The sequence below is a fragment of the Crassostrea angulata genome, unplaced genomic scaffold (assembly GCF_025612915.1).
Source record: "Crassostrea angulata isolate pt1a10 unplaced genomic scaffold, ASM2561291v2 HiC_scaffold_165, whole genome shotgun sequence".
In the NCBI taxonomy this organism is placed as follows: domain Eukaryota; kingdom Metazoa; phylum Mollusca; class Bivalvia; order Ostreida; family Ostreidae; genus Magallana; species Magallana angulata.
The window spans coordinates 14,346-143,000 of record NW_026441718.1 but is presented as its reverse complement, the minus strand read 5'-3'; the positions used below and the strand labels follow the sequence as shown (position 1 = coordinate 143,000).

The 128,655-nt window shown below is 33.5% G+C and overlaps 1 protein-coding gene and 1 long non-coding RNA gene across 2 annotated transcripts; one reads left to right on the top strand and one right to left on the bottom strand.

Moving 5' to 3' along the window:
* Positions 1 to 14,174: 14,174 nt before the first annotated feature.
* Positions 14,175 to 63,275, bottom strand: LOC128169639 (synaptogenesis protein syg-2-like). The gene is made up of 2 exons (XM_052835751.1): positions 63,014 to 63,275; positions 14,175 to 14,479 (listed from the first exon to the last, which is right to left on the bottom strand). The coding sequence occupies exons 1-2, from the start codon at positions 63,186 to 63,188 to the stop codon at positions 14,175 to 14,177; spliced, it is 480 nt and encodes a 159-aa protein (XP_052691711.1). The 5' UTR covers positions 63,189 to 63,275.
* Positions 40,925 to 42,081, top strand: LOC128169640 (uncharacterized). Its single transcript, XR_008241562.1, has 3 exons — positions 40,925 to 41,264; positions 41,446 to 41,565; positions 41,983 to 42,081. It is a non-coding gene; the product is annotated as an uncharacterized LOC128169640 (long non-coding RNA).
* Positions 63,276 to 128,655: the final 65,380 nt, after the last annotated feature.

Sequence of the window (128,655 nt, the reverse complement as noted above, 5' to 3'; positions counted from 1 at the left end):
GAACAGACAGAATATCTTGGTTTCATCATTGATGAACATGGCGTTACACCTGATCCAAAGAAAGTCGAAGCTATAAGAAAGTTACCAGCGCCCACTACAGTCCGAGAAGTTCGTGGCTTTATAGGTATGTGTAGTTATTACAGGAGATTTATACCGAACTTCTCTAAGATTGCGGAACCATTGATTGACTTAACCAGAAAATATGCAAGGTTCAAATGGACGCCATGTTGCCAAAAAGCGTTTGACTTTATTAAAGAAAGTTTAACGGTAGTGCCTTTACTAGCATATCCAGATACTAATAAACCTTACATCCTGTACACCGATGCCAGCGACAATTGTATTGGAGCGTGCCTTACTCAAAAGACAGATGAGGGAGAAGATAAGCCAATATATTACTTATCCCACAAGCTGAGTAAAACTCAAGAAAAGTGGTCAACCATAGAAAAGGAGGCATTTGCAATCCATTACGCCCTTCAGAAGTTAGACCATTATTTACACGGTGCTCAGTTTACTATAAGAACAGACCATAAGCCGCTCAAGTATATCTTAGAATCTCCAATGCAAAATAAGAAAATTCAACTATGGGCATTAAGTATTGCAGGATATAACTGTAAGGTAGAGTACATAGAAGGAAGATTTAACTGCTGTGCAGATCTCTTATCCCGATTACCGACAGTCAACCTCGAGTGTGAAGAGGAAGAACAATCAGAGCATGATGAACCAGATGTTAAGGACAATTTCTTTGAAGTGAACGTACTTAACTCCAATGCCTTTTCGCCTAAGAGATTTGCCAGATGTGAAGTTAATCAACACGACGAATTGGTCAAACCCTTTATTGATCTACCAGAGGATATCAACATCAAAGAAAGTCAACAACACGATGAGCAGATCAAGAAACTGAAGAATCGGTTAAATAAAGGAACAGCAACGGCAACCGAAGAAAAGAAGTTTTTGGAAATTGATGGTTTAATGTACTATCTTTCAGATGGAGACTCAGAAGGCCCAAAACTTCGCCTGTATGTACCACGTGAGTTAGAACTTTTAGTAGTGCAGCAATATCATGACGGACTTGGACATATGGGAGTGGACAAAACATATGACGTAATCAGACAAAAGTACTACATACCAAATTTGTACAAAAGGTTATACTCTTATATAGAAGGATGTGTAGTATGCCAGACGAGGAGCAATAAGAAAAATCAACCTCCACTTCAAGAGACAGATATACCACCTTTTCCAATGGCTAAAGTAGGACTTGATCTATCAGGACCATATCCAACATCCTTGTCGGGAAACAAGTACATAGTTTTTTTTATTGACATTTACTCTGGTTGGCCAGAAGCTTTTCCCGTCCCTGATAAGTCAGCTGACAACATAGTACATCTTATCTTAGAAGAAATATATCCAAGATATGGCTGTCCTCTTCAAATCCTCACAGACAACGGAACAGAAAATGTGAATAAGAAAGTGGAAGAAACTTTAAAAGAATTGAATATCAACCATATCAAAACATCTTATTACAGCCCTCAAGGTAATGGTAAAGTAGAACGATTTCATAGAACTCTACATGACGTGATGGCTAAGAAAACAACAGACAACGCTCAAAGATGGGATATTCATCTTAATCAGACGTTGGCAGCCATTCGTTTCCATCCTAACGATTCGTCAAAGTTTTCTCCATATTACCTTATGTACAACAGAGATGTCGTATTACCTCTTGATACGTTAATGAAACCTCGAAGGAGATATGCGGGAGAAGATCAACACAAGATCGCCCTACAAGAACAACTTAAAGCTTTCCTGCTAGTACATCGTAATATGAAGGAAGCCAAGAAGAAACAGAAAGCTTAGGCCGATAAGAAAAGCAAAGATGAAAATTTTCAGGTAGGTGACCCTGTCTACCTTAAGAACAACAGAAGACAAAATAAGTTAGATAAAAAGTGGCTACCGTATTATCGAATCATAGAGCAGAAAGGACCAGTTAGTTTCGTGGTGAGAGATCAATTGACTGGATTAACCACCAAATGCCATGCGCGACAATTAAGACTGGCAGATATTTCGCACTGGCCCCTTTCACAAACTACTGAAGATGGTGGAAGAACTCTAAGAAAAACTAATTATGTGGTGCCACCGGAAGATGAATCGTCGTCAGAAAATGAAGACATGCAACCAGAACCATTGGAAAGAGCTATACAGTCCAAACAATGGGAAAGAGAAGGATCTTCAGACGAAGAGGATATTCCCCTAGCAGAACTTCAAAGACGTATAAGAGCTAAGACGATCATGGATGATCAGCAGTATAAACACGAGAATGATCAGACCGTAGATTCAGAATCGGATGAGACCCATGAGTCAAATCAATGTGGTGAAAATAGTGGTCAAGACTATGAAATACCCTTAGATAACCCAAATGTACCCTTAGAAGAAAATATGGAAATAGATGAAATAACCCCTAAAGTAGGTCTAGGCTTCAAACCAATCCCTAAACCCCGTAAATCTAATAAACAAAAATTTAAAGAGGATTGTTTAGTTGTCTTAAAACAGTTAGTAATAGGGTAGATAAAGTATCCTTTATTTTCAGATGTCAGAATCTGAGTTATTGGAACTGAGATTGACGCCCCCTAGTGAACTTTATATCAAAATAAAGTTTGGAGGAGTCACATTGACAGCAACCTTGAACATATACAGCCATTATTTGAGTGATACAGAGCCATACTCTGATATGGTTATGCTAATCATTAGAGGAGAAATCACATCCGCGAGCGTTAGGAGGGAGGGGGTCACTCGAAACCGAATGTAGATGTAAATAATCTTGAATAAGCTTAGCTTTGTATATATTGCACGCTTTTAAAAAGGTATGACAGGATGACCCCCTGTGACATAAAACATGTATTGAGATACGCCGATTAGTAAACGCGGACTCAGCACCTCGGTTAATTGTATGAATATGCGGAGTTAACAGAGATTTAACATATACTCGAAATTCGTGAAATAGCAACTAAGTAATAAACTATTTTTTGTAAGTGTAATTTTTGTAAGTGATTTAAGATAATTCGTAAAAACAATCAAATTTTGCGATCAACATCTTGAGTTTGGGACAAGGTTGCTCAGGTTTTCATGGTTTAATGTCTTATGACTAAAGATATTAAAATTGTCCCTATGAATGCACTAATGGCGGAATTGCCAGTAATTAAATTTAAAACCCATGAAATCCTCGTCTTGGATGGGAAGTCCCTGGTTTTATGTATGTTTAACTTTGGCAGTAACAATAACGATAGGACTTTGTATTAAGAAACGCAAAACTGTTAAAAAGTGGGGTGGTATATGCTGTAATGGTTGCTGGACAGGTTGTCGAAAAGGGGTAGTGACGGAGATAAGAAAGGTTCTTCCAAAGACACTGTATTTTGTTGTGAGAATCCAGAGAAAAGGACCTCTAGCGACATTATTGAACTTGAACCAATCCCGAAAGTCACTAGGATCCAAGAGAAACCCCGACGAAGCGGAAGAATCGCAACTCGCAAATTGGCCAGTAACACGGGGACCATTTCGACTAAACTAGCACAACAATTTCTTGGAGAGGAGGAAAATGAAGACTATCCATGGACCAAATACTATCAACCGGACCCAGAGCTGGCACGTAAATACCTAGAAGAGAAGGCCGCGATGTCTACGCAACAGAGGAACGCAGGAGACGCTCCGCGAGAAGTCGCCTCGCCATCCGCGCCGACCCTCTATCCACGGGTGCCGATGATGGATGAATAATTGAGCTACAGCCGTGAAGAAGTTGTGTATTCCTTATGAAAGGATTGTGAAAATTAGCGAAAATTAAAAAAAATGTGAAATGTGTTAAAGTAGAAATGTGCGTTATCTTGTGCTAATGTAAATCTTGTATTTGTTGATTCACTCTGGAGAAATTCAGGAAGAAACCGATGGACTCCGAACTTATGACGCGAACCTCGCCCCTAGGAAGGAAGAGATATTTTTGTGAACTTATAAGCATGCACTGACTTTGTATATATATGTGACATCAAGCTTAACCATACTTAGTATTACTTTGATGATGGATTACGATTATATTCAACTATGGTTATTTCATCTTGGTCATTATTATCATACTTTATTCATTATTGTTTTCATGATTGTAATGCGATATAATCAAGATATATGATTTTATGTACATGTATACATCCTGGTTATAGATTTGTTTTTGGTAAATGAATGATGTTCCAAGCCGGAGGTGGAAACATGTCACTTGTTACTATCTCTTAACATAGATGTTCTGACTGGTATGTCACTAGGAAGTTCGTCTGATCAAGGGTAGATCAAGGACGCTTTCCTATTCCGGGCGCCAGGCATGAGAAATCTCCCTTCGGGATATTTCTTTTGTTTGGGGGACGTATGTTAACAGATAGCCATGCTATGACCTTGAATTGCTAGTATTACATAATGGTCACTATGATATTTATGTGTACCTAGATGCGGCGCACTGAATGGTGTTAATGATAATTGACAGAATGAACTCTGTGACTCTTGTAGCAATGCGTAGTATTCCTAAATGAGGTTATGAAACCAGGTGCATAATACGGGCAGAATAATATCCAAATTGAGAGTTTAACAACATGTGACCTATTTGGCGATTTTGTGTCTGCAACGAATGCTCTAGTATTCTATAATGAGTCATGTATTGTGTATTCTATATATTAACCTTTGTAACCTTTTATGCCGTGTATGAATGAACGTATTGTGAGTAAGTGATGCCTCATACTAGGTGGGGGACTCCGAGACCCAGGACTCGGAGACTCAAATCCTGCATCCAGACTCTTTGATTGGCAGTTTTGACGGTTTTGTTACTTTATTTAGGAATAAACTATTAATCTTAATTTTGAACACTAAATGTTCACTCATGATCGTCGTAAATGGGCCGAACTAGTCAGAACTGTCCATCATAAGTAAAATGTTATATATACCCATGTAAAATGATGTTGAACACAGATTAAGAGAGATTTAGATTTAGAGATTCCGCTTATAGAGATAGATTCTGAGACTCTTGATTTGGGCTGCTTTGGATTGATGTAATTGTAACTATACGATCACGCTTAATAAAACCGCTTGAGAAAGAAATACTGGACTTGTCATCACTAAGTTTGAGCTGACCCTCAATTGGATCCGTAAGACGGAAGGCTTACAAGATTTTTTAAGATTTAAAACATTTTTACTATATGGCCATATTGGCCCAACCCTAGAGCCTGAACACCTAACAAAGGGGCATGAATTTCACAATTTTAGTAGAGGCCCTCATGGACATCATAACCATGTATTCAGTTTTTTGCTCACATGTGTGGGAGTAGAGAAGAAGATTTTTTAAGATTTAAAAAAGTTTTACTATATGGCCATATTGGCCCCACCCTAGAGCCTGAACACCTAATAAAGTGGTCATGAATTTCACAATTTTGGTAGAGGGCCTCATGGACATCATAACAATGCATTTAATTTTTAACAAATATATATGGGAGTAGAGAAGAAGATTTTCTAAGATTTAATACATTTTTACTATTTGGCCATATTGGCCCCACCCTAGAGCCTGAACCCCTGACCCAGGGGTCATGAATTTCACAATTGTGGTAGAGGGCTTCATGGACATCATAATCATGCATTTAGTTTTTAACAAATATATATGGGGGTAGAGAAGAAGATTTTCTAAGATTTAATACATTTTTACAATTTGGCCATATTGGCCCCACCCTAGAGCCTGAACCCCTGACCAAGGGGTCATGAATTTCACAATTTAGGTTGAGGGCTTCATGGGCATCATTATCATGCATTTAGTTTTTGACAAATATATATGATAGTAGAGAAGAAGATTTTCTAAGATTTAATACATTTTTACGATTTGGCCATATTGGCCCCACCCTAGAGCCTGAACCCCTGACCCAGGGGTCATAAATTTCACAATTTAGGTTAAGAGCTTCATGGACATCATAATCATGCATTTAGTTTTTGACCAATGTATATGGTAGTAGAGAAGAAGATTTTCTAAGATTTAATACATTTTTACTATATGGCCACATTGGCCCCACCCTAGAGCCAGAACCCCTGACCCAGGGGCCATAAATTTCACAATTTTGGTAGAGGGCTTCATGGACAACATAACCATGCATTTAGTTTTTTCCTCACATGCGTGGGAGTAGAGAAGAAGATTTTTGAAAATTTGGCTTTTTTTGCATATTTGGCCCCGCCCGTGGCACCCTAGGAGTGGTAGAGCCATAAATTTCACAATTTAGATTCTTCTTACCATAGAGATGCTTCACACCAAAAATGGTAACGATTGGCCTGGTAGTTTTCAAGAAGAAGTTAAAAATGTAAAATTGTTAACGCACGACGCACGACGCACAGACGCACGACGACGGACGAAGACCAATTGCAATAGGTCACCTGAGTGACTCAGGTGACCTAAAAACCTATAAACTATAAAAGTACTTTTTTTATATGATCAAATACCAGTATATTAAAATGTCTGTCCGTGTAAGCTAAAATCTTAGAAAATCACACGGTTTTGACTTATCAATTGATTGATTAGACCTTGCAGATATTAACTTTCATTTTCTTACATAATTTGTTATATTTGCAAACATTGCAGAAATGTTAGACTCCAGGTAAGATATATCTTCCCACCTCCAAGTTTATAAGTGTTAGCTACTTTTTTTCCATTTTCTTTGTTTAAACATTTATTGATATCTTAGTTTTTATTTGCAGCAATGTATGAAAAATTAAGAAACCAATCTTAAATGTAAAAACACTGCATTAGGAGATGAATGCATGTGTCAAAGAAATGATAAAATACACCAAACAATATTGAATTATGTCGGATATGAAAATATATAATAACAACATATACCCCATGTATTACAATTTTTATAAAACAATATTACTTGCATGGAAAGTTGTTTCCATTTGGGTTTTTTTTTTAAATCTGTGTTATGTAACTAATATTAGAAATTAGCTTTTATATCATAAGTAAAATACTGTTATTGATGAGAATTGTAAGGTGAATGATTTCTGTGATAGTTTGTATTTTATACATTCATGCTACAAAAAGCAAGTACATGTACATGTAGTAATACTTGACATATATAAAAAATGTATATTTTACTTGGATTTAAAAATATTAAGGTAGGTAAAGTAGTGAAAAGTAGGAAGGTAAAACGTGTGTAAGGAAGAATATTCATCAGGAATGATGCAATTAGCATAATTAACTAAATGTGTACATCATATTTTTGCACATGATTTGACAGACAGCTTCATTGTTAGATTTTTATCGGCCAACAAGCTTTTCATATCTCCCTCTGGGTCACCTCTTAAATACTGACAGGCTTATGATATTAAATTCTGATCAGTTAGTACATTATAACATGGAAATGAGAAGTTCACTTTGGACTTAATGGATTATCAAATTAATGCTGTCAAATCCTGTTCTATTGTAAAACATTAGATTTTATAACTAACAAAGAAAAGGTTTATCCCAACTCGAAAGTGGGTCACTTTGACCTCATTTTGGAATTTATAGACATACACATTGAAATCAAATCTGGGTCTTACCTCTATAGTCAATTACTTTTTTGTAGTATATGGTTTTTTGTTGTTTTTTTTATACTAAAGATGGACACTTTAGACTTTTTAAAAACATTTTATGGTGTACATATTCATTGTAGTTCAAACCAAATTGAGACAAGTGTATTATGTTCATGTGGCAGTGAAGTTTTTTTGTTTATTCATCTACATGCAGTTATTTTGTAAATTGCATTCATATTTTTAAAAAAAGTAAGATCTTTGTTGCATTTTAAAGGGAGATTTGATAGGCATTTAATCGAGAAAAAAACAAGTACAAGTGTAAAGATTTTTATGGGAGGTTTTTTTTCTAGTGCAATTATATCATTTTTTTTTAAAAAGTCCCTTATAAGGGAATTGACATATGGATGTTTCTTTATTATTGTATCTTGGCTGTATTTTATCTATTATTGGAAACAATTTCAGTTTTGTGAACAAAATAAATTTGGAACTGTTTGAAATTGTTTTGTTTTTTCATAAAGTAGAAACCTTGCTGAGCTAGCGTTTATGAAAGCAAAAAAAATAAGAAGTTCAGTAAGTTTCAGTCGCGGAAACCCTTTGTAAACAATATGTATCCCAAACGTATATGGAGATTGAAACTATGCAGAAACTTCAAGTTTCAGTAAGTTTCCGTTGCAGAAACCATTTGGATTCGTGGACAGCCTAAGTTTCAGCACTGCGGAAACTTAATGAAACTTAAAGTTTCCGTGCTGAAACCTGTCGGAAACTTAAAGTAACCTTAAGTTTCCAAAGGGTTTCCGCAGCGCTGAAACCAGATATTTCATCCAGTGATTGTCTTGAGCAGAATCTTTAGATATATTATCAAACAATGTCATCAAACTTTTAATGCTAACTGACTTTAAAAAAGGCTTTGGACGCTACCTCATTTAGTTTTATTTCGAAAACATTAGACTTCTTTAATTTTGGACCCTACTTTAAAAATTGGATAAAAACCTTCTATAATGGTATGTGTGATTCAAATGGTATAATTTTAAAATGCTTTAGACAAGGTGATCCAATATCCCATGCATGTTTCTTTGAGCCGAGATTTTGAAAATAATAATTAGACATTAAAAATAAATAACGGTATACTTTTTAGTTGGAGATGAATGCAAAATGTCTCATTATGAAGACAACACATCAATTATAATGTATGGTACACCACATTTAATAGGAGTGCAACGATAAACTTGCCTCACGATACGATAAAAAATATTGTTACTATCAACAACTTTGCTTCTATAATGTTTTTAGTGCATTACAAAATTTTGATCGTTTTTAAGAAATGTTATCCCTAATTAAAGTGGTCAGCCCCTTTTTCCCCGATTTCGTTGGTAAGTTTAGTTAGATATGTCCTAACAATATATCACTTGATGAAAAAAAAATACAAATAAAAACGTATAAAAATTTTGATTTAAGATTCGTACCTAATTTTCGAGCCTGGGCGAGCTCCAAGAGATGGCGTCAATAACGTAAAACAAATACAATATGCAGAACTTTAAACGATAGCAATTTCAAAATCATATTTCTGGTTGTTTCTGAGTTTGCGTATGCACAAAATCAGGGTCGTGAGAAAATACACAGTCAGCTAAAATTTGATACCGGAAGTAACGTCATCACAATTTCAAAAACACATACAATTTAGATCACGTCAAATCATCTGTAAAAAAAAAAAAAAACAAGAGGCCCATGGGCCACATCGCTCACCTGAATAACAGTTCCTTGTAACATTCTATTTCATACCATACATGTATGTTATTTCTATTTTAAACTTTGAACCCCTTTCTGGGGCCCCAGTATTGGTCCGGGGTTTATGGTTGGCTTTCACAACTACACTATTTGAGGATCCTTGCATTGTAATCTCACAAACTGTAGCATTGTAGTTCTCAAGAAGAAAATTTTTAAACATTTTCCATATATATTTCTATGTTAAACTTTGAATCCCTCTTGGGGCCTCAGTATTTGTCTGGAGGTCTTAGGGGCCCCAGTATTAGTCCGGGGGTCACGATTCTACCAATTTAGAATCTACAATAGCCAATGATGCTTGCATAGTAATCTCACAAACTGTTGCACTGTAGTTCTTGAGAAGAAGATTTTTAAACATGTTCCCTTTATATATATCTATGTTAATGTTGATCCCCTTCTTGGGCCCCAATATTAGTCTGGGGGTCACGGCTTCCACAATTTAGAAACTTTACAATTTGAGAATGCTTGCATAGTAATCTCACAAATTGAAGCATTGTAGTTCTCCTCCAAAAGATTTTAAAAATGTGTCCTCCTATCTTTCTATGTGAAACATTGAACCCCTTCTCCTGGGGCTCCAGTATTAGATCGCTTCTATAATTTAAAGTTTTCACTATTTGAGGATCCAAGTAAAGTAATATCACAAAGTATGACAGTGTAGTTCTCGAAAAGATTTTTTTAAAAACATGTTTCATATATATATATATCTATGTTAAACGTTGAACCCCTCTTGATGCCCCAGTATTACTCCGATGGTCATGATTTTAACACTTTAGAATCTATGCATTGTGATATCCCCAACTGTTGCATTGTAGTTCTTGAGAAGAAGATTTTTAAAAGGACTTGGACACGATTTGAGATCAAAAGTTTTATCTTTATTTTTTATGTATAAAATGGTTTACTGGTGCATTTTAAATGATTGACCAAAATACTGAATGTTAAAGTCAAGTTACAAGCGAGATACAGGGGTAAGAATTGATTGTTTTGTAAACAAAGCTCGAGTCTTAAAGTTGTTTACAAAAAATGTAATGTAGAGAATTATCATTTCTATGACAAAATGACATGTAAAAACAATTTAAACTAATTCAATATATTCATAAATACTATTATCAACAAAAGAAAGATATTTTTGATTGAAATTTACACCAATACAACACATATGTAAAAAATGACGATATTCGAGCTTTGTTAACAAAACAAAGAACTAGTTGATCTATATCTTGCTTATAACTTGATATCTGACTTTCAAATTTTGACATAGCATTATAAACTTCAATATTTATCAGTTTAAACATTGAAAATGGAAAAATAAAATTTGAAAATTTTAAGTAAAATCGTGTCCAAGTCGCTTTAAACATTTTTCTTATATATGTAAAATTTTGAACCCCGCCTGGGGCCCCATTTTTGGTCGGGGTGTCAAAATTTTTACATTTTAGAATGTTCACTATATATAAAAGCTTTTGTGTAAATGTTGGCATTTCTAGTGCAGTAGTTCTTGATAAGAAGATTTTTAAACATTTATCCTATGGATATCTATGTTAAAATTTGAACCCCTCTTGGGGCCCCAGTTTTGGTCCGGGAGTCACAATTTTTACAATTTAGAATTTTCACTATATATAAAAGCTTTTGTTTGAATATTTGCTTTTCTGGTGCAGTGGTTCTTTACATGAAGATTTGTAAACATTTATCCTATGGAGTTCTATGTTAAACTTTGAACCCCGCCTGGGGCCCCATTTTTGGTCCGGGAGTCATGATTTTTACAATTTAGAATCTTCACTATATATACAAGCTTTTGTTTAAATGTTAGCATTTCTGGTGCAGTGGGTCTTGAGAAGAAGATTTTTAAACATTTTTCCAATGTATTTCCATGTCAAATTTTGAACCCCGCCTGAGGCCCCAGTTTTGGTCCGGGGGTCACGATTTTTACAATTTAGAATCTTCACTATATATACAAGCTTTTGTGTAAATATTGACATTTCTGGTGCAGTGGTTCTTGAGAAGAAGATTTTTAAAGACATGCACCCTATTTTCACTGTTTCGTAATTATCTCCCCTTTAAAAAGGGTTGTACCCTTTATTTTAACAATTTAGAATCCCCTTTTCATAAGGATGCTTTGTACTAAGTTTAATTAAATTTTGCCCATAGGTTTTTGAGAAGAAGTCAAAAATGTGAAAAGTTTACAGACGGACGGACAGATGGACGGACGGACGGACGACGGACAACGGGTGATCAGAAAAGCTCACTTGAACCTTCGGTTCAGGTGAGCTAAAAAACTTGAGAAATCGTGTGACCTTTATATTAGGGAAATAAAAAATCGACCGAAAACAATAAAGCTTTTTGATGGAAAAGGAAAACCATAATAATAAAGGAGAAGAGAAACAATAGGTATTTTCGACGAAAAGTCGAAAAGAACTAATAACAATAAGGTCTTCCGTTAAAGTAGACCTAATCCCGTTGCCTTTGAATTCACCTAAAAGACTGAGAAAATAAGCACCGCCTTCAAATTTACATGGTCAGTGTACCCCTGTCAATCAATTAAATTAAATTGAGGCCCCAGTTTGGACGTTAGAAAATGATTGACGTTCGTTTACTCGTCCTGTGTATACTATGTCTAGCGCTCGCGACGAAGGCGCAATTAACTTTTGTCTTTTGATGCATACCGTGACGATAAATCGCCATCTATAAGAACTATAATTAAAGAAATATTAAAGGCTGATCGGAAAAGTTTTACAAGCGCATGTTGCAATGTTGCATTAGTATTTGAGTACGGTGGGATGTTCGTATAATGCACAAAACATCACCATATTTTCTCAGCAAATCTCGTCAGAAACTTGATCAATCAACAAACGAAAGATTTAGCCCATGTCGCACGCGGTTATTCATGCATTTATATTCATTTCAAGAAAAGACAATTTGTTTTGAAGTACATATAAATACGATATTCTTTTAGATCATCGGAAAAACTCTGTTGAGAGCACTTCAATACCCCATGTTATAGACATGTATACACAAAATGCAAGCCAGCATGTTTCTCTCGTGGCTTCACACCTCTTTCAATATAGGGTCCACCCCCACCTGAACTTACCTGAGGTAAACCGACCGGTTAAAAACCTCGGCCTTTAAAAAAGGCTTTCGGGAGAGTCGTTCTTTTCTATATTTTTTCAACACTACTTTACATCTCTCCAAGCCTTTTCTTAGTATTTTGAAAGACAAATATTTATACTGAAAAAGGCGCTAATATTGTGGTTTTTTATAAAATTAAAACAGAAACAAGTCAAATCCATTCTTGAAACTGGGTAGTACAGAATAAGGAAAAACTGAATTTATAACTAATGCATTTTGCTATTTTGGTTAATATAGTAGTAAACTTGATTTAAAATGACCGAAAGCAAGAGTTTAAAATTGCATAGTGTTATTATCGAATTTCAGGTGTAGAGTCAGACTCCTTTATGAAATGAACATCTATAACTTATATTCAAAATATACTTTATTTATACTTCCCTTAAATTTTAAGTAAAATGCATATACTTGATTCAGTCAAGTATAGATAGAGTATAAGTCAGGTACAATGTATACTCAAAGAATGAAATATTTGTACTTTCATCAAAGTTGTAGACACTCTAGAGTCATTTAATAAATCGGCCTTTAATCAGATTATTTGTAATGTCAGTATCACTATCACTATTTTACATTCCTTCTGTAAATGTGAGACGGTAAGAGAGAAAAAAATCCAAGTTTAAAATTAAGACATAAGTAGTAAAACAATCCGAGTAAATAGTGTAAATACACTTTTGAAGATACTAGAAATAATAAAACTTACATCTGACATTAAGTTCATAGTTTAAGGATTCCACCATTTCGTTGTGTAAATTGCTTGCTCTACAATGTACTTGTTTTGCATTGTCCTCTGCCACACCAGTGTACTGTAGAATTGAGGTGGTTTGATGAAGGCCATTATTATCATTGGTAAAAGAGTCAATTGTATTACTATTTATCTCAACTCCTCCTAGGTACCAAGTGACACTGGCTTTTGGATTACAAAAACTAGATACACAGGTAAGGTTCATACGCTCATTGACGTTTACAGAATTCTGGCTTTTGTTTAGGGTAACTCTGGTAACAGCAACTGCAAAATATCAAAAATGTTGTTATTAATTGTACAAAGTTACTTTTTACAAAAACATGTAATATAACTGTATTTTCCATTGATGAATCTAATTGCAATATAAAATCAACGAACAAGCAATTCTTGTTACTGTTAAGTAAATTATAATGATAATTTCCCTTTTTAATCTAATAATATTGTTCAGGAGAATTTTTTTTACAATCGAGAATAATTTAAAATAAGAAAGTTACAATTTTGATATATACAGTGTAAAAGAATAATTCAATTGAAACTAAACTTTGGAGTGAAAGTAAATAACAAAAAACAAAATACGAATAACCCTTGATCAAAGATATCAGCCAATTTATATATATATATATATATATATAAATATATATATATATATATATATATATATATATATATATATATATATATATATATATATATATATATATAAAATGAGTAAAGTTAATCTACACAAGTAATAAATAATAAAAAAAATAACAGAATGCCGATTCAAAACTCTATTGGTTTCATTATAATCTTCAGAAGTTTAGAACTATCACCATAGATACATAAGTACATACATTTCAAAAGATTATTGTGACGTCATATAACATCAAGTAAATGTTGCACTTTTCAGAGTTCATTATGACGTCATATATATTCACTATTACCAACTCAATTATTTTGTCTACACTTCATAGAAACAAACAAACTACTTACGAAACACAGTAAGTAACTTCTTGGCACTTAATGGCTTTGAAAAAAGTGTATGATTGGCTGTGCAGGTACACTCCTGTTCATTAAAAGACACGTCTATTGTTAATTCCAACACAGATATTGCTTCAGTAGAATTGCTCATATTTTTGCTAGACATTTCTGTATTTTTGCAGTTCCATGACAATGTTGAAACAGGATTTCCACCAGACTGTTGGCAGGTTAATGTAACATTAGTCCCATTATCGTACTGAAATCCTGAAGGAGAAGAAGTTATACGGGGAGGGATAGCAGGGGGTGGATCTAAAATTAAGAAAAATGGAAAAAAAATAATATTGTGTTTCATAGCAAATACACTGCAATCATTGAGACAAGAATCTCTCTATGAGGCCAGCATATAAACAAGAGGCCCATGGACCATATCGCTCACCTGAGGAACAATAGGTATGATAAAATCAGCTTAATGGAGTCGTAATACAAACTATCTGGACAATAATACATGTAGATCCTGTATAAATAAAATCCATTTTCCCCCTGAATATTCTTATGTTTATAATCATTTGTCTCTTTTCTAACAGGACGATTTTATAGTCATATCACACGTTGAGTATTGCAGTTCTCAAAATGATCCTTAACAATTATTTATATATGGGATATAAAGCTACATCAAACTCTATACCTTCTTGTGAGGCCAAAGAATTGTCCTGTGGCCAAAGTCTTAACAATCATAAAGAATCAACTGGCTGGTTAGTTTCTGAGAAGAAGATTTTTAAAGATCTACCCTATATATTCCTATGAAAACTTTAACCCCCCCCCCCCTCCCACAATATGGCCCCACCCTACCAAATTTTCACAACTTAGAATCTACACTACCTGGGGATATTTCCACACAAGTTTCAGCTTTCCTGGCTGATTAGTTTCTGAGAAGAAAAATTTTAAGTTTTATTCTATATATTCCTTAGTAAAACTTTGACCCCCCATTGTAGCCCCACCCTACCCCGGGGGTCATGATTTTCACAACTTTAAATATACACTACCTGGGGATGCTTCCACACAAGTTTCAGCTTTTCTGGCGGATTAGTTTCTGAGAAGAAGATTTTTAAAGATTTACTCTATATATTCCTATGTAAAACTTCGAGCCCCCATTGTGGCCCCACCCTACCACCAGGGGTCATAATTTTCACAAATTTGAATCTACACTACCTGAGGGTGCTTCCACGCAAGTTTCAGCTTTCCTGGCTGATTAGTTTCTGAGAAAAAGATTTTTGAGATTTACTCTACATATTACTATGTTAAACTTCGACCCCCCATTGTGGCCCCACCCTACCACCTGGGATCATAATTTTCACAACTTTGAATCTACACTACCTGAGGATGCTTCCACACAAGTTTCAGCTTTCCTGGCTGATTAGTTTTTGAGAAGAAGATTTTTAAAGATTTACTCTATATATTCCTATGTCAATCTTTGACCCCCCATTGTGGCCACACCCTATCCCCGGGGGGTCATGATTTTCACAACTTTAAATCTAAACTACCTGATGATGATTCCACACAAGTTTCAGCTTTCCTGGCTTTATGGTTTTTGAGAAGAAGATTTTTGAAAATTTCTGAAAATTTTCTTTAATTTCTAATTATCTCCCTTGGATAAGGGTATGGCCCTTAATTTTTAAAACTTTGAATCCCATTTTGCCTAAGGGTGATTTGTGCCAAGTTTGGTTGAAATTGGCCCAGTAGTTCGAAGTTTACAGACGGACGGACAACCGGACGGACAGACAGACAGACGACAGACAAAATGTGATCAGAAAAGCTCACTTGAGCTTTCAGCTCATGTGAGCTAAAAAGGAACACATCACTCACCTGCTCAACAATAGCCTCATTAAAAGCAGCTTTTATTATCAAATACAAAATATTTTGACAAACTAATAGCAATAAATCTTTCACAAAATCAATTTTTTCTCAGCATATTCTTATGTTATTCATTGAGCACTATTTTGAGTTTCAATTTTTGAGATAAAGGTTTGAAAGGTTGTCTAATCTATCCGTTGTCTCTGTTTCTTCTTTTCAGCTTTTCAAAAAATAAAATCAAAGGCCAAATCGGCCACAAAGGCGTCGACCTGGCATTTTGTCTTTATAATTTTTATTTATAAGATTTATAAAATGATATCAATAATTTGAATTTTTGCACTAATAGTCGTATATCAAATAATACATATAAGAAAATCAAAGGCCGGAACGGCCACAAAGTCGTCGAGCTGACATTTTGTTTTATATAGATTGATAAAATGATATCAATAATTTGAATTTTTGTACTAATAGTCGTATATCAAATAATACATATTAGAATAAAAAAAGTAAATGAATTATGTTTTGCGTTCTTTAAAAACAAAAATTACTATATTTCCATATATAATAGGTTGTGATGCGTTTATAATACAATAACTCATCATAGTTACAAAAATCAAAGAAATTTCAAAGTTAAAAAAAATTATATTTTCTTTCTGCTTTAAACATTTTTCAAGGTGAATACATCGATTACAGTGTGTCTCTAATTATAATAATAAAACATACTTTTATTTATTTCAATTCCCGTTTGAAACAAAATTACCTATGGTATGGTTGTTTACAAACAAATCCACAACACGTGCTGTATATTGCTCGACCAAACCGACTGCATTATCGTGTTTATTTATTGCAACAAAATCACTATATACGTTTATCGCTTACATTCATTTTGGAGGCCATGCCCGATAACAAATAAATTTACATATCAAATTTTATTTCTATCGGGCACGGTCTCCAGTTAAAATGTAATCGATAAACTAAAATAATATTTAGTGAATGTTTACACCTTTTGTATTCATCCGCCATTCTTGAATATTATGCAAATAGTTATCAATAACCAGGGAGGCAAAGTTGGATTTTTTGTACACAATGTAGTTGAATAAGTGGAATAAAAATCTTGTAATACGTTTGATACTTTAAGGAACTTATTTTTTGTGCGCATTTAAAAGGCGGTGCAGTGCATGAATTTTTGGACGATTGCCAATCCAGACGATCGCTAGAAGGCTGCCGAGCATTAGCTCGACGCCTTAAAAAAGTAAATGAATTATGTTTTGCGTGTTTTAAAAACAGAATCAGTATATGTCCTTATCAATTATGTTGTGATGCGTTTATAATACAATAACTCATCACGGTTACAAAAATCAAAGAAATTTCAAAGTTCAAAAATAAATTATATTTTCTTTCTGATTTAAACAGTTTTTGAACGATTTTCAAGGTTCATAATTTGAATACATTTACAGTGGGCCCCTAATTATAATAATAAAACATACGTTTATTTATTCCAATTCCCGATTGAAACAAGCTTACCTATGGAATGGTTGTTTACAAACAAATCCACAACACGTGCTATTTAAAATGCTCGACCAAACCGACTACATTATCGTGTTTATTTATTGCAAAAAATCACTAGATACGTTTATCGCTTACATTCATTTTGGAGGCTGTGCCCGATAACAAATGAATTTACATATCAAAATTTATTTCTATCGGGCGCGGTCTCCAATTAAATTGTAAGCGATACACTAAAATAATATTTAGTAAATGTTTACACCTTATTGTATTCGTCCGCCATTCCTGATTAGGCAAATTTATACTTGGGTAAGAGTTGTCAATAACCAGGGAAACAAAGATGGATTTTTTGTACACAATTTAGTTGAATAAATGGAATAAAAATCTTGTTAGAGGTTTAATACTTCAAGTAACTTATTTCTTGTGCGCATTTAAAAGGCGGTGCAGAGCATGTATTTTTGGACGATTGCTAATCCAGACGATCGCTAGAAGGCTGCCGAGCATTAGCTCGACGCCTTAAAAAATAAATAGTTGGTCTTTTAACCCCTTAAAGTCCATGATTATGTAACATATGGGGAAAAATATGTTACTGTATTAATTACTGTATGATGAAAATTTCGTTCTGTAATATACACTGAACATTTTAGGTTATTTTCAAACTAACTAGAGGTACCGTGAGCAGGATCACAAAAGATATCCCCATCCTATCAAAGAGGAAAATCATAACTCAAGTATTTTTCTGTAATAGAAAATAATGGATTCTATCTATTTAACCGTTCATTTTTTATCAATAACTACGGCGGCGTGGAAGGGCCAGATGAAAAAATAAAAAATTCTGATTTGTTCGGACAAATAAGTTATTTGTTCGGACGAATTACGATTTGTTCGGACGAATAAGCTATTTGTTCGGACGAATTACGATTTGTTCGGACGAATTACGATTTGTTCGGACGAAAAAGTTATTTGTTCGGACGAATTAGATATTTGTTCGGACGAATTACGATTTGTTCGGACAAATTAGATATTTGTTCGGACGAATTAGGATTTGTTCGGACGAATTAGGATTTGTTCGGACAAATAAGTTATTTGTTCGGACGATTTAGGATTTGTTCGGACGAATTATGATTTGTTCGGACGAATTAGATATTTGTTCGGACAAATAACTTATTTGTTCGGACAAATAACTTATTTGTTCGGACGAATTAGGATTTGTTCGGACGAATTAGGATTTGTTCGGACGAATAAGTTATTAATAGTGGTACATGTATGAAAGAGAACGAGAGAGAGAGAGAGAGAGAGAGAGATGTCATAATCATGGATACATAAATGTGAAGTCTAATCAGTTTACATGATCATGCGCGGATCCAGAAAAATTTACCGGGGTAGTGGTGGTGGTGGGGGGGGGGTCTGATAGATAGTTTTGTTTGCGGGGTGGGGGTGCAAGGCCCCCCGACCACCCCGGCTCTTGATCCGCGTATAGATGTATGCCAACTGTAGGCAGCGCAGGTTTTTTCTTAACTAACTATAAGTTTTATTTCGCGCAATGCCAGAAGAAATGATTCCACTAGTCATAATTATATGATTCCGCAGGTGGATTTCGATTGTCGATGTTTATATTGAAAATGTAGTCATTCTCCTGTTTACTTGGGACACTGGATATACGAAATTATCTTTTGCCTTAACTTTATACATATACATATACATGTATACGATCAAAGTTAACTGATATGCTTCGTTGAATTGTAATAATCGCACAATTACTTAAGTGACTTATAAAACAAACTAGTTTTTACTTATACTTTATAATATAAAGACAACATATATATTTAGAATACATGTATCTGCTCTGGTAATGATGTAGATGAAAGGGGGGGGGGGTCAAGCCACCCCTTTCCTTCAAATGATAAATTGCTAATAATATAGACATAGGTGTTACATGTATACTATCTGACATGTATACTATCTGACATATTGTGCTGTCAAGCTCAATTTTCAAACTCTATCTATCTAAAGGATTGGAATTATATTATCATGGTGCCATGGGTTTTCGATAGTCTAAAACTAATGTTAACCTTAATGGTTGTCTCATTAGTCAACTTTGAATCTATTTCATTTTTATAATCAGACATAGCATCAAAAATCGTCGATACAAAATCAAAGTTAGTCGTCATCATATGCAGTTTTTATCTATAAATAGCCTGGATGCCGCATTCGACCGATGAAAATAGGCGTCAGATGTTTACGATAGTATGATTCATAAACAATATTTTTCAATAATAGTTAAGAAAAATGAGATACAACCTTTTGAAAATATTGTATAAAATTGTCAATTGTTTTGTAAGCTTTTATTTCACCTTAAATCGTCTAATTATTTTAATTTTCCCCATAACTTGATTCAATCAGTTATGATTATTCAATCAGTTATGATTATTGATAATGTTTTTATTTGCGCTCCTCAGATTCCAAACATAGGAAAACTTTACAAAGACATATGATAATTTTAACATGCAAATACGTCATCAGAGGTCTTTTTGACGGACAATAAGTATTTTAATCATTAAATTCTATTTTTATTACTTTTTTGCATTATAGTTAGGATGTTGGGATATTTTGCTGACTTTATATTATAAAGTATAAGTAAAAATTAGTTTGTTTTATAAGTCACTTAAGTAACTGTGCGATTATTACAATTCCACGAAGTATATCAGTTAACTTTGATCGTATACATGTATATGTATAAAGTTATGGCGAAAGATAATTTCGTATGTCCAGTGTTTTCGTATGTACAGTGTCCCAAGTAAACAGGAGAATGACTACATTTTCAATATAAACATCGACAATCGAAATCCACCTGCGGAATCATATAATTATGACTAGTGGAATCATTTCTTCTGGCATTGCACGAAATAAAACTTATAGTTAGTTAAGAAAAAACCTGCGCTGCCTACAGTTGGCATACATCTATACGCGGATCTAGAGCCGGGGTAGTCGGGGGGCCATGCACCCCCACACCGCAAACAAAACTATCTATCAGACCCCCCCCCCCCCCCACCACCACCACCACTACCCCGGTAAACTTTTCTGGATCCGCGCATGATCATGTAAACTGATTAGACTTTTCACATTTATGTATCTATGATTATGACATCTCTCTCTCTCTCTCTCTCTCTCGTTCTTTCCATACATGTACCACTATTAATAACTTATTCGTCCGAACAAATCCTAATTCGTCCGAACAAATCCTAATTCGTCCGAACAAATCCTAATTCGTCCGAACAAATAACTTCTTTGTCCGAACAAATAAGTTATTTGTCCGAACAAATAACTTATTTGTCCGAACAAATATCTAATTCGTCCGAACAAATCATAATTCGTCCGAACAAATCCTAAATCGTCCGAACAAATAACTTATTTGTCCGAACAAATCATAATTCGTCCGAACAAATCCTAATTGGTCCAAACAAATATCTAATTCGTCCGAACAAATCGTAATTCGTCCGAACAAATAACTTATTTGTCCGAACAAATATCTAATTTGTCCGAACAAATCCTAATTTGTCCGAACAAATAACTTATTCGTCCGAACAATTCCTAATTCGTCCGAACAAATCCTAATTCGTCCGAACAAATAACTTATTCGTCCGAACAAATCCTAATTCGTCCGAACAAATAACTTTTTGTCCGAACAAATAAGAATTTTTTATTTTTTCATCTGGCCCTTCCACTCCGCCGTAAATAACAACTGCTCTATTTTTTATTTTTTTTTACAATTTTTTAACACTAATATGAGTACACAAACCAGTTCCTATTTTTTTTTTAAACTCTATATACACTTAACTGTTAAGAGACAATGTCAGTAATCATTGAGCTTTGTCCATATTATAAGTGGAAAGTGTGAAAAATTATTTTTCCTTGCTATTGTTATGTTGATTAATATAGGTAAGCGGTATTTTAGAAATGTGGTATTTTTGGCCACATGGTCATTGTTTCCATGGCAACAACCAAAAATAGACAAAAACACTAAAATATCAACAAAAAATAACAATGCATATCAACATAAAATTTTGTTACATTTGAAAAAAAAAAGATAACACTAAATTTTGCATTTATTTGGAAATCAGAATGTCAAAGTATTATTTCCCAAATTGCTTTTTTAACATTTTTCATTGTAAAATTTAAAGTATTTTTAAAAATTAATTTCTCTAAAAAGCAACCTGAATTTGTTTTGATTCTATATTAGATAAGAAATTCTTACATTGGTTTATAAGATTTATCATTGAAAAACGGTAGTCAATGTGTATAAAAGAAATAACATTAAAAGCAAAGTAACCAAACTTTGATTCTGAATATGTAATATTACCCCCCTTTATGGAACTCTTCTGCGGCGGAGGTTCAATTAAACTATCAGGAAGTGGAAACCAAACATGTTGTCTGCTCAGTTGGTTGTAGTCTGCATGAGTTTGCAGAGGACTTACAGCAACTTGTAATGGTAGGTGATATTTTATAAATATGTCTGATATATGCCAAAAATATTTAATGTAAAACATCCATATTGCTTCATAAACGGATAAAACTAGAACTGTCCTAATGGGACTAATACCCCCGCTAGGCTAATTTCAAATGGGACAAATAATTGAATTGAATAATAATTAAGGTTTGGAACACATACAAAAAAAAAATTCTAGAAATGTAAAAAAAAAAAAAATAGTTAACAAAGAAAAATTAAAATCAAAATTGTCAGAATTTCACTGTAAATACATATCTATAACAGTAATTCCTTTACAAATGTATGTATTTGATGATATATTTTTTTAATTTAATTGATTTAAAGAAAAACCAACAAAATGACAATAACCCCTCCCTTTGCAGTGAATAGAAATACCGGTAGCCAAGCAATGCTCTTCTGTTGATAAAACTTTCAATATCTTTCTAATAAGAGTCTTGACAGATGCAATTAGTTGTTTCAAATTTTCCTCACTTTCTCCTATGGCACAATTGAACTCCAAATCAGAAAATTGATCCCATAGGACTATGATTTTCTTTGATGAGCTTGTCAAATTTAATAAACTCCCAAAACATTACCATAATTACCATACTATGTAAAAAATATGTAAAAAAGAAAATTTAATATTACAAACAATTTTAAAATTGCCAAAACACTTCAATCATATCAGTAATTTTGAATTTCATTTAAATTAATGCCCAATAGGGTCACTTCATCAAATTACTTGACAAATAAATTTAAACAACCTCTAAAAATAGTTTAACTTCTTTATTAATAATTATATTATTTATTTCCTTATAATGATAGACCTTTTGGTTTACATGAAACAGTTTTAAAATAGCCCCAAAACCATCACCCATTTTACAGATTATCAATTTCCCCTAAACACATGCTCCATCTGAACCATTGCTCAGATAATGGCTCCCTTGGGACAAATGAATTCAGCCACACTTGTCTTTGATGTTCTCATTAGCTCCTAAGAATTTATCATTGACAAACAAAAACTTTGCATTGTCAGTTGATAGAATACTTATAAAAAATATTTTTTTTTTATTAATTAAGACATAAAGACAAAAAACTCCATCTGGATGTATTTATATAAATATATTTTAGAGTGTTTTCTATTAATTAATTAATAAAATCTGTAAGGATTACCTCCCTTACTTTTCAACATTAGTGTACAATATATAGAATAAGGAAAATGAAAACTGTCATAAAATCATTAAATCTTGTCTGATCTTAAAAAAAAATTGCAGGTGCACATCTTCAGATGGTGTTCAACATATGTACAAATTTTCAAACTGTTCCATGCAGTAATATAAAATTCTATAGGGGGGACAAAGTTGCGTCTACAGACAGACGGACAGACGGACAGACAGACAGACGGACAGACGGACGGACAGACAGACGGACAGGGTGAAACCAATATACCCCCCTAAACTTCGTTTGCGGGGGTATAAAAAATGTATTTTTGATTGATTTTACAGGGAGTTGTGGTTGCTTGATGTTTGTTTAAAATTGCAGAGGAATGACATATGATTCAACTTGTATATGTAAGTGTTGTTCCGTCAACATATGTGATTAGTTTAGAATAATTTCAATTAAATTGTTAATTTCTAAAATAAAAATACACTCTCTACCAATTTTACATACACTCTTTACCAATTTTACACATATTTTAGAAAGAATTGGAATGACTCATGAACTTTGTCTTAATTGTTTTAATTGTCAACCGCTTGAAGTTGCAGAGAAATGACAGCATCTTTTGAAAATATGTGTATTTTTGTCAGTATGTTGGATGGATTTCAAATAAGTTACCAGTAATAATGTAAAGCATTCATAAATTAATGCAAATTTATATGAAAAATACATAACCCCCAACCCCCCCCCCTCTCTCTCTCTCTCTCTCTCTCTCTCTCTCTCCATTAAACATATAAAAAGACAGAATGTTTATTATACATTCTCTTTTAATGGGCAATTTTAATTTTTAATTCCAAATCAAGCCTCCATAATGATAAGATTACACTATCATAGTTAGATTCTCAGATGTAAAATGCATCCTTATGATACCAAACATGACTGGAATCAAGCAAAATACACATTTTAAAGGCCGGGGTCGACCTAGATTTTCTGCCACCTGGTAGACAATTAAGCCTATAAGGGCAAAAAGGCGGGGCTACCTCCATCACTGTCGGTGATGCTGATAAGAGTAAACATTGCATGCGAAGTCCACTGTGTTTATACACTGGGGAAAACCCAATCTATTAAGAGGGGCTGTATAAATTTTTATATAGAGGGATTTTGATAAAGGTTTTAATTTTACCTATGTTGTAACATATATGTGTAAAGATGATAAAATTTCAATTTGGCATCCCTGAAACAATAATGATTTCAAGCATGAAACTTGATCCAAGTAACATTTAGCCCACCAAAATGATAAAGCTTACAAAGAATAATCAGAGGTTCTCTAAGGATATCTTTCATTCAACTGAATATAAAACCCCAGTAGATCGGTATTAGGATGTGAGAAGAAAATATGAACACTAATTAACAGCTGGTTGTTGAGAACTCAAATACAACGTTTATAAAACTTTCATTTGCTTTTACAAGCAAACATATATTCAAATACTCCTTATTTACCCCATATTAATCATCCTGTGGTGGGAACTATATGAACCAGAGTGAAAAAGGAGGGAAATGGCAGAACATCAAAATAAGCTGGGAGAAATGTATATTTTAGCTTTGGAAGTAACTAAAAGTCATGGAGAAACATTTCATTAGCTTTTGACACTGAGTTGGGATTTTAATGAAGTTCCTGTTGATAAAACCAAGAACGGGTTTATTACAAAGTTCTAGGACAGTGACCCACATTTTGATGACTTTGTGATAAGTCAGGTTCGGGAGAATGAAGATTGAAGAATGTCAGCATTGCTTGTGTTGTTCGTGCATAACATACAAAACTATGATGGCTAGCGGAATGTGCAAAGTAAAGTAGCTCACACCAATGGAAGGACAGACAATTAGCTAGCTTGATTTAAATTTTGACACAGAAATTTTTGGGAGAGATCAAACATCATCATCATCGGTATTAATAAAATAGGAAGTATTGCATATGAATTAACTCGCATTATTGACTACGGATGGGACATTATGCATCTTTATTGTGGACTCATAAAGATTTTTATGTGGATCTAAAAGCAATGTGATTATTTCAATTTTAGGTTTTTAACAAATTTCAATAATTATCTCTCTGAACTGAACGCTGCAGAGAAAATTGAATTTCCCATTCATTTTGTGATTGGCTGCTATTTATACCTGGGCCACGGCCTTTAAGCAGCCATTAAATATTTTGAATTTTGGGTATACCGAGACAAAAAAAAAATAGATCGGGGTGGGTCATTTTCAGAGAGGATGACGGGGATGAAAATCTTACAATTTATTTAATGTGGCATGACACAAGGAAGCAATATGTCAAATTTTGCTTTTAAATGATTCCCATTGATACGAGACATAGGTAACTAGAAAACTGACCAGTCAGGAAGGGCCCCGCTATGACAATTAATATAGAGAAGAATATAAAGAATATCCAATGAGTCATATCCATGGGATAAAGGAGGTTAACATGGGATGAAATAAAATTTGTTAAAAAAACAAAGAATTGATACCAATGCAATGATAACTAGGCTTTGCCTCAACTTCAAACAAACATCACTTGCAGACACATGTGTACAGTAATACATATAACAGATAAAGTTTAATCAGGGCTTACGAAAGGAACATTTTCAGGTACTATTCTTAAGTTTCCTTTAATATAAACATAGCAACCAAAAACAACAACACCAAAACATCCATTAAAAAAGAAAAAAAAGGAAAAAAACTAATATCTAATAAAAAAAAATTAAATTTATTGTAATTCATATATTTTTTTTTTATTTTACAGAATATAAGTATTTGGACTAGAATAAAATATATTCTTTATCAAATACCTACCTTTAAACTGAGGGGTAAAAATATTAGGGTGCAGCTCATGGAATGAGAGTTTAATTTGCTTCAAAACAAACATCAGTGCAGACAAAGGTGTTCATTAATCTCGATATGACAGATAGAAATAAGCCTCTAAATTTTCTGCAGCAGGCAAGATAAATAATTCCAGGGGATTAATTGTTCTGCTCTCTCATCCTTTTCATCTAAATTTACAATAAGCTTTTTTTCAGAAATGACAGAATGGGGTTATTTTCGCATTACCTGTTAAAATTAACAGCATTAAGGCAGAAAAAAATAAAATAAATAATTAAAAAATAAAATAGTGTGGAAGGTTAATTAATCCCAAAGGACAAATATTGCACAGCCTTCCATGTATACAATGGTAACATTCTCAGCAGTTATCTCTCTTTGCCCATTCATTCTCAGCAGTTATCTCTTTGCCAATTCATTCTTATGCATAGTTAGGAATCCACCCTACCACCCCAGCTCCAAACCAGAAGCCATAGAGAACCAAACTTAGCATCAAAATATGTATTTCTGCCTACTGAACTACCATACCAAATTTGAACTTGATTGGGCAACCATAAAAAAGTTATTAGAAAAAAACACGAAAGTGGACGGAAGAGTGACAGACGGACAGACAGAAGGACGGACAGAGTGATTACTATAGGGCACGCGCAAATCCTTGCGGGGCCCTAATAAAACATGGTGCATTAATCAGCCATTACGTAGAGATCGTACCGAATTACATGTACCAACATAATGAATAGTATTCTACAATATGTTGTTAGTGCAGCTGTGTGATTAACCGGTCTACACGTAAAAATTTAAAAAAAATATCGAAAATAAAGACGACGGTTCCTCTCTAACATGCTAAACGAAAATCAAAGCAAGCTAAAACCACCGTCACAAATGAAAATGTCAACGCATTGAAATATTTAACCTCAATTTACTTCACATAAACGGCACAAATATATTTTGGATGTTTCAAATATTCCCTTCGCACGTAAACTGTTGCACAACAACCAAATTCATCTCCGTTCAACTTCAAGATGGCTGCTTCTAACATAAACTGGTTTTCGATATATGAAATATCGAGCCCGAAATTAAACTGATTTACCCCCATTCTCTCTGTCTTATTATTTATTTCGTAAATTACTTTAATTTGAAACAGAATTAGCCCTTAATTTTTGTAATTTATATTTTCCTTCCCATAACGATGATTTATGCTACACTACGTTGAATTTGACTCAGTAGTTCTTAAGAAGAAGATTTTTAAAAATGAACCCCCCTTTTTCTACAATTTTGAGGTTTTCTCCGTTTTAAATAAAGATCGGCCTCTCATTTCTGCAATTTATATTTGCCTTCCCATAAGGATGATTTGTGCTAGCTAAATTTGGTTGAAATTGGCCAAGCGGTTTTAAAGAAGGAGTTCAAAATGTAAAAAGTTTACAGACGGACAGACATATGGACAGATAGACGGACGGACAGAAGGACGACAGACAAAATGTGATCAGAATAGCTCACTTGAGCTTCAGCTCAGGTGAGCTAAAAAGGAAAACAAGAGGCCCAATGGGCCACATCCCTCCCCTGAGCAACACTGGCTTTATATGGGAGTTCAAAGGATATTGTGCCATGTGGCCCCTCGGTAAATTTACCAAAAGTGAATATCCAAATTTTCACTTATTTTTGTATATACTTAATCTTTGACATATTTACCTTTATATAATACCATTTTTACCAAAAATAAGATCATATGCAATATAAATAACTAAATGTGCAGCTTGTTCACGGTTAACTTCCAGTTCCCTTTATTTTAGCCCCCCCCCCCTCATCACTTTATAAAAAGATTTAAATACATGAGAGCATAAAGGTACATTGTCTCCCTCCACTACTTACTAGTTATTGTATTTTTCAAAATCTTATATGTGAAGGAAGAAAAGTGTACCTCAATGCACCAGAATGAATGCGCTCAATTCCTTAAATTAAAAACATTGAAAAATTTAATTGGCCTTCTCCATTATAAACGATTGTCATTTACCAGGCTTAATTCATTTCGTTTGATGTTTCATATCCTTACTCACTTGATTGTAGAATAAACTTAACTGAAAAATGCTGTTACCTATGTTAAAGAGCTATAATTCAAATTAATGTATTGGAAGACATGTTGCTCTGTACCAAGGCCCATCCATTATTTTCATCTTTATTAAAACCAACAAATTTATACAAACAAAGATGATTTTCCGTTGCAATAATTTTTAAAGAAACCGATAATGTTTTTATCCTCATAAAAATAATGTGTCAGGACTATGGAAACTGTTTAAAGGCGTCGTTTTCAGTTACTTGTGTTCTAAAAACTATCAAAAATGTGTGTAGATTTTATGCAATTCCTCGTTGAAGAAGGGGTACTAGAAAGTAGTAACAGCATATCATTCTTTTAGCAAGACATTTCTATTGATCACCCAAAATTTTAGCGTCAATCGTAGAATTATAAGCCAAAAACATAGCTTGGTTTGAGTCGTGTTTTTTGTTCACATGAGTTTATAACATTTTAAGCTTGGTTTTTCCTATTCAGCATAGCTGCATTGAAAATATAAACAAACTAAAGTATGACCTCAGCTTTGTGTACAAACATATAGTAGCATTGTGCGCAAAGCTCTGTATCTTGCTTATAACTCGAATCTTGACTCTCAGGTTAGTAAAATTATACGAATTTGTAAACAATTGAAACAAGAGAAAACTGAACTAAAACAAAGAAAAAACTCAATTTGTTTTCATTATATATATATATTTTAGTTATATTTTTCTAGCAGCGAGAATAATCTCCGTTTCGATTAAACTTGCTGAGCATCTTAATAGAACATGTTGCATTAATCAACCATTACGTAGAGATCGTACCGAATTACAAGCACCAACCTAATTTGACCCCTCATGGTGGCCCCACCCTTCCCCCTGAAATCGTGGTTTGAACAAACTAGAAAGAATCAACACTACCTGAAGATGCTTCAGAACAATTTACAGCTTTTCTGGTCAATTGGTTTTTAACAATAAAACTTTTAAAAGATTTTTCGCTATGTATTCCTATGTAAAATTCGACTCACCAACTGGGGCCGCACCCTACCCCGGGATCATGGTTTGAACAAATTTGAATCTACACTACCTGAGGATGCTTCCAAACAAGTTACAGCTTTTCTGGCCCTCTGGTTTTTGTTGTGAAGATTTATCTATGTGTGTTCCTATCTAAAACTTTCGACCCCCAATTGTGGCCCCCCTCTTACCCCAAGGGATCATGATTTTATAAAAATTGAATCTACACTACCTGAAGATGCTTCCACACAAGTTACAGCTTTTCTAGCTAACTGGTTTTTATGAAGAAAATTGTTAATGATTTTTCTCCATACATTTGTATCTAAAAATTTGATCCCCCATTGGGGCCCCATTGTACCCCCGGTGATCATGGTTTGGAATCTACATTACTTGAGGATGCTTCCACACAAGTTACAGCTTTTCTGGCCAATTTATTTTTGAAAAATATATTTTTAAAGATATTTCTCTGTATATGTCACCTTAGGCGAGCTAACAATTATTTATGTCTCTGCTACATGTACACACACTTAGTATTTCCATCAGCAAAAATAATCTCCGTTTAGACTGAATAGACTAGAGAAAATACTGACAACTAGCTTAAAACACATTGCAGTAATCAACCTTTACGCAAAAACCATACCGTATTACCATTAAAATTTGTATTTTAGTTGTTAATGTACCGTACCTGTTAATGTATCTTATTTTCCGCAAGTAACAGTCAGCTGTCTTATTTACCGATGTCTATATTTGATTGATACGTAAAAATTACAAAATACCGGCGAAAGTTCCCGTAATTTACAAACCGTTATTCATGAAAACGAAACGAAAATCAAAACAAGCTAAAACCACAGTGAAAGGTGAAAATGTCAACGCATTGGAATATGTAATCTCAATTTACTTCACAAAATCGGCATTAATGTATCTTGCATGGTTCAAATATTCCTTTCGCACACAAACTGTTCCCCAACAACCAAATTCATCTTTGTCAGATTAACCCATTTTCATACGTTCAAAATGGCCGCTTCAAAGAGGTTTCTGAGATATGGAATACCGAACCCGAAGTTATAAACTGATCAAAGCCCAGCCCTTCAAATTATTGTTTTCGTAATAACTAAAATTCCGAAAAAGATTAGCCCTTAATTTTTGCAATTTATATTTTCCTTTCGATAAGGATTATTTATCCTAAATTGCGTTGAATTTGACTCAGCAGTTCTTTAGAAGAAGATTTTTAAAAATGCAACCCCCCCCCTTTTCTACATTTTCGAGGTTTTCTTCGCTTTGAATAAAGATCGGTCTTTCATATCCTTGTTATTGTTTATAAATGTGTTGTATTGCTTCAAGTTTCAATTAAATGGTGATTTCTTTTGTTGATAATATTATTTATGAACACACTGAATCAGTTTATCTTGTTTGCCTCTGATCAATCTAGATGTCAAATAAATGGTAATTCCATACTTTACATTATTTATAAACAATGATAAAACTCGAGATTTGTTTACATTACAATGAGTTCTTACAGCTTTGTCTCACTTGTAACTTGACTTCTATCATTCAAATTTTGGTAAATCATTCGAAATGCACATGTAAACCATTCTGTGCATAAAAATTATAAGATAAAATGTTCATCTTAAATCGTGTACAAGTCCCTTTAAAATCGCTGGGTCCAAATGACATGGAACGAACAGATTAGCGGTAGATATAAGAAAGCACCCATACACGTGGTTTACATTCACAAATTAAAAGTGAAAGTAGTTGGTTAAAAGTTACTTTTGGTTGTAGATATACTTATCGCTCTCTGCAGGAAGTTTTGTTTCTAAAACATCAAATATTTGTGCATCGTCAACATTCTATATGGATACAAAATAATCTGTTTTGCAGTCAGATATATTTCATACACAAAATGAGTATGTAGGCCTAACTATCGCATGTGTCTCGGTGCAAGTGTTTTCATCCGCCGAAACCCAGACATATTGTTTACAACAAAATATGAACATTATCAAACACAGCAACTATTTGTTATCTGCCAACTTGTTGTACATGTATTTGCATATAGTTCTACTCTAAATGGAAGTTGTTATCTTTTATTCTTTAAATACATAAGAAAACTTCGCACTCATTTGCGCGGATTTATTGAAAACCTCCGGTGTCGTACGATCCCCAGATGGCTATCGAGCTTCGCTCGACGCCACTATAAAATGAAGTGCAATTATATAAGTAGTTTCTTTCCTAATAATGTTGCATTACAGCTTAACGCATGGTTAGAGGGTTAACTACGAATCTGTAAGTCATGAGTTCGAATCCCGCTGGGGCTTTTAAATTTTTTACTTCTTCAAATGTTTTCAAAATTTATTTTTTGGTTTAATATTGTAAAATTTAAAAATTCAAAACCGGTGAAAGTGCTCTATTTATAATGTACTTTACTCCACATTATTTTAGACAGATGTCCCATACCACCTTAAAACAACATAACTTCGTAGGTTAAAGGGGCATGGTGACGATTTTGGTCAAATTCTAATTTTCTGTTTTGTAGTATTTACAGTATTTACAATTCTTAAGAAATGCATTTCTAGTTAATATGTTGACTTTGAGAGTCATTCGTGAAGTTATAAGCAAGATACAGGGCCCACAATTATTTGTTATGTAAACAAGGCTAGTGCCCTGTTTTTCTTTACCAATGTGCCAAAATAACAGTAAACAAGAGGCCCATGGGCCACATCGTTCACCTGAGGAGCAATAGGTATGATAAAGTCAGCTTAATGGAGTCATAATACAAACAATCTGGACAACGTTCAATAATACATGCAGATCCTGTATAAATAAAATCCATTTTCTCCCCTGGATATTCTTATGTTCTAACAGGATGATTTTGTAACGTGCAAGGGGGTCACTGCCTGTGATCCCCGCGGGCCGGAGTCTTCCGGAGATAGACTTGGATAGCCCTGATTGCTGCCAATATTTACAAGAGCAGAGTTAAATCACCGCTCCTGCACATATATAGGGACTCAACGTTACGCAGGCAGGGATGACCGCACACCTACACAACTCAACAGGTACCAACGTTAACGCAAGCAGGGATTGCCGCACACTGCGCTAGAAAGGCCAGAACACCAGTAGTGATGACCACACACTAGTGCTCCGCCGCAACCACCACCATTACAAGTAAGGATGACCGCACTATTGTATTAATGCGATACAGGGCAAGGATGACCGCATACTCTGTATCATAGGTTAGAAAACACGATATTAAATAGAGCAGTGATGTCCACATACTCAATCTATCCCACCCTGTTTAAGTTTATACCCAAACAGTCGCTCAATGTAACTCAGTAAACACTGTCCCTATATATGTGCCGGCCTAAAATAATTCATAGTATCTAAAAATTGGAAATCAAAAATAAACAAACTTATCCTTCCTAACCCAAAAATACTAATGCAGACCAACTTATATAACTTGAATATTAATTATTGTATAAAAATAATCATCACAATAATTGGATAACAGGGGATGCATTAATTAAAACAATCAAGAATCAATAAATCAAGGGCAATAACTCAATACAGTAATACAAAAAGATTCTAATGAAAAAATAGCTGCCTGCTTCAATTTTATAGTCATATCACATGTTAAGTATTAAAACAATTACAAAGAATCATCTTGCTGATTAGTTTCTGAGAAGAAGATTCTTAAAGATTTGCTCTATATATTCCTATGTAAAACTTAAACACCCCCCCCCCCAATGTGGCCTCACCCTACCCCCAGGGATCATGATTTTCACAACTTTGAATCTACACTACCTGAGGATACCTCCACACAAATTTCAGCTGTCCTGGCTGATTAGTTTCTGAGAAGAAGATTTTTAAAGATTTACACTATATATACCTATGTAAAACTTCGACTCCCATTGTGGCCCCACCCTATCCCCGGGGGTCATGGTTTTCACAACTTTGAATCTACACTACCTGAGGATGCTTCCACACAAGTTTCAGCTTTCCTGGCAAATTAGTTTCTGAGAAGATTTTTAAAATTTTACTCTATATATTCCTTTGTAAAACTTCGACCCCCCCCCAATTGTGGCCCCACCCCACCCCCGGGGATCATGATTTTCACAATTTTGAATCTACACTACCTGATGATGCTTTCACACAAGTGTCAGCTTTCCTGGCCGATTAGTTTCTGAGAAGAAGATTTTTAAAGTGTACTATATATATTCATATGTTAAAATTCGACCCCCCATTTTGGCCCAACCCTACCCCTGGGGGTCATGATTTTCATAATTTAGTATCTACACTATCTGAGAATGCTTTCACACAAGTTTCAGCTTTCCTGGTCTTATGGTTTATGAGAAAAAGATTTTTGAAAATTTCTCGAAAATGTTCATAAATTCCGAATTATCTCCCCTTGTAAAAGGGCGTGGTCCTTAATTTTCACAACTATGAATCCCCTTAGGCTAAGGATGCTTTGTGCCAAGTTTGGTTGAAATTGGCCCAGTGGTTCTTGAGAAGATGTTGAAAATGTGAAAAGTTTTCAGACAGACGGACAGCCGGACAGATAGACAGACGGACGACAGACAAAATGTGATCAGAATAGCTCACTTGAGCTTTCAGCTCAGGTGAGCTAAAATCCTTTTTCAGCTGATTTGTCTCCTTTTATATATTTTAGGCATGAATAAAAAGTTTTTAACGTTAAATACATTCATTGTGGACCCAAAACTGGAATTGTCCCTTCAATATTCAAAATATAAACAAACGCTTTGTTTACATAGCAAAGCATTTCTAGCTCTGTAACTTGCTTATAACTCAGCAAATGACACTCAAATTTCAGTTGCTTATTGAAAATGCCCTCCTAAAGCATTATTTATATTAAAATCGGGAAAAAGTAATTGCCCCAAATCGTGACCATGTCCCTTAAAGGCTTAATTTTTTTTTGTTTTATTCTCTTTAATACATTGTTACAATTTTTTGTGTGTTGCAGCTAAATAAATAAACCCATGTATGCATTACAGAAAGACGCAAATCTTGTGTATTATATATAACAGCAGACCGCTAGCTAGTCCAGCCACGATCTTTTTCCTCGGCAGCAGTCAAGTGATTGGATATGTATAATTGTTTACATAAACAACTCGGAATCCAGCTAGATTTTAAATGCAACTCAAATGCATTACACAGAAGCAGTTCTTATATCACTAATGTGTTTCACTGGGAAAACACTCTCAGTATTAAGCTGTTACACTTTATGCGCACAAATATCTCGTCTATTGCCAAATAGAAACAAATACGTGGTAACAAGTCTAGCTTTTTCATTCATATTACGCAATACTTAAACGAGACATTATTGTTACGACATTAATAAGATCTTAATAAATAACCTCTGCAGCGACAGCAATGAAAACATCTTTTGAGTTATAAAGTGACAACTTTCAAGGGTTTTAGGCCCCTAATTTGAAAGGTCAGCCCCTGTTCTTGATGTCAAACAAAACATCTTGTAAATATCTTTTTTTTATGTTATAACAAAATATTTGTGAGAAAAATAAAATAAAACTAGATTCGATCTCGTTGCGAGCAACGAGTGGGTCTTCCGTCCAATTTTTGAATAGATAAGATTAAACTTATCAATTCAAAGATAAAATCGTAGATCTAAGCGAAAAAAAGAGAAAAAAAATTTGCGGCACTCGAGGCTTGAACCCGGGTCGCCTGGGCCATGTCCACAACTATAACGACTGAGCTACTCGGACTCCGCTTCAGAACTTTGACGCTTAATTTCTCGAGAATGCCTTGATCGATTTTAAAACTAATTACATATTCTGAATCAGTGGAAAGGTCACTATAAAGTGTAAAAAACTCAAAGAATAATATTAAAAAATAAAAAAGTCGAAAAATTCAATTTTTCAAATTTCCTTCCTGTGACGACCGGAAGTAACGGCGGACATTCTCATGACCGAGGTTCACCAGAAAAACGCTACATCTATCATCTCTGAAAATTTCAGCCCTATATCTTTACTCGTTTTTGAGAAACCCGACCGACAAAATTGACTTTTTAAAATCGTAAACGGACGATAACTTCTGACCGGAAGTGTTTTTTCAAAAATGAAAAAAAATGTATCAGCTTTAGATAAAAACACGTTTATATTGAAAATTTGAGCGAAATCGACCCAGCCATCTCCGAGAAATCGTCTGCACAAAATCGGTAAGAAAAAATAGAATAATAGCGAGCGCAGCTCGCCGGCGCGCAGCGCCGGCGCGAAGCGAGCTCTACCGGCAAGGCGTATGTGAATAGAAAATTCGGACTAGTTGCACATTCATTCAACGGATTTTTTTGGCGTCAGTAAATCGGACCAGTAATGCCTTGTTTTAATTGTCCCAGTTATTCCCTATAAATATGGTTTCCCATTTCACACTCTCACGAGAACAAGATAAAAGACTATGGACATAATGCATTGTAAATAAAATAATTCCATTACGTAAGACTAACAGAGTTCCTTCGAGTGACGTCACAATGGATTTCTTGCACATTGATCCCACAGAATTTTTCGGAGTCAGTAAATTTCGACCCACAATGCAATTTATCAATGTCGGACGATCTCACTAGACTTGATTCCTTCTCGCGAGAACCAAAGTTAAACTTTTGAGAAACAGATAAATTGTGTAATTTCAAGAATATCATGCTTTTTAAGTAAACAAAACAGTATATTTCACTTACTTTTTTTTTCAAGGTTTTTTTCAAAGAGACAGACGACACTTGACCGACGTGAACTTTGACGTCACAATAAGGGGAAATTACTCTAAGTAGTTATTGTAAATCTAAATACCAAAATCTTCTCAAAATCTTGCAAAGCTAACGAATGGGGACATTTTTTTTTTAAATAGGAAATAAAACAGTTGTAACTTGCTCTCATTTGGATGAATGCTCACATTTATTTTATTCACTATATATTTACAGTAATTTCCAGGAACGTTTTTTTAAAAGGGGGCGCGGCAGCATCATTCAAAAAATATTTACAAGCAAAATGAAAAAGAAATTCTCAAAATCAGGGAAATTCTAATCCGGGTAAGGAATGGTGAGTGCGTAGTATGCATTTAGCTCTTTAACTGTATCTTTGTTTTCACATTTATTACATCCTCCCCGGGGGGGGGGGGGGGGTCCAAAACCGTTTTTCTTATATGATCAGCAATTTTTTTTATACGTAAATTACATTTTTTTTAAACGGGGGGGGGGGGGGGGGGCTCTATGATAAGTCAATTTTTTATATGTACTAAGTTTAAGAAAATGTCTGCTACAATAAAAGAGGAAATAAACTGCAATAAATATTATGTTAAAATCTGTATTATTCAACAACATTGTATCTGAGATAAATTATATTTAAATAAATAAACAATCTTATAAATTCTGAATAATGAAAATTTACTAGAAAAAAAGGCATGTTTATATTTTATTTTGCATTCAAATTCTGTTACGTTGATACTTTTATTTTTATTGATTTATCATAATTCATTATTTGATCACATGCTGCGCTCGCCCCAACGGTCGCACCGTAAAACATATTAATAATAACTAGATTCGATCTCGTTGCGAATAACGAGTGGGTCTTCCGTCCGATTTTTTAATAGATTAGATTAAACTTATCATTTCAAAGATAAAATCGTAGATCTAAGCGAAATAAAGAGAAAAAAAATGTGCGGCACTCGGGGCTCGAACCCGGGTCGCCCGGGCCATGTCCACGACTCTATCGACTGAGCTACTCGGACTCTCGCTTCAGGACTTTGACGCTTAATTTCTCGAGAATGCCTTGATCGATTTTAAAACAAATTACATATTCTGAATCAGTAAAAGGGTCACTATCATGTAATTGGAAAAAATATATAAAAACAAAAAATTGAAAATTTTCATTTTTTAAATTTGCTTCTGGTGACGACCGGAAGTGACGGCCAACATTCTCTTGACCGAGGTTCACGAGAATATTGCTAGATCTATCATCTCTGAAAATTTCAGTTCTCTATCTTTACTCGTTTTTGAGAAACATCGCCGACAAAATTGACTTTTAAAAATCGTAAAACGACGATAACTTCCGACCGGAAGTGAATTTCTAAAAATTTAAAGGAAATCGAACGTGTCATCTCAGAGAAATCGCCTGCACAAAATTTGTAAGACATTAAAAGAATAATAACTAGATTCGATCTCGTTGCGAGCAACGAGTGGGTCTTCCGTTCAATAATTTATTTTCACATGATTTAATTCTTTTTTTAATTTTCAAAAAATTTAAAATTCATCCAATCATTTCGAGAAACGCAGAATTCTAAGCGCAACTTAGATATCATGTTTAAAAATTATTCAGATGTCATTTAAACACGATTTAATTAAATTTAAATTTTTTAAAAAATTTAAAATTCATCCAATCATTTCGAGAAAGATGTCATTAGACGCAGAGTTTTAAGCGCAACTTAGATATTATGTTTAAAAATTAGTCTGATGTCATTTAAACACGATTTAATTAAATTTAAAATTTTCAAAAAATTAAAAATCATCCAATCAATTTGACAAAGATGTCATTAGACGCAGAATTGTAAGCGCAACTTAGATATCATGTTTTAAAATTAGTCTGATGTCATTTAACTATGATTTAATTAAATTTAATTTTTTTTTAAAATTTAAAATTCATCCAATCATTTCGAGAAAGATGTCATTAGACGCAGAATTTTAAGTGCAACTTAGATATTATGTTTTAAAATTAGCCTGAGGTCATTTTAACGCGATTTAAATGAGTTTAAATTTTTGAAAAATTTAAAAAGTAATCCAATCAATTCCAGAAAGATGTCATTAGACGCAGAATTGTAAGCGTAACCTGAATATTATAATTTGAAATAAGTCTGAGATCATTTTATTACGATTTAATTAAATTTAAAATTTTCAAAAAATTTAAAAATCATCCAATCAATTTAACAAAGATGTCATCAGACGCAGAATTGTAAGCGCAACTTAGATATCATGTTTTGAAATTAGTCTGAGGTCATTTTAACGCGATTTAAATGAGTTTAAAATTTTTGAAAAATTTTAAATTCATCCAATCAATTCGAAAAAGATGTCATCGGACGCAGAATTGTAAGCAAAACTTAGATATTATGTTTTGAAATTAGTCTCAGCTCATTTTAACACGATTTAATTAAATTTAAAATTTTCAAAAAATTTAAAAATCATCCAATCAATTCGAGAAAGATGTCATTAGACGCAGAATTGATAGCGCAACTTAGTAATCATGTTTGGAATTAAGTCTGAGTTCATTTTAACACGATTAGAATGAAATTAAAAATTTTGAAATTTTTTTAATTCATCCAATCAATTCGAGAAAGATGTCATTAGACGCAGATTTCTAAGCACAACTTAAATATCATGTTTTAAAATTAGTCTGAGGTCATTTTAATGCGACATTATAGAGGCAGTTTAGACATTAATGCGATGTCATAGAGGCAGATGTCATTAGAGGCAGAATTGTAAACGATTTAAATGAGTTTAAAAATTTTTTAAAAATTTAAATTCATTCGATCAATTCGATAAAAATGTCATCAGACGCAGGATTGTAAGCGCAACTTAGATATCATGTCTTAAAATTAGTCTGAGGTCATTTTAATGCAATTTAAATGAGTTTAAAAAAATTTAAAAATCTAAAATTCATCCAATCAATTTGGGAGAGATGTCATCACACGCAGAATTGTAAGCGTAACATAAATAATATGTTTTGAAATTAGTCTGAGGTCATTTAAACACGATTTAATTAAATTAAAAAAAATTCAAATAATTTAAAAATCATCCAATCAATTCGAGAAAGATGTCATTAGAGGCAGAATTGTAAGCACAACTTAATTATTACATTTAAAAATTAGTCTGAGGTCAATTTATAAAGATTTAATTAAATTTAATTTTTTTTTTAATTTAAAATTTATCCAATCATTTCGAAAAAGATGTCATCAGACGCAGAATTGTAAGCACACCTTGGATATCACGTTTTAAAATTAGTCTAAGATCATTTTAACACGATTTAATCAAATTTTAAATTTTTAAAAAAATTAAATTTCATCCAATTTATTCGAAAAAGATTTCATTGGACACAAAATTGTAAGCGCAACTTAGATATTATGTTTTAAAATTAGTCTGAGGTCATTTTATTACGATTTAATTAAATTTAAAATTTTCAAAAAAATTAAATTTCATCCCATCAATTTGAAAAAGATTTTATTAGACGAAGAATTAGTGCAACTTAGATATTATGTTTTAAAATTAGTCTGAGGTCATTATAACACATTTAATATGAGTTTTAAAATTTAGCTTCCCTACTCGGAATTTCCGGACAATGATTTTCCTCGTGCGGCTAGATGTTCATGTCATCTATCATTTCTGAAAATTTCAGCTTCTTATCTTTGCTCGTTTTTGAGGAAATGTGTGGACAAGAAGTATTCGCCAAAAACGTGCCCTATATTTTGACCCCAGCTAGTTTCCGTACTCGGAATTTCCGGACAATGATTTTCCTCGTGAGGCTAGATGTTTAGGTTATTTATCATTTTTGAAAATTTCAGCTACTTATCTTTGCTCGTTTTTGAGGAAATGTGTGGACAAGAAGTATTCGTCAAAAACGTGTCTTATATTTTGACCCAAGCTAGCTTCCGTACTCGATATTTCCGGACAATGATTTTCCTCGTGAGGCTAGATGTTCATGTCATCTATCATTTCTGAACTTTTTAAAAAGTGACAAAATGGCGGATAAGTCTAAACCGGAAGTGATTTTTACAAAATAAAAAAAGCGTATCAGCATTAGATAACAATAGATCAATGCTGAAAATTTGACAAAAATCGGACCACCCATCTCCGAGAAATCTTCTGCACAAAAATTGTAAAGAAAAAAAAAGAATTAAAAAAAAAGTGAAAAAGAAACATTACAATAATAGAAGGGTCTTCCGCTGAAGACGGAAGACCCTAATAAGAAAAGTGAAAAAGAAACATTACAATAATAGAAGGGTCTTCCGCTGAAGTCGGAAGACCCTAATAATAAGAAAAGTGAAAAAGAAACATTACAATAATAGAAGGGTCTTCCGCTGAAGACGGAAGACCCTAATAATAATAGAATTGAAAAAGAAACCGAAGAATAATAGAAGGGTTTTCCGCTGAAGACGGAAGACCCTAATAATAACAATAAGAAAAGTGAAAAAGAAACAATAGAATAATAGAAGGGTCTTCCGCTGAAGACGGAAGACCCTAATAAGAAAACCATGAAAAATCATAACGCTATTTTAATCTCATTTTCCGTGCCCTTCCGAGCTGCCTTAATACATAACTACAAACTTTTGTCTATCATTCCTAAAATTTTGAACTCAGTACTCAAAATGGTTGAGAACACTCTTGGAGAAGACAACACGCTGAAAATAAAGAAAACGTCGATATCTCAAAAACGAAAATGACGTCATCAACAAAACTAATTCCGATAAGGTTAAGACTTACACCAATAAGATTTATATTTTTTTTTTAATTTTATCGAACAGTTTCCGATTAATCGCTGACACAAAATCGGTAAGAAACAAGAGGCCAATTGGGCTTAACGGTCACCTGAGTAGCATATATCCCATACACAAACTTGTCAGGGAGTCTCATACATGCATCTAATTAATTACGGTAGGTTACATACTGGAGTAGAAAAATTATAAATTTGTAATGACGACCACATTTCAAAAAGAACTGTGAAACCTATAATTTTGGTGAAAACTAACAGATCTGGTCTACAAAATCATGAATTCATTTTTCTTTCCAGGTGTGTAGGAGTAAAGAAGATAATATTTTAAGGTGGAAGGCTACATCGTCACAACATGTCTGACTTCCGTTCGAAACGCCATTGTGTTCCGGATTGATAACATTATGTCGTGGTACAAAATAGCTATACACCGTTTAATTGAACTCTTCTAACTAAGGAGATAAGATAGGAAATCACCAAAACGCTTAGAAAATATGTCAATTTTCTTCCTGTTTAAAGCTTTTAACTAACATTGATTATCAGCTGTTTTGTACGGAAAACGTGGAATCTAAATAATATACAGTTTCCCTGCTCTGCTGCTATATTGGCAATACATTTTTGTCATGTCATCTGCAACAGACGATCATACATATGTGACGGATTATCGATATAGGTAAGCAGATGTCAAATTTTCATTTAAACTATATATGTATGATGAATATAAAACGAAAGTACCGTAGTACGATCTCTTGAATTGATTCTAACTTTCCAAATTAAAAAAAAACATTTGCAGTAAAAGACTTTCATTGAAACTTTGACATTAAACTAATGTATTTTGATTAACATAAATACAGCTAGGTAGCAATAGCAGTGGAAGCCCGGATTTGCAAGCCAAATGAGGGAAAGACAGAAGTCTGAAAAGGAGCATGTTTTTCATTTCCACACATCCATGTGTATCACTATGGACATCTAATGTATGTATTAATATGCGTATGGTTGTTGTTTATAATTGCTATTGTATATAAAAAAGTAAAAGGCAATTTATAATATAATTAACTACTTATATTTTGTTTTAAAGAGTTAAATATATATAATGCATTCATCAAAAGTATAATTTTTCAGCTTCAAACATTATCAGAAGCACTACTAATCTTATATCTACATATTTAGCATAGACTTGTTCCTTTTTTTAATTTTTCTTCGTGATTTTTCTTAATTAAAAATTTGATCCCAAGATATTTGAGACCATGTAAAATAAAGAAAGACAACTCTTAAACAGGATCTTTCATACCAAGATTTTTGCAATAATTAAGTATTTCCTTTAATTTTTCAATTTCATTCAATTTCTTTTCTTCATCCCATTGACCGACGAATATTGTTTATATTTTCAGGCTTTTGTGGGATTTTGTCCAGCAGTTTGCCTTAAAAGAATTTTTTTATATTTTAGTTTCATATTTATGTGGATTCCAATAAAAATCATACAAACTTTATTCATGATTTTTTTATTTTTCATTTCTAAACTTAATAACATTTCACTTTCATAAGAATTTTAAAACAGAAATGTTTAAAATTTTGATAAATAAGGGGTTATCTGGAACCAGATTGATATTTTAAAAATTCTCTAGAAAATAGTGTACTGTATTTTGAGGTCTATTATTGTTGAATACTGTGCCTAGTATTGGTAACAAATGCATGCAACAAAAATCTCCTACACTTATTTGGTGTAGAGATCCACCTTAACGTTATATGCATTAACACTATATTGCCATATCCCCCCCCCCTCATGTCCTGAACCCCTGACCCAGGGGCCATGAATTTCACAATTTAGGTAAAGGAGATTGTGGATATCATAACCATGTATTCAGTTTTTTGCCCACATGTGTGGGAGTAGAGTAGAAGATTTTTTAAGATTTAATACATTTTTATTATATGGCCATATTAGCCCCACCCTAGAGCCTGAACACCTAACAAAGGGGTCATGAATTTCACAATTTTAGTAGAGGCCCTCATGGACATCATAACCATGTATTCAGTTTTTTGCTCACATGTGTGGGAGTAGAGAAGAAGATTTTTTAAGATTTAAAACATTATTACTATATGGCCATATTGGCCCCACCCTAGAGCTTGAACACCAAACAAAGGGGCCATGAATTTCACAATTTTGATAGAGGGCCTCATGGACATCATAACCATGCATTTAGTTTTCAACAAATATATATGGGAGTAGAGAAGAAGATTTTCTAAGATTTAATTCATTTTTACTATTTGGCCATATTGGCCCCACCCTAGAGCCTAAACCCTTGACCGAGGAGTCATGAATTTCACAATTAAGGTAGAGGGCTTCATGGACATCATAACCATCTATTTAGTTTTCCACAATTATATATGGGAGTAAAGAAAAAGATTTTCTAAGATTTAATTCATTTTTACTATTTGGTCATATTGACCCCACCCTAGAGCCTGAACCCCTGACCAAGGGGTCATGAATTTCACAATTTTGAGAGAGGGCCTAATGGACATCATAATCATGCATTTAGTTTTTAACAAATATATATGGGAGTGGAGAAGAACATTCTCTAAGATTTTATACATTTTTACTATTTGGCCATATTGGCCCCACCCTAGTGCCTGAACCCCTGACCAAGGGGTCATGAATTTCACAATTTAGGTAGAGGGCTTCATGGATATCATAATCATGCATTTAGTTTTTAAAAAAATATATATGGTAGTTATGAAGAATGTTTTCTAAGATTTAAAACATTTTTACTATATGGCCATATTGGCCTAATGCCAGAACCCCTGACCCAGGGGGCATAAATTTCATAATTTTGGTAGAGGGCTTAATTGACATCATAACCATGCAACCAGTTTTTTCCTCACATGTAAGAGATTAGAGAAGAAAATTTTTGAAAATTTGGGTTTTTTTTTGCATATTTGGCCCCGACCGTGGCACCCCAGGGGTTGTAATGCCATGAATTTCACAATTTACATTCTTCTTACCATAGAGATGCTTCAAACAAAAAATGGTAACGATTTGCAAAGTAGTTTTCCAGAAGAAGTTAAAATGTAAAATTGTTAACGCACGGCGCACGACGACCAACGAAGACCAATTGCAATAGGTCACCTGGGTGACTCAGGTGACCTAAAAAGGAGAAGACTAGAGACAAGAGGCCAAAGGGGCCACATCGCTCACATGAGCAACAATGACTTTATTTGGGCGTTCAAAGGATATTGTACCATATGGCCTCTCGGTAGAATAACAATCAAAGGGCGGAACGGCCACAAAGGGGGGGGGGCTGACATTTTTCTTTTATAAAGAATGATATCAATAATTTAAATTTCTGAACTAACAGTCGTATATCAAATAATTTTAGAATATAACAGTAAATGAATTATGTTTTGTGTTGCTTTAAAAAACAAAAATCAGTATATTTTCTTATAAAATAGGTAATGATGCGTTTATAAGGAAACACTCATCATGGTTACAAAAATCGAAGAAATTTCAAAGTTCAAAAATAAACTAGATGCTGTCATTAGGACAGTAATACCAGCACCAAGTGTTTGCCCCTAAATAACACTGTTTTGTACCATTTTAATTAAAAATGAAGACCACATGCAAACTCCGGTAATACATTTAAAAATTATAATTTTCAGAACTGAAGGATGAGATCCCTTCCCATATGATAATACACATGACCAGCACTTTATGTGCAATTTGGGGTTGAACTGTTTGCAGTTAATTTTCAGGTAATCAATAATCTTAACATTTCATGTTATAGAAAGTATAACGGTCAATATAATTATTATAAACAAAATTAAAAACTAAATTATGCCCCCTCCCCGTGGCGGTTGCCGGTTTTAGATTTGCTTCTGTGTGCATACATATGTACATCATCGTGTGCACAGATTTAGAGAAGGGGTGGGAGTGAGGGTTCCAGACCCCCTCCCCCCCCCCCCACCATGAACATTCATTTATATCAATTGTAAAATTACCAAAAATACACCTTGGAACCCAATGCTCTTACAGACATGTAAACGCTCTAACCCACTGCGCTTTAATGTTAGGTAACATTATTTGGGGGTAAATATTTAATAAATATTTAATATACTTTATTGTTTATCCCAATAGGAAGTATACATCACCTTAAAGCTGTTATTTACCTAATATCAAAGTACTGAAAGTACTGAGAGACGGAGGCATCTTTGCGAAGGAGATTTATCTAATAATTCCAAGTATTGAATTACCGACGGGAGTTGATTTCATCGATTGATATTTATCTTAAAATCAACAATATGTAATTTCGCATGCCGAGTAGTTTCTTGTCCGTAATTGAATAACACATATTTTCAAAATATGAATTTTCGGGCTTTTCCGACAATTCTAATAAGAATTCTAGGAAAACATCATATGAATCATGTTGCGTAATATTTTAAGATAGAATAAATTCCATCAAACTATGTATCAGTAATGTAAATACTTATGGAAAATTATATGGATCCAAGTAATATTTAACTATAATAATATTTAATGCTTCAGAATGCATTGCATCGAATTTATCGATTATTTTCGAGAACAAGGTGTTGTCAGCGGCGATGATCTGTGGTTATGTCCACTTCCAGTTTGCCAGAGTAACTGCATAGGAGAGTTGATAAAAATCAACTAAAAAAAATAATAATGGTTCTTTCTTCTTCAAATTTTTAGGTATAGAAACTTTAGAGTATCAATTAAGAGTTTGCAATGATAAATACTACAGGACAGAAACTACTTTGCTAACATATTCACGCTCTTTTATGGAATATGCAAAAACAAATTACAAACAGAAAAATATTTTGTTAGTTAGTACTATACCTAATGATTCACAATATATACTAAAATTTATGATATATAATCAATAAAAACTTTTAAACAGCGAACTTTTTTCATATAAAAAAATCGTTCATGCTTAAAACCCCTAATGTTACATGTAGGTAATACATGCATGATCTCAATCTCGCATAGTTGTTGTTCTTTTTCTTTTGCAGAATGTACGATTCGATTGTAGAGAGTGATCTAATATATTTCTAAGTGTTTCAAAAAGTTATGAATATGAAATATTTATATATAAGAGACGCTACAGCTCATTTTGCTCAATTTTGCTCAAAATTACCGTTGATTTAATCATTGCAGGCGGCCCAGAAAGTAAATATTGCTAGCTCAGCCTTTTGATCAACAGCTTAGCGCATCAACTGTAAACATTTCATCGTGACTTTCTGCAAGGGATGAAAATATTACGAATTTATACAGATTTTACTTGTGGTGTAAACAAAATTTTAGAGATATAAATTTAGAATTTCGGAAAAATATTTAACACGCAATTGCGAGCTTCTTCGCTGTGAAAAGATTCAATCTTTCAGTATATGCACGACTTCTATTCTTTTCTTTAACTATGTTTAAAAAGGGAAATATCCAAGATGAAGAGAATTCGCTGTATTATCTCTTTAAAGCTAAATTTAAAATAATATACCGCGGTAGATCTTGTAATACCCCGTACTTCACTTTTAAAAGAAAATATATACATTCTATCAAATGTATTTACACTTTTTTCACGCGAAATTCTCTTATCAGCTTACAAAAACACTGACTTTCCAACTTACTTTGAAATCGACAGCGCTGGCCAGAAAATGCAGGATTAATCAAGCTTCACAGCACGTGGCCTGGGTACTCTGCCTATGCACACACTGAATGTGTGTGTTGGGGGGGGGGGGGGTGCGTTAAAGGGTGTAATCTGGATGTTTAATTTATTTGTTTCACTATCCTTATAGTAGGTTTAGTATGCATGCCAAGTAAAACTAAACTAAAATGTGCCATGCTACGATCACCGGTTGTCTGTACTTAATTGGGGGAATACTCAAGTTCACATAGCAGTGGTTCAACATGTTGAAAAATCATTTTATTGGATCGATGTCGGGGGCGGGAGCTTAGCTATACATCGAAAGATATATCTCCGCAGGAGATTAACTGATAATGCGCAAGTAATATACGATACAGACTAAGAACCACGCCGTGTTTATCCATTGAATCTCATAATTATTCAATATTTCGGTCAACACAAGATGGTTCTTGAGGAATCCTCATTATTTGACGTCACGGACAGGAAGCTGTATAAAAAGTATAAATAGCCACTAAACGATTACAAACTATTGCTATTCTTAAACTCATTCATATTCATACTTACATCGAATTTGACATATGGACTAAAATTTTCGAGAAAAATTATGTTAATCGATCGCAATATGTAAATTTCTATTTATTGTAATTGCAAATAAGATATTTATTTCAATAATAATATTGAATATGAATCCCAAACGAATATTGCAATTTTTGCCGCTAGGTTGTGTCCGTCAAATCCACTATCGACGTCACATGTGAGCTGACCGGTAGCAATAGAGGAGGCTCATAGAGCCTCCATCTAAAAATGGTGCAAGGGGATTTGAAGAATAGGTCATAATAATACATGCATGTTACAAATAACTGATCTTTGTCTGAAGTTACGTACACAACACAGGTCTGCAGGTATCATTAGCGGGTACATGTACTAGTTTTACCCAGCTCTTCGATTAGATGGGTTCGCGTGTATACATAAATGTCAGTGTTTTCCATATGCAGAAAAGGATTAGTTAAGATCAGCTAAAGGAATTCATTATTGTGTTTTAATTGGATTATCATTATGATGCTGACCAATATAGGTAAGCATAATATATGTAGTAGCAGTAGCACAATATAATGAGATGCCAGCATACATAAGTTCTACTTTTACTTTCTAAATGTGATCTCCCTTTGACAGCATACTGTATCATCATCTTTTAATATTTGAATAAGCTTATCATCGTTACCTATCCTATCGCATTTGTAAAGTTTCTGTCATTTTAGTTGCAAAAATTATTTTTTTCATTTGTCAGACTTGAACTATTGAGTTGACCCCATCTTGACCCCATCTTGACCCTGTATAAACAATTTCTTATTCAATTTGTGTATTACATGTAAGTAAGTGTACTAGACACTTAATTATCATTTTTATATGAGTAATAATAAGAATGAAGGAGTATTTCTTTCTTAATGTATTATAATGCATCAAATACAATGTAGGTCATGACCTTATGGGACTAGCTGTTCTGACCCCATGAAACAGGAAAATACAAAATATCTTCTAATATCATTAAGATGCATCAAATGGTGAAAAGTACATTAATGACCCCCAGGTGTTGTCTTTAACTCGCTTTGCCCGAGTAAGTGCATCGGAGAGTTGTTTAAAATCAACTCCCATTAACGTAATTTATCCTATTCTTATGTTACCGTAGTGTTTGATCCATGTGGGTAATCCCTAGCCTAATGATGTCACTGCTTTGTTTAGGAGACTTTACAATTGCCCCAAATATCCCAATACACATGCATATAACATTTTGTTTATAAATCTTAAAAATTGAATTAAGCAATTTCAAAATGTTAATGTGCATCAGAATCGAGAGAAAAAGCAATCAAGAAATGATTTGCTACTGCACACATGTAAGAATGTATTAAGAAGACTGAATATTAAGAACCGGGTTAGATTGGGGTGGGGGGGTGGTGAATGTGGAGTATAAACATTTATAATTTGAATCATTTATTTTTATTAATTTTAACTTGTCAATGAATACTAGTTATTGATCCCAAGGTAGAAATATGACCTCTGATCATATCTCAATAGATCATTTGTCAATTATGCAAGGTGTAATGTAATTTTTTTTAAGAATAACTTTTTTTACCAGTATATAAAAATTTTTAGACACCCAAATTAATCATTCGACAATTAACGGGGGGGGGGGGCGGTTTATATTTGAGTTTGTTTGGGGGCGGGGGTTCCAAGTCATATATTTGACTATTTTTTAATGTAATTTAAAATAAGACTAAGCCATACTAGTACTGCAGTCATGAACATGAATAGTATAGAACAAAACACAAACTTATACATGTATATATTCATAGGAAGTATTACAAAACATAGATGATTAATCTATATCTGGGTTCTTAAATTGAATCATATATCATGTACATATTATATTATTGTTTCTTTGTTCAAGGCATTTCAGATGGTATGTAGGTCATGATCCCAAGTGCTCTTCCTGAAATTATCAAATATCATAAAAACCATTGAGATCCCCACCTTAATCCAAAGATATTATTCCTCCTTAGGTCATGGCGCATCAGATCATTATGGCATGTAAGGCATGACCCTAACGGGTGTCCAAAGGGTGTGGGGTCTAACATTGAACCTTGTAGGAAGAATCGTAGACTCTATTTTAAATGGTAACTTGAAAACGGACAAAGATAATAATATAGGGTTTTCATAATCATACATTGACTGTTACTGGCAATATATAGGGTTTATTAGATCTGACCCCTGGGGTCATCCCCACCCCCCAGGAATTTGAAATAACCATATATCTCAGAAACTGTTATAATCATGACCCCTAAACCATATATATTCATGTTTCTGATGTAAATGGGCATCATATGTTATGTAGGTCATGGGCCCTGTGGGTGGTCCTGACCCCCTCAAACAGCAAGTCCCTTAATATCTTCAAAACAGTTGAGATCCCCACCCTTAAACCATATATATATTCTTGTTCCTTGTGTCAAGGGGCATCAAACGGTATGTAGGTCATGGACCCCGGGGGTGGTCATGGCCCCCCTCGAACAGGAAGTACACGAATATCTCGAAAACGGTTGAGATCCCCACCCCTTAACCATATATATTTTTGATCCTTAAAGGGCATAAACAGATATGTAGGTAATGGGCCTCAGGGTTAAATTTAATTTTTCAAAACGGTAATGCACATCTACATTGATCTATGGAACAGTCCCTATCATATCCCAAGATATGATGTGTATATCCATTAAATCATAAGAGGAGTTCTTGGATCTTTGGGGTTTTTTCGAGTGATAAACGTCAATTTTCTGCTACTATTTGACTCCCTTGATGAAATTTAGATTTTTAAAATCTTATTGCACATCTATAGGACAGCCCCAATTATATCCCAAGAGATGACGTAGCTACCCCAAAAGTTGTAAGAGGAGTTCTGGGAACCATACTTTATTTGCAAAAAAAACGTCATTTTTTGTTGCCCACTGATCCCCATAATAAAAAAAATTCTGGAACCTGATCACACTTCAATATGACACCCCCAATCATATTCTAGAAGATCATTTGGCTACTGCAAAAAGAAAATGACGTTTTTGAAACTGTTTTTCTTGTTAAAAAAAAAAAAAAAAAAAAAAAAAAAAAAAAAAAAACACGTCATTTTTTAGCAATTAATTTACCCCCAGGACAAAATTGAAAATTCCGAAACCTTATTGCGCATCTATAGGATACCCTAAAACATATTCCATGAGATGATTTGTCTACTATTGAAAATGTAGGAGGAGTTCGAGGAAGAAGGTTTTTTGTGAAAAAACGTCATTTTTTACCAATTATTTGACCCCCAGGACTACCAGAGAATTTTTGAAACCTTTTTACAAAACAACATGACACCCCAAATCAAACTCTAAGAGTTCAGATTGCTGGTTTATAAGATGTAAGAGCAGTTTGAGAAAGTAAAACGTGACGGACGGACGGACGGACGGACGGAACAGAGTAACAACAATATATCCGAACTTTCTTAAGAAAGTGTGGGTATAATAATTGTCTCTCTGCTTTTAACAGTCTTTGAACTATTCTCACAGTTTAGTTATTTGAATACATCAACAGTGTGTCCCTAATAATAATAATATAACATAATTTTATTTATTTCAATTCCCGTTTGAAACAAGATTACCAATGTTTACAAACAAATCCACAACACGTGCTATCTAAAATGCTCGACCAAACCGACTGCATTATCATATTTATTTATTGCAACTAAATCACTAGATACGTTTATCGCTTATATTTATTATGGAGACCGATTACAAATAAATTTACATATCAGAGGTTTTTTTCTATCGGACACAGTCTCTAATTAAGATGTAAGCGATAAACTTAAATAATGCATAGTGAATTTTTACACCTTATTGTATTCATTCGCCATTTCTTGATTAAGCAAATTTATACTTATGCAGTGAGTTGTCAATAACCACGAAGGCAAAGTTTGGTTTTCTGTACACAATTTAGGTGAATATATGGAATAAAAATCTTGTAATACCTTTAAAATTTTAAGGAAATTATTTCTTATGCGCATTTAAAAGGCGTCGTAGAGCATGAATGTTTGGACGATTGCCAATCCAGACTATCGCCAGAAGGCTACCAAGCATTAGCTCGACGCCTCAAAAAAATATTGTAAAGTATTCAAATTTTACACTTATTTTTGCATACACTTAATTTTTGACATGTACCTTAATGGAATACCATTTCTACCAAAAATAAGAAAATGTAACATTTAAAACTTAACTTTTAACTGTTAACTTCCAATTCCATATATTTTCGTTCTGCCTCCCCCCCCCCTTCCTTTCCCCCAATTCATAAAGCGATTAAAATAATTGAGAGCATATAGGTACATTTTCTTCCTTAATACTTACTACTTTTTCTATTTTTTAGTTGGTGGAATGAATGATAAGGGAAGTCGATTTTGCTTTTTAAAAAACCCTATAGATGTGAAAAATTAAATTGTGCCTCAATGCACTCAACTCCTCAAATTAAAAACATTCAAAAATTTAATTGGTTTTCTCCCTAATAAACGACATAACTATGGAAATTGTTTTAACGGTGTTTTTTTTTTTTATTTACTCGTGTCTGAAAAACTATCAAAATCATTGTGGAATTCATATAATTCATCGAATAAAGAGGTGGCCTAACGTTTAGCGAGACATTTCTTATGATCAACCAAAATGTCAGCGTCAATTTCAGCGTCAGCGCGAATTATAAGCAAGATACAGAACTCACAATTTTGCTTGATTTTAGACTTGGTATTTCCTATTCAACATTAATGAAAATAAAAACAAAAAAATGGCCACATATCTGTGCACATAGCTCTGAATCTTGCTTATGATTTAAAGCTTAACACTCAAATATGGTTCGTAAATAGAAACAATTAAACAGCAGAAACATGAACTAAAACAAAGAGCACAATTTATGTTTCAAAATAAATCATATATATATATATATATATATATATATATATATATATATATATATATATATATATATATATATATATATATATATATATATATATATATATATAAAATACAAATGTAGCTAGTACATATTTCCTTCAGTGATATTGAACTCTATTTAAACTGAATAAAATCGAGAAAATGCTGAGCATCTCAACAAAATACACTGCATTAATAAACTATTACGTAAAAGATACCAAATTACCAGTGAATTGTATTTAAGTACTTTGTTAATACATCAAATGTAGCTTATTCTGCGCATGTAAAAAGTCAACTGTCTGATTTACCGAAGTCTACCTTTGATTTGATACGTAAAAATTACAAAATTCAGGCATTAGTTCCCCGGGTTACAAAGCAAAAATAATATGCAAACTAGACACGATCTCGTTGCGAGCAACGAGGAGGTCTTCAGTCTGATTTTAGAATTTGAGATATATATTCGATCTTGATTTTGCTGTGAACAACTAAACATGTTTAAGATTAGAAAAACAGGGTGTACATTCTAAGGGCCAGATACAATTTTGTTTCAGGTGTAAGAGCTTTGTTCAACAAGTGTTTACAAATTCGTCACCATTCTTGAGATATCTGAGAAAAAACGTTTTAGGGGCCGGTTCATTTTTCCCTTATTTGGGCCACTGTACCAAAGTTTGAAGGTTGCAAGATTAAGGTTGGAAGATAAATATATTTGCTTTTATAATACATTACAAAACATACCTCGGTAAAGAGATAGAGAAAAAAACTTTAGAGCTCTTTTAGGTCCCTAATGTTAGGGGCCAGCCCCTTTTTCGTGGTATCAAATAAAAGGTCATTTAATCTTAAAGACAATTTGTTCACCAATTGTTAAGAAATTCGTTACCGCTTTTAGATATGAGAAAAAAAGTTTTAGGGGCCGGTCCCTTATCTCCTAATTAAGGTCACTAAACCAAATTTTGAAGGTTGCATGATTTTAGGTTCATTTTTTTGAGCATATTTTCTTCTATACTGCATTTCAAAATATTTGTACTTGTGGAGATATAGGTGATCAAAGTTTTGAATTTTGACCCCTTAAAACCCCTAATTGTGTAACACATGAAACAATCGTTATGCTGTCGGGCATCTTAAAGGGACATGGTCACGATTTTGGTCAAATTTTATTTTTCTGTTTTTATTATTTACAATGCTTTAGGAATGCATTTCTAATGATCAAATGAAATTTGGGTGCCAGTCGATAAGTTTTAAGCAAAATACAGGGCTCACAATTCTTCGTCATGTAAACAAGGCTCGTGCCCTGTTTTTATTTACATAGTTTCAATATACCAGTAAAAAATCTTTTTCAAGCTAATTGGTCTATCTCCTTATTCATTTTAATCATAAATTAACAGTAACTAACGATTAACACATTCATTTGAGGTCTAAAACTGGAATTTTCACTTCAACATTCAAAATGTAAACAAAAGCTTTGTTTACATAGTGAAGAATTGTAAGCTCTATAACTCGCTTATAACTCAACAAAAGACAATCAAATTTTGGTTGCCTATTAAAAATGCCTTACTGAAGCATTGTAAACATTAAAATCGAAAAAATAATTTTTGACCAAAATCGTGACCATGTCCCTTTAACTGAAAGATATTTAATTTTAAAGAAATTTGCTCAACAGTTGTTAGGAAATTCGTTACATTTTTTTAGATATCTGAGAAAAAAACGTTTTAGGTGACGGTCCGTTATCTCCTTATTAAGGCTACTGAACCAAATTTTGAAAGTTGGATTACGTTAAGTATATCATTTTGAGCATCTTTTTTTTCTATACTGCATTTCAAAATATTTTTCCTTTTGGAGGTATAGGTGATAAAAGTTTTGAATTTTGCACCCCCCAAAAAACCCTAATTACGTAACACATAAGAAAATCGTTATGCGGTTGGACTTTATAACTGCAAGATAATCACATGTGCTTCTATAATCCATTTCAAAATATCCCTCGGCGATGAGCTATAGATATGATTGCGCCCATGAGAAAAGGGTCCTTATGACATTTTTTTCACAATTTCAGATTTTTATGGATTTATATCTATATTTGTCAGAAGATTAAAGTTATGAAGTTTCATGAAGATCCAATAACTATAAATATCTTTATTTGGCTTTTAAAGTTACGGCATTTTTACCTATGACGTTGTTCACTTTGCGACGTTACGTTATGATTTCATCAACGTCATTTTTATGTTAGGTATATAGCTCCATAGTTTTATTTGTTAATCATATATTTGCTTTTCAAGATATCATTACTAATTTCATTTTTGATTCCTTATTATTAACTTTAAGTAATAATAATGCATTTATATCAATGCATATTTTTTACACAACTCGTGCACATTGAAAATGTAATTGTCACTAAAACAGTGAAGTTTTTTTAACGCACATTCATGTTTTCTGAATAAATCATATCTTAGTCGTGTAACGAACTACTTATATAAACTACATGTACAATTCAAATAATTTTTCTAAAGTTATTCATTATCAATAACTAAGTAAAATGAACATGACATTTTTCATTTGCATGGTGTTAATACAATGTATATGCACACTGGACTCTTAAGCACATGCTTTATGAAAAAAAAAACTTTGCCAAAAGTAGATCTTTCCTTTCTTTATTTTGCTTTTTTATTTTTCTGTACATTTACACATGATTGACACTTAGCGTTTTCATATCAATGGTTATATTTTTTTTTACTTTGATTCGTTCGTTTTTATTTCTTTATGGCTTACTAAATTCTATGTTGCTTTAATATTTTTGTAATCCGTAATAATTTAAATTACTTTCTTTCATATTTACTCTTGTTCCTTACTACATTATACCTAAAATTGTCTCTATTCACACGTGAATTCGATCAAGTTGTTTAAATAAAAAGTCGCATTTTAAGCAAAGCGGTAGTGTATTTGCTGTAATTGGTTTATGAAAATACGCAGCAAGCTTAGTAAGATTGCGAGACGTTTTGGTCTTAGAGACAATTCGCGCCGGTCATTTTGCTCCTACGTGCATCAATAAAAGATACACCGAGTTCATCAAATTCTAATTTAGTTTATATCCATATAATGATAAAAATCATCTTCGCAAGCTTGGCATGGATTTCGAGAGTTTGACAATTAGCATAGGCATCTGCAAAACTAAATGGGGACTACATATTGAAAGTAAGCATGATAATGTGCGATACAGATACATGGACATTTCAATAAATTCGTAAAGGTGTTTGAGTTAAAATTAAAATTAAAGTTAAAAAAGAAAATAATATTTATCTAGTCAAAGTATGAAATGAGATATGCTCTTGTTTGATTTCAATTAAATTTGTCGTCCAGGATCGAACGTATGTTTATTTTATCTCACGTTTATTGCCACAATTAAAACTCTTCATCGTAGTTAATTTTGTTTCCTTTTTATGTGTAAATCAATATGTAACGTTGCTGATATTACATATTTTCATATTTTATGCGAGCACTTATTCCGCATTGTTTCTGTTTTGTGTGAAATTGCAAGAATATAAAATCATGGAAATCGTGAGCACCAATATTTTCATAAAGTTAACTACAACAGTTTACAGCATGTATGACAAATAAAAGCGTAATTGAATTGAAAATAAAAGTTGGTTCCATTTTAATAGGAGTGATATGGAAATAATATTGTACAAAGGTATCGAATCGTGAACCTTTATTTATTTACCCTCTCCACTCGACATTTCTTTTACTGAAATCTCAATACAAGCACTACAGTAAAGCTTGTGATTTTCTCTCGTAGCATTTTCTAAATGTTTTTGTAGCACCCACTTCTTTTGTCAAGACAACAGTGTTTATTATTTACATTATCAAGTTCCCGAAGCAATAAATTATAATGTGATTTTATCAAAGAATAAAATCGGGCACAAATTAAATACTCTTAGGTTTAATGAAAACTATAGTTTACGTCTAAATTTAATTAGAATGTAATGACTCAAAGTGTACACATGTTACTACAATGAGTTGGCTTATTTGTTATATGGGTTATTTAATTGTCGACATGTAATTAATGTGATTAAACACACGTTAATACAATGAGTTAGCTCATTTGTTTACATGGGGTATTTGTAGACACATGAATAATTTAGCGCTTATATATGTAGCTCAAATGTCCCGTAGTTTTTTAATGAACAGCACACTAACCTTTTTTAATTGAAAACTTTTTTTCATGTTTTTAAGCGTCCTCTAAAATTACTAGTATCTTATCTGCCGAAATGCATCTACGTATATTATAAAACAAACTGAGCAGGTTATATTCTAAAAGCTTTTTACAACAGATCTTGCACGCACAATTTACATGCATATACCGTTTGTCATTTAGGAAATTTTTCAGAAGAAATCAGTTAATACCTCTCCCCCTCCAAAAAAATATATATATTGAAAGAAATCAGGCTCCGAAAACTTTTCCACAACTAATTTGAATTTGAAAAAAAATCTAATCAATTATTGTTTAATTGTAATCAATACAGTAGCTTTAAATAATCTAAACCAGTACATGTACATCGCTAGCCAACATAAGTATTTGAAATATTAGATCACTGAATCGCTGCACCAAACGGTTCTATAAACGTAACTTTGCCTTAATTTTTTTTAAATGTTTTATCATTATATACAATATACATGTACGCTTTTTAACACATTTTGATGACTCAGAGAAAGTAGCCGATTAAATGTTCGTGGTCAATGTCTATCTGTTCTTTACAATTTTGTTGCACTCAAACAAATGAAGAGTTGAAAAAAAATATTGTAATTTTTATTCGGAATAATCCGCACTTTATAAGCACCTATTAAATAATACCGCTATTGTGCCTAAATATATAACTGGCCGACTAAAGGAGAAAAAGAGCGGGGTCAAAAAATAAGGTATTGGTTATATTGTATAAATCTATATTCGCAACAAATAAATGACAATTGTAAAGCTCACTTGCGCCTTTGCGCCTAAATCTGTATGCAACACATTTAATACTTACATGTAAACATTTTTTATAACATTAATTTAAGTTAAAACAATTTTCGGAGTGTATATATTATCTATAAAATCTCTAGAAAGTCTGAATAATAGACGGAGTTAAAAAGAAAACCTATTATTATCTATTTTAAAAAATCAACAAAATTGGCTTTCTAAAAAGCAACATCAAGTTATATCAATTGATAAACGACTGGATCTACAAGTAGTATCAACCTATAGACTAAACACCTATTTTTGATAATAACTCATTCACTAGTCCATTTAATTCAGATTTTAAGAACACTCATTAATATTGAACATATGAAATAAATTGAACATCTTATTTAATATCAGTTTCCCCGTGCGGAGCCTCATGGTATTTTCTACAGAAGTGGATTATCTTTCTTGTTTTCCGAAATGCCTTTATAAACAGTGATTAAAATATTTATCTTGTAATAAAAAGGCTATGGGTTTCACCCAGATTGTTAAACTTCTTTGTGGACCCGCATCTTCAGAGATTCAGAGCCTGTTTAGATGAAAATGGAAGACCTACATGAAGTTAAAGTCGGTCGCGCGAGTAAACAGATGCCAACGGGCGGATCAACCAGTTATAATCGGTGGAAAAAACGTCGTCGTGATTATAATGATTTCTCATTAACCGGTAACTCTAAAATTATATTATATTCAAAACATTCAGAAATCAGATTCAGTACCGCAAGTTAATCTATGGAATGTAAACTTTTTAATCGTGTTATTCTTTCCGACACTGCGGTATGCAGTACATGTTTTTCTTATGCGGATGATCAAGAGTTGTTTTTTTGTTCGTATCAAGCAAGCACGGAATCTACATTCGATCGTGACTTATATAAATGAGTAAAATATTAAAAAAATATCAATATGTTCATTCTATTTATTACAAAAGATACTGCAGAATGGGGCACTGCTATTAAACACGTTTCGGCATAAAGACACATGTTCATAAAGTAAAACGAAGTAACGAAATTACAGCGCTGCTGTTTTGTACTTTCAGACGAGATTTTTTTTTTTTACGTAACGTCATTTCTTTATGACGTTATTTCTCTGTTTTATACAAAACGTCATAAGGACCCTTTTCTCATGGGCGCAATCATATAAGATTTTAGAGCCCTCTAGTCTCTAATATATGGGGCCAGCCCCTTTTTCGTGGTATCAAATGAAAGGTTATTTAATTTTAGATACAATTTGCTCAACAGTTGTTAAGAGTTACCGCTTTTGAGATATCTGAGAAAAACATTTTAGGGACCGGGCACTTCTCTCCTTATTTGGGCAGCTGAAACACAATTTGAAGGTTGCATGTTGTTAAGTTCATCAATGGAAGACCTTAATAATAGGGGGAAAACCGAAAAATAAAAATAAGGTCTTCCGGTGGAAGCGGAACACCTTAATAATAAGAAAAGTGAATAAGAAACAATAGAATATTAGAAGGGTTATCCGTTGAAGACGGAAGACCCTAAAAATTAAAGACTGTATTTGTCTAAATCTTAATGGAAGAGTTCTTTCAACTTGTACTACAGACCAACAACCCCTTTATGTTGAATATTTTAGTTAGAAAATCCAAAAAAAAGAAAAAAAACAATTTGGCTCCAGCGAGATTAGAAGACACAGCCTCTGCAGGTGTCATAACAGTATTTCAGCGAAGGTTCACGTCAAAACATGGCTGACGCGAAATAAATCCCGAATTTCTTTTTGAATTTGGGGTGTTTATGCTCGGGACAGGAGCTAAATTTTTTTAATGAGATGAAAAACAACGTGTGAGATGTCTGACTACACAGGTTTGGTAACAGTGCGAGGTCATTTGAAATATTGATGCGTGTTTGTGTCTGGAGGGGGGTGAAAAGACCCGATCTTGATTTTCGTCGTAAATAAATTGAAAGTTGAATTTTGAGGTGTGGACCTCGGATTCGGTTAACAATGACTGATGCATTTTGCACATGTATTTCAGTGTTATCATTTTTTTCGTGTCGTTTACTATTGTGTTTGTGTTTGTGTTTGTGTTAGGCTTTATAACTGTTAGATGAACATATTTGCTTCTATAATCTGTCACAAAATATCCCTCGGTAAAGAGCTATGGGCAAAATACTTTAGAACCCTCTAAGTCCCTAATTTGAGGGGCCAACCCCTTTTTCCTAATATCAGCTGAAAGGTCTTGTAAATTCAAACTAATTTTACATAACATGTTTTAACAAAATATTTTCCAGAAAAGAGATAAAAGAAGAAAAGCACGAAAATTAACGACGCTTTTCATATCTCAATTTTTGAGCCCTACTGAGCTTGGCGCATGTAGTGCTAGACATGTAAAACCATGCAAAACTTCAATCTTTCCTCTAGCAACTGTAGAAATTTGAGCGCAATATCTTTTATACTTTAGGAGAACTGCCACAGACAAATTACCCATATAAAAATCGTTAAAACGTCAATATCGCAAAAACGGATGTGATGTCATAAATGCAATAAATTTGCTATCAAGTTCAGACCAATATGTATCACATCTGAAATGTTGATGGAGATTTGTTGCTGAGTTGTTGCTGAGAAATCGCATGCACAAAAATTGGAAGAAAAAAAATTAATAATAATAGGGAAAAAGAAACCGAAGAATACCAATAAGGTCTTCCGTTGGAAACGGAAGACCTTAATGAACGAAAATCAAAACAAGCTAACATAACACCACCGTCAAATGTGAAACCTTGTCAACGCATTGAAATATTTAACCTCAATTTACTTCACAAAATCGGCACCATTGTATCTTCTATGTTTTAAAGATTCCCTTTGCATGCGAACAGTTGGCAGTTGCACAACATTTGTCAGATCGACCCGTTTATCATACGTTCAACATGGCTGCTTTAAACAAAGAACATACTTTTACACCGTCCCGTTTAAAAAGTATGGAATACCGAACCCGAAATTATAATCCGATTAAAACAAACATTACCTTTATTATTTTTTAAGTAAAAACTCATATTCGAAATAGAATAAGCCCACGATTTTTGCAATTTATGTTTACCTTTCCATAAGGATTATTTTTGCTAAATACGTTGAATTTGACACAGTAGTTTTTAGGAAGAAGATTTTTTAAAATGCACCAACCACCTTTTCCACATTTACCAGGTTTTCTCCGCTTTAAGTAAAGATCACTCTTTCATTTCTGCAATTTATATTCGCCTTCGAATAAAAAAACGTTGTGCCAAATTTTTTGAAATTCGCAAAGCGGTTTTAGAAAGAAGTTCAAAATGTAACAAGTTAACAGACGGACAGACAGACGGGCGGACAGACGGACGACGGACAAAATGTGATCAGAAAATCTAACTTGGGTAAGCTAAAAAAAACGATGAAAAACAAAAAGGTTTTCCATTGTAAGTGGAAGACCTTAGTAAGAAAGTGAAAAAGAACCAATAGAATAATAGATTCGTCTTCCGCTGAAGACGGAAGACCCTAATAAGAGTAACAAAATCGACAAAAACAATATGTCTTCCATTTCAAAGGGGAGATATAATTTTAAACACCATTTCTTTTCCCTCTTCATTTGTGTAAAATAACCCAAGTGAAATGGGTGTTAAGGTTCGTCGACACACCAAAATTTTATTTTATGGATCGATAGAGAATCTTTTTTGAAACATGATTCCACAAAACAGAGATCGATATCGGCTTTCAGTTATTTTATACGAATTTTTTTGTATTTTTTCAGTGAAATAGGAAAAACTGTTTTGCAGACAAACAGAATATATTAGAGCTTAAAACTTGTTGTCAATTAATGTGCAATATAATTATAAATAAATTCATGCCAAAGATCGTTTGGTCAAGTGTTTAATTTTTTAATTAAAAAAATATTTCTGGAATTCAAAATTGTAATTCTTTTTTATCTTTTTAATCTATGGATAAAATTTTAAAAATAACATATAGTCACATAAACTATTTACTAAACAATGATATTTTACATATGTTTTTATAAAACAACCAATTAATTTTTTTGCTTTTGTCGAATCATTCGCGTAAATAAATGTTCCGTACATAATATCACATAAAAAAAATCAATCGATTAAACAATAAAGAAAGTTGTCATTACTATTTCGGATTTCGGAAAGAACAAAAAATAAAAAATGATTTAAATTTTTGTCTCAATATTCGTATACATAATCGGCGCCCCGCATAACGGGGTACAATATATCTATAATAATCTATTTGAATTAAGTACCATGCATTTAGATTCCCATAATAATCAATTGCATGTGTACATTTTAGGAAAATTTCAGTGTGTTAATTACTTGTTGTTTTACGTTATCAGTGTTTAAATAATTAAAATAATAACTTGTAGAAATATTTTTAATCGGGATTCAGAAGAATTTAATTCCCGCATTTCATAGAAATGAACAGTATATTTTCTTTCTATGTTAACATTTAATTTTGTTCAAATTAATGTTAGATAATCTATCATAAGTTGAAATTGTGTGCATCATCAAATACTGATTCCGACTACCTTGAAGTCATTAAATTTCTATTGGCTATTGACAAAAAAAAGAGACGCGTGACCATCCAATGAAAACGAATACACAGAGTTTGATTGTCAGGTTCAGCCAGGTGCAGGTCTTACCCGATGTCCGAGGTTATGTGTACTGGTTGTACACAGCCGTATAGTCTCAGTAACTAGTCTTCTTTCAATACGCGTACTGTTCTTTTGTTTGTTAAAAATTATTTAAATTTTGTAAAAAGATAAGTACATGTATATCATTTCTAATACATTTTTTTCTCGAGAATATCTCAAAGGAGTTTTGCCAAACACAAACAGTTTAAAGCTATGTTAAAAACGAGTGCTATTTTGAAACAATTAAATTGTCATAGAGTTCCGAATGAAATCTGATGAACGTTTCCCACGGTTCTCGCACGCTTTGCCCGAAACGATTTACACGCTTTGCCCGAAACGTTGCACGCTTTGCCCGAAACGCTAAACGGTTTACACGAAACGCTCACGATTCACACGAAACGCAAAACGGTTTACACGAAACGCTAAACGGTTTACACGAAACGTTTCTCGCACGAAAGTTGCACGCTTTTTTGGTGTAGTAGTACGTTTCAGGGTCTGTAGTAGAGAAGAAGGTTTTCTAATTTCACAATTTTGGTAGAAGGCTTCAAGGACATCATAACCATGCAACCAGTTTTTTCCTCACATGCGTGGGAGTAGAGAAGAAGATTTTTGAAAATTTGGCTTTTCTGCACATTTGGCCCCGCCCGTGGCACCGCAGGGGTGGTAGAGCCATGAATTTCACAATTTATATTCTTCTTACCATAGAGATGCTTCACACCAAAATTGTAACGATTGGCCTGGTAGTTTTCAAGAAGTTAAAAATGTAAAATTGTTAACGTACGACGCACGGCGCACGACGACGGACGAAGACCAACTGCAATACGTCACCTGAGTGACTCAGGTTACCTAACAATGGAATTAAAATCCAAAATTAATAAGGTATACCTTTTGTTGCATATACGAAATACTATTTAGTTATTTCTGTTAGAAATTCTAAGTTTGTGAAGCAAGTATTGGACATCGAATTTTACTGCCTCGTAATTGCGACTTAGGGTGTTTGCTTAAGTACACTAAATTCTCAGCTATTAAAAAATAACTGACAGTCAAATTTTAATGAAAGGAAATGAGTTCACCGAAATCATATCCGCCAAAATTAATTGGTATACCTTGTAGGCCCAAATCCGCTCAATTTGTGTCACGTCAAAACAAACGGTTGCACGGTAATAACTAGACATCGTTAAGATGGTAACCATCTCAAAGGGCCCGCTTAAATAATGGTTAATAGGATATAAGCATTTTAGAGGATTTTGCTTTGACATTGACCTTTCAATTTTGAGGTTGGCATAGTTCTTATTTTAAGTCAGGCTCATTTCCCCTTACAAATATGCTTTTTTGGGTGTAATCTGAGCAAAATTAAGCCAATGGGAAAACAATTTGTGGTCTAAAACTAGATTTAAAATATAATCTGCTATGACCTTCACATTTTACCTTAAAACTTGCTGCACACTATTTACCTAGAAGCTCTATCTATGAGCCAGATAGGGCTAAATTTGAAATAAGTATGCTTTTTTTCCTTCTTTTTTTAAATTTTTTTTTGCATGATCACTATTATACGGCGCCCGCAGAGGGAGGCCTTAACAAAAGAATATGTTATTCAAAGACAAGAAACATCTTATTTGTCAATCTTTTAAAACAATTACAGACATATATTTTAGCATGAAGATAACTTACATCTGACATTTAATGAATAGCTGACTGATTCCACTGTCACTCCAGGCCAATTGGAGGCTTTACAGAACACATTTTGCATGTTGTCATTTTTCACTCCAGTATACATAAAAACTGAAGTTGTCTTGATCAGGTCAAACTGACCAATGGTGTGAGAAATATGAAAGTTACTGTCCATAACTGGTGATGATTCTTTATACCAAGTGATGTCAGCTGCTGGATTACATTCATCAGTTTGGCAAGTGAGGTTTATCTGTTGCCCTACATTTACTGTGATTTTATCATAAGTTAACACCACTTTCTTCACTGGTACTGTAAAAAATGAATAGCACACATTAAGTATAAATAAGAAATGTAAAACCATTTTTATATGTACTATAAAATTAATATTTATGTAAATTCAAATGTCAATGACCACCTGGGACCTGTTACGCCCAGGCGTAAGCTTAGCCTGGACTAAATCATGGTCCAAAACAGACTTTTTTGCATTTTACAAAAAGGCAGAAACTTAAAGACAAAAGCGTTTTGATTCTAAGGCAAAGTAAACAGAGATTCTTCATTTTGAGTTTGTATTCCACTACTGGCTCTAAAAACCCCTGTCCGTATGAAAATCCCCTGTCTTCCCCTGTCACCCCTTGTGTTTTCACTGTCATCCCCTGTACATCCCCTGTGTGCCACTGTACAGAGCCCCTGTATACCCTGTCATCCCCTGTGCGCCCCTATACACATCCCCCTGTGTGCCACTGTAAGCCCCTGTCACCCCCTGTACACATCCCCCTGTGTGCCACTGTAAGCCCCTGTCACCCCCTGTACACCCCTGCCATCCCCTGTAAGCCACTGTATACCCTTGTGCATGCCCCTGACATCCCCTGTACGGCTTTTAACTGCTTTTTTCAATATTATTTTTTTAATTCAACTATTGAAATCATATGTGTTATATTTTGAGCTATAAGTCAATATTTGCACTCAACAGCGCCGAATCACAAGACACACTGTTATCGTAATTGTAGAAATTAAATGTTTTAGTTGATAATTTATTGATACTTCAAAAATCATGCTAACAACTAAAGATTTGAGATTCACCGGGTGGTAAACCTCAGGTGAGGGCGAGAATTATGTTTTATATTAGGTGTGCAAGCCCTCAGGGCATGTTGTCCTTTGGAGCTCGGGAACATCGCTACTCTCTTATATTTGAAAAACAGACATAAAAATACAAGATAGAGTGAATTATTCAGTGTTAAGATTTTTCTACAGATATATGTACACTTAAATTCTGAATATAAATTTTTTTTTTTCTTCACTAAAACCAATAAATCAGTCAGAATATAGAATTTGTAATCAGCTATGTAACGATAGAGTACACCTTTCTTCTTTTTTCTAACCAAGTTCTTGGTTAATATACCTTTATTAATTTCCCGTGAATAGCAAAATAAAGCTTCAATAGCTTATATAAGTTGTCTAAGAAATATTTTAGTATGGTTGTATATATACGTTTCAGACCGGCTTATTGGACTCTTGAATTGAATTTAAACTGATGTTTTAATCTCATAATCAATTTCATTAATTTCCAAAATCTAATTGTCATATCTCTTTTTACTGCAAAGTGGAAGATATCGAAGATAATTTAATCAATTGCCAGTGAACAGAAATCTGCCGCAAAGGTCAGAAAATGTAAATGTGTTTTCTTTACATGTAGGAGGTTTTATAGATATTGAGATATTTTAAAAACAAGTGAAAAGCTGTCAATGTGACAGCAAACCGGGTTTTCTTTTATGTAAACTGTATCCATAATCCATGTCAACCCTTATCCAGTGAAATGGAGTACCCTTCATGTATATGAAACATTTTGCCAAAAAATGACTAAGTTCAAAAGCTAGTATTTTTTTCATAAATTATCAGAAATCAAAATCCTAGCAATATGCACACCTCTGATATATGTACAATTAATCTGCAAAAGAACAACTTCCTATCTTGAGAACTGTAGGAGGAGTTATCCGTACAATGAGGGTACCCTATATGCAATATTTTGCCAAAAAATGACTAAGTTCAAAAGCTGGTATTTTTTCGATTAATTATCAGAAATCAAATTCCTATCAATATGCACACCTCTGATATATGTACAATTGATCTGCAAAAGAACAACTTCCTATCTTGAGAACTGTAGGAGGAGTTATCCGTACAATGAGGGTACCCTATATGCAATATTTTGCCAAAAAATGACTAAGTTCAAAAGCTGGTATTTTTTCGATTAATTATCGGAAATCAAAATCCTAGCAATATGCACACCTCTGATATATGTACAATTGATCTGCAAAAGAACAATTTCCTATCTTGAGAACTGTAGGAGGAGTTATCCGTACAATGAGGGTACCCTATATGCAATATTTTGCCAAAAAATGACTAAGTTTAAAAGCTGGTATTTTTTCGATTTATTATCGGAAATCAAAATCCTAGTAATATGCACACCTCTGATATATGTACAATTGATCTGCAAAAGAACAACTTCCTATCTTGAAAACTGTAGGAGGAGTTATCCGTACAATGAGGGTACCCTTTTGGCAGCCGCCCGCCCGCCCGCCATTTTCACCATTTTAATAACCGGATTTTTCCGTTGGAAAACCCGGTTAAAAAAAACCCAGATTAGTCATGAGAGAGAGAGAGAAAGAGAGTGAGAGAGAGAGAGAGAGAGAGAGAGAGAGTTTGCATTGACTTTGAATTAAATGTATTAAGTATATACATGTAGTTTACTCGGGAATTAATTTCCTAATAAGTAAACATGCAATCCTAATTTTTATGACCTATTCTTTATCATCCCGCAGCCCTGGTCAGAACATACACAACATAAATGTAAATGTAGAACCAGTGTTTTCTATACATGTAGCCTATGGAGTTTATACAGAGAGAGAGAGAGAGAGAGAGAGAGAGAGAGAGAGAGAGAGAGAGAGAGAGGTGAGGGGGGGGATTGCATTGATTTTTAATTAAATGTTACTAATAGTTTAACCGGAAATCAATTTTTTAATAAGGAAACATGCAATCCTTCTTAACTTTCATAACCAATTTTCTATAGTTATTCACATTAACTTAGAGCTATCAAATTGATTTTTAATTCATCAATGTTTTATACTACTCCAGATCAATTTATCAAAAAACTTGAAGACACATGATTGACAACTAGCTGATTGAAGCTAGTTTTCAAAGGGGATGATATTGACAGTATTTCACTCGGTCAGTGATTATATAATAGCTACTGTACACAGCCCTTCTTGACAATTTGCAGTTCACGGTAGCGAGATAGAGGAAAAGAGATGATACACACACGTGTACACGTATATATACACACACTTCCTCAGATCTGAATGGTCGGTCAGTGATTATATAATAGCTATATACTGTATACAGCCCTTCTTGACAATTTGCAGTGCACGGTAGCGAGACTGGGAACAATGAGGTGACAGACACACGTGTACTTGTATATATACACACGTCCTCAGGTCTGGATGCTCGGTACACAATAATGCAATACGTTGTTTAAACACCCCTTATGACCTTTTTCCCAGTCTGTCAAGTAAAGAAACAAGAAATTGAAAATTTCAATTTTTTAGTTCTGAAAATTTCAAACCTGAGAAGATTGAAGAGTTTTAAATTCAGAACATTATTTGGCACAATGATATGAATTAAAACTGTATATTGCTCTTTTATATTTTTCATTTTTCAAATGAAATGAAATTTAAATAAATGCCTGATACTGTTCTGATTCGAAATCCGGACCATTGTTTAATATAATGGATGTGTGTATAATTAAATGGTACCCCGTTATACAGTCATGCATTAAATCATTCATTAACGGTATCATTGCTCTACAGTGTATATGCATGTGGACAATTCTATACAATAATGCATATAAATAACTAAACTGGAAAATGCACACTAGCTGATAGAAGTTAAAAGTGTCAATGGACCGGTCTGATCCCCCTTTCCGAAAAAAATCAACTCTCTCTCTCTCTCTCTCTCTCTCTCTCTCTCTCTCTCTCTCATGATTTATAAAAAAACAATACTGACAGTAATTATCAGCGATGTACATGAACTTTATTAAGCCTGTTTTATGCTATGCATCATTACACTGGTCAAAACAGTCAAAATACAGGTGATCATTTCATCATTTCGATCGGTGTGTGGTTATCTGCACGTGCTGATCATGTTGTGTTATTATGCGCTTAATCTCAGTAAGGTTACATGGCACAGAACATTGCAGATTTCATGCACTCCTTCACTTATTTTTATTTCTTCTTTTTTTTCTATTTTATTTTTACAAATTACAGAACATTGTCATTTGTTTAAATGCATGTAATAAAATAAGCGGTTTATCGGTATACAAGTATATCTTGATTTGTGTCAATGTTAAGTCAAAATTATTCACGCTTGTAATAATATTGCCCTCTATGAAATGCAAAGCAAAACAGGCACCGTCTTAAACATGAATGCTATATATAAGTTTTTAAAAATCCGAATTAATTAAAAGCCATTTATTTACTTAGCAAACAGTTAAAGACCGTACAGAGGATGTCAGGGGCATGCACAGGGGCAGACAGTAGCTCACAGGGGATGACAGGGGCGTACAGGGGGTGACAGGGGCTTACAGTGGCACACAGGGGTTGTGTACAGTGGCACACAGGGGTTGACAGGGTATACAGGAGCTCTGTACAGTGGCACACAGGGGATGTACAGGGGATGACAGTGAAAACACAGGGGGTGACAGGGGAAGACAGGGGATTTTCATACGGACAGGGGTTTTTAGAGCCAGTAGTGAAATTCCATGCAAATAAGAAAAAATACATTTATTAAATATCTTTACATGTATAACATTAAAATGTGTACCTATTATTCGATAATTGTTCCTAATTTTCAAAATATTAAGATTAATCAATTTAATAAATGATGGGCTTAATCTAATAAACGTATATTATATACGATGTGTGAAGAATTAAAGAAGGATATACCCCTGGTAACTGATAAAAACACAATAATTAAAAAATGCTATAATTCTAAATTATACATGTAGGCTATACCATAATAACAAGTCAAAGTGTATACATACTATAAATGTATTTAAGTATTGGCAGATTATTTGTTTTTTAATTAAAAAAACAAAACATCGATTTTAAATTGAATTTTAAACCCTATTTTAAAAATTTCACTTAATTCAACTTAAGGGTGTTGTTTACTCAGGATTTGAGTTCTCAAATTCGGATTGTTATAAAGTTCAATGTAATGAGTAAAATTTGTTCTAAACAAAAAAAGTATTAATAAAATGAATTACTATTGACAAAACATTTGATATTTTTACTTTATTACGTAATTAGGCTCAAACAAAATTAGACTTTTAGCCAAACAGAGGAAATTCGGACTAAATTTTGCAGATTTTGTTTTCCGCTAAAACATTTTTGGAAGTACTCTAATATTGAAAGTTAAGATTTTATATTTTAGTCTATATAATTTTTCATATTTTCTGCTGGTTTTACCTCACTTATTCATTAAAATAATTGTATGGCACGAATTGCGAAAATATTAAAAAATGCTTAAAAACGATAAAAGACACCATATCTCAAAATTTTGATCATTTACCTAATATAAATTTTATGCCAACAGAATAAGGACAATATAAGTAGTTCAATGCTATAAATGTTTTTGTATTATCATCATTCAATTTTTTGTAAACTTAGATCAAAAATGGGTAGGAATGTGAAAACTGATAGAGGAAATTCGGACTGGAATATTTTTTCAAATTGTAGCTGAAATCTTAATGTTTTGTACCTATTTAGTGCCACTGCCATCCATAAAATGTATTACATTTTTTAAAGTGCTTTTTTATTTGAAATATATTTACAATTAAGAAAATGTCAATTGTAGTGTAAAATGTTATGGGATTTTTCTTGATTTTTCAAAAAATATTCAATGGCCATTTACTCAAAAAGTAGGTCATTGACCTACTTTTTTGAAAGTGAAAAATAACACTACAATCAAAGGTCTATAACATACAATAGATGGGGTTTCATTATCATCAGTGGAATTTTTTTTCATTCTGAGTAAACGTCATCCTTAATAGCCTATATTTTATAATATTTATCTTCACATTTGAAGAAGTACCACATGCATGTTTTAAAAAACAAAGTCTGGAACCAATAGATTGTTTCTGAACAACATTTGAACCTGTAAAACAAAACTGATTTCATAATATTGAGAATAGTCCATAAATAAAGAACAAACGTACTTAAAACATTGATAGTTGGATTTTGTGCTTGCGTGTGGTTGTATTTTCCTTAAGTTTATTATGTACCATTTTAAATTCTCATTTTTGATGGTTGAATTTTATTAGGAACATCATTTTAAGCATCTTCTTTTCTATATTGTCTTTAAAATATGTGTCCCTCTTGAGATATAAACGACCTTCTGGACTTTTGGCCCCATAAAACCCTTAATTACGTAACGTATGAATTTTTTTTCTAAAATATATAGTTAAAAATCTGGACTATAAACATATTTGGTTCTATAACATACAATTTAAACTGCCGAAGCATTCACCCCTTTTAAGCATTCAGCTTTTGTATTCAGTCATTTCAATTCTTCTTTCTATATGATTGCTCCCTAAAGAGCGGTCACTTGTCTAACGTGGTCATCGATCTTCGTATTTTGAGTCACATGATTTACCCTGAGGATTTAAACATAGCTTCCGCATATCATGTAACTAATTTCCCCAATAATTATACACATGAGGCGAGAGAAGCCAAATCTGTAAGATGTAATAATGTAATAGGCAGTTCAGATACGGAAGGGGATCAAGTAAATTTCTTAAAAAAGTGAAAATGCACTCTCTACCTTAAAAATAAAACAAGAGGCTCAGGGGCCACATCGCTCATCTGAGCAATAATTTGCCTTTATTCTGATCTAGGCATTTTATCTGAATCTATATATTTTATCTGAATCTATACAATTTGGAAATGCTTCCACTCAGATTTGGGCTTTCCTGGCCTAATAGTTTTGAAAAGAAGATTTTTTAGAGATTTTCTCTATGTATAAAATTGTATCCCCCATTGTGGCCCCGCCCTACCCCCAGGGACTATGATTTGAACAAACTTAAATCTACATTATCTGAGGATGGTTACCCGCCAATATGAGCTTTCTTGGTCAAATAGTTTTTGAGAAGAAGATTTTTAAAGATTTTCTCTATATATTCCTATGTAAAACTTGATCCCCCAAATGGGCCCCACCCTATCCCCAGGGACCATGATTTTAACAAAATTGAATCTACACTATCTGAAGGTGCTTCCTGGCCTAATTGACCTTTTCTGGCCTGATAGTTTTTGAGAAGAAGATTTTTAAAGATTTTCTCTATATATTCCTATGTAAAAATTCATCCCCCTATTGTGGCCCAATCCTACCCCCGGGGACCATGATTTGAACAAACTTGAATCTACACTATCTTATGATGCTTCCTCTCAAATTTGAATTTTCTTGGTCAAATAGTTTTTGAGAAGAAGATTTTTGAAGATTTTCTCTTTATATTCCTATGTAAAACTTGATCCCCAAATTGTGGCCCCACCCTACCCCCCGGGACCATGATTTGAACAAACTTGAAACTACACTACCTGTGGATGCTCCCATTTTAATTTAAGCTTTTCTGGCCCAATAGTTTTTGAGAAGAAGATTTTTAAAGATTTTCTCCATATATTCCTATACATGTAAAACTTGATCCCCTTCTTGTGGCCCCTCCCTACCCGCGGGGACCATGATTTGAACAAACTTAAATCTACACTACCTGAGGATGCCTCCACACAAGTTTTAGCTTTTCAGGCCGAATAGTTTTTGAGAAGAAGATTTGAAAAATACCAACAAATTTTCAATAATTCTCAATTATCTCCCCTTTAAAGAGGGCCTGGCCCTTCGTTTGAACAAACTTGAATCCCCTTCACCTAGTGGTGCTTTGTGCCAAATTTGGTTGGAATCTGCCCAGTGGTTCTTGAGAAAAAGATGAAAATGTGAAAAGTTAACAACGACGACAACGACAACTACAGACAACGGACAAATTGTGATCAGAAAAGCTCACTTGAGCCTTTGGCTCAGGTGAGCTAAAAAAAAGTAAGTTTTAAATCAAAATTTCATTAAAATAAGTAAGAAATTTGACCAATTATTGTCAAGGTCATTTTTGCTTCATGTATTCATTTAAACATGGATTGGACACAAATAAACCATGCATCAGACAGGTTTCAATGCATGATTTCTTCTCATAATGAGATTAGATGCCCATTCCTTGTGATGTTATACACTTTAAATGTGAAGTGAAATAAAAAGTTTAAAAATAATTGATACATACATTTTCCTCTAACCATTTGAAATTCGAGTTTTCCGGATACAGCCTTTTTAAAACTAAGTTCCTGGCGCGATAAAGAACCCCTCATGATAAATACTCCTTTAAGGCGACTCACTACTCCGTGAAATATTTTCTCAAATCAGCAGAAAATCACTTGATTTTGATAGATATCATTATGGATAAGAAGTATGTAAATCTAATAGGCAAAAGATCTGCAATTTTGGATGAAAAATAACATTTTCAAAAATTTAATTCAGTTACATGAACAAAAGCTTCAGGCGGATTCGAACTCATAATCTGCAGTTCAGAAGCCCAATACTTTAACCACTGAGCTACGACACTATGCAACCCAATCGACAGATATAAACAATTTAACAAAACATTTAAATCGCCATCTTGTGAGGTAGTGTCTTCAAAAGTATAAGTGTAGGTGTAGTGAGGTACCTTAAACAGAATCATTAGTCTAAATTCCTGACTGTAGATTCGAGGATTTACATTAAAAGAAATCTGAATAGGAATTGAATAAAAAAAATTCTCCCAACCTTTGTAATTTTTGTTATTTTCAATATATACTGTATAGCTGTCTGATACTTGGTAAATATTGTCCGATCCAATGTGAAATAGTTCAACACTTCATTATTTTTTCTCTATAATTAAGCAAGGGGAAAACCTGTAACTTTCAAAACAAGTTTTATTTATATTTCGACGATAATTGATGCATGATCAAAGGGAAATATCCAAGGGTGTCTCATGCAAGGTGAAATCACCCTACCACCATTTTACCCATTACTCAATGACCACGCAAGTACAGTAGGTCCATTCAAAAAATGTATGTATTATTTAAAAAATTCCCAGGGGTGCTAAATTGGCAAATAAATATTGGCAAAATGCATGTGTTGGAGTAAACATGATAATTTTTTAAACATTATATGCATTAACACCTATACATCCATTTTGACCCTGCCCTAGAGTCAAAACCCATACTTCAGGGGACATGAAATTTATATTAAATTTAACCCGGGGGTCAAATTTTTACGGAGAAAACTGACCCAGGGTCATTATTCTATGACAAGTAGGGTTCTACAGTAGAAAAACATTCAAGACCTGTAGATCTACGACCCCCCGAATGTTGAAAAACTAACTCCCATAGAATTTTGACCTCACTTATAAATTACATAGAAATTAAAGGCGATACATTTAGCATTTAAGTTTGGTAAGAGTTCGCCGGGGGAGGGAGGGGCAGCGAAAGCATATGAAAGATTAGACAGAATAAGTATGCGCCTCCCGAACAAAGCGATGTCTGTGTTTATCCTAAAGAACTTGTCAGCTTGTCTTGTGGAGCCCCTTCTAAGCCTTTTTAGGGTCCCCCCTGAGGTATATGCACTGTTCTATTTAGCTATACTGAATATCTGACAACCAAACAAACACTGTCACACCAACGAACTTATCTTGCAGGTAAACATAAGACAGCAACTCGCGTGTAAATTCGGAATATTGGATTTATCACGATCGCACTAACGTTACTCTAAATGTCTGATAACTAACTTTAAACTCTGCATCGCCGCCATTACATGTTTAATAAAGTTGTGCAACTACAGGCACGTATCATCCTTTTTTACTTGTAAACTTAAAATGGTACCATGAGAGGTTGTTTTAACCATAAACAAAGTGGCCAGCTCTTGTAATTAAAAGCTGGAATACAAATAAACAAAAACAAACCACTTTTTAAATGAGGACTGTACATTGTAGGTCTCAAGTTTGGCTTGGTCCAAAATGTTGGCCTGGCCTCAAATTTGGCCTGTACAATAATGTTGGCCTTTATCTTAATTTCATATTTTATTAACATGTTGATGATTGTATTGAATTTTACTGATTTAAGTGCAATACACATGAATCATCACACTAGATGGCTTTTAGTGTTCTCCAGGAATAATTCTATTGAAACAAATTTTTTGACTACAGGTACATGTATGAGTGATTGATTCTAATAGATTTTGATCAAGTATACTTTTAAAATCCAAAGTAATTTTAGAATGTAATACTGCCATAGAATTAGCATGACATGGGGTTTTTTCAATGTATATTGTAATTTAAGTCACAAATGGCATTATATTAGACCGAATGCTGTTTACCTGACATCTGCATTTTGCCTTAAATAAACGTTATAACTAATCAGATCTATGACAAACCGTCACGTACATGTACACTACAGTGCTTAACCCAACCCCTCCCCTCCCAACTTTCTGTATGCAATATGCTAATTGATAATGACTCTTTTTCGAATTGATTTTTCACTTTCACAACATATACATGTACATACGTGACATATCTCTTGCATTAGTTGATCTAATCAATTTGGAGAACTTTTGACTATTTGATACTGTACAGGTCTTGTGTAGTGAAAGTAAATTTTGCGAAAGAGAGAGAGAGAGAGAGAGAGAGGGGGGGCATTGTTTACATACATTCTTAATATATTCTATATAAACCATAATCATGTGATAGGACCCTGTTATACATGGATCCTTGAAAGAAGATAAAGAAAACAAATCCCAGTTCTAAACAAAAAAGGAAACATGGGGCCACATCGCTCACCTGAGCAACAATGGCTTTATATGGGTGTTCAAAGGATAGTGTGCCATATGGCCCCTCGGTAGAAAAATATCAAAGGCCTGAAGGGCCACAATGGCGTCGAGTTAAAGTTAATTTGAAGAATAAAAACCTTAATCATTTTTTTTAAAAGTCAAAATAATCTCCACTATTACAAAAATGCATATTTTTTTTATATGTGTTATTTATGGTTCTCCTTCATTTATCAAATGTACACTTAGGTACTGTAGATTAAAAAAAATCCTTAAACAAAGTATGAATCTGTAACTCTTAGTTGGGCGGTCGATTTAACAAAAATGAGATTTAATATACATTTTATGCAGTCAACTAAAATTATAGAATTATTAAAATTAAGTGTGATTTTTTTTTCATATTTCAAAAATCATTCTGATTTGGTTATTGACCATTCATTTAAAAATTGGTATCAATTATACTTACTTTTTAAAAACAAATATAAAGACAAATACATAAGTCAACTTTCAAAAAAAAAATTTAATTATTTTCTTTTTATCACATAACTAATTAAATAACAATTCATTACAAATTGACTCACCTAATTCTTAAAAAGTTTTGAAAGAAAATAAAAATTTAAGTTTAGAAATATCTTAGGAGTTAACAATTTTTTAGATTTTTTTTCTCTATTCATATATAATTAAATATTAAAATTATGATGGTGTTTAATTCTATACATTGTATACTGCTGATAAACACTCTGTCTCTTATTATCAATTTGATTTAAAATTCACATGGGTCCAAATGACACGGGCCGAAAAGATCAGGGGTAGATAAAAAGAAAGCACCCACTAGTTGTTTACAAAGTGAAAGTAGGTCACTAGTTGGTTAAAATAACTTTTGGTTGTAGATATACTTATCGCTAGATGTAGGAAGTTTTATTGCTAAAAGATCAAACATTTGTGCATTGTCAATATTCGATATGGATACAAAATAATCTGTTTTGCAGGCTGGTATATTTCATTACCAAGTTGAGTATGTAGGCCTAACTATCGCATGTGTCTCGGTGCAAATGTATTCATCCGCTAAAATCCAGACATATTGTTTACCATAAAATATGAACATTTTCAAAGACATCAACTATTTCGTATCTGCCAACTTGTTTTGTTGACGTACGGTTCTGCTCGAAATTGAAGTATGTCAGCTTTTTATCTTCAAACACATAAGAAAACTTTGCACTCATTTGAGTTGTTTGGCTCCTTAAAATCAGCAACTTCTGGACGTACGATCCCTAGATGGCTTTCAAGCTTCGCTCGACGCCATAAAAAAAAGAATACCATAAAATAAACTGTATCCAAATTTTACACTTATTTTCCTACACTAAATCTATGACATTATACCCTTATGAAATACCATTTTTACCAAAAATAAGATCCTATGCAAGATATAAAACTAAATTTTGGTAGGTGTACACTCTTAATTTCCAATTCCCTTTATTTTAGTTCTGCCCCCTAACTTTATTAAACGATCAAATTATATATGAAAATAGGTATATAGGTACATGTTCATCTTCAACTACATTGTACTAGCTGGTTATTGTATTTTATTATTATTAAAAAAAATTCCTATATGTGAATGAGGAAAATTGTACTTCAAGATGCTCAAATTAAAAACATTCTAAAATTTAATTGGTCTTCCACATTATAAACTATTGTTGTTTACCAGGCGTGAACTCGTGCGACGTTTTATAACCTTACTCACTTGATCGATGAATACACTCGAATGAAAAATGTTATCATGTGATATGTTAAAGAGCTATTACATGTATAATCAATACACAGGCGTTGGTACTGGGTGGAGGGGGGGGGGGGGGGGTCCCCATCACTTTTTTGGCAAAGTCAGACATAGCCGTATTCAAAATATTTTTCTTTTTTGCTTGTCTAGATTTCTGATAAGGTCTAGCCCCCCCCCCCCCCTCTCAATGAGCCTTAGACTGCAATGTATTGACAGACATATTACTCTAGTTTACTAAGGTCCATCCTTTACTTTCATCTTTATTCAAAATCAACATTAACAAATGGCTACAAATCAAGATGATTTTCCGCTGCAATATTTTATAACGATAATACATTTATCCCCGTAACAGTAATGTTTTAAACTGTTTTAAAGAAGTCGTTTAATTTAATTGTGTCTGAAAAACCAAAAAGTTGGTGTAGATTCATCGTATAAGTAGGGGGCCCCAAAAAGTTGTTACAGAATATCATCCTTTTAAATTTTCTGTACAAGTATTTAACGTTTAGTGAGACATTTCTAGTGATAAATCGAAATTTCAGCGTCAATCGCAGAATTATAAGCAAAATACAGAATTCACAATTCTGCTTGGTTTGAGTCAATTTTTTTGTTCACAAGAGTTAATTACATTCATCTAAAGATTTTTAAACTTGGTATTTCCTATTAAGAATGAACACAAGAGGCCCATGGGCCACATCGCTCACCTGAGAAACATGAGGTGTGATAAAATCAGCTTAATAGAGTCATAATACAAACTATCTGGATAATGTACAATTATACATAATACATATCTTATATCTACACTATCTGAGGATGCTTTCACGCAAGTTTCAGCTTTCCTGGCTGGTTAGTTTCTCAGAAGAAGATTTTGAAAGATTTACTCTAAATATTCCTATGTAAAACTTCAATCACCCATTGTGGCCCTACCCTACCCCCAGGGGTCATGATTTTCACAATTTTGAATTTACACTACCTGAGGATGCTTCCACACAAGTTTCAGCTTTACCGTCTGATTAGTTTCTGAGAAGAAGAAGATCTTTTAAGATTTACTCTAAATATTCCTATGTAAAAGTTCAATCACCCATTGTGGCCCTACCCTGTCCCCAGGGGTCATGATTTTCACAACTTTGAATTTACACTACCTGAGGATGCTTCCACACAAGTTTCAGCTTTACCGTCTGATTAGTTTCTGAGAAGAAGATTTTTAAAGATTTACTCTATATATTCCTATGTTAAACTTTGACACCCCATTGTGGCCCTACCCTACCCCCGGGGTCAATGATTTTCACAACTTTGAATCTACACTACCTGAGGATGCTTCAACACAAGTGTTAGCTTTCCAGGCTGATTAGTTTCTCATAAGAAGATTTTTAAAGATTTACTTTACATATTCCTATGTAAAACTTTGATCCCCCATTGTGGCCCCACCCTACTCCTGGGGGTCATGATTTTCACAACTATGAATCTTCACTACCTGATAATGCTTTCACACAAGTTTCAGCTTTCCAGGCTGATTAGTTTCTAAGAAGAAGATTTTTAAAGATTTACTCTATATATTCCTATGTTAAACTTCGACCCCCCCCCCCCCCATTGTGGCCCCACCCTACACCCGGTGGTCATGATTTTCACAACTTTGAATCTACACTACCTCATGATGCTTTCATACAAGTTTCAGCTTTCCTGGCTGATTTGTTTCTGAGAAGAAGATTTTTAAAGTTTTACTCTATATATTCCTATGTAAAACTTCGACCCCCCATTGTGGCCCCACCCTACCCCCGGGGATCATGATTTTCACAATTTTGAATCTACACTACCTGAGGATGCTTCCACACAAGTGTTAGCTTTCCTGGCCGATTAGTTTCTGAGAAGAAGATTTTTAAAGATATACTCTATATATTCATATGTTAAACTTCGACCCCCCATTGTGGCCACACCCTACCCCCGGGGATCATGAATTTCACAATTCTGTATCTACACTACCTGAGGATGCTTCCACACAAGTTTCAGCTTTCCTGGTCTTATGGTTCATGAGAAGAAGATTTTTGAAAATTTCTCGAAAATTTTCATAAATTCCTAATTATCTCCCTTTGCAAACGGGCGTGGTCCTTAATTTTCACAACTTTAAATCCCCTTAGGCTAAGGATGCTTTGTGCCAAGTTTGGTTGAAATTGGCCCAGTGGTTCTTGAGAAGATGTTGAAAATGTGAAAAGTTTACAGACAGACGGACAGACGGACGAACAGACAGACAGACGGACGACAGACAAAATGTGATCAGAATAGCTCACTTGAGCTTTCAGCTCGGTGAGCTAAAAAGCATGGCCTCAGTTCTGTGAGCAAACCTCTGTATCTTGCTTATAATTCGAAACTTGACACAGCTGAATATGGTTTGTAAAGAGAAAATTGTCAGCAATTAAAACAGAAGAAACACGCACTAAAACAAAGAAAGAGCACAATTTATTTTTCATAATATATATACACCTATATATTTCTAGCAGCAAAAACAATCTCCGTTTAGATTGAAAATGCACAGCATCTTAACAAAGCACGTTGCATTATAATTAACCATTACGTAAAGATCGTACCGAAATACCAATGGAATGTATAGTATTTATAATATATTATGTTGTCGGCACAAATATGTTTAGAATGTTTTAAGTATCCCTTCACACGTAAACTGTTGCACAACAAGCAAATACATCTTTGTCAGTTTGACCCGTTTGCCATGCGTCAACTAGTCTCGTTCAACCAGACGCTCGGCTGTCTCCGTAAATCTCCGACGAGCAGAGAGGCTGGTAAAGCGTCACGTTGATAACCGCTACCGAGAGGGGGCGCCGATATAGTTTCATTTTGAATTGTTGTGTTAATGTGTACTGGTTTGAGTTTGTGTGATATACAGTTCTTAATTTTATTGCTGTTCAGATTAAGGATCTTACGTCGATTTAGTTTTATACTATAGTCTCGCTTTCCACAGACTCAGAACTTAAATTTGACGAAGCGGTGAATGTTTGTTGACAAGTTTTACACGATAACTATAGATTTTAAATTGAAATACCTTAAAAACATTTATTGGTTCTACCCTATCCCAAAAGGTGACACTGCAAATAAATCCTTTCCATTTCTAACCGTTATTAAAATTTCCAGTTGAGATCATTCAGTTTAAACGGCAAATTCATTCGATCACAAATAATTGTTCCCGTCATTGTTTACATGTAAAAGGAGGTGTGATTTTTTTTAACCAATCAAATTCAATACCAGTATTTTGGTAAGCCTCGTTTTGAGGCTTAGGCAAATTAGGCAAATATCAAAAGCATATGACTTAAACTACTTGAAAAGTGCTGCTAGAATCCTGTGATCCGTTGTTGTAAATAAAAAAAATACGAAGTATTTTCAATGAAATTGATTAAGTCGAGGGGGTTTCCAATTAACAAGATATCTGTGAGCCAATGCTCACTAGTGATACCCCCGCTCTGATGTGAATATGCAAAATAAGCAAAGTCGACATTTAACAGAAAGCTGGCATCCGATTGGTACAGAAATATATCCCACAATATGGCATGCCTAAACAATCGATAAATAGCTGCTGAGAAATCTTTGAGGAAATTGGTTTGAAAATTTTGGCTAAAATAAACAAAGTACTCATTTAACAGGAAGTTGACATCTGATTGGTACAAAAATATATCCCACAATATGGTATGCCAAAACAAATAGTATGTAAAAATTTCAAGCATCTGCGATAAATCTTTGACAGAAATTTGTTTGAAAATTTTGGCTAAAAATAAACAAAGTCGTCATTTAACAGGAATTTGTGTAAAAATTTCAAGCATCTGCGATAAACAGTTGCTGAGAATTCTTTGACAAAAATTTGTTTGAAAATTTTTGCTAAAAATAAACAAAGTCGTCATTTAACAGGAATTTGACGTCTGATTGGTACAAAAATATATCCCACGATATGGCATGCCTTAACAAACACTGTGTAAAAATTTCAAGCATCTGCGATAAATAGTTGCTGAGATAAATGCGATAGAAAATTTTGTTACGGACGGACAGACAGACAGACGGACGGACAGACAGACAGACAGACACACAAGGGTAAAACAGTATACCCCCTCTCCTTCGGAGCGGGGGTATAATAATTGCAATATTTATTTTATGCGAGTAACAATAGGATTCTAGCAGTAAAACAAATAATAATGAACTAATTGCTGATAGAATTATTGTATAACACATACAAATGAACTTCGGGGTAGTGTTACACTTTTCGATATTTTGTTAAGGTAAAAAAGTTTTTCATATATACACCTAAACCTTGTTTGCATGCGGTATAATCATCAGAGTACATGTATGTCTATTCCCTAAGTGCACCTGGATGCATTTTCCATGCAAGTTTAGTGAAGTTACTACCAGTAATAATTGGGAAGTGCTCCAATAAATTTTACTGGAGGCCAACACCAAGGGTAAAGCACAATCAAGCCCCCTCCCTTCCCCCAAAACTCCATCTTGGTAAGCCTTAAACTGAAGTTTACTTGTAATGAAACAGTTCGTAGTTTTGCCATTAATAGTTGTGCATGTGTAAATAGGTTCTTTTATGTATTTTTTTCTTTCTTTTTTTTTTTGCTTTTTATTTGTAATATATTTTTCATTCTCAAAAGTTTCCACTAATTTACCTGTGATATTAAATGTGATAGCTTCACTTTTTCCGCCACCACCAAAGTCCTCACAAAATACTGTCTTGTTATTCCATATCCTCTGTGCGTTGGTTTGCATATAAAATGTTTCATTATTTTCACAAAAGACCGATGTATAACAAAATTCCTCACAAGTATTGTTTTTAAATATCCCAGTACATCTTCTGCCGTCTGGTAATTTAAACTGTACAATTTGTTTCCCGGGGTTCATGCATCGTATTTTTACTGTGTCATTCTCCTGTAAATTGTTGGATGGCTCCAGGGAAATCTGTATGAGAGCTACAAAAACAGAATTGAAAGTACACAGGCAAATAATTTAACAGATTTAACAATTTATATTAACATAAAACAATATTTACAGTTGTAAATGTTTTCCCTTATATAACACTATTTACGCAATCAGCTGTTATTTCTGCATAACATCATTATGGGTCAAGAGGTCAAAGTAGCGCATGAATAATCTATAGGTCACTACTTTTTCTATGTACTCAAACTAACCGACTTATGCTGAAACACACCTATAAAACATCGTAGGGAAATATTGTATACATTTATGTATTTTGTCAAACTTTTATTCATTCATTTTCTTACAAAAATATAATATTAATTGTGTGGATAAATGATTCGTGTTAGATAACACGTTAGGTCTGCAAACAGAATGTTTCATGTTTATGGATCGACATCGTAACGAGGCGTTCTTGAAAATTACAATCGCAATTTGTCAAAGGAGTTAATTCAGTTAAAATTCATTTCTGACTTTATTACAAGCATTGGTCAAAATTGCAAACGCAATATCAAGGACCTTTCGTGTTTAGTCCATTCACGGATCACGGTCAAATTTAACTCCTTATGCTTTTCTGTCCGATTTGTTTCGTAAAAAGAACTTCGAAGTTAAAATAGCTTTCCTCTATAATGTCGGAGGAAATCATTATGCTCTTGAATCTGATTCTGCGATAGAGTTTCCCCTGAAAATGCCCAATTAGACTCTATCTCAACTTTCGATAGCTTTGTTTTCAAATTTCAAACCGCTCTGCGACTTCAACAGAGGTGGAACTATTCCGCCAAGATTCAATCGGTTTTTTTTTCAATTGTACAAGTGAAATTTCTTGTCTGTTTCCCTTTTTAATAATAAAAAAAGTGTTGTCTTGTCAAAAATAGTGTCATATTTATTTATCACGATAATGAGATGCTTGCAACATAATTGCACTATTTTTTGTTACGGCATCTTAATCGAAGCGGCTTTCTAAGTCATCACAAAAGAGAGAGTATGGAGCATTGTTATTGTCAAAATTTGCAAAAATGTGAATATAGGAAATAAGATATCATTTTTGGATGTATATCGGGATATAAATACGGGTAGGTACTTCGGGCTTTATGGGATTTTATCACGTGACCAACCCGTATTTATATCCCGATATACATCCAAAAATGATACCTTACTACTATTAAACACAAATCTTCTAAACAATTCAGTTGAGCAGATCTTGTTAGGAATGATTTACAAATTACTACACTGATACACATACTGTCCCTTTGTTGTTTAAATTTATAGGAAGACTTTTCTATATTTATGCGTTAAATCTTGCCAGAATAATTTATATAAGCTCGTGTAGAACTTAACACATAGTTCTTTCCACCTAAAATGACCTTTAGCCTGATATACCTCACAACACTGAGGTTTTTCTCAATTGTATATGAATTGCTTTTTATCTCTAATCCTCTAATATTCTGAGTAGTTACTTGGAACTTTTACCAATGTCTTAAAAATCTCTGAACCTCAGCCATGTTCGATAACTGTAAATAATTAAATTCTTTTTATTTGTACCATAAATATGCCTTTTAGGAAGCCAAAGCGGTATAGCGCCGTTTCCCTTTACTTCGCCTACACCTGTGTTTGGACGGAAAGTACCTGTTACTTATGTTCTTATTCGCTCCACTCAACCGAACATAAATTATTTACACAAGACACATGATTAGTGAAGGAAGCGCTTATTTGCTGCATTTATTTATGCGTATAAATACATATAAAGACTTTTCAAATTTCTTTCTGAAATAAAACAATTTACATTTTATTGTGCACAGTCCTTCGATTTTTAAATGTCACTAAATAAGTTGGTGAGTGGGGATTGTGTAAATGAGGCAAAGAAAAGCCTTCGAATGAGTGAAAATCGGGCTTAACTTGAATACCTGTTCTACAGGTTATACGCTATAAATAGTAGCCAATGGCTACAGGTTTAAATCTATAAAACCAAAACATATAACATGTGTTCTAGTGCTTATGATAAATTAATTTAAAATAGCTTCAGTAACCTAATTGTCGCAATATGTTTCGAAACCTGGATACACCGTACTGATTTTATAATGATGTCTGCAACAACTGATTCCTAAAAAATTCGGGAAACTCTGTGAATAACATTAGTTGATATTCTGAACAGTGACAAGTTCAAGCAAAATGCAATGGATCTAAGTGTAAATAGAGTACATGTATAGTGGTAATGAAGAGATCTATATATTTATTGGGTGTGCTCATACTCAGACTGAATTAAACAAAATAATTTGAAAATAAAACAAGAGGCCTAGGGACCACATCGCTCACCTGAATTACAGTATCAAAATATCTTGACAACTAAGTACAGTAGATCTTGCTATAAAAGAATTGAAAATCTGCCAATTTTTATCCACCTCTTTTTTTTTTTGGTAAATACCAAGCCCCTTTTGTTGTTGTACCTGTAAGAAGATTTTTCTCTATTCCTACAGTGTATATACCCCCCCCCCCCTCCCCCGCTCCATTTTGTGGCCCAATTTTTCTCTAGGAAATCATGGTTTCATCAAACTTAAATCTGCATAACCTGTGCTTTCACACTGAGTTTTGGACCGAAAACTTTCCCAGAATATTTTTAAAGATTTTCTCTATATATTCCTATGTAGAAATTCAAACCGCATCATGGCCCCACCGTACCACTAGGGACTGTGATTTTGCAAATTTGAATTTACACTACCCGAGGATGCCTCTACACAAGAGCAAGCTTTTCTGACCAAATAGTCTTTAAAAAGAAGATTTTTAAAGATTTTCGTTATATATTCCTATGTAAAAAATCATCCCCCATTGTGGCCTCACCCTACCCCTGGACTTTTATTTAAACAAACTTGAATCTATACGATCTGGGGATGCTTCCACTCAAATTTGGGCTTTCCTGGCCTTATAGTTTTGAAAAGAAGATTTTTAAAGATTTTCTCTATATATAAAAATGTATCCCCCATTGTGGCCCCAGCCTACCCCCAGGGACCATGGTTTGAACAAACTTGAATCTACTTATCTGAGGATGGTTACACGCCAATTTGAGCTTTCTTGGCCAAATAGTTTTTAAAAGAATTTTTTTTAAAAACGTTCTCTATATATTCCTGTATAAAAATGTATCCCCTAATTGTGGCCCCACCCTACCCCCGGGGACCATGATTTGAACAAACTTGAATCTACACTGTCTGAGGATGCTTCCACTCAAATTTGAGTTTTCCTGGCCTAAAAGGTTTTGAGAAGAAGAAGATTTTTAAAGATTGTCTCTACATATTCCTCTGTAAAACTTGATCCCCCAATTGTGGCCCCACCCTACCCCCAAGGACTATGATTTAAACAAACTTGAATCTACAGTACCTGAGGATGTTTCCATTTTAATTTGAGCTTTTCTGGCCTAATAGTTTTTGAGAAGAAGATTTTTAAAGATTTGTTCTATATATTCCTATGTAAAATTCCATTCCCCCATTGTGGCCCCTCCCTACCCCCGGGGACTATGATTTGAACAAACTGAAATCTACACTACCTGAGGATGCTTCCACTTTAATTTCAGCTTTTCTGGCCTAGTAGTTTTTGAGAAGAAGATTTTTAAAGATTTTTCTCTACATATTCCTATATAAAACTTGATTCCCCAATTGTGGCCCCTCCCTACCACCGGGGACCATGATTTGAACAAACTGGAATCTACACTACCTGAGGATGTCTCCACACAAGTTTAAGCTTTTTAGGCCGAATAGTTTTTGAGAAGCTTTTTGAAAAATACCAACAAATTTTCAATAATTCTCAATTATCTCCCCTTTTAAGAAAGCGTGGCCCTTCATATGAACAAACATGAATCCCCTTCACCTAGTGGTGCTTTGTGCCAAATTTGGTTGAAATCTGCCCAGTGCTTCTGGTCCCTTAAAATCCCTAATTACGTAACATAGGAGTAAATGATTGCCATGTGTAGGTGAATAACGTTAGAATAAACATAATTGCTTCTATAACGTATCGCAAAATATTTCACAGATAAAATTATCATCCAAAAACTTTAGAGCTTTATTGGCCCCTAATTTAAAGGACCAGCCCCTTTTTCTGGATCTCAAATGAAAGCTCTTGATTTATTGAAGTTTTTTTGTTCTACTTGTTATAACAAAATGCTTTCGAGAAAAGAGATATTCAAAGAAAACCAAGAAAAATCAAAACGCCTTTTTTATCTTAATTTTCAAGCTCGGGCGAGCTTCGGCGCTCTTTGACATAAAGACGATTAATGACCATTAGTTTCAGATTGTTAAGCTCAATATTCTATGCATCTTTTGTTCAATATTGCTTATACAAATGTTTCTTCATTTTGAGATATTGAGCATCAAAGTTTTGGACTTCTGGCCCCTTAAAATCCCTAATTACATAACATAGGAGTAAATGATTGCAATGTATAGGTAAATAACGTTAGCATAAACATAATTGCTTCAATAACGCATTAAAAAATATTTCACGGTAAAAAGTTATCATTTAAAGACTTTAGAGCCCTCTCAGCCCCTTATTTGAAGGGCCAGCCCCTTTTTCTTGATCTCAAATGAAAGCTCTTGATTTAATTAAGTTTTTTTGTTCTATATATTTTTAAAAAATGCTTTCAAGAAAAGAGATATTCAAAGAAAACCAAGAAAAATCACGACGCCTTTTTTATCTTAATTTTCAAGCTCAGGCGAGCTTCAGCGCTCTTTGAGATAAAGATGATTTATGACCATTAGACACTATTTCAGTTTTTTGTTTATCAGCCCTGAAAAGTTCAACATCATATCTTGAATGGTAAAAGAGGAGTTCTCCGTACAAAATACCCCTATAAAAACAGTTAAATCCACGTTGCACGATATCTCAAGACAGGAAGTGAGACGTCATCAACAAAAAAAATTTCCAACAAGGTTCAGATTAATACCTATCAGATCTGAAATTTTAACGTAAATCGGTTGAACCGTTTCCGAGAAATCGCGTGCACAAAATCAGTAAGAAAAAAAAAATAATAATAATAGGGAAAAAGAAACCTAAGAAAAACAATAAGGTCTTCCGTTGGAAACGGAAGACCTTAATAAGACACATTACAATCACTATAAGGTCTTCCGTTGGAAACGGAAGACCTTAAAAAGAAACATTACAATCACTATAAGGTCTTCCGTTAGAAACGGAAGACCTTAATAAAAAACATTACAATCACTATAAGGTCTTTCCTTGGAAACGGAAGACCTAAACTAGACTCTTGTTGCAAAAGCAACAAAAAGGTCTTCCGTTTTGATATACATGTATCAATTTAACTGTAAGACATTGCTTCTCTCACATAGAAAAAAAAAGCGGATATGATTATAATTGTGAATGATATATCCAGACGTTACTTACATGTAAAACAACGAGAATGAAAAAAAAATCAATTTTTGAAGTACTTTCTGTGACGACCAGAAGTAACGCCGAACTAAACAAAAATGTTAACCATTTGTACAATCATAAGTCAATCTTTCCTAAAAGTTTTGTTGTTGACATCTCTGCCAAATCTAAGATCTCTTTAAAACAATATTTTTTGTCTCGGGACCGGAAACGGACAAACGGAAGTGATTAATAAAAACAAAAGCTGGTATTTCTCGTACATTTGCTCAGTGTACATCACTGTTTGTCAGGCTAGATGAAACACCCAAGAAAGTAGGTTAAACATGTTAAAACCATGATTTGTTTGAACCCTTCCGGTAAGAACCGGAAGTGGCAATTGACAAAATTAAACCCGTTAAACACATCCCCAATCAAATTTCTATCAATCATGAAAGTTTCGTGTCTAATTCACTTACAGTGACAAAAATCTCGCGGACATCAAAAGGAAAGCTACATAGAGACATTTGAGATATCTCACCGGAAGTAAAACTTATTTGCTAATTTAACATTATATAGATTACATATGTAAGATTATATACTGATATTTTCATTTTATGTAAAATGAATAAAATAGGAAAAAAACAAAATTTTTGAAGTGCTTCCGGTGACGACTGGAAATTACGACGAACAAAACAAAAGAGTGTATACACATGTACATACATAGGTCTATCATCCCACAAAGTTTGATTGTTCAAGTCGGCACCGTTTTTGAAATCTCTAGGAAACAAGGTTTTTTTGTCTCAGGACAGGAAACAGACAAACGGAAGTGTTTAATGAAAATTAGTATTTCCTAAACATTACACAACAGGACTTTATTGGCTATCAACATATCTTATATTGCCAAACAAAAACAGTTAAACTCTTAAACAACTTGAATTGTTTGAACTCTTCCGGTGTGGACCGGAAGTGACGGTTGACAAAATGAGAGCGGTTAATCACATCTTCTATCAAATGTCTATCAGCCATGTAAGTTTTGTGTCTTGGTCACTTACAGTTTCTGAGATCTCGCTGTAATAATATTTGTTTTAAAAAGACTACCTGAGATATTTGAGATATCTCACCGGTAGTAATTGTTTTTTGTGTATTAATCATCGGATAGATGACATTTGAAAGCGCTTATACTTTCATTTCAATTTTGTGTAAAACAAATAAAATGCGTAAAAGCATAATTTTTGAAGAGCTTCCAGTGACGACCAGAAGTTACGACGAACAAAATAAAATAGTTTAAACACGTCTACAACTATAAATCTATCATCCCTAAAAGTTTGGAGGTTGAAGTCTTTATCGTTTCTGAGATCTCATTGTCCATAGCTTTTTGTCGCAGGACAGGAAACGGATGACAGGAAGTGAATTTTGAAAAAATGAAAAAAAAACGCCTGGAGATATTATCATTTTCTTTCAGTCCTGAAAATTTCAAGAAAATCCATCCAGCCATCTCTGAGAAATCTGGTTAAACTTTTCAAAAACTTGATTTGTTTGAACTCTTCCTGTGTGGACCGGAAGTGACGGTCAACAAAATAAAAACGGTTAAACACATCTTCTATCAAATGTCTATCATCATTGTAAGTTTCGTGTCTTGATCACTTACAGTTTCTGAGATCTCGGGGTTCAAACATTTGTTTAAAAAAAGGCTACATGATGAGATATTTGAGATATCTCACCGGAAGTAGATTTTTTTATGTTTAGTTAACACCAAAAAAATGACATATGTAAGCATTTATACCTATATTTCAATTCTCCGAGAAATATATTAAATGCGTAAAAGCATAATTTTTGAAGAGCTTCCGGTGACGACCGGAAGTAACGACAAACAAAACAAAATAGTTTAAACACGTCTACAACTATACGTCTATCTTCCCTCAAAGTTTGGATGTTCAAGTCTTTATCGTTTCTGAGATCTCATTGTCCATAGCTTTTTGTCGCGGGACAGGAAATGGACGACAGGAAGTGAATTTTGAAAAAATGAAAAATAAACGCCTGGAGATATTATCATTTTCTGTCAGTCCTGAAAATTTCAAGAAAATCCATCCAGCCATCTCTGAGAAATCTTGTGGACAAAAAAAGGGGGAAAAAATAATAATAATAACTAGAGCAAAGCTCGTTGCAAAGCAACGAGTGGGTTTTCCGTTAATGTCGGAAGTAAAGCTGGAAGTTCCTGTAATAAGCAGAGCTCTTAAACCAATAACAAGAGTAACTAAAATAAAAAGATAAAAAAAAATCGAAATTCCTGGTACGAATTAACAAAATCCGAATTGTTTTAAGTACGACTTAACAAAAACCTTTTTGATTTCAAGAACGACTTTATAAAAAAAATCCGAATGTGTTCAAGTACGACTTAAGGTAGCTCCATACTCGTAAAATTCTCTGAGGAAAGTTGAAAAACCGAACTGATTTCGACTTAATAGACTTAAATGTCATCAATTGTTAGAAAAAATATGCATGTCATCACACTTTTTGAGATGCCAGATAAACATAAACTAAAGCATATTTTAGCATTAGAAAAATGTATTTTTTTGTTGTTAAAAGTAAAATCTTGTAGGCAGAAATTTGTTTTTCTTGTTTAATTATAATGTCAACTTTATCAGAAAACTAAAATTACAAAAATATTTTAAAATTAATCGTTGGAATAAGAAAAACTATAGCATTTAGACATACAAATGTGAGAAAAGTCAGAAAAAGAGTTATTTCCCCTTTGCATAGATAAAATATATAAACATTTGGAAATTTAGTATAAAATTAAGTGCGAAAATATCTTGAACCTACCAATAATTCTAATTACATCCATGTGATTATATTCACATAAAATAAATAAAACTATCTTGCACAATTTTTAAAGAATTCAAAGTTTTACAAAAAAGTGTGACGTCACAGAACACTGGATCTACTTTAACAATTATTTTTGGTACGAGTTAATTTTACTTAGAACATTACACTATTTTTTAAACCAAGGACGCGGAATCGAAATTTCCGGAAAAATCAATTTTTAAACCCCGATATCTCTATAATGCGTCGTTCGATTTTCAAACGGATTTCAGTATCGTATTGAGCATGACCACCTCTACAAACCTCATAAACATTTGAAAAATTCGAAAATTCGAAAATTTTAAAACACTTCCGGTTTGGACCGGAAGTGACGGACACTAAATTCCAGCCTTATGTCCAAATAAAAACGATCAATGCTTCAACACAGAAAATTCCAAGTCTTTATCTTGAAGCGTTTTTGAAAAACGCCCTGGACAAAATCACTTTTTTAAAATTTAAAAATTGACGTAACATAAAAACGGAATAGGCGTTGTAGTGTAAAATTTAACATCTTCGAGGCAAAATAATGCTACATAATCCCTGAAAGTTTTATGTAAATCTGTTGAAAACTTTTTGAGATATTAAGCTTTAAAAAAGTCAGAAAAATAAAGAAAAAGAAAAATAACTAGACTCTTGTTGCAAAAGCAACAAAAAGGTCTTCCGTTTTGATATACATGTATCAATTTAACTGTAAGACATTGCTTCTCTAACAGAGAAAAAAGGTTGATATGATAATTATTGTGAATGATTTTACGGACGTTACTTACATGTAAAACAACGAGAATGAAAAAGAAATCAATTTCTGAAGTACTTTCTGTGACGACCGGAAGTAACGCCGAACTAAACAAAAATGTTAACCATTTGTACAATCATAAGTTAATCTTTCCTCAAAGTTTGGTTGTTCACGTCTCTGCCAAATCTAAGATCTCTTTGAAACAATATTTTTGTCTCGGGACTGGAAACGAACAAACGGAAGTGTTTAATAAATACAAAAGCTGGTATTTCCTATACATTTGCTCAGCGTACATCATTGTTTGTCAAGCTAGATGAAACACCCAAGAAAGTCAGTTAAACTTGTTAAAAACATGATTTGTTTGAACCCATCCGGTAAAAACCGGAAGTGACAGTTGACAAAATTAAACCCGTTAAACACATTCCCAATCAAATTTCTATCAATCATGAACGTTTCGTGTCTAATTCGCTTACAGTGACAAAAATCTCGCGGATATCAAATTTGTAAAAAGGAAAGCTACATAGAGACATTTGAGATATCTCACCGGAAGTAAACTTTATTTGCTAATTTAACATTATATAGATGACATATGTAAGATTGTATACTGATATTTTCATTTTATGTAAAATGAATAAAATATGAAAAAAAAACAAATTTCTGAAGTGCTTCCGGTGACGACCGGAAATTACGCCGATCAAAACAAAATAGTGTATACACATGTACATACATAGGTCTATCATCCCACAAAGTTTGATTGTTCAAGTCGTCACCGTTTTTAAAATCTCTAGGAAGCAAGGTTTTTTGTCTCGGGACAGGAAACGGACAAACGGAAGTGCTCAATGAAAATGAAAGTAAGTATTTCCTAACCATTACACAACAGGACTTTATTGGCTATCAATTTGTCTTACATTGTCACACAAAAACAGTTAAACTCTTAAACAACTTTTATTGTTTGAACTCTTTCGGTGTGGACCGGAAGTGACGGTTGACAAAATGAGAGCAGTTAAACACATCTTCTATCAAATGTCTATTAGCCATGTAAGTTTTGTGTCTTGGTCACTTACAGTTTCTGAGATCTCGCTGTAATAATATTTGTTTTAAAAAGAGTACCTGAGATATTTGAGATATCTCACCGGAAGTAATTTTTTTTGTTTATAAATCATCGGATAGATGACATATGAAAGCGCTTATACTTATATTTCAATTTTGTGTTAAAGAAATAAAATGCGTAAAAACATAATTTTTTGAAGTGCTTCCGGTGACGACCGGAAGTTACGACGAACAAAACAAAATAGTTTAAACACATCTACAACTATAGATCTATCATCCCTCAAAGTTTGGAGGTTCAAGTCATTATCGTTTCTGAGATCTCCTTGCCCATAGCTTTTTTTCGCGGGACAGGAAACGGACGGCAGGAAGTGAATTTTGAAAAAATGAAAAAAAAACGCCTGGAGATATTATCGTTCTTTATCAGTCCTAAAAATTTCAAGAAAATCCATCCAGCCATCTCTGAGAAATCTGGTTAAACTTTTAAAAAACTTGATTTGTTTAAACGCTTCCTGTGTGGACCGGAAGTGACGGTCGACAAAATAAAAACGGTTAAACACATTTTCTATCAAATGTCTATCATCCCTGTAAGTTTCGTGTCTTGATCACTTACAGTTTCTGAGATCTCGGGGTTCAAACATTTGTTTTAAAAAAGGCTACATGAGATATTTGAGATATCTCACCAGAAGTAAAATTTTTATGTTAAGTTAACATCGTAAAGATGCACTATGTAAGCATTTATACTTATATTTCAATTCTCCGAGAAATATATTAAATGCGTAAAAGCATAATTTTTGAAGAGCTTCCGGTGACGACCGGAAGTTACGACGAACAAAACAAAATAGTTTAAACACATCTACAACTATAGGTCTATCATCCCTCAAAGTTTGGATGTTCAAGTCTTAATGGTTTCTGAGATCTCATTGTCCATAGCTTTTTGTCGCGGGACAGGAAACGGACGACAGGAAGTGAATTTTAAAAAAATGAAAAAAACGCCTGGAGATATTATCATTTTCTATCAGTTCTGAAAATTTCAAGAGAATCTATCAAGCCATCTCTGAGAAATCTTGTGGACAAAAAACGGACAAAAAAAATAATAATAATAATAATAAGAAACATTACAATCACTATAAGGTCTTCCGTTGGAAACGGAAGACCTTAATAATAACTAGACACGATCTCGTTGCCAGCAACGAGGAGGTCTTCCGTCCGATTTTTAGAATAGGAAATGACCTTGCCTTCTATCTTCATCAACGAAACATATCAGAAAATGCAGATGTGATCTAAAAGAGCGATGGATGAAGGATTATACACCCCATTTTGATCCCTTATTTAGGGACCAGCCCCATTTCATTTCTTATCAAATAAGAGGTCTTTTGATTTCGATACATTTCGATCAAGAACACTAACAGATTTCTAAACTTTTTACACAAAATTTTGTGTAAAAAGTTTAGAAATCTGTTAGTGTTCTTGATGTATCTGGAAGAGATCCTGGGAACGGATAACAAACAAGTTTTGTTGCAGATTGTTAACCACATTTTTAAGCGTATTTTGTTCAATATTGATTCTTAAAATTGATTTTTTTTAAATTTTGGGACGTTGATGATATGTTCGGACTTTTGGCTCCTTAAAATCCCTTATTACATAACATAGGAGTAAACAATTTTCATGTATAGGTACATAACATTTCGATTCACATAATTGCTTCTCTAATGTATTGCAAAATATTTCACAATTAAAAGTTATGATTAAAAGACTTTAGAGCCTTAAATTATCGACCCCTAATTGAAGGACCAGCCCCTTTTTCTTGATGTGAAAAGAAAGCTCTTCTCATTTTAAACACATTTTGTTAAGCAAGAGTTTAGAAAGTATGGACCGTTCAAAGAGATATCTGGAGAAGATCATTTTAGGGGCCGACCTTTCTAACTCATTTTAGGAAGAGGTTAAGAAAAAAAGTTATAGTTACATATTGTTGAGTACTGCTTTTCAAAAATTTTCTCTATTTTGAGATATTGAAGATTACAATGTCAGACGTACATCTGGCCCCTTAAATTAAGAAACATAAGAGTAAACAATTTTCATGTATAGGTACATAACATTTCGATTAACATAATTGCTTCCGTAATGTATTACAAATTATTTCACAATGAAAAGTTATGATTAAAAGACTTTAGAACTCTATCGACCCCTAATTTGAATAGCCAGTACCTTTTTCTTGATATAAAAAGAAAGCTCTTGTCATTTTAAACACATTTTGTTCAACAAGTATGTAGAAATTAATATGTACCGTTCTCGAGATATCTGGAAGAGATCGTTTTAGGGGCCGACCCTTTAACTCCTTTTGAGACCGTTGAATAAAAAATTATGGTTGCAAATTGTTAACGACATTATTTGGAGCATCTTTTGTTCAACATTGTTATTTAAAATTTCTCTCCATTTTCAGATATATAAGATCAAAATTTTGGACTGCTAGCCCCTTAAAATCCCTAAATACGTAACAAAGGAGTAAACAATTTTCATGTATAGGTATATAACGTTACGATGAACATAATTGCTTTTATAAAGTATTACAAAATATTTCACATTAGAAGATATTAATAGAATACTTAAGAGCCCTTTCGGCCCTTAATTTAAAGGGCCAGCCCCTTTTTCATGATGTCAAATGAAAGTTCTTGACTTTTTAAAGTTTTTTTGTTCTATAAGTCTTAACAAAATACTTTTGCAAAAAAAGATATTCAAAGAAAACAAAAACAAAATCATGACGCTTTTTATCTCAATTTTTAAGCTCAGGCGAGCTTCGGTGTTTTTTGTCACAGAACAATGAAAATGCTTCTGTCATATCCACAATCATAGGTCTACAAACCCTGAAAATTTGAATCAAATATCTGTTTTCGTTTAGGAGAAAATCACCGGACAAGCCGACCCTCTAAAAATCGTAAAAACGTCAATATCTCTAAAACGGAAGTGACGTCATCAATATAAAAAATTTCCAATAAGGTTCAGATCAATATGTGTTAGTTCTGAAAGTTTCATTAAAATCAGTCAAGCCGTTCCCGAGAACTCGCGTGCACAAAAATGCGTAAGAAAAAAAAAGAAGAATAATAATAAGGGAAACAGAAACAAAGCAATAACAAGAAGGTCTTCCGTTGGAAACGGAAGACCTTAACTAGATACGACCTCGTTACGAGTAACGAGTAGGTCTTCCGTTCAATTTTTAAACGATACGATTAAAATAACAATGAAATTTCAGGGTCCCTTCAGCCACTCCATTTCAAATAATGTATACGATTGTAAATATCCTTTAAAATCCCTTATTACGTCATCAATGGGTGTTGAAATGAGTTTTACAAACTGATATTGTTACGATCAACAACTTTGTTTCTATAATGCATTACAAAATCTTGATCGTTTTTAAGGTATGTGTAATAGAGTTTACGGGTGTCTTGGCCCCTAATTTAAGGGGCCAGCACTTTTTTCTTGAGTTCATTTGAAAGGTCTCACGAATACTAACATTTTTTGTTGTTAAACTTATATAGAATTGTTGATCATTTGCGAGATACAAATGATTGAATATATTAGGGGCCGGCCCTCTAGATCCCTAATGGGGACAGACATTGATGTTTTGATTAGTGTAATTGATTAGAATCATAAATACAGATATTTTCTTTAATACAATGCTTAACAAAATATGTCTCCTTCCCTAGATATATTTCGTCAAAGTTTAAGTACTTTGGCCCCTAAAAATCCCTAATTACGTAATAAATGGGCGTGGCAATGATTTTTTCTAACATATATTGGTAATACTACAACTTTGCTTCTATAATGCATTACAATATCTTTATCATTTTTAAGTTATTTGTAATAGAGTTTACGAGAGTCTTGGCCCCTAATGTAAGGGACCAGTCCCTTTTTCTTAAGTTTATTCGAAAGGTCTTACGAACACTAACATTTTTTGTTCTTACACTTATCTAGAATTCTAGATCATTTTTGAAATAAAAATGATTGAATATTTTAGGGGCCAGCCCTCTAGATCCCTAATTGGGACAGACATTGGTGTTTTGATTAATGGAATTGATTAAAATCATCAATGCAAACATTTTCTCTTCTACATTGCTTAACGAAATATGTCTCCTTCTCTAGTTATATTGCGTCAAAGTTTAAGTACTTTGGCCCCTAAAAATCCCTAATTACGTAATAAAGGGCGTGGCAATGATTTTTTCTGATAGATATTGTTACGATCAACAACTTTGCTTCTATAATGCATTACTAAATCTGTATCGTTTTTAAGTTATCTGTAATAGAGTTTACGAGTGTATTGGTCCCTAATTTAAGGGACCAGCCTTTCGTTGAATAGCACTTTTGATTCTCTACCACTTTTGTTATATATGTCTTAACAAAATATCAACTGATAAAAAGATACAGATCAAAACGTATGAACATTTTGGATAAAAATTCGTACCCAATTTTCATGCCTAGGCGAGCTCCAAGAAATGGCACCACTGGCGTAAAACAAAATAATAGTGCACAACTTCAGACTATAGACTACCTATCCTGAACTTTTCATAGTCATATCTCTGATAGTTTCTGAGATCAGCTCTGCACAAAATAGGTCGTAAAAAACTACAAAATGGCCGATAAATCGGTACCGGAAGTGATGACAACAAAAATTTCAAAAACATATAAAGTTCCGATCATGCCTCATCATCTGTGGAAAAAATGGCTGAAATCAGCCGAATAGTTTTTGAGAAATCGCGTGCAAAAAATTTGGAAAAAATAATAATAATAACAAGACACGATCTCGTTACGAGTAACGAGTAGGTCTTCCGTTCAATTTTTTAAACGATACCATTAAAATATCAAAGAAATTTCAGAATTTCCACTCAACCCCTCCCTTTCAGATAATGTATACGATTGTCAATATCCTTTCAAATGCTTGACAAAGAGTCTTGCTTTTTCACATACAGCACATTAAAGATTTAAGATTTTAGTCCCCTAAAACCCCTAATGACGTCATCAGTAGGTGTGGCAATGAGTTTTACAAACTAATATTGTTACGATCAACAACTTTGCTTCTATAATGCTTCACAAAATCTTGATCGTTTTTAAGGTATTTGTAAGAAACTTTACGAGTCCCTTGGCCCCTAATTTAAAGGACCAGCCCCTTTCCCTAGAGTTCATTCAAAAAGTCCCCAAAATACTAACATTTTTTGTTCTTACACCCATCTTAAATTGTTGTTCATTTTTGAAATACAAATATTTGAATATTTTAGGGGCCAACCCTGTAGATCCCTAATGGGGACAGACATTGGTGCTTTCATAAGTGGAATCGATTAGAATCATCAATGCAAACATTATCTCTTCTACAATGCTTAACAAAATATGTCTCCTTTTCTAGATTTATTGCGTCCAAGTTAAAGTACTTTGGTCCCTAAAAATCCCTTATTACGTAATAAAAGGGCATTGCAATGATCTTTTTTAATAGATATTGGTATTATCAACAACTTTGCTTCTATAATGGATTACAATATCTTTATCGTTTTTAAGTTATTTGTAATAGAGTTTACGAGTCTCTTGGCCCCTAAAAAAAGGGGCCAGCTCCTTTTTCTTGATTTTGTTGGAAAGAACGTTTAATTATCTACAACTTTTGTTATATATGTCTTAACAAAATATCAACTAATAAAAAAATACAGATCAAAACGTATGAAAATTTTGAATAAAAAATCGTACCCAATTTTCGTGCTTAGACGAGCTCCAAGAAATAGCGCCACTGGCGTTAAACAACACAATAGTGCACAACTTCAAACTATAGACCACCTTTCCTGAAAATTTCAGTCATATCTCAGATAGTTTCTGAGATCAACTCTGCACAAAATAGGTCGTAAAAAATATGCAAAATGGCCGATAAATCGGTACCGGAAGTGACGACAGGAAAAATCTCAAAAATGTATGAAGTTTATTCCAAGTGTCATCTTCTGTGAAAAAATGGTTGAAATCGGTTGAACAGAGAAATCGCGTGCACAAAATTTGTGGAAAAAAATAATAATAAGAGGAAATCATACGAAAACTATAAGGTCTTCCGTTGGCAACGGAAGACCTTAATAACTAGACACGATCTCGTTGCGAGCAACGAGGAGGTCTTCCGTCCGATTTTTAGAATATGGAATGACCTTACTCTTGATCTTCGTCAACGAAACGTATCCGGAAAAGGAGGCGGGATCTATGAGTATTGGGTGAACGACTGTCTATCCCTTTGGTGTCCCTTATTTGAGGGATCAGCTCCTTTTCATTCATTTTAGTCAAAAGGTATTTTTGTGTACCACTAATAAGTGTTTAGAAATTGGTTACCGTTTTTGAGATATATGGGGAAAATCGTTTTTATATCCGGTCCTAAAACTCCTTTAAGGATCCAGATAACAAACAATATATGGTTGTACATTGTTAAGCTCAATATTTTGAGCATCTTTTGTTCAATACTGCTTTCCAAAGTTGTCCTTCCATTTTGAGATATTGAGCATTAAAGTTTTAGTCTTCTTGCTCCTTAAAATCCCTAATTACGTAACATAAGAGTAAATGATTGCCATGTATAGGTAAATAACCTTAGAATGAACATAATTGCTTCTATAACGCATCACATAATATTTAACAGTAAAAAGTAATCATTAAAAAACTTTAGAGCCGCCTAAGCCCCTTATTTTAAGGGCCAGCCCCTTTTTCTTGATCTCAGATGAAAGCCCTTGTCAATTCTAACACTTTTTGTTCAAAAAGTGTTTACAAATTTTGTACCGTTCTCGAGATATCTTGAGAGGGTCGTGTTAGGGGCCAACCATGTAACTCCTTTTAGGGACCGCATAACAAGGAAATATGGCTGATTATTGTTAAGCTCAATATTTTGAGCATCTTTTGTTCAATATTGCTTATCCAAATGTTCCTCCATTTTGAGATATTGAGCATTAAAGTTTTGGACTTTTGGCCCCTTAAAATCCCTAATTACGTAACATAGGAGTAAATGATTGCCATGTCTAGGTAAATAACCTCAGAATGAACATAATTGCTTCTATAACGCATCACAAAATATTTCACGGTAAAAAGTTATCACTAAAAGACTGAAGAGCCCCCTCAGCCCCTTATTTTAAGGGCCAGTTCCTTTTTCTTGATCTCAAATGAAAGCCCTTGTGAATTCAAACATATTTTGTTCAAAAAGTGTTTACAAATTTTGTACCGTTCTCGAAATATCTGGAAAGGGTCGTTTAAGGGGCCGACCCTGTAACTCCTTTTAGGGACCACACAACAAGGAAATTATGATTTCAGATTGTTAAGCTCAATATTTTGAGCATCTTTTGTTCAATATTGCTTATACAAATGTTTCTTCATTTTGAGATATTGAGCATCAAAGTTTTGGACTTCTGGCCCCTTAAAATCCCTAATTACATAACATAGGAGTAAATGATAGCAATGTATAGGTAAATAACGTTAGCATAAACATAATTGCTTCAATAACGCATCACAAAATATTTCACGGTAAAAAGTTATCATTTAAAGACTTTAGAGCCCCCTCAGCCCCTTATTTGAAGGGCCAGCCACTTTTTCTTGATCTCAAATGAAAGCTCTTGATTGAGTTAAGTTTTTTTGTTCTATATGTTTTAACAAAATGCTTTCAAGAAAAGAGATATTCAAAGATAACCAAGAAAAATCACGACGCCTTTTTGATCTTAATTTTCAAGCTCAGGCGAGCTTCGGCGCTCTTTGAGATACAGATGATTAATGACCATTAGACACTATTTCAGTCTTTTGTTTATCAGCCCTGAAAAGTTCAACATCATATCTTAAATGGTAAAAGAGGAGTTCTCCATACAAAATACCCCTATAAAAACTGAAAAATCCACAATATCTCAAGACAGGAAGTGACGTCATCAACAAAAAAAATTTATAACAAGGTTCAGATCAATACCTATCAGATCTGAAATTTTAACGTAAATCAGTTGAGCCGTTTCCGAGAAATCACGTGCACAAAATCAGTAAGAAAAAAAAATAATAATAACTAGATACGACCTCGTTACGAGTAACGAGTAGGTCTTCCGTCCGATTTTTTTTTAGTTTAAATGATACCATAAAATATCGATACAATTTCAAAATTAACCCCCCCCCCCAAATTTGAAGATAAAGAATAAAAACCCTAATTACGTCAAACATGGGCCTGACGATGACTTTTTCAAACCGATCAACAAGATCAACAACTTTGATTTTATAATGCATAACAAAATATTTATCGATTTCAAGTTATTCGTAATAGAATTTACGAGTCTCTTGGTCCCTAATTAAAGGGGCCAGCCCCTTTTTCTTGATTTTATTGGATAGAACTTTTGATTCTCTACAACTTTTGTTCTATATGTCTTAACAAAATATCAACTGATAAAAAGATACTGATCAAAACATATGAACATTTTGATTCGAAATATGTACCCCATTTTCGTGCCTAAGCGAGCTCCAAGGAATAGCGCCACTAAATCAAAACAACTAAATAGTGCACAACTTCAAACCATGCTCTACCTATCCTGAAAATTTTAAAGTCATATCTCTTATAGTTTCTGAGATCAGCTCTGCACAAAATTGGTCGTAAAAAATTACAAAATCGACCGTAAATCCGGACCGGAAGTGACGACGACAAAAAATTCAAAAACATATAAAATTCAGATAATTTCCCATCATCTGTGAAAAAATTGTTGAGATCAGTTGAGTAGTTTTCGAGAAATCGCGTGCACAAAATTTGGAAAAAAAAATAATAATAAACAGTACGAAAACAATAAGGTCCTCCGTTGGAAACGGAAGACCTTAACTAGATACGATCTCGTTACGAGTAACGAGGAGGTCTTCCGTTCAATTTTTCAAACGATACCATTAAAATATCAATGAAGTTTCAGAATTTCCACTCACATTTCACATACAGCACATTTTTTGTTCTTACACCCATCTAAAATTGTCGATTATTTTTGAGATACAAATGATTGAATATTTTAGGGGCCAGCCCTTTAGATTACTAATGGGGACAGAAATTCGTTTTTTTTTATAACTGGAATCGATTTAAATCATTAATTCAACCATTTTCTCTTCTATGATGTCTAACAAAATATGTCTACTTCTCTAGATATATTGCGTCAAAGTTTAGGTACTTTGGCCCCTAAAAATCCCTAAATACCCAATAAATGAGCGGGGCAATGGTTTTTTCTCATAGATATTGGTACGATCAACAACTTTGCTTCTATAATGCATTACAAAATCTTTAACGTTTTTAAGTTATTTGTAATAGAGTTTAAGAATGCCTAAGCCCCTAAATAAAGGGGCCGGCCCCTTTTTCTGGATTTTGTTGGAAAGAACTCTTGATTCTCTTCCACTTTTGTTATATATGTCTTCACAAAATATCAACTTATAAAAAGATATCAATCAAAACGTGTGAAAATTTTGAATGAAAATTCGTACCCAATTTTCGTGCCTAGGCGAGCTCCAAGAAATAGCGCCACTAAATCAAAACAACACAATAGTGCACAACTTCAAACTATAGACTACTTATCCTGAAAATTTCATAGTCATATCTCTGATAGTTTCTGAGATCAACTCTGCACAAAAAAGGTCGTAAAAATGTGCAAAATGGCCGATAAATCGGTACCGGAATTGACGACCAGATAAATCTCAAAAATGTATGAAGTTTATATCAAGTCTCCTCTTCTGTGAAAAAATGGTTAAAATCGGTCGAACAGTTTTCGAGAAATCGCGTGCACAAAATTTGTGGAAAAAAATAATAATAACTAGACACGATCTCGTTGCGAGCAACGAGGAGGTCTTCCGTCCGCTGAAGACGGAAGTCCCTAATAATAAAAGACTTTTTTTGTCTAAATCTTAATTAAAGAGTGTTTTTCAACTTGTACTACAGTCCAACACCCTTTTATGTTGAATATTTTAGTTAGAAAATTAGATAAAAAGGAGAGAAAGAACTAGAGAGAAAGAACAAATCTTGGCTCTGGCGAGATTAGAACACACAGCCTTTGCAGGTGTCTCAAAACATGGCTGACGCAAAATAATTCCCGAATATGTCTTTGAATTTTGGGAGTTTCCGCCCGGGAGAGGAGCTGAGTTTTGTATGAGATGAAAAACAACGTGTAAGATGTCTGACTATTCAGGTTTGGTAACAGTGCGAGATCATTTGAAATATTGATGCGTGTTTGTGTCTGGAGGGGGATGAAAAGACCCGAGCTTGATTTTCGTCTTAAATAAATCGAAAATAGAATTTTGAGGTGTGGATCTCGGATTCGGTTAACAACAATTAGGGGAAGTCCTAAAACAATGACTGATGCATTTTACCCATGTATTTCAGTGTTGAGAATGTTTTTTCGTGTCGTTTACTATTATGTTTGACTGTTTTATTTCAGCAGGATTGATAAAATCTTTATAAATGTAGAAATAACGAAATCAGTAACACGTAAATTTATTCGGTAAAAAATTTGATGACAGTAATTTCCACAGTTCTAGTTAACACGCTATCGTAGATACAGACTAAACGGAAAACAAGAAATATACATGCAACAGAAATATTACGCGGCTGCTTACATCCCATGTACTGTGTAAATTTTAAGTCCCCGTACAGGCTATACTCGCTGTTTGATCTCAGGAATTTCTTCTTAATTGTTCAATCCGCTGCATATTTGGCAGACAATAAGAATGGGGTCCGAGATACATTTACACAAAATTTCATTAGGATTGAGTAAGGGGCTCGGGAGTTAGATTTTTTTTTAACAGTACATGTCAAGCACGCCAATCGAAACTCAAATGCCCAAAAAATCATAACTCTCTTAAAAATGAACGAATAGGTCTGGTCATTAGAACAAAATTCTAGAATTGAACTAGGTTGAAAATAAAGGTTCAAGATGAAAGATCCAGTAAAATCAGGCCAGAAAAACTACATAATTTTGTGAATAGGAAGGAGGGGGGGGGGGGTCGGTGCGTGTACTGTGTAAATTTAATTTCCACGTATAGGCAATAAGCGTCGTTTAATCTCAGGAATTTCGTCTTAATTCTTCAATCCGCTGCATATTTAACAGACGATAAGAATGTGGTCCGAGGTTCATTTTCACGAATTTTCAGTAGGATTGAGTGAAGGGCTTGGGAGTTAGAATTTTTTTTTACAGTAATTGTCAAACACGACAATTGAAACTCAAATGCCAAAAGCTTCGTAACTCTGTTATTAATACAAGTAAAATCGGGCCAGAAAAACTAAATGATTCTATGAATGGGGGGGGGGGGTCGGTCGGTCGGTCGGTCGGTGCCTTCTATATTAAACGTAGATTATTAAATTCTAAATATCACATATTACACATGTACAATTTCTAAATAAAATAAATATGTTAGAACAATGTATAAGCGTTGTTTGAAAGATGTAACTTTTGATTTTTTTTTTTACATCTGTTTATTCTTAGGCTCAAACACTCATAAATGGGTGGTCAATTTTCAAACCTTGTCGCAGTCACCCGTTCGTTTGTATAGTTACGTGTATAAACTTTGGAGGTTTTTCTTAATCCCAGACAGGCAACAGATTTGTATCAGTATATAGACATGCACCAAAATAAAGAGAAAAAAGTACACCATCTGTAATAAAAATGACTTTTTAGCGTTGACTTCCAATCAGTAAGAAAACAATCATTAAACAATGAATTTCAAATTATTTGAATCCATAGACATTATCCCGTTACTTAAAATAAATACCTGTATAATTTTTGTGCGCAGTGTACATTTAGCCTCTATCCAATTTACTGCATGTTACTTGTATTAGTTCTTATTCAAATGCTAAAACAGTTGTACTTTAGAGAGAGAGAGAGAGAGAGAGAGAGAGAGAGAGAGAGAGAGAGAGAGAGAGAGAGAGAGAGAGAGATATTTCATAGTGTTTTATAGTGTTCAGGAAATTAATATATAAGCAACCTATGTCAATAAACGCATGTATTCATGCATGCGTTAATCTATATAATTATGTAAATAAATACTAATCAGTCCTCATTTTAAAGCCATGTAGAATAACGTTTGTGCATTGCTAAGTAAATGTTGTGTGCATAGAGTCAAGAAGATGGCGGCATTTTTTTTATGCAGGCAAAGCGACCCAGTGAACTCTAATGCAGTCGTACTGCAAAGAGCTTCGGCGGCATGTCTTTGATGCTTGCGATGCGACGAGCGTCTGAATTAAGCCAACTGCTGACAGAAACGATCTCTATATTTGTACTAAAAAAGCTGTTATTATCTTTATTAATATAAAAATAAGACGGAAAACAATAAAAACCATCATTTTAAAGATAAAATCATTAAACAAAACAAAATTAGGGAAGAAATATAATCGGCACTTGGGGACGGAACCCGGGTCGCCTGGGCACAAGTCCACCACTCTAACGACTGAGCTACGCAGACCCTCGCTTCAGAACTTTTGAGCTCAAAATCTCGGGAATGCGTGGATCGATTTAAAAACGAATTTCATATTCTGAAGTGTTTTAAGTGTCTCTATCGAATAAAAACATAAATAAAATTCAAGTTCAAAAAATTGAAAAATTAAGGTTTTTCATTTCCTTCCGGTGACGACCGAAAGTGACGGCGGACGTTCGGATATGCGAAGGGCACTGCGGCCGTTCACTCTCTACCATCTCTGAAAATTTGAAGGTTCTATCTTAAATACTTTTTGAGAAAAATCGTGAACAAGCAAAAACGTAAAATCTTTAATACCTCGGTACCGGAAGTGACGATAAAAAAAAGCTCGTGTAATTTTCTTACAAATTTTGTCATGAATAAGAACTGAAAATTTCATGAAAATCGGCTGAAGCATTTTTGAGAAAACGTAGGAGAAAAAAAAAAGAATAATAATAATAATAGAGGAAAAGAATCAAAGCAATAACAATAAGGTCTTCCGTTGGAAACGGAAGACCTTAACTAGATACGATCTCGTTACGAGTAACGAGTAGGTCTTCCGTTCAATTTTTTAAACGATACCATTAAAATATCAATGAAATTTCAGAATTTCACCTCAACCCCTCCCTTTCAGTTAATGTATACGATTGGCAATATCCTTTCAAATGCTTGAGAAAGAGTTATGTTTTTTCTCATACAGCACATTAAAGATTTAAGATTTTAGTCCCCTAAAATCCCTAATGACGTCATCAGTGGGTGTGGCAATGAGTTTTTCAAACTAATATTGTTACAATCAACAACTTTGCTTCTATAATGCTTTACAAAATCTTAATCGTTTTTAAGGTATTTGTACCTTACGAGTCTCTTGGTCCCTAATTTAAAGGGCCAGCCCCTTTCCCTAGAGTTCATTCAAAAGGTCCAACAAATACTAACATTTTTATTTCCTACAACCACCTAAAATGATTGTTCATTTTATAGATAAAATGATTGAATATTTTAGGGGCCAGTCCTCTAGATCCTTAAAAAGGACAGACATTGGTGCTTTGATTAATGAAATCGATTAGAATTAATAATGCAAACATTTTCTCTTCTACAATGCTTAACAAAATATGTCTCCTTTTCTAGATATATTGCGTCCAACTTTAAGTACTAGTACTTTGGCCCCTTAAAAACCCTTATTAAGCAATAAATGGGCGTGGCCTTGATTTTTCTGAGAGATATTGTTACGATCAACAACTTTGCTTCTTTTATGCATTAAAAAATCTTTATTGTTTTTAAGTTATTTGTTAAAGAATTTACGAGTCTCTTGGCCCTTAATGGATCTACAGTACTTTGGCCCCTTAAAAACCCTTACTAAGCAATAAATGGGCGTGGCCTTGATTTTTTCCGAGAGATATTGTTACGATCAACAACTTTGCTTCTTTTATGCATTAAAAAATCTTTATTGTTTTTAAGTTATTTGTTATAGAATTTACGAGTCTCTTGGCCCCTAATGAAAGGGGCCAGCCCCTTTTTCTTGATTTTATTGGATAGAACTTTTGATTCTCTACAACTTTTGTTCTATATGTCTTAACAAAATATCAACTGATAAAAAGATACTGATCAAAACATATGAAAATTTTGATTCGAATTATGTACCCCATTTTCGTGCCTAAGCTAGCTCCAAGGAATAGCGCCACTAAATCAAAACAACTAAATAGTGCACAACTTCAAACCATGCTCTACCTATCCTGAAAATTTTAAAGTCATATCTCTTATAGTTTCTGAGATCAGCTCTGCACAAAATTGGTCGTAAAAAATTACAAAATCGACTGTAAATCCGGACCAGAAGTGACGACGACAAAAAATTCAAAAACATGTAAAATTCAGATAATTTCCCATCATCTGTGAAAAAATTGTTGAGATCGGTTGAGTAGTTTTCGAGAAATCGCGTGCACAAAATTTGGAAAAAAAAATAACTAGACACGATCTCGTTGCGAGCAACGAGGATGTCTTCCGTCCGATTTTTAAAATATGCAATGACCTTACTCTTGACCTTCATCAACGAAACGTAATTGGAAAAGGAGGCGGGATCTATGAGTAATGGGTGAAAGACTATTTATCCCTTTGGTGTCCCTTATTTGAGGGATCAGCTCCTTTTCATTTTTGATATGCAGTCCTAAAACTCCTTTTAGGGTCCAGATAAAAACAATATATGGTTGTACATTGTTAAGCTCAATATTTTGAGCATCTTTTGTTAAATATTGCTTTCCAAAGTTTTCCTCTATTTTGAGATATTAAACATCAAAACTTTAGACCTCTGGTCCCTTAAAATCCCTAATTACGTAACATAAGTGTAAATGATTGCCATGTACAGGTACATAACATTAGAATGAACATAATTGCTTCTATAACGTATCACCAAATATTTAACAGTAAAAAGTTATCATTAATAGACTTAAGAGCCCCCTCAGCCCCTTATTAGAAGGGCCAGCACCTTTTTCATGATTTCAAATGAAAGCTATTTACAAGTAATTACAAATTTTGTACCGTTCTCGAGATATCTTGAGAGTGTCGTGTTAGGGGCCAGCCCTGTATCTCCTTTTAGGGACCGCATAACAAAGAAATTATAGTTGATTATTGTTAAGCTCTATATTTTGAGCATCTTTTGTTAAATATTTCTTATCCAAATGTTTCTTTATTTTGAGATATTATGCATTAAAGTTTTGGACTTCTGGCCACTTCAAAATTACTAATTACGTAACATAGGAGTAAATGATTGCCATGTATAGGTAAATAACCTTAGAATGAACATAATTGCTTCTATAACGCATCACAAAATATTTCACGGTAAAAGGTTATCATTAAAAGACTTCAGAGCTCCCTCAGCCCCTAATTTGAAGGGCCAGCCCCTTTTTCTTGATTTCAAATGAAAGCTTTTGTCAATTCAAACACATTTTGTTCAAAAAGTGTTTACAAATTATGTACCGTTCTCGAGATATCTTGAGAGGGTCGTTTAAGGGGCCGACCCTGTAACTCCTTTTAGGGACCGCATAACAAGGAAATTATGGTTTCAGGTTGTTTAGCTCTATATTTTGAGCATCTTTTGTTAAATATTGCTTATCCAAATGTTTCTTCATTTTGAGATATTGAGCATCAAAGTTTTGGACTTCTGGCCCCTTAAAATCCCTAATTACGTAACATAGAAGTAAATGATTGCCATGTATAGGTAAATAACCTAAGAATAAACATAATTGCTTCTATAACGCATCACAAAATATTTCACGGTAAAAAGTTATTATAAAAATACTTTAGAGCCCCCTCAGCCCCTTATTTGAAGGGCCAGCCCCTTTTTCATGATCTCAAATGAAAGCTCTTGATTTAATTAAGTTTTTTTGTTCTACATGTTTTAACAAAATGTTTTCATGAAAAGAGATATTCAAAGAAAACCAAGAAAAATCACGACGCCTTTTTTATCCTAATTTTCAAGCTCGGGCGAGCTTCGGCGCTCTTTGAGATAAAGATGATTAATGACCATTAGACACTATTTCAGTCTTTCGTCTATCAGCCCTGAAAAGTTCAACATCATATCTTAAATGGTAAAAGAGGAGTTCTCGTGACAAAATACCCCAATAAAAACCGATAAATCCATGATACAGTCATTTCATGCATATCTTTTACAATTTAATGCTATGCTATGGTATGCGATTTTAATGTTATGCTATGAGATTTGTATGGTATGCTATGAGATTTGTATGCTATGCTATGAGAAATTGAAATGAAGGGCTTAATGATATGGTATGCTATGCTATGCTATGGTATGCTATGAGATTTGAACAAAACGCCTCCATACACAGAAGAGTTCCACACATTTCGAAGTGAAATAATAAGAAGCCAAAGTTTACCTCAAATCTATCATGTAAACATTTATTTTTTTAAATAAAAACATTTAAAACCGAATTAAAATAATGCTGTATGCTATGCTATGGTATGATATGACGAATGCGATTCTATGAGATTGTATGCTATGGTATGAGATTCCAATGCTATGGTATGAGATTCCAATGCTATGCTATGAGATTTTTAATGCTATGCTATGCTATGGTGTATGTTGTAAAAGATATGCTTGAATTGACTGTATCTCAAGACAGGAAGTGACGTCATCAACAAAAAAAATTTCCAACAAGGTTCAGATCAATACCTATCAGAACTGAAAATTTGACGTAAATCAGTTGAGCCGTTTCCGAGAAATCGCGTGCACAAAATCGGTAAGAAAAAAAAAATAATAATAATAGGAAAAAGAAACCTAAGAAAAACAATAAGGTCTTCCGTTGGAATTGGAAGACCTTAATAATAAACAGTACGAAAACAATAAGGTCCTACGTTGGAAACGGAAGACCTTAATAACTAGACACGATCTCGTTGCGAGCAACGAGGAGGTCTTCCGTTCGATTTTTAGAATGAAATATGACATCATCGACTTTGATTTTCGACAAAACATGTTATGGAAAAAGGAGTGAAGTACTTATGCTTTATTGTATTGCTTTTTATAAGTTCTCTTGCTTTTTTAAATACTTGCATTTCTTTCAATTAAGATAGAAAAGATCAAACTTTTACCTCTGGTCCCTAAAAACCCTGATTGGGTAACGCAAGAGAAAATCATTATATTGTTAAGATATATAAACGTATTATACCTAATCTAGCTTTAATAACCTTTCACAAAATGGGTCTCATTAAAGGGCTATAGATAAAAGATTTTGGAACTCTTCGATCCCCTAATTTAAGGGGCAAGTCCCTTTCTCTTGGATTCAAATGAAAGGACATTTAATTCTGAACACATTTTGTCAACAAGTGTTTAGAAATTCGTTACCGTTCTGGAGATATATGAGAAAGAAGGTTTAAGGGACTGATCCCTTATCTCGTTATAGGGGCCGTTTAACGAAATTTTGAAGGTTGCATTTTGTTGAGAACATCATTTTAAACAACTTTTCTTCTGTACTGCATTACAAAATTTATTTCCTTTCTGAGATATGGGTGATCAAAATTTTGGACTTCTGGCCCCTAAAAACCCTTAATTACGTAACACATGATAAAATCATTACATTGCTTTGATACATAACTATAAGATAAACACATTTGTTTCTATAACATTTCACAAAATATCCCTCAATAAAGGGTTATAGATAAAAGACTTTAGAGCCCTTTGGTCCCCTAAACTTAGGGAAAAGCCCCTTTTTATGGATTCATATGAACGGACATTTAATTCTGAACACATTTTGTCAACAAGTGTTTGGAAATTCGTTACCTTTCTAGAGATATATGAGAAAGAAGGTTTTAGGGGCCGATCCCTTTTCTCGTTATAGGGGCCGTTTAACGAAATTTTGAAGGTTGTATATTGTTAAGAACATCATTTTGAACAACTTTTCTTTTGTACAGCATTTCAAAATATTTTTCCTTTCTGAGATATGGGTGATTAAAATTTTGGACTTTTGGCCCCTTAAAACCCCTAATTACAAAACAATTGACAAAACCAATACATTGCTTTGATACAAAACTGCAGGATAAACACATTTGCTACTATAACATTACACAAAATACCCCTCAATAAAAGGTTATAGATAAAAGACCTTAGAGCCCTTTGGTCCCCTAATTTTAGGGGCCAGTCCTTTTTTCTTGATATTAAATGAAAGGATATTTAATTCTAAACAAATTTTGTTCAACAAGTGTCTAGAAATTCGTTACCGATCTGGAGATATATGAGAAAGAAGGTTTTAGGGACCGATCCCATAACTCCTTATAGGGGCCGTTTAACGAATTTTTGAAGGTTGCATTTTGTTCAGAACATCATTTTGAACAACTTTTATTCTAAACTGCATTACAAAATATTTTTCCTTTCTGAGATATGGGTGATTAAAATTTTTGACTTTTGGCCCCTAAAAACCTTAATTACGTAACACATGATAAAATCATTACATTGCTTGAATACATAACATTGAGATAAACACATTTGCCTCTATAACATTTCACAAAATATCTCTCAGTAAAGGGCTACAGATTAAAGACTTTAGAGCCCTTTGGTCCTCTTATTTGAGGGGCCAGCCCCTGTTTCTTAAAAGGTCATTAAATTCTACACAAAATTTGTTAAACAAGTGTTTAGAAATTCGTTACCGTTCTGGAGATATATGAGAAAGAAGGTTTTAGGGGCCGGTCCCTTATCTCCTTTTAGGGGCCGTTTAACGAAATTTTGACGGTTGCATTTTGTTAACAACATCATTTTGAACAACTTTTTTCCTGTACTGCATTACAAAATATTTTTCCTTTCTGAGATATGGGTGATCGAAATTTTGGACTTCTGGCCCCTAAAAACCCTTAATTACGTAACACATAATAAAATGATTACATTGCTTGAATACATAACATTGAGATAAACATATTTGCTTCTATAAAATATTATTAAATATCCCTCGGTAAAGAGTTACGGGTAAAAGATTTTAGAGCCCTCTAGGTTATTAATTTTAGGGGCCAGCCCCTCTTTTTTATATCAGCTGAAAGATCTTGTAAATATAAACTTTTTTTACATTACATGTTTTAACAAAATATTTTCCAGAAATAAAGAGAGAAAAGCACAAAAATTAACGACGCTTTTTTAATGTCAATTTTCGAGCCATAGCGAGCTTTAGCGCCAATAGTGCTAAACATACAAAACAACAATCATGCAAAACTTCAATCTTTCCTTAACCAACCGTAGAAATTTGAGCTCAAAACCTCTTATAGTTTAGGAGAACGGCCGCAGACAAAATACCCATATAAAAATTAGAAAAATCTCAATATCTTAAAAACGGATGTGACGACATCAATGCAAAAAATTTGCTATCAGGTTCAGACCACTATCTACCACATCTGAAAATTTGATGGAGATCGGTTGAGCCGTTTCTGAGAAATCGCGTGCACAAAAATGGGAAGAAAAAAAAAGAATAAAAATAATAGGGAAAAAGAAACCGAAGAATAACAATAAGGTCTTCCGTTGGAAACGGAATACCTTAACTAGACACGATCTCGTTGCGAGCAACGAGTAGGTCTTCCGTCCGATTTTTAGAAGAGGTATTGACCTTGCCTTTTATCTTCATCAACGAAACATATCAGGAAATGCAGATGTGATCTAAAAGAGCGATGGATGAAGGATTATACACCCCGTTGGATCCCCAATTTAAGGACCAGCCACATTTTATTTCATATGAAATAAGAGGTCTTTTGATTTCGATACATTTTGTGTAAAAAGTTATTTGTAACCGTTCTTGATTTATCTGGAAGAGATCGTGGGAACTGATAACAAACAAGTTTTGGTTGCAGATTGTTAATCACATTTTTTAGCGTTTTTGTTCAATATTGCTCCTTAAAATTGCTTTTTTTTAATTTTGGGACGTTGATGATAAGTTCGGACTTTTGACCCCTTAAAATCCCTTATTACATAACATAGGAGTAAACAATTTTCATGTATAGGTACATAACATTTCGATTAACATAATTGCTTCCGTAATGTATGACAAAATATTTCACAATTAAAGGTTATGATTAAAAGACTGTAGAACTCTATCGGCTCCTAATTTGAATAGCCAGCCCCTTTTTCGTGATATAAAAAGAAAGCTCTTGTCATTTTAAACACATTTTGTTCAACAAGTATGTAGAAATTATGTACCGTTCTCGAGATGTCTGGAAGAGATCGTTTTAAGGGCCGACCCTATAACTCCTTTCCGGGACCGGATAACAAAAAAATTATGGTTGCAAATTGTTAACGACATTATTTGGAGCATCTTTTGTTCAACATTGCTTTTCAAAATTTCTCTCCATTTTCAGATATATAAGATCAAAATTTCGGACTGCTGGCCCCTTAAAATCGCTTAATACGTAACAAAGGAGTAAAAAACTGTCATGTATAGGTACATAACGTTACGATGAACATAATTGCTTCTATAAAGTATAACAAAATATTTCACATTAAAAACATATTATTAAAATACTTTAGAGCCCTTTCGGCCCTTAATTTAAAGGGCCAGCCCCTTTTCCCTAATGTCAAATGAAAGTTCTTGACTTTTTAAAGTTTTTTTGTTCTATAAGTCTTAACAAAATACTTTTAAGAAAAAAGATTGACAAAGAAAACCACAAAAAAATCATGACGCTTTTTATCTTAATTTTTAAGCGCAGACGAGCTTCGGTGTTTTTCGTCACAGAACAATGAAAATGCTTCTGTCATATCCACAAACATAGGTCTACAAACCCTGAAAATTTGAATCAAATATCTGTTTTCGTTTAGGAGAAAAACACCGGACAAGCCGACCCTCTAAAAATCGTAAAAACGTCAGTATCTCTAAAACGGAAATGACGTCATCAATGTAAAAAATTTCCAATAAAGTTCAGATCAATATCTGTTAGTTCTGAAAGTTTCATTAAAATCAGCCAAGCCGTTCCCGAGAACTCGCGTGCACAAAAATGCGTAAGAAAAAAAAAGAATAATAACTAGATACGATCTCGTTACGAGTAACGAGTAGGTCTTCCGTTCAATTTGTAAAAATATACCATTAAAATATCAAAGAAATTTCAGAATTTCCACTCAACCCCTCCCTTTCAGATAATGTATACGATTGTCAATATCCTTTTAAATGCTTGACAATGAGTTTTGCTTTTTCACATACAGGACATTAAAGATTTAAAATTTAAGTCCCCTAAAATCCCTAATGACGTCATCAGTGGGTGTGGCAATGAGTTTTTCAAACTTATATTGTTCGATCAACAACTTTGCTTCTATAATTAATGCTTATCAAAATCTTGATCGTTTTTAAGGTATTTGTAAGAGACTTTACGAGTTTCTTGGCCCCTAATTTTAAGGGCCAGCCCCTTTCCCTAGAGTTCATTCAAAAGGTCCCACGAATACTAACATTTTTTGTTCTTACAGCCACCTAAAAGGGTTGTTCATTTTTTAAATCAAATGATTGAATATTTTAGGGGCCAGTCCTCTAGATCCATAATGGTGACAGACATTGGTGCTTTGATTAATGGAATCGATTAGAATCATCAATGCAAACATTTTCTCGTCTACAATGTTTAACAAAATATGTCTCCTTTTCTAGATATATTGCGTCCAAGTTTAAGTTCTTTGGCCCCTTAAAAACCCTTATGACGCAATAACTTTGCGTGGCCTTGATTTTTTTCTGATATATATTGTTACGATCAACAACTTTGCTTCTATAATTGATAACAATATCTTTATCGTTTTTAAGTTATTTGTAATAGAATTTACGAGTCTCTTGGCCCCTAATTAAAGGGGCCAGCCCCTTTTTCTTGATTTCTGTGAAAAGGTCTTAAGAATACAAACTTTTTTGCTCTTACACCTATCTTAAATTGTTGTTCATTTTTGAGATACAAATGTTTGAATAATTTTAGGGGCCAGCCCTGTAGATCCCTAATGGGGACAGACATTGGGGTTTTAATAAGTTGAATCGATTTAAATAATAAATGCAAACATTTTCTCTTCTTTGATGTCTAACAAAATTATGTCTCCTATTCTAGATATATTGCGTCAAAGTTTATGTACGTTGGCCCCTAAAAATCCCTTTTCGCGGAATAAAGGGGCGTGGCAATGATTTTTTCTGATAGATATTGGTATTATCAACAACTTTGCTTCTATAATTGATATCAATATCTTTATCGTTTTTAAGTTATTTGTAATAGAATTTACGAGTCTCTTGGCCCCTAATTAAAGGGGCCAGCCCCTTTTTCTTGATTTGTTTGAAAAGGTCTTAAGAATAGAAACATTTTTGTTCTTACACTTATCTTAAATTGTTGTTTATTTTTGAGATACAAATGTTTGAATAATTTTAGGGGTCAGCCCTGTAGATCCCTAATGGGGACAGACATTGGTGGTTTGATAAATGGAATCGATTTAAATCATTAATGCAAACATTTTCTCTTCTATGATGTCTAACAAAATATGTCTACTTCTCTAGATATATTGCGTCCAAGTTTAAGTACGTTGGCCCCTAAAAATCCCTTTTTACGTTATAAAGGGGCATGGCAATAATCTTTTCAAATAGATATCGGTATTATCAACAACTTTGCTCCTATAATGGATTACAATATCTTTATCGTTTTTAAGTTATTTGTAATAGAGTTTACGAGTCTCTTGGCCCCTAAAAAAAGGAGCCAGCCTCTTTTTCTTGATTTCGTCGAAAAGATTTTTTAATTATCTACCACTTTTGTTTTATATATCTTAACAAAATATCAACTGATCAAAAGATACAGATCAAAACGTATGAAAATTTTGAATAAAAATTCGTACCCAATGTTCGTGCCCAGGCGAGCTCCAAGAAATGGCGCCACTGGCGTAAAATAACATCATAGTGCACAACTTCAAACTATAGACTACCTATCCTGAAAATTTCATACTCATATCTCTGACAGTTTCTGAGATCAGCTCTGCACAAAATAGGTCGTAAAAATGTACAAAATGGCCGATAAATCGGTACCGGAAGTGACGACAGGAAAAATCTCAAAAAAGTATGAAGTTTACATCAATTCCCATCTTCTGTGAAAAAATAGTTGAAATCGGTTGAACAGTTTTCGAGAAATCTCGAGCACAAAATTTGGAAAAAAAAAATAAGAAGAAACAGTACGAAAACTAAAAGGTCTTCCGTTGGAAACGGAAGACCTTAATAAGGGAAACAGAAACAAAGCAATAACAAGAAGGTCTTCCGTTGGAAACGGAAGACCTTAATAAAAAGAAACAATAGAATAACAAGAGGGTCTTCCGTTGGAAACGGAAGACCCTAATAATAAAAAGAAACAATAGAATAACAAGAGGGTCTTCCGTTTCCAAAGAAACAATAGAATAACAAGAGGGTCTTCCGTTGCAAACTAATAATAATAGTATTATAATACTAATACTAATAATAATAATAACTAGAGCAAAGCTCGTTGCAAAGCAACGAGTGGGTTTTCCGCTAATGTCGAAAGTAATGCTAGAAGTAGCTCTAAGAAGCAGTGTTCTTAATCTAATGACAAAAGTAACTTAAGTACAAAAAAGATTTTAAAAATCCAATTATTCTTGGTACGACTTAACAAAATCCGAATGGTTTTAAGTACAAATTAACAAAAAAAATAACCATTTCAAGTCCGAGTTAACAAAAAAATTCGAATGTGTTTAAGTTCTACTTAACAAATTTGACTTCATTTTAGGTAAAAGTTAACTTTACTTGGAACTAACATCTAATTTCTTAACCCAGAATGCAAAATTAAAATTTCCGTAAAAAATTTAAAACATAAATCTGAGCAACATTTCCTCTACACTGCTTTTCAAAGGGTTGACCTTTCGTACTATGTGCTTGTTGCATCATCAATTGTCAGAAACTTATCGATGTATAGTTTACTTAATTTTATTATTCCTCTGTGAATATTTTTATTTAAAATTACTATGAACCAGACAACATTGAAATGGTGAACATTTCAAAGGGCCCCGCTGATGTTATTTAAGAGAATTTTGCTTTGACCTTGACCAATAACTTGAATTTTTTCCAGCTGGCATAGAACTTCTCATTCAAATTCATTGCCCCTACCATACAGGCATTTTTGTTCAATCTGACCAAGATTAAGCATATCCGGGAAATAATTTACTGTCTAAAACTAATTTTATTAAGATCTGCTATGACCTTCACATTGACATGGTTCAAGGTCACTGCACGCCATTAACCAATAAGCTCTGTTTAGGCAAAATATAAGCCAATTAGGGGCTAAAAGGAGAGTATATATATGCTCTTAAAATATGGATTTTTGTGTGATCTGATATGATCTTGACACTTGATCTACAAATATCATTCGAGGTCATTGCATATCCTTTGATCAAAGGCATCATGTGGGTGAAGTATGAGCCTGATTGGAGCAAAGGGAGATAAGATGTACTCCAGACAAGAATTTTTTAAATATAATTCTGCTATGACCTTCACAGTTTACCTTGAAAATAGGTTCAAGGTCACTACACACCCTTTACTCAAAAGCTCTGCTTATGTGAAGTCTGAGCCAAATAGGGGTTCGTAGAAAGTATATATAATATGAAAAAAGGATTTTTGCATGATCCTATATGATATTTCACACTTTACCTAGAAATTTCATGCAAGGTTACTGCTCATCGATTAACGATAGAGACAGTCTGTGAGTATTAGCCAGCTTGGACCAAAGGGAGAGAAGATATGCCCCAGACAAGGATTTGATATATGTAATTCTACTATGACCTTAACCTTATACCTAAGAACATGGTTCAAGGTCACTGCACATCCTTAACCCAAAGGAACCCTGTGGATGAGGTATGAGCCAGATTGGGCCAAGGGGAGAGAAGCTATGCTCCGGTCAAGCGATCTCGGATGGACAGACGGACAAACTGATCACTAGAAGGCGCCCACACAAACTTGCTTTTCTATCTAATTTGAAATAGTATCCATGCTATCTGCCCATGGTGAATAGTCATCAAAACCATTCATCAGCAGAATTTGATTTCCCTCCTTTTTAAACTCGGAACACCTCTGACCTAATCAGATCACCGCATTAAATACAAAGTTTGATAACTCTAATTTGTTTATCATCAAGAAATTCTGCATCGCTGACAAATAAAGTTTTATTCTGAATAATAATATACCAATTAACTGACTATTTGGACAATAGCAAGTTTATTGTCCCACCCCACAGCAACTATTTCCCTTGGCTTTGCCTCATGAAATAGTTGCTGTCTTGGGGGACAATAAACTTGCTATTGTCCTCATACCCAGTAGATACTAAATAGGCATATAATATCCCATCCACCTACATTTCATGTTATATAACCTCCCGTTTGTAACCTTCAATTTCAACAAGAGACATCCCATTAACTATTGATAAACATTAAAATTCATTTCATGAATCTACGCAACACTGGTAAATCTTCAAGTACAGTCACTATCAATTTTACAAAAATATTGACGGTTCTTTATCCGAAACTGTTCCTTGTACCTTTAACTTAGTACACTAACATTTTATGAAAAGACGGTTTGTCTTAGAATAAGAAAGCTAATGCAATTCTGAGAAAAAGAATACCACATATTGCAAATTCCATTGAGGTTTAATAAAAATATGGCCATTTAAGTGAACCCCCCATTTCCAATTTCCATTAGTAAACACAGATTTACAGGGTTCTCCATAGTAAAACATCTTTACCTGACCTTTTAGAGGTCAATTGTTGTTCAACCACCTTTAATAAGAAACCTTATTCAATACAACATGCATCTACATTATATAATCATGATAAAAGCTTCACATCACTTAGAAATATCCTTACATGTATACCCCCCCCCCCCCCCCCCCATCTTTTGATTTTGATCAAAAGTCATGGTAAAAAATGTTTTACCTAATTTTATGAAACTTATGGCAATTTCCTTGAGTCATTTCTCACACATATTTGAAAACAATCATCAATGATTCTAAAATTTGATCCTAATTATTTGTTTATTTTATGATTTACACCATTTTAATTAACAAATAGACAGCTGTCCTGCTTGTGATTTTTTGTTTTTTGAAAAAAAGTAAGCTAACAATCATATTTAGTGAATATCTAATCTATTTTGATTTCTGGTCTCCTTCTAACCATACTAAAACAGTAAGATACAACCTACAAGTTAGACATCTGCCTTAAATTAAAATAAAATTCAAACACCCAGGTAGCTGGAGACAGAGTTGATTTCCATGAAAAATGTTCAAAATTTGACATGTTTTTCTCCTTTTTTATGCATATATACCTTAGAAAGGTAGAAATAGGTTGTTTCTTGTTCATTTCAAAAGTAACTAGAGGTACTGTGAGCAAGCTCACAATTGATACCCCCCGCTAAGAAAAAAATCATAACGCGTGTATTTTTGCTATTAAAGAAAATATTGGATGAATCTATTTCACTGTCCATTTTCTATAAATAACAACTGCTTTATTTTTTAAAACTGTAGCTTCTAATATTTCCATTAATACAAGACATGACACAGACAGAATAAAGCTTTTTTTGAAACAATGACCTTGAACTTTCTCAATTGACCTTGGGTCAAGGTCATGACACACCCTTTAATCATAAGCAATCTTTGTGTGAAGTAAGAACTTCCAATGTTTCCCCATAAGAAAGATATGGACCGGACACGAATTTTGCATTTTTTCTGCCAGTGACCTTGACCTTGCCCAAATGACATTGGGTCAAAGTCATGACACACCCTTAAGTCATAAGCAATCTTTGTGTGAAGTAAGAACTTCCAATGTTTCCCCATAAGAAAGATATGGACCGAACACGAATTTTGCACTTTTTCTGCCAGTGACCTTGACCTTGCCCAAATGACCTTGGGTCAAGGTCATGACACACTCTTAGGTCATAAGCAATCTTTGTGTGAAGTAAGAACTTCCAATGTTTCTCCATAAGAAAGATATGGACCGGACACGAATTTTGCACTTTTTCTGCCAGTGACCATGACCTTGCCCGAATATTCTTGGGTCAAGGTCATGACACACCCTTAGGTCATAAGCAATCTTTGTGTGAAATAAGAACTTCCAATGTTTCTCCATAAGAAAGATATGGACCGGACACGAATTTTGCACTTTTTCTGCCAGTGACCTTGACCTTGCCTGAATGACCTTGGGTCAAGGTCATGACACACCCTTAGGTCATAAGCAATCTTTGTGTGAAGTAAGAACTTCCAATGTTTCTCCATAAGAAAGATATGGACCGGACACGATTGCACAGACAGACGGACAGACAGACAGACAGACGGACGGACGGACAAGGTGATTCCTATATACCCCCCCCCCCCCAAACTTTGTTTGCGGGGGGTATAATTATCATAGCAGATGTTATTTCAAAGTCAAATGTACATTTACATATCCTACATGTAATCTTAATGCAGACAATTGGATGGGGGAGGGGGGTTCAATTATGTAAACACATCTAAATACCTAAAGACTTTAGAGCCCTTTGGTCCCCTTATTTGAGGGGCCAGCCCCTTTTTTTTTTATTTTAAAAGAAAGGTCTTGTAAATAGAAAATATTTTTACAATACATGTCTTAACAAAATATTTTTCAGAAAAGAGATAATTAAAGAAAACCACAAAAAAATACGACGTTTTTTTTATTCCAATTATCAGGTCCAGGCGAGCTTCGACACTTTTTGCGATCGAAATGATTTTAAACCTTCATGCACATTTTCAGTCTTCCGTCTACCATCGCTGAAAATTTCAAGTTTATATCTGCTATAGTTTAAGAGGAGTACTGCCGACAAAATACCCCTCTGAAAATCGATAAAACGACTATATCTCAAAACCGGAAGTGAAGTCATCAATAAAAAAAATTTGCAATACGGTTCATATTATCTTCTATTAGATCCCAAAGTTTCATGAAAATCAATTGAGTAGTTTCCGAGATCTCGCGTGCACAAAATTTGTAAGAAAAAAAAATAATAATAATATAGAAGAATAGGGAAAAAGAAACAAAGCAATAACAATAAGGTCTTCCGTTGGAAACGGAAGACCTTAATAATATAGAAGAATAGGGAAAAAGAAACAAAGCAATAACAATAAGGTCTTCCGTTGGAAACGGAAGACCTTAATAAGAAACATTACAATCTCTATAAGGTCTTCCGTTGGAAACAGAAGACCTTAATAAGAAACAGTACGAAAACAATAAGGTCTTCCGTTGGAAACAGAAGACCTTAACTAGATCTCGTTACGAGTAACAAATAGGTCTTCCGTCTGATTAGTTTTATACGATACAATGAAATATCGATATTCTCTGCCAAATCTGAGATCCTTGTGAAACTACCGGGTAGTTTTTTTTAATCTCAAGACTGGAAACGGTTAAAAAACATGGATTGTCTGAACCCTTCCGGTGAGCACCAGAAGTGACGGTTGACAAAATTAAACCTGTTGAACACATCTTAAATCAATTGTCTAAGATCGTGTACTGATATATTCATTCCATGTAAAATATACAAAATAAGGGAACGGTGACGACCGGAAGTGACGATATAGTCAACATTGTGATGTATACAATATTGATACGATATCGATTTTACATTGCCAACATTGCCGATAATTCTTTGCTGTTAACATCGTCGACATTGTCGACATCACAACGTCGACAATGTTGAACCGTCCGGATCCGGAACGTGGAATTCCGGATAAATGAGACAAAATAATGTATAAAAAATCTGTTCCCAAATAAAATCATCCGTAAACTGAAGCGTCCGGTTTTCTGGCGTCCGGATATCTGAGGCCCCACTGTACACACACATTCATCCAGTGTTTATGGTTGTGTACACAGAGTAACTATATATACTAAGATTGTTCAAATTCAAAAATAAGAAAAAAAGAAAAAAAGAAGTTGGAAAAAATAGAGTATCCCAAGTGTAAATTAAAACAGAGGACACTTATTGAAGGGAAGAGAAAATATCCCATCGTTTATAAAAATTGTCTTCATTGTTATTTTTTTTATAAATATAATGTTCTAAATTTCTATAATACAGTATATCTCTCTTTAAGCCTTCGAAAGAAGGTAACATTTTGTTATTTCTTTTCTTATAAATATGGCATTTTACTAAGATGATCAAAAGATTGATTATATTTTTGTGCTTTGACAGTTTACCAAACAAAATATCAACAATATTGGCATCAATCATCATATTAGTTTGAACATTAATCCACTCAAAAAAAGAATTCCATAGTTCTTCAACATAAGTCCACTCCCAGAATATATGGGACAAGTTTTCAGGCTAATTAAAGGTCACAAAAAGAGCATAAATCAGATTGCACAATTCCAATTCTTTTCAAAAATACATTTGTATATAGTTAAAATTCTGTGAACAATTCTGTATTGAAACCATTGAATTTGTACATCTGTGGATATCTTAAAAATTGCACGGTTATGTAATTTCCACCCAAATCTGTCTACATCAAGGTTAAGTTCATTTTCCCATTTAGTTTCATATTTTGGTTTTTCCCAGGATGTAGCTGTGATTATATCATATATCTCTTTTGAACCCTTTATGTTTTTGAGAATTGGCTTTAAGAAAACTGGATAATATGGATTGTTGAACATAATTGTATTTACATCGTAAGGCAGTTTTAACATTTTAATATTGTTGACAATACCATAATAGGTTGTAAATGGAATCAGTACATCAAATTTATCACAAAAATAAGATATTGCAGTATTTGACCATTAGTACTTAAACAAATCATATACATACAGAACACCTTTTTGAGCCAAGCATTCATAAAAAAAAAAATTGTTGTTAATTTTAAAATTTTCATTATACCAGATTGGCTGAACAACAGATTCAGACACTTCAGTTTCAACAATTTTCCTAAATTTAAATAGACCATCAAATACATCTCTCCAAAACAAATTTGTACAGCAACTTGACAAAACTTTTGTAAACATATTTCCATACAAAAAAATGTTTTCAATTTTTGGCAACGTACTGAGTAATAGTGATTTCCAAGAGGAAGTATAATTTAGAAATCTACGAATCCATGTGATCTTTAAGCTTGTACATAAATTGTTTAGATCTATCATTCTAAGTCCACCATCTTCATAGTTTTGTGTGATAAATTTTTTTGCCACTCTTGGAGGTTTATTATTCCATATAAAATTGAAAAAAAGTTGTTCTAACTCCTCCATATAACAAGACGGAGGATTTGGAAGAGCAATAATTAAGTGGATCATTTTTGGCAAAATAATAGATTTTATTACAGTTATTTTTCCAGCTGGGCTTAACAGACGTTTCGACCAAGAAGCAACAAGTTTTTTCATTTCACATAGTTTAGGTAAAAAATTCAATTCATGCATGGCTATAGGGTTTAGGTCTATGCAGTAGGTTATACCAAGAACTGTAAACGGCTCCTGGGACCATCTTATATTGACCTCTGGGAGTATATTTTGCTTGCAATTTGATAGTGAACCTATTTTAACACATGTTTTATCATAATTGGGTTTTAAACCTGAGTATTTTGCAAACTGATCAATAAGAGATAAGGCATTTTTTATGATTTTTTTTAACCATCTAATAGTAAAACAGTATCATCTGCGTATTGTAGTAGTTTATATTCCTTCCCTGTTATAACTATACCTTTAATATTGAGATTATTTCGGATCAATATACCCATTATTTCGGCACATAGAATAAACAAGTATGGTGAAATTGGATCACCCTGCCTACATCCCCTTCCAATCTCAAAAAAGTCAGAAAAAAACCCATTTTGAATAACACAAAGACTTGCTTTTGAAAATAATATTTTGACCCATTTTATAAAGATTTCCCCAAAATGAAAAAAATGAAGTACTTTAATAAAAACATAAAACTCCATGAAACTGAATCAAAAGCTTTTTCAAAATCTATAAAAAGGACAAGTCCTGGGACCTTATTCTCGTTGCAATAATGAATAACATCATATAGGAGTCTTGAGTTTTCACCAATGTATCTCCCTTTCAAAAAACCTTTTTGATTTTCATGTATAAGAGAAGAAAGGAGAGGTTTCATTCTATTAGCTAGAACAGCAGATAAAATTTTATATGTTGTATTTAGTAGTGAAATTGGTCGCCAATTTTTTAATTGTTCTCTTGGTTTATTTCCTTTTGGAATAATAGAAATAATTCCTCGGGTTTGACTTATTGATAAATATCCTTTCTTAAAACTAAATTGATAGGATTTTAATATAAATTTATTCAGGTCTATCCAGAAGAATTTAAAACATAGGTAATCACAGATTACAAAGCTCACCGAGACAAGACATCACCCTTATGAAACTTCACCTTTATGAGATCACCTATATCACATTAAATGAAAATCATACTTTATGATCTTGGATATTCATGGATTCTGTTTTGACACAATATCGTATATCATCTGTTAAAAAATTGTATGATAAGCATATGTTCATATGTTAATCAATACAATAATATAAAATTAAATATTGCATCCTATCATATTTACAACATATATCATATAATGCAATAAAATACCAATATAAACAATGATGTGATATGATATTGTAACGTATGATATGACATTGTATTGTGTTATACATTATTGTATTTGATCAAATAATACAATATCATAATATATAAAACAATATAGTATTATATTACAATATCATATTACATAATACATCATAACATTGAAACATATGATATTATATTGTATAATATAGTATGATATTGTATGATACTGCATCATTTTTGATACATAATATAATATTGTATCATATGATACAATATTATTTGATACAACAGTGTATCATATCAAATGATACAATATTATGTGATAAAGTAAAATATTATATAATACAATATTATATTAAATATATTGTATCATATGATACAATAATATATTTTACAATATCATACAATACAATTTCATGTGATGTGATAATATATCATATTATAAACCAATATCATATTATAATATTGTATGATACAATATTATATAATATAACAGTATCATATTATACAATTTCATGTGATATAATTCTATATTACAGAAACTAATATCATATTATACAAAATTGTATGATACAATATTATAGAATATACAATATAGTATCATAGGATACAATATTATATTTTGCAATATCTGATGTAATAGTATCATGTGATTAAATAATAAATTAATAATACAATATAATATTATACAATATTGTATCATAATATACAATACTATACATAACAATATCATGATACAATATCATAACATAAAATATCAAGAACAACAAAAATTATACAATATCATATCGTATCATATAACTTTTTATAATATTACATATGATATTATATTGTATTGTATTAAACAATATTGTTTCATACCATACAATACTATATCATAGGAATCATGTTATATCATTTATCAACAAACACATCTATCTATCGAGCAGGTTTGAGTGAGGTAGGAGATTTCTTTAGCATCCTTGATAATGGAGATCAGGCTCTGCATCTGAAGCAACCTCTGCGTTTCATTTATAATATAGTTAAATCAACTATGCAAGCTATCATCTATAAAACATGTGACCTGTTCCAAAAAAACTAAACCTCATCCAGCATCCGAAACCTATGGCTCAGATTCAGCATTCAAGCCTGTCAGGTGCATCAGTATACATAAGACGCATCTCCATGCAAGTTTGGTGAAGATCACACCAGTAATAACTAAGATATCATCATCAGAGGGTACAAGCAATTAAAACCTTAACCTGCTCCAGCATCCGCAACCTATGGCTCAGATTCAACATCTATGCCTATCAGGTGCATCTGTGTCATAAGACACACCATCCATTCAAGTTTAGTAAAGTTAGGACCAATAATAACTAAGATATATTTTTTAGCATCCTTGATAATGGAGATCAAGCTCTGCATCTGAAGCTTCCTCTGTGATTCATTCTTACTACAGTTTAATCAACTATGCAAGTTTTAAAAAGTACTATTATCTATTAAACATGTGACCTGTTCCAAAAAACTTAACCATATCCAGCATCTGAAACCTATGGCTCAGACTCAGCATTCAAACCTGTCAGGTGCATCAGTATCATAAGACGCACCATCCATGGAAGTCTGGTGAAGTTAGGACAAGTAATAACCAAGATATAATCATCAGAGGGCACCTGCAACAAAAACTTTAACCAGCTCTAAAAACCTTAACCTCCTTCAGCATCCAAAACGTATGGCTCAGATTCAGCATTCAAGCCTGTTTGGTACATCAGTATCTTAAGACCCACCATCCATGGAAGTCTGGTGAAGTACTGACCAGCAGTAACTAAGATATAATCATCAGAGGGCACCTGTTTCAAAAACTTTAACCAGCTCTAAAAACCTTAACCTCCTCCAGCATCCGAAACCTATATGGCTCAGACTCAGCATTCAAACCTGTCAGGTGCATCAGTATCATAAGACACACCATCCATGCAAGTTTGGTGAAGTACGGACCAGCAGTAACTAAGATATAATCATCAGAGGGCACCTGTTTCAAAAACTTAAACCAGCTCCAAAAACCTTAACCTCCTCCAGCATCCGAAACCTATAGCTCAGATTCAGCACTCAAGCCTGTCTGGTGCATCAGTATCATAATACACACCATCCGTGCAAGTTTGGGGAAGTACGGACCTGCAGTAACTTAGATATTGCTATCAAAGGGCACCTGCAACAAAAACTTTAACCAGCTCCAAAAACCTTAACCTCCTCCTGCATCCGAAACCTATAGCTCAGATTCAGCACTCAAGCCTGTCTGGTGCATCAGTATCATAAGACACACCATCCATGCAAGTTTGGTGAAGTACGGACCTGCAGTAACTTAGATATTGCTATCAAAGAGCACCTGCAACAAAAACTTCAACCTGGTCCAACAACCTTAACCTCCTCCAGCATCTGAAATTTAGGACTCAGATTCAGCATCCAAGTCTTTCAAGTCCATAAGTAGGTCCAGATGCATCATCCATGCAAGTTTGGTAAAGATAGGACAAGTAATAGCTTAGATACAGGACCTGCAACAAAAACTTTAACCAGGTCCGGACGCCGACGCCGAGGGTATAGCATAAGCTCCCCCTGACTTCGTCTCGGTGAGCTAAAAATTCAGTCGTGAAACCATCAGTTCCAGGGGTTTTATCGTTTTTCATGTTCTTAAGAGAACACAGATAAGGTAATGTTATTATCAAGGAGTTGTTGTTCCATTTCATTAACTTTTGGTATATGTATTTTATATTGTGTGAAAAGGTCATTAAGATCTATGTCTTCTATTTGATCATCATAGTTTTTGTATAGAACTTGATAAAACTTTTTAATTTCAGTCAAGATTTCATTTTGCTCAACAATACATTTTCCTTTACTATTGATTAATTTTGTAACATTTTTATTTACATAATTTCTTTTTTCAAGAGCACAAAAGTATTTTGTTGGCTTTTCACCATTCTCAATCCATTTACAATGAGTACGTAGTAAAAGTCCATCCAATTCATATTTTCTAATCTTTTCTAATTCATCTTGAAAATCAGAAAGGGCTTGGGCGTAGGAAATTAGGTGATATGTATTAAATAGATCCTGTGTAAATTTAATTTGTCTTTCAAGGAGTTCCTTTTGTTTTTTCCGTTCCTTAGACTTTTTACTAGCATAATAAATAGTAATTTGTCTTATCTTCATTAATAAAATCTCGAAAAATAGGTCATCATCAATACATGCAGATATCTCGGTTTCCACTGGATTACCTTGTTCCCTATATTCTAATTCAGTTTCTGCAATAGCTATTGTATCTTTAACTTTCTGGACATAGGTGGGGTCTCTTAATAAAGAATTATTGAATCTCCAAAAACCTTTACCTTTTGTAAAATTGTTAAATTTTAATTGTAATTCAATAATAGAGTGATCTGTCCTATAACCGGGTGATATTGATACGCTATGTAAAAGTGACATTAACTCTTCAGATATTAAAAAGAAATCTAGTCTAGCTTGTTTGATAGGTGTTTTTTTACTCCAGGTATATATTCTTGCATCAGGATTATTTATTCTCCATGGGTCCACCAAGTTAAATTTTTCTTGTAGCTTAATGACTTCTAATTTATTTTTTAAATTATTTTCTTTAACATACTTATGACAGTCTAGGTTGAAGTTTTGAACCAGGTTCCAATCTCTACACATAATTATAAAATCGTCACTGAATTCTTCAATAATGTTAGAGAGTTCTCTAAAAAAAATTGGAGAATCTCTATTTGGACCATACAAGTTTACAATAGTTAGAGAGCATTTGTTATCAACAAGTATACTAGAGACAATGTAATTTCCATTGGGATCTGACTTAACATTTGAAACAGTATATTCAAAATTATTATTAGTAAGGGTCAGTGTTCCCCTTGAGTTTGAATTACCAGGGCTCATTAAAAAATCCAGGCCCCATTGTGCATATACAACACTTTTATCATTTTCAGTACAGTGAGTATCTTGTAAACAATACAGGGATGCTTTTTGTTCTCGCAAATATTTGAACACATCTTTTCGTTTGTTAACATCATGGAGCCCTCTACAATTTATAAAATCTTAAATTCACTCATTATCAATCAAAGTATTTAGTACAAGCCCATAAACAAAAACACATTCATACAGAATATCACCATGTTGGTCATCATTGCGATATTGACAATGTCGACGATGTAAACAGGATATAAGAGGTACGATGTAGACACGATGTTGACTCGATGTCGATCAACATTGCGATGTTGACGATGTAAACAGGAAAGAAGGCACATGATGTAGACACGATGTCGACGATGTAAACAGGATAAAAAAGGTACAATATATACCCAATGTTAACTTGATGTCGATCAACATTGCGATGTCAACTCGATGTTGGTCAACATTGCGATGTCGATGATGTAAACAGGATATAAGAGGTACGATGTAGACACGCTGTCGACTCGATGTCGATCAACATTGCGATGTCGACAATGTAATCAGGAAAGAAGGCACACGATGTAGACACGATGTCGACTCGATGTTGGTCAACAATGCGATATCGACAATGTCAATGATGTAAACAGGATATAAGAGGTACGGTGTATACACAATGTCTACACGATGTAGATCAACATTGCGATGTCGACAATGTAAACAGGAAAGAAGGAACACGATGCAGACACGATGTCGACTCGATGTTGGTCAACATTGCGATATCGAAAATGTAAACAGGATATAAGAGGTACGATGTAGACACAATGTCGACCCGATATCGATCAACATTGCGATGTCGACGATGTAAACAGGAAACAAGACACACGATGTGGACACAATGTCGACTCGATGTTGGTCAACATTGCGATATCGAAAATGTACACAGGATATATATGGTACGCTGTAGATGCAAATTTAATAATTATACTAATATGGTATTAACACAATGTGTCCTCGGTATTGGCCAACATTGCGATGTCGACAATATTGATAAAACATCGTGCATTGGACATACCTCGGACTTCTGGCCCCTTAAAATCCCTAATTATGTAACATAGGAGTAAATGATTGCCATGTATAGGTAAATAACATTAGAATAAACATAATTGCTTCTATAACGTATCACAAAATATTTTACGGTAAAAAGTTATCATTAAAAGACTTTAGAGCCCCCTCAGCCCCTTATTTGAAGGACCAGCCCCTTGTTCATGATTTCAAATGAAAGCTCTTGTCAATTCAAACACTTTTAGTTACAAATTTTGTACCGTTCTCGAGATATCTGGAGAGGGTTGTTTTAGGGGCCGACCCTGTAACTCCTTTTAGGGACCGCATAACAAAGAAATTATGGTTGCAGATTGTTAAGCTTATTATTTTGACCATCTTTTGTTCAATATTGCTTATCCAAATGTTTCTTCATTTTGAGATATTGAGCATCAAAGTTTTAGACTTCTGGCCCCTTCAAATCCCTAATTACGTAACATAGGAGTAAATCATTGCCATGTGTAGGTGAATAACGTTAGAATAAACATAATTGCTTCTATAACGTATCACAAAATATTTCACAGATAAAAGTTATCAATAAAAAGTTAAATCCACGATATCTCAAGACAGGAAGTGACGTCATCAACAAAAAAAATTTCCAACAAGGTTCAGATCAATACCTATCAGAACTGAAAATTTGACGTTAATCAGTTAAATCGTTTCTTGCAGCTGCAGCCAATCATAAAACAGAGCTTGTCACCGAGTTTTCTGTATGAGATCTGCCAAGGCTTTATGGGGAGCGGAGTGGACCAAAAACCCTTGGCTAGCGAAGATGATTTTGTTTTTAATATGCAAATAATTTTTGGCCTTCATCTAACAAGTGTGGTTGGAGTGGGGTTGTGTCAATGACCCAAAATTTAATTTTCTAAATGTAAATTTCAGGAAATTTTGGTTGCAAGTAAAAAGTCAGTGGGGTCGGGATGGGGGCAAATCTCCCACTGGATCAAACTTCCTTTTCACCACTTTAGTGCGGCATGAAGAACTACAAATGTGATCAAGTGACAGCTAGAATAAAAAAAAAACTTGTTAAAAAAATTAATGTGAATATTTTTATAAATAATCACTGAATCCCTCGATTCCACTCAATTCTTTTAATTTTAACGTGCAGCACCTTCTGCATACATGTAATATTGTAACACAGAACTTTCATTTTAATTGATCTGATTTGAACATTGAACACTAATGTCTTGGAGAATGTTTGATTTTTTTTTAATTCATTGTTACTTTGTACACCCTACTCAATTTTTGTACAACTCTTAACAAGCTTAAAAAAACTTCTTTTACTTTCTATACGATTTTGTGTTGGTCGAATATTAATTTCCACACCAGTAAATATATACATAAGATTGGTTGATCAGACAGGAGTAAATATTGTCTCAAAAGTGTTAAGTATGTAGAAAGTTTCATCATTATTAAACGGAAATAATCATGGGTAAATATAATAATCTTATGTTGAAACACAAGTTGATTTTACATGTACCGGTCAAAATCTCAGCATTGTATTGTAT

Bases quoted from the DNA above. Each gene is read 5' to 3' on its own strand.
- LOC128169639 (XM_052835751.1), bottom strand. From the start codon at position 63,188: ATGGACAGTAACTTTCATATTTCTCACACCATTGGTCAGTTTGACCTG. The intron at 14,480-63,013 runs GTAAGTTATCTT...TCTTAATTTTAG, and splicing joins CTATTCATTAAATGTCAGAT to ATCCACCCCCTGCTATCCCT.